Source organism: Clarias gariepinus, chromosome 9 (genome assembly GCF_024256425.1).
Source record: "Clarias gariepinus isolate MV-2021 ecotype Netherlands chromosome 9, CGAR_prim_01v2, whole genome shotgun sequence".
NCBI lineage: Eukaryota > Metazoa > Chordata > Actinopteri > Siluriformes > Clariidae > Clarias > Clarias gariepinus.
The window spans coordinates 5,667,770-5,811,948 of NC_071108.1; the positions used below are offsets into that span (position 1 = coordinate 5,667,770).

The window sequence follows — 144,179 nt, forward strand, 5'->3', positions numbered from 1 at the left end:
TTTTATCCACACGCAAACAAAGTTTTGGTCGTTGAAAACTGAGATTTTGGAAAACTCCGTCTAAAGTGAAGATTTTCCAAAACTCCATTTTGTGTTCACACGGGGAAGGTGTGACATCACCTTATGTGCCGATGACATCATTGTCTGCGTGCTAGTCTCCTTGATTTGATGTCAGCTTTGTTTATGAGGATATGCTGTGCAGTGGTGGACTTACGTACAGTAAACTAGTGATAGTATTAATGCTGCTTACTGGATTTTTTTATATGCATGTACATACACGCGCAGTTATTCACACGTTATGTTAACGAACAGAGGTGCCTGGATGTACTATGAAGCTCACTGCTGCTACATACTGTACAAAACTCTGAAGACACACAGACTGCGCAGACAGCGGCGGCGTTTGTTTGGACGAAAACCGTCGGACTTGTACATAGCAGAACTGGTAATGTTCTGTCTAGGTTTCTGGACATGACCTAAATGATTTCTCTTCACTGGGGATAAAGGGCCTGATTGACTGAAACACCTGTAGTCAATAATTAACAGGTTTGGCTGAATAGTAAAATTTAAGTACTTTGGTCCATATTAGTGTAGCAATACATTTTTTTGCATTTTCTTGTCTTTTCATATACAGAGTCAACCAAAAAAATGTATACACACTTTAAGAAAATAAGTATTAATATAGTATCGTCATGTACTAGATTAATGTAATATATTCTAATATATCATTTTATAGTAGTGATGTGGGCACTGGAGGCTCAGTGGTAGGTGTTTAGCTTGCCATGCGAAAGGCCCGGGTTCGATTCCCAAACCCCAGCCACTGAATGCAGTGCCGGGCCCAAGACCAGATAAAATGGAAAGAGTTGCGTCAGGAAGGGCATCCGGCGTAAAACCTGTCTCAAGCTTGTATGTAAGCAGCCGAAAGACCAACAACAACAATTGAACAGTATATTCTGTTAGTATAAATTAGATTAGATTCGATTTAACTTTATTGCCATTGTGCAGAGGCAATGAAATGCAGTTACTGTGGCAACTAACCAGAAGTGCATAAGTGGCTTATTTACAATAAATAAATACAATGTGTTATACAAACAGAAGATGCATTTCGTAATAAAGTTATTGTATATATACTGATATAATAATGTACAGTGCAGTAAATGTGCTATAGTTAACTATATTATAATATGTTATAATATAATATAGAAATAATAGTATTATATATATATATATATATATATATATATATATATATAGGCGGCACAGTGGCACAGTGGTGTAGTGGTTAGCACTGTTGCCTTGCACCTTCAGGGTCCAGGTTCGATTCCCGGCCAGGCTCGATTCCCGTCTCTGTGTGCATGGAGTTTGTATGTTCTCCCCGTGCTTGCTGGGTTTCCTCTGGGTACTCCGGTTTCCTCCCACAGTCCAAAGATATGCAGGTTAGGCTAATTGGCGTTCCCAAATTGCCCGTAGTGTGTGTATGTGTGTGTGTGTGTGTGTGTGTGTGTGCCCTGCGATAGATTGGCACCCTGTCCAGGGTGTACCCTGCCTCGTGCCCTAAGCCTCCTGGGATAAGCTCCAGGTCCCCATGACCCTGAATACAGGATAAAGTGGTATAGAAGATGAGTGAGTGAGTGTGTTATAATATAGAAATAATAGTATCATATATATGATAGGTGGCACAGTGGTGTAGTGGTTAGCACTGTCGCCTTGCACCTCCATGGTCCGGGTTCGATTCCCGTCTCTGTATACATGGAGTTTGCATGTTCTCCCTGTGTTGGGGGGAATTTCTTCCGGGTACTCCCGGTTCCCTCCCACAGTCGAAAGACATGCAGATTAGGCTAATTGTTGTTCCCAAAATTGCCCATAGTGTGTGAATGTGTACTCTAAGCCTCCTGGGATAGGCTCAAAGCCCCCCTTGACCCTGAATGCAGTATAGGCGATGAGTGATATATATAATATGATATACTAAATGTATTGATATATATTCTATTGATCAATTTAGTATTAAAATATGTATAGTAAAAGTTAATTTTCCTGGCTTCTTGTAGTAGGGACGTGTTTTTTTCCCAGGCCGCCAGGTGGCGGTAGTGCGCCATGAAGTCTTTCGTCTAAATATTAAACACCAACGAAGAAGAAGAAAGACACTAACGTAGACGTCGACGCTTTTCCCGGAAGCGTCAGAGTGTGTCTGCGTGTGTGTGTGCGCGCGCGTGCGCGTTACTCTTAGCTTGTGTGTATGTTTTTTTTTTTTTTTTTTAAGAAATGTCACCGAACATTTAGCAGTTGGTGAACTTTTCCACAGCTCGTGGCTGACGGTGTGAGACCGGAGAGAGCCACAGTCGGTTAGCCGTTAGCTCTGTCAGTCCGCGGATTTAGACGTCAGTGCCAACATGGCAGCAGGTAACCAGGGTCCAGCCTCTGCAGGTGAGGACAAGAGCTCTTCTCGCAGACAGACTGAAGGTAAAGACCTATCTCCTGCTCAGAAAAGAACACCAGACCTTTCATTACCAGCAGCCTAGTGTCTGTGTCTCTCACCCAGGCTTGTGTGACTTGGCTAGGGCTTGAGAAACGTCACCACAGCCTGAATTTTACATTTAACATTCAGACATCATTCATGTAATGTATTTTTATAGTTATTACCCATGTCTTGTTTTGATAGCAGAGCTGCACCTCTAGTTGTGTCCAAATTCTTGAAGTGTGTGTGTGTTTTACGTTTATAATTATGGGATGTGAAAAAACCACAAACACCCATTTAAATTATAATTATTTTTGGGGCATGCAATTAAAAGCAATTGGAATAAATCTTCATAGTAATATCATTTACAAATGATAAATTCTAAGGTTCTACTAATGGCGTCCAAGTCAAACTTTCGATTAGAGACAGATATAAGAGTCAAGGCTCCCATATATTTCCCTGGTACGCTAACGTTCCTGAACGTTTTCTTAGTATCCGAGCACCATGCTTGACTTCATGTCTGAAGACCTGGCCTACCAGGAACTCTTTTAATTTCTCAAACATAATAATTGAAATTACTTGCAGCGAGGTCAGGACCGTAGAGGGGGTCTGAGAGTAACTTCCTATAATGTACAAGGGGCGTTGGTGAATGATTGTGTTCAGTTTGTGTCAAATTCTTGAAACGTGTGTGTTTAAATTTTTTTGGCATGCACTAAAAATATGGAATCAATCTTCATAATAATCTATCCAGTAAATCTTTTACAAGTAGTAACTTCTAAAGTCCTTAAATGCGTGATAAGAAGCGTTCAAGTCAAACCGGGCCGTTTCACTAGTGCTTGGACACGGTAAAAGTAGGAAGTTCCCCAAAATCGGACATGATCGGACTGCCTGTCTGATTCATGCTGGCCTCCCAGGAACTCCTTTACTTTCTCAAACATGTCGAAATAACTTGGATCGTGGTCCGGGAGATGTGGCAGTAACTCCCACCTGAATTCTTAAATGTGTGTGTTTTAAGTGTTGTCTTTCTTTAAAAAAATATTAACTTCTAAGGTCCTTAGAAGGGGTTATGGATGGCGTTCAAGTCAAACCAAGACTTTTGATTAGAGTTAAAAACTCTCTTTATTTTTCTATATAATCTCCTGCTACACTTATACACTTGTCCAGTGTTTTTCTAGTGCTTGGATACCACCAAGGTAGAAGGTTTTCCCAGCCATGAACATGTCGAAATAACTGTGCACAGTCAGGACCGTACAGGGATGTGGCAATAAATTCCAGCCAAGTTCCTGTAACGTGTAAGTGGTGGTATTGAATGATGAGCCACCTCAGTCGAAATAGTCGTTCACAAATGTACAGCCTTCTATAAACCGTACTCACCGTTCAAGCTTTTTTCCTGCAGCTAAGATTCTCATCATTGTACTGTGCTCTATGTCCTGGTTTAAATTTGAACGCACAGGAATTTTCTGTTTGTTTGTTTTCTTCTCTTGAACGTGCCTGCAAGTTACGAGAGTTGTCAAAGAAGTTTGCAGTTTCAGCGAGAAAATAGTTTAGCACTTGTGGGACCTGCTGATCTAAAACCAAATTGCCAGTCTTATGACTATAACAAAAAAAAAATTGTCTATCGTACAGATTTCCAAACGGTGTAGCAAAGTGACCAAAAGAAAGTGCTTTTTTTTGTTGTTGTTTGTGACCGTGAAAGTTTGTTGATTAAAAGATATGATTAACTACAGGATTAACACTGGAAACATTCTCAAATTTCACCTGACGAAACGAATCCTCACTCAGCATTTCGTCTAGTTTTACCCTCACGTTATTTCTGCTTGTACAGAGGACCAACTGTAGTGATGCGTGTGTGTGTAATCTGTAACCTTCAATTCCAAATTCCTGGTACACGTTTGTGTCGTTCAAGTTCTGTGATCATTTTAGCTTCACCTTACATTAAGTCAGAAATGATTCAAATGTACAAGCATTTTGGACAAGTACAATGGAATGAGTTTTAAAGGTGTTCTGTTTTAAAGGTACATTAGACAGAATTTGTGGGGGTTGTGTGAGTTCAAGAGGGCGACTATTCAGTTTAGTATTTTTTTCCCCCGATCCGTTTTGCCGCCCCATAATGGTGTGTACACGGCCTAATGTACTGGATGAAGCACATGGTAGCACGTTTGTAGCTCTCGCTTCATTTTAAGTTGAATTTTTTTTGTACAAATCACCCTGAAGCACTTTTTTTCAATTTTATTTTTTTACATTTCTTTGAGTGAGATAACCGTTGTTTGACAGCTGCCCAAGTGTATTTGCTCAAACATAAAAAAAAGGAATTAAATCTGTCCTGGAGAACGATGCCATCCGCAAATGATTAACTAGAAGCGGACAGCCAATGCTACCGCGAGAGTGGTGTAGTGAGAGGCAGTAAATGCTGCGGATGCCAGCTGTTGTAATAAGAATAAGAACTAGTGTTTACTGCAGAGAAGGTTTACACAGTGAACAGGCTCTTCTTAAAAAGAAAAAAAAAACAGGTAGATACATTTATTATTATTAGTATTATTATTATATTTTTATTGATGATTGATTTTTGAACAACAACGAAGAAGATCCAGATCAATATACAATTTACATCCTCAGCAAACATTTAAACTTGTACATAAACAATATACAGTTAATATTGATGAGTGATCATAGAAAAGCCAAGGGCAAAACAGTCCAGTGAAAGAAAACATAAAGGAACAAAAGAAGAAGGAAAAAAAGTCAGGACTAGGGTCATGATTGTCATATCCCACAAAGGGCCCCGTATCCGCCAGAACAGTTCAGATTTGTTCTGGCACGGATCCGTGAAAGCCACTCAGCATTGATCAAAGACCAAAAGTCCTGCGGGTGTGTGTTGACAGAAATATCAAACTGTACAGTTAGATTTTTCTGATTTGTCAAGTAAAAGTTATCACTATTTTTAAAGCATCTAAACTTTACTTATATTACTATTCCATTACTATATATATATATATATATATATATATATATATATATATATATATATATATATATATATATATTACACACACACACACACACACACACACACACACACACACAGTGGAACCTTGGATTACGAGCCTGATTCGTTCCGGGAGCGGGCTCGTATTTCAAAACACTCGTAAACCAAATTTAATTTTCCCATAAGAAATAATAAAAACTCAAATTATTCATTCCACAGCTCAAAAAAGTAAATACATAAAAATAATTAACACAAAATATAAAGTAAAAATAAAACAAATTAACCTGCATTAACCTTTATTTTATAAAGTAAAAATAAATCCCGACAGATAAGTGCGCAGGCGCTGTTTATGTGCTTGGAATTAACCCTTCCTGTCTCCCCTTCTCATCTTACACAGTAAACTTTTTTCTCACACACGCACACACATTAACGGAAAGACTGTTTTGTCGGAAGAATTAGCAAGGAACATCGCTAATGACACTAGTGTGAGCGCATACTTAAGGAATCACTGCTGTAAAGTAAAACAAACAAACAAATAAACCGGCACTTTACCTTTGAAAAGAATCGGGACAGAGGAGTGTTTCTGTGTAGGGCAGAGAGACACACGCACTTAAGGGGAGAGAGTGTGTGTGTGTGAATCTGCACGGTGTCAAATTACGCACGCGCACACGCATAAGATCACACAGCCTGAAGCGGCTTGTCTTGGGGAACACTCGCAAACCGCTTTACTCGCAATCCGAGGTTTCACTGTATATATATTGCAGAAACAATACAACCATAAAAACAAAATAGAATTTTGTCTCAAAAAAATTTTTTTTTTAAATGGGAGATTCAATTTATAGGACATATCACCCAGGTCTAGATTTGTTGTTTGTCATAGATGGCTTTATTAATGCCGGCCACTTCCTCTGGCTATAACCGCAAGTATATATATATATATATATATATATATATATACACACACACATATAACACATATAACAACTGCTGGTAGAAAAACGCTTACAAGATGTTGGTTACCTTCTGAACCCCCCCCACAATACAAGAGTGGATGCATATAGTAAATTATATTTATTTTATGGAAAAGATTACTTTTTCTTTTCGTCTGGAAAAGAATGTGTTCAGAAAAATCTGGTCCAAGTGCTTTTCTGAATGGAAAATGGCATTGTAATTTTTATTGTAGCAAGCACTTATCATTATTTAGTACAGCGGATGATTATTAAGTTTATAATAGATATTTAAGAGATAAAGATTTATATAAAGATTTCAAACGCAAATTATAGAGCCGGGTTTTGCATGCCGTAGACTTCCTGTGGCTTTAAGGGTTGCAGGTCAGGGTGTCTCTAGTTGGCTCATTCGCTTTCCTTCACCGAGGTTAATGACTCAATGTTCTACAGACATCTTGATTCCTTGCATAAGAAAGTTGTATTGTTTATTTCAAGTCACCTGTATATGGAAAGGATAATTTACTCTTGTTATTAATTCTAAAACCTTGAAAAACAGGTTATAACTTAATGACCTGGTGTGCTGCTGGCTGATGTGGACAACAGTGTGTTTGTGGGTGTGTGAGGACAGTTGAGGACACCATGGCCAGGATTGTCTAGACTTGTCTTGGAGGCGTCTTGTAGACGTTTAAGTCTGTTGTGTTATTAGTTCCATGCTTGGTATCAGGGATGGGAATCACCAGACATCACCTGATACGATATTATCACGATACGATTCCTCTGTGCCGTTTCGATTAAAATTAAATTTCTATAAGTATCACAATTTTATAAATATATAACACCCCCCCCCTGAACTCATTACTATTTTAAAACCTTTAAAAACAAAAGTTTAATGATTAATAAAATGTAGCTCTTAAAGTATTAGTATCTGATTTGCAGTGAACTGATCAGTCGTTCGTTTCGTTATAAACTCTTTGGACTTTTCAGTAGATAAATGCAGGTCTCGTTAGTTACTCACTCACTTAACTTAGTTTTCTCTTTTTCATTTTGGTTTTTTTGTATATATAAACTGTTTTATAAAAGTGTAAGAGTGCCAAAATGCCTCAAGGCGAAATAGAGGCATATGGGATTACATTAACAATTTGATCTCAATGGAAAAAAATGTTTTTAGAGCATTTACAATGCTTGAAATTCTCGGCACTGCAATTTATTCTGGTTTTATATTTCCAATGAAAATTTAAATTGAGCAACATAAAAATGCAGTGCAAAAAATAATGACCATTAAATTGCTGATTGTTAAATATAGTCGATTGTTAAAAAATACCATCATTATTTTTTCCAACCAGAATACGGGGGAAAAAAAACAAACTCCTGTCTTCACGTCTGGGTAGACGTGGATACCCCGACAGGCTGCTCCCTGGGTAGTGTACTTACTTCTCAGAGAACTCCTTTCCGGTTGGAACGCAGTGCTTTGAACTAACTGGCTGAGATTATTGAAAAAGCGATTATTAATCGACTGTGGAACATGCATTTATTGAACATGAAATATAACAACTAAAAACCAGGAAAAAATAAATGTTAAACATTGTTGTGTAGAATCTTTGGTCGAACTAAACACATTAAAGAGACTTTGGGTTTTTCGTTGTAAAACAAATGGATGCACTGGATGTATAACAATGAAAAATTTTTACCATGGAAAGAAATGAGGCACAATAATCGTCTAATCTCAGTTATCTGGGTTTTTTTTTTTTCATTATTTTTATAATTGTTAGAAGCCAATAATCGAAATTTAAATCAAGTTGAGCAGCCCCATGTTGTTGTATTCATGACTGTTTTAATTCATTACTACAGTTAACCAAGCAGTAGGTTTTAGAGTAAATCTTTACATCTTGATCTGAAATCTATAAAATATCTTTTCTGTGTTTCTCCACCGTACAGTCGTTCTCACTGAGGACAGTGCGGGCTGTGTGTGTGTGAAGAGTCTGGGTTATGAATGCGCCGTGTGTCCAAATGCCTTGGACGGAGTGCCTGACTGCTCAGGGTGTTTATGCAGTAAAGGCGCCGATTGTCGGCAGTTGTGAGTTTGTGTTGCCAGGGTGGAGTGAGCAAACATCCTTGTTGAAGTGTTCTTGAACGAACACGCCGACACTTTGGTGATGTTAGTTTAACGGGTGAGGATTAAGACTTGCTTTTGAGATCATTGTTAGTTAATCTGTCTAATAAATGAAGTGAAGGATTAAAGACTTTGTACTCACTGTGAAACTGATGTTTGTATGTTGCTGAACTGTTTCCTTCTCAGATGTAATTGCTCGGAAGGTGTCGCGATACTCTATTCATGCGAATAAATTTATAAAAGTCAAAAATGCCGTATTTCAAAATGTTTTTTTTACAATCAATAAATAAAGAAATGTCCAGTTTCTGAAAATTCTGTTTGTTTATACATCATCAAGGCTTCTTTAGTATAAACTTTTGCATCGGAGTGGCGTTACACGGAGACGATTGGTGGCACTAAAGACCAGGTTGCTTTAATAGCAGCCTTCAGTTCGTCTCTAACATTAGGTCAAGTGTAACTCATCTTCCTTTTGACAAAAGCCCATACATTTTTTATGGGGTTCTGGTCAGACGAGTTGGCTGTCCAATCAAGTACAAGTACTACCATGGTTAGCAAACCATAGTAGTAGTTTTTACACTTTGGGGAGGTGCAAAGTCCAGCTGGGAAAAAATGTTGGATTTCCATATAACCAAACACACATAAAATAATCATTAACAAAAGATTAGGTTTAAAAAAAAAAGTTAATAAAAAATGTTTTAAAATTTAAAGTGCACACAACAAACAAACAATATTTGTATACCGTTCTGCTCAAGAAATTTTATTAAATGATTCCACACACTTTCAAACTCTGCTGCCTTTCCCCTAACTGTGTAAGTTAGATTTTCTAGTGTCATAAAAGTTGTCATCTTTATCCAAATATGTTTTTGAGGCATGCCCATTTTCTTTTCTAAGAAAGGACTATCATTCTTCTGGCCGATAGATGTCTAAAATCAATAGTGTCAAAATAAAGTCAAAATGGCTTTTTTGGATACCTTAACCATAAACTCATGTGGATACAGTGTGTATATACACTGTATGTATATACAATAGAGTACAGTTTTGCTTGGCAAGGCACCTTTACTCCAACAATTTCAGATTTTTACTTTATTACTGAACAGTCCCATATACAGTGAAGAAGAGTGCCTTTCTCCACTAAACATTTAACACAAGTATCTGGAATGTCAGGAGACCAATGAGTCAATCCAGCTGGGGTAATACAGAAGTTCTCCATGTAAATCTAATCTCCATGCCTCCAACCTATGAGTAGAAGATCTATAAATCTGTATAGAAAATAGAAATCTGGCCTTTCTTCTTAATATTTAGTAATGTAAGTTTTTTCAGATAAGATCCCAGTGGGCACAAACTCGTGGAAACCACGTAAAGAAGACGTGTTTTCACCACGTGGAAAAGACGGGTAATTTAGGCGTAAAAGGCAAGTCCAATTCCACGTGGATTTGACACATGGAATCCACGTGTTTTTTACCACTTGGAAAAGACATGGATATAAGCCCATGGAAAATACGTGTTGTGTTCAACGTAAATTCTGCAAAGTTTTAAATGTCTACAACATCAAGTGTAAAGCAGACACAAATTACATAAAAGTTGTAATAACCAATAATTTATTCATATTTCAAAACAAACAATACAAAATGCACATAAAAACTGGGTGTAGTGCATAATACTAAAATACCATAAAAATGTGAATACTAAAAGACTAATTAAACCAACAAAACATCTAAGAGAAGATAGAAAACTGTCTCAAACAGCAAAAGAAACAAAATTACAAAAACATTTACTTAACATTTAATAAATGACACTGCATCCAGCCTTTCTTTCCTCTTAGGTGCATTTCGTAACCGATTGGCAATGGAGCTGAGGGCAAAGGCTTCTGTAACATCATGCGCCTTTACTACACTGTCTGTCAAAGGACAAAAATGTTTAGTATAATTTAGATGCATGGACTGCAATTTATCAATACAATCATTGTTTTAATATAAAAAAAGACACGACCACAAGGCACTATTCAATTACTTACCAGTTATTAATTTGCACAGCGCTGTCAAATGATGTTTTATCCCCTCGTGATCCCTTCATGTTTAGTTGAAACATAAGTGAATTGGTAAGGAATCTAGAAGCAAACAAACTTATCTATTTATCTTCAAAGAAATAAATGGGTAGAGTAACCACATAAGTTACACTAAATAGTTCCTACTTCTATTCTTAGAAATTCAATGGAACATATTCTGCAAGTGAATGTTAGTGTTCACTGTCAGAACTCCTCATATAATATATTATACATGGTGATGGTGCTGCATTTATGACAAATTATACCTGTTCATCAAATACTAGCCTGTTTTTATGATTTTTGACAAATTAACGTTTGCAATTGCCTGTTATGCTTCGAATCCTACGTTAGCTACATACATAGATTCACAATCAAGCTAACCGCGTCGGTTAGAACCTACACTAACTGCCACAGAACATACTAGAATATTACTGCTTACCTCAGTGCTCACCCTAACATCACACACAAATCTTCTCTGTATGAAACACAATTGCCACGGGTACTTTGTAACTTCAGCAGACCACAAATTTAAACAAAATTCGAAGTTTCTAATTTCTTTTTATTAGCTATAAATGTTTCGCGCTTCCACTTAAAAAAACGGGATCCAGGAAAGGCTGATCACTGCGCATGCTCAGTACCACTCGCTAGACTGCAAAGTCACTCTGCGCAGCGACGCCTATGTGTCGCCTCTGATAGCACATCGGTGTTCTAAACTACTTTTTAGTTTGCAAATCCAGTGTACGTTGTAGTCAGATGTGGCATTTAGGCGATCAGTAATACATTTTGAAAATGCCATTTTAGAACACATTTTGGCTCATGTGTTCAACTTTAGAACACATTGGACGCGTCATATGCGTCATTTTATTTTAGAGTGTGTTTAATTTTAATTAATGATTGTCACATTTATGTAAAAACATACAAAATATGCATTCAAAATTAGATCAAGCAACCATCAATAGGTGGTACGAAATTATTTTCCACGTGATATCCACGTGGAAATGCACAAAGAATAATGTAGAACTAAAACTCCATGTGGATTCCACATTAATTTAGAACAGGTTTTCCACGTGCCTAAAACCACGTGGAATCAACGTGGATATCAGGTGAAAATTGGTGGATCCACCACTTCACCAAATATCCACCAGAAATCCACGTGGATTACATGTGTTGTGCCCGCTGGGATAATGGTGTTTTTTTTTTTTGTTTTTTTTTTGGTCTTTTAGCAGATTCTTATGTTTGGGTGTTGTGATATATGATGTGTATGTAAAGTTTTTTTGGAAATATCATATACCTGACAAAGCTGATGGAAGGGAAGAATGTTGCCGCTTGTAAAAAGATGGCTTGCAATACTTTGCTTTACGTGTAGTAAATGAAGTACAAGAGAGTTAACTTTTTAAAAAAGCTAAAAGTATTTCTGCCTGTTATAATATAATATTAGTGTAAAAGTTCCCATACAGTATGTTAGCATCTCCTATAGTAACTGCTTAGACAGTGATTTGTCCAGTGGTTAAACTTTTTTATTGCAAAAAAAAAAAAAACCCTGTATTGGTGGAAGACTTAATAATAGACAGGTTACAAAATGTGCTATTTAATAAAGAAAACCCTCCAGTGGCCAACATTAGTGTTGTGTGAAACTTTTCACAATGTGTTGCTATCAACTCAAAGGGTGGATCAAGTATCACTGCTTGGTTACATCACCCCATTCCAAAGCCATCGCACTTCATTGTGCTGTCTTTATTTGTGTTCTTTCTGTTTTTATAATATATGATTAAACGTATAATCTAGAAATATCGTTGCCAGGTGTTTGACGTTTTTCCCTTAACGTTTTATGTATAGTGTTTACATAAAAAGTGTTTACTCATTAACTTGACATAAGTATGAAATGTTCTTGTTAACGCAAAGCCCCTTAATTATATGACGTCTATCAGGGTGTGTGTGCATGTGTTGAGTTCTTTTGAAGTGGTGAAAGCCTGGAATTTTAAGAAGTTATCATTCGGTTATACTTATCTCTCTTACATTTTTTTTTCTTTTTTACCCTCTGCAGCTAACAGAAAGTTGAAGTACATCAGTTTGACCGTTTTGGTGATCCAGAATGCCTCGCTCATCCTCAGCATCCGTTACGTACGGACGTTGCCGGGAGACCGCTTCTTTACTACGTCCGCTGTGGTCATGGCCGAGGTTCTGAAGGTCTTCACCTGCCTCATCATCATCCTGGTCCAGAAAAGAGGTAGCTCCTTGATTAGCAAAATCTGGAAGAAAAAATTTCTTTGACCTGCTTGTGGGAGGAGCAGTATGGATAATTATTGGCATCCTGGTCTCAAGGGTTTAAAGCTGTTGTATTTCGGCATTCCAACCCGTGATCCTTCTAGATCAGTGTTTCTCAACCAAGGTCCTGCAGGACCAGGATAGAGAAGCTTATTTCAGCTTTTTCAGTCAAACCAGCTTGTTCCAGTTTTTAACATAAAATAACTGAATTAATGCTAGATATGCAGAGATATTGGAGAGTTTAATAATTACAGAAATCTTAATGTAAATAGAATTGTTTGCGTGTAGTTTGATTAAGCAACCATCTTAGTGTTTGACTTGAAATTGTTGTTGTCTTAGGCTTTTGTTCCACTAAATATGATCCTGAATTGTACATTTTGTCATTCCTTTCCAACAGCAAAAATGTTTGACCCTTCTTCTGGAAAAGACTGTCCAATCATTAGAGCATAGCATTGATTTAACAAAATATTTAGGCCCAGGTCTTATTATGACCAGTGGCAGTGTAAAGATCCTGCTTTTTTGTTTTGGAGTGTATTTATAAAAACAACGTCGCATAAAGTGACTGGGAGCAGCAACAGCTTAGCCGTGAAGCTAAACACTGTGCAGATTGCGCCTCTGGAAGCAGAAACGGCATGGAAAAACAAATTTAAAAAAATATGCATTAGGAACTTCTTGAATTCACTATTGGGAATACCAAGAATCAGCTGAAAAAGTGTTAAAAAACGAGGAAGGAAGGAGGAAGCCAGGAGAATGCCGCACAGTACCAGCAGTACAGTTTGGTCGGAAGAGATAAAAGTCTGGAGCTGAAGATAATCCTACAGAATTTAAAGACATTTTAGACTACTGTAGTCGTTTTGAGACATGAGATGCATCACATAGATCCGTTAAATCGCCGCTTTCTATTATTCAGACATGGGTCATTTGACGCTCCTTGCGGTTTATTCAGACGGAGAGATCCGCAGTGTGCACACCCGCAATAGTTGCCATAGTCGCGAAATTCTAAAGAGCGTGAAGTGGTGTATGACGTACTGTACGCGGCCCGACCAGTTTCAAGACATTTTCGTTTTGTTTTTCTTTTGCTCAAGAGTTCAACAAAACAATTCTTAATTACAGTCACACTGGCAGCTTCTATAATAATGTCTGAGATTAGCTGATCACACTGGCAAAGTCCTGTCTGGGCAGCGTTGAGAACCCGCCCATAAAAAGTGTTCACTTATTAACTATAAAAACAAAAATTATCCCAAATTTGTATTACTCGCCAAGACATGTTTTTTTTCCACGCCAAGGTGGTTAAAGAAATAGCCCACCTGGGTAGAAAATTGTCCAATCTACCAACACAAGTAAACTTTTAAAGTCTGACTACCTAGACCACAGATGTCAAATCCTCCCCAGAAATAGCTGTTGTGTGTGTGTGCGCGCACTAGTGTGTTGGTGTGTGCAGGTTTTTATCCCAGTCAGACAGAAGCCACACCTGATTCCTGATTCCTTGGCCACACCTGATTCCACCTTCTTTAATAAGTAGTTCTTGGCTTTCAGTAGACCATCAGGTCTGGCTTCTGCTACACACCAGCCCATTCTGGAGAAGATTTGACACCTCTGTCGTAATTGAGAGGCCCGCTAGACAGAACAGCGGCCTACGTGATCGCACGGTAATTTTGTGCGTTCTGCATTGCAAAAATTACTAGGTCTGATTGAATAAGGTTTCTACAGTAAATTTTATGGAAACCTAATCAGGCTGTGCATGTTGGTAAGGAGCATTTGTGACAATAGTTTAGGGAATTAAAAAAAATTAAATAAATAAATTTCAGAAAGTCTGTGCTCCTGTACACAAACCAGAGGAACGTTGTTTTGAGCCAGTCCTTCTTTTCCAACCTTATCTTACAAATACTGTTTTGATGGAATGGGCACAAATTTCCAGAAGTGGTAGAGGCTACATACTACTCCAGGAGGCTACATACTACAGGAGGCTACTATATATACACACATACACTATGCTGCCAATAGTATTCAGTTCGCCTGACTTCACATATACAATACGATGTAAGAGTCAAGGAAAAAAACTAAAATGTTAACACACTCCAGGAAAGTAAAAACTTGTATAAATATTTTAATACTAAATGTATTGCTAAACATTTTTATTTATATGATAATATTAGGATAATATATTAATATAATATAGATCATACAATTTTTTTTGTTCTTTTCCTGAATTCAACTTTATTTAACAACAAATTTAAATATATATATTACAAAAAGAGAAAGATCACAAATTGACAACTTTTGGTAAAGCAACATGTCAACTTAAAACATAGCAGCCTGTGCTTGGTGAGTAATTGGGAACAGCTTAGAGCTTGACGAATACCACTTTCCTGTGGATTATATAAAAATAAATAAAATAACAGACAGAATAAACAGAGTCAGACAGAGTCTTTTTATTTATCTAACTTTAGCTTTATACTAAAAACTGCAACAAAAAGGCCATAGTCAGAACTGTCAGTTTTTTAAGTCAGCCCTCATTTAAAAAAAAAATTATCTTAAGGACACAACAAAATGTACACAGCGAGGCTCAACATGGACCTGGGACGTACACTCGCACTCCAAGTGTCACTGGAGTCTATGAATTCCATTAATTTGTTTTAAATTTCATTGTTTCTTTCTGTCCTCGCAGTAGGGTTGCTTTCATTGAAGCGTCAACTGAGTGAGTGTTGCTTGAGCTGCTAAACTCTCCTGAATCACTAGTCAACTTTAAAAACTGCTCATATTCATTTACGTGATTAACCTGCAAATGTCTCATAAGGTTTGTGGTGTTGAAATGCTTTGGGTGCTTCCCACCTCATGGAATTTGCTTGTTACACAGGTTGCAGATTGCTAATGTATTGTCTTTTTCACACACCACAGCGCACCAAAAAAATTGTCTCGTGAGTTTTGTGTCATCTTATCGCCTTTTTTAGAACTTAAATTATAAAGTACTGAGTGCTAATCACATTTCTCAAAGCAATTATCGGCCGATAATGATTGTCGATCGTAATATATATATATTTTTTTACATTTTATGTGTCTAATTTGCTCCTACCACACAGGACGCTGTACTGCCTGCCAAACATGTCAAGAGTTTAGAGCGCACCATTTGTACGATCATAGAGGACTGGCAACATTTTACCACCTACATTGTAAACATGTACAAATACAAAACTTGTGGGTTCTGTGTTTGCGTGATTTTGTGCTCAGTGCCCCTTCTGTTTCTGTGCAGGAAGTATCAGGGATTTTGTGGCCTTGCTGTATGACTCTATAGTGGTGCAGTATTGGGACACGCTGAAGTTGGCGGTTCCATCGCTTATCTACACGCTGCAGAACAATCTGCAGTATGTGGCCATCTCGAATTTACCAGCCGCCACGTTTCAGGTGAGCAGCCGTCGCCGCCCTGCTTCATACTTTAAGACTCAAAGTGTATGTGTACGCACATGTATGTATATGATTATATAATGTACACACCCTGACAGAAATCTTGTCACCTATCCAAGTTGTATGAACAACTTGACTACTAGTTGATCATTTGGAATTAAAAGTGGCAAATATGAAAGCCTCCACATCAAAGTTTCTGAAAGCAATGAAGGTCAAGGTGCTCCAGGATTGGCCAGCTTAGTCACCAGACATAAACATGTCTGTGGTAAGATGAAGGAGGAGGCATTGAAGATGAAACCAGAGAATCTTGATGAACTCTGGGAGTCCTGCAAGAATGCTTTCTTTGCCATTTCAGATGACTTTATTAAGTTATTTGAGTCATTTGGCGATATGTATGTATTCAGTCCTCCAAGCTCATGGGAGTTGTACACAATATTAATTCTTTTTCCACAATCACTTTGTATACTATGTTCTGTACTGTACATTATTTCTGTTAAGTGACAAGCCTTTTGTCTAACCACAGTCTGACCTTTCTGTCCTAATTAAATAATTAAAAATTACGACATAATGAGATTTTATTTTGGTAAAATAAGCATAATCTAGAGGCCTTTGCCTTTCATATAAGCCACTTCTGATTCCAAATGATCAACTAGAAGTCAAGTTATTATTTGTTTATTCCTACAATTTAGATAAGACATTTGTCAGGGTGTGTATGTGTGTGTATGTATGTACAGTGGGGCAAAAAAAGTATTTAGTCAGCAAGTTCTCCCATGTAAAAAGATGAGAGAGGCCTGTAATTTTCATTATGGGTATACCTCAACTACGACTTTCAAACTTCCTCCAAAGATTTTCTATGGGATTGAGATCTGGAGGCTGGCTAGACCATTCCAGGACCTGAAAATGCTTCTTACGAAGCCACTCCTACGTTGCCCGGGCGGTGTGTTTGGAATCATTGTCATGTTGAAAGACCCAGCCACGTTTCATCTTCAATGCGCTTGCTGATTGAAGGAGGTTTTTACTTAAAATCTCACGATACATGGCCCCATTCATTCTTTTCATTCATTACAGGTCTACAATTTTTGTTTCTGGTGTCCTTTGACAGCTCGTTGGTCTTGGCCATAGTGGAGTTTGAAGTGTGACTGTTTGAGGTTGTGGACAGGTGTCTTTTATACTGATAAGTTCAAACAGATGCCATTAATACAGGTAACGAGTGAAGGACAGAGGAGCCTCTTAAAGAAGTTATAGGTCTGTAAGAAATCCTGCTTGTTTGTAGGTGACCAAATACTTTACTAATTTACTAATTCATTCATTAAAAATCCCACAATGTGATTTTCGTTTTTTTTTTTTCTTCTTATTTTGTCCCTCATATTTGAGGTATACCTATAATGAGAATCAAGGACTCTCTCGTCTTATTAAGTGGGAGAACTTGCACAATTGGTGTCTGACTAAATACTTTTTTGCCCCACTGTATATTTCTGTGTATATAAGTATATACACTATGTTTATTGTGTGTGGTGTAAATTGGCAAAAAAATTATGAAGTAGTCAAAAGGGGTAGGTCAAATAAGTTTTCTTTTCTTTCTACTCCTTTTCGAAACGTATTAGTTTTTTGCTTCTATATTATATTTCGTTCATTTTATTGTTTCATGTTTGAAATAAAGTGTTTAAAGTCAAAAGTCAAGTCAAAGCTTTGTTTCTTTAACTATTCAGGGCGTCACAAAAGTGTCCATACATATTTATTTTAATACAATTTTATTTTTTATTACATTTTATTTCTTTTTTTTTTTTTTAATGCTTGCTTCTTTTTTTAGACTCTGAGTCATTTCTCCCACTCGTGATGAACTTGTGTTAACGTGCAAAACGTTAGTGTTGCATTTTCTTTATGTGTGGTGACTTGGCACACCTTGTTGTTAGCAATTGATTATAGATAATTATAATAGTAATTATTGTTTATGCGTGTGATGCAAAGCTGAACATGTAATTTAAAAAAAAAAATGGCATGGCATGCTGGTAGATTAATCATGTGAATCACTCTTACTTAAACGCTTATATGAATCACTATGTTCAGCTTTGAATCACTCTTGAATCAACCTTTCTCCATTTGTTTTCTTTCCCTTTCTCCGTGTCTATAGGTAACATATCAGCTGAAGATTTTAACGACAGCGCTCTTCTCCGTGCTCATGCTGAGAAAAAGCCTGTCCCGCGTCCAGTGGATCTCTCTGCTCCTCTTGTTCGCCGGCGTGGCCATCGTCCAGGTGGAGCAGGACGGCAGCAAGAAGAAGGAGGCCATCGCATCGGCCACCTCCCAGAGCTACGTGAAGGGCCTGCTGGCCGTGGTGGTGTCGTGCCTGTCGTCGGGCTTCGCGGGCGTTTACTTCGAGAAGATCCTAAAAGGCAGCAGCGCCTCACTATGGCTCCGCAACGTGCAGCTGGGGCTCTTTGGGACGTTCATGGGCCTGATCGGGCTCTGGTGGAACGACGGCGCGCAAATCGCCGAGAAGGGCTTCCTTTTCGGCTACACGCCCATGGTGTGGGGCGTGATCTTCAACCAGGCGTTCGGCGGCCTCCTGGTGGCCGTCGTGGTCAAATACGCCGATAACATCCTCAAGGGCTTCGCCACATCCTTCTCCATTGTAGTGTCCACGGTCACGTCTGTCTACCTCTTCGGCTTCCACGTAGACATCCTGTTCACTCTCGGCGCCGGCCTCGTCATCGGCGCTGTCTACATGTACAGTCTACCCAAAGCCGCGGCTCCGCCCACCGGCGCCGGCTCCTTCCCTTCCAACTCCTCCTCCTCCTCCTCTTCTTCTTCCTCGCAGACGGACGGGTTCCTTCCAAAGTCAGTGCTGGTGAAATAAACCTTTACTGGCAACGTTTTCTCTCCCTCACCCTCCATGACTTTCCTTTCCAGTAATCCCTCTTTAACCTGGACTTGACTAATCCTCTTCTTTCTGCTGCTTTGGGGTTGATTTTCTTTTTTCCTTTTTTTTTTTTGTTATAATAGTAGTAGAAGTAGTAACATCTGCTCTCTCTTTCTCACGTGTTGCACTGGGCGTCTGTGTGTGCACAGTCATTCTGCGAGCGTTTTTATTACTAGCTGACTCATGCGCCGGGAAATCTAATCATGCACGCAGCAGGCTATCGTTTGCAAATCCTTACAAAAATCTCGAATAACAAGAACAGGTGTGTTTGCAGTGAACCACCGCAGCGACGACAGGAGCCAAAAAAAGGCTCAGCCACAATCGGGGGGCTGAGTCTCGACACACTTGGCTAAATATTTTATATATAAAGCTGTTCATACTGACAGTCAGGTTATTTATCCTTCTATATTTAAGCACAAAGCCTACACGCGGGCGTATTATCACTTACAAGGATCACCCTTTCCCCGGTATGCCTTAAACCGCCATTCTACACTTAACGTGTTTTTCCAGTTCTGAAAAAAAAAAAGCAAGAAAATCTATCTTAGTCTGGGGCCAGTTGTTGAAATTCATCACAAGTGAAAGATCCGGTATTGTAGAATTCCTGACTTGACAGTACCGTGACCCCAATAACAAATCACCTTTTAATTTATGCCTACGCATACATTTTGCTCACGCTTAAAAACGTACTTTAAACTTCTCCTTGACTTAGCTAACTCTTTGTAGCTGTGCAGTGATCTTCCTCCAGCGAAATAATTTTCGTACAGTCACCAAACTGCACATATTTAATTTATTTATTATTTTTAAAAATTTCCTCCATTCAATGTGTTGGTCGATTCATGTTTGAAAATGATTCCTCATACTCCCAGAACCGCTCTTTCACAACTGAGTCGTGGAATACGCCCGTGCCATCAGGGACGACCTTGAGCCATAGATGTAATAACCTGGTCAGTCATTCATTACATTCAGGTCATCAGCTGACTTCAGTTTATTGCCACGTAATGTTGCTGAGTCTAGACTTGAGCAACTGAAGCAACCCCAGGTCACAACACTGTCTCCGAAGGCTTTAACAGTGGCCGCTGTGCATGATGGTGCATCGCTTCCCTTTCTAACCCTGACACGCCCACTTCGACCCTTTTGAACCGGTGACCTTTTTGCTTTCGTTGTTGTTTCTTTTCAGATTTTTTTTGGTCCTCTTTTATCAAATGTTGCTTATGTTGTCTATTTTATTGGTAGATTTCATTAACTGCTGTCATAAGGGAGTCTTAGATGCAGCTTTTTTTTTTTACACTAATTGCTTACATCTCTACTTATTCTGGAAAGTCTCAAAACACAATTCTAATCCTAATAACGTCATTCTAATCATGTATGAGCATTAAAAAATATAGAGAAAGGTCTGGTCTTGGCCAGGCTTTGACTGTGAATGTGCACGTCCATTTTTGGGAAAATATAAAGCAGAGTTTGTGTTAAGGATTTTGTGCTCATAAACACGTTTATTCTGTACTCGCACTGCATAGAGTGGGAGTATTAATCATTTATTTATTGCATTTCATTCATTCGTTTTGTAAACTACCAAGAGAACAGAAGAACGGGAATAAGAAAATGGGGGGAAATTTTACATATTAATTAACCAGTAAACCATTAAATTTATACACAGTTACAACGTAATTAAGAAGAAGTGGTTACAGAAAGGGTATTATGGTTTAACGATTGAATTAAATTTGTACTATTATAGTTGTAATAACAAGTTAATTATGGTTTTTATTTCATATTCAATCCCAGAGCACTACACCACTGAAATACACTGTATGGCCAAAAGTTTGTGAACCCCCTGACTATCCCACCCCATTTCTCAGAATGTTGCACACAATTTACAGCGAATCTTACTGCATTTTCTATAGCATTAGAGTTAGGAACTAAGAGGCATAGTCTATACAGTCTAAATCTGAATTTTCATTTAAATTATAGTCAAATGCTCTCACATATTCGCTGGCTGTCATAGTAACGCGCACACACAGCACATCAAGCGCAGTTTGTTGTCCAGGTGAAACATTTGAATGTGGATTTGTCACCCTACATGAAAATGCAAATACATATACGCTTTTGCCCTTCACATTTCCCCCACCATCATAATATTCACGTATTGCTTTACAGTCGTTCCAGGTTTTCTTTGGTTTGTTTTTTTTAATTCAGTTGGATTTCAACATCCTACCTAAAGGCGCTCTCGTGACGTTCTCCTGATGACATCACAGCTCGTTGCGTGGCCTCAGGACGACCTTGAATGCTGGCTGGCTTTTAATAACGCTTAAAAGTCTGCACCGTTTTTAAACTCCTATCCAAAGCAGAAGTACAATTAAATCACCAAGAACTCATTATCAAATAACATTTAACCAAAAAAAATCGCCGTCACGCCACCTGGAAGAGCGTCCGCTTTTGTAACACACCTGATTCGGCTTATCAAGGGCTCGAGAAGCATTAATCTGTGAAACGCTCTCAGTAACCTGAACCGCTTACTGAAGGAATGTAATTACTGTAACACTGGAATCTGATCAAACTCGGACGGGGTTTAAAGTAGCGCGATGTTTCGGTGGAACCTCCGTACGCTCTCCCTGTGCACCTACAGTACGTTTTGTTATGTTATAATACTGCTCCCTAGTGGCAACCGTGCTGTTGCGCTACAACACGCTGGGAATCAGTTGGAATGTAGAATGCAAATAAGACTGCACAATCTACTGATGGAAATAACAGCAGCTGGAATTTAGTTTTTCTTTTCTTTTCCTTTTCTTCTTTTTTCTTTTAAATAATAATTTTGCTCAATTAAAACTGCAATCAGTGTCAGACCACTAAAGTTGACAGTCAAGAGTTTTTGAACTTATTTATTCATAATGGCATGCTTGCTTCATTTAGAAAAAAAAATTAGTTTGTCTGTATGAAAATCACCAGACCAGGAGTCTTTTCTCACAATTAGTACAAGTACTTTGAGTCTTTTAAAACTATAGTTGTCATAAGCGGTAGAGTAGATGACGCATAAGCAAAATGACCCAATTCAGAAAAATATGAAGTTAAATGCCTTCCAATAATGGCACACATATGAATTCATAAATCGCCGTTATTCATGATCATATTTATCGCTTATGTTGTAGCGGCTCTAAATATTCTGCATCGTCCCCTTTTTCCCCCCTCTTCTCATGAAGTCTTAATGAGTAAAAGCAGGTGAAGTTAAACCTATCAATCTATGAATCGATTAACAAACGAACAAACTTTTTACTTAAATGACTTAAAAAAAAAGACATCAAATAAACATTACGCTTTACTGAGTCTAGTAATACTTTTTACATTTTGTTAACTAACGATGGTTTGTTGGCGTGTGAAGGACACATCTGTCGTGAAGAATAGAAACAGTTGTGTGTGTGTGTATATATATATATATACAGATACATATATACATTTCTTTCCTTACCTCAATTCCCCTTAAAGCAAACTTTATCTCTTTGCTTTGGTGCATTCGACTTAGATCGGAAGTGGGATGTCGGGACTTGGAGTCTGTCTATCTGTCTGTCTACGCTCAGAGCGATGTACATTTAGCTCCACAAAATTTCATCAATTTGACCTAAAGCGAATATTAATATACAGAAACAGCCAAAAAAAAATTTTACTTTAGGGAAAGAAAGAGTTAATAAATACAGCAATAAATTTTGTATTCAAGTATGTTATATATTGATTTATAGGATAGTAATATGATATTATATTAATATAATATACATCATACTATTTTTCTTTTCCTGAAGTTTGTATAATTTTTTTTTTGGCTGACCGAAGCATGACCGGTCGTGTTCACGCTTGCTGAACTCGGGATTGAGGAGCGGTCACAAGGCTTGCGAGTGAGATTCCTGACTGGAAAGGCAGAGTTGTAAAAAACGATCAGAATGTCTCGAAAGCGTTCCAAAACTTTTGACTGTCAAAAATTTCTTTTATCGAACAATACAACTGATGATCTCAGTGGGTCCTATCTCAGAAAATCATAACCATCTTCTCTCTGCGTGTGTGTGTGTACCTGCGGGCTTATGAGTGCGTACACGCGTGTGTGTGTTCACATTTCCTTCACCAGTGCTAACAAGTGGCTGATGCTGTGCCTTCCTCGATGCACTTGTGACTGTACAGTAGCTACCAATGTCAAACTCTTGACAGGTGTAAATAATCTAAAGACTTTATTCTCCAGATTTTCTTTCTTTCTTCCTGATTAGAAAAGAGAGAATTCATGTTGCAGTGATGTAAAAAAACAAAAAAGGTTTTTATGTGCAAATTTGATACAAACATGCCAAAATCTGTTCTCACACACACTAGGTTATCTTTTCAACAAAACCTTTGAGCAAATCTAAGAGATGAATGTTGTTATTGTTATTTTTTTTTGAGCACATAAGCACATATTTAAGCGACGTAATGGTGAAGGGATGAGGTGTTGGACAAAAAAATGTGTGTGGTTTGGATTTATTACATTTTGGTTGGGGTTTAGAGTATAGTAATGATACTATATCTAGAAGTATAAGATTATATTATAGAGATTTATCTGGGACATGAAGCTGCTTTTATACATCTGAAGGTTTTTTTCCCATTGTAATTTAACAATGCACTTTTTTTGTTAGAAATGATTTTTCCTTCATTTTTCCTTTTTATTAGAGGTTTGTTACAGAAGTTTATTGATTGTTGAGGTAAATTCATTGGAAGTAAAATCATTATTATTATTATTATTATTATTTTTAAGTCAGCAACCCCAGGCAGCTAAAAGTGTATGTGAGTTTACTAAAGCCATACTCCGACTGTGAGGGTCAGCTTTACTGAGGCTGTTAGCCACTGTTAGCTGTCCGAAACGCCGAGTCCGACAACTCATTTATTTCATCAGTTAGGGAAAAACAAATCCACATTTCCGAAGCTTGTCTGCTATATAGTTGTCGATTGCTGTTGCAGGAAAATACCACGCTGTTTGGACGGGGTAGTGGGATATACTAAGGCAAAGCATCAACATTTAATGCTTAACTAACAAAAAAATAAAAATCACCAGCTACTGTTTGAGAAAACAAACAGAACCAAAAACAACTGACCAATTAGATTGGAGAATTCAATGGCACCGTTGAGTGCAAACGTTTGCGCATCCTTGAGCCAAAATTCATAGATTTCTTTTGTGTGTTTGGGTTTCACAGATGTTCTTTTGTATCAGTGGAAAATGTTTGTGACCCCCTTTTTGTATTTTTATTTTATTTTTCTATAATCTCATTGACAGCAATTATAACTACCTTTTATTTTTTTTATCATTTGGGAGGTTGAATTCTTTTATTTCTTTTTTTTCCCCATTTATATATTTTTTGTACCAGCTTTAGATCAGATCTGGGGATGAGAAGAGTTATGATACAGGGGAAATAAACACTTAGAACAGCTTCCTGATTCATTCATAAGAATACTTTAAATATGTTATTTGTAATGAAATAATATATATACCAAGTACAAAATAAATTTTCACGAAATAAATAAAATAATCAAAAATCGGTTTGTGAAGTACAGCCTTTTGAAAGTCATTGGGTGCACAAACATTTGCTCTCAGCCAGAGAAAGAATGGAAGAATAATAAAGCACGAGGTAAACAATGGATTAACACACATGCTATTGGAAAAAAAAAAAACAGTTTGTCTTAGAGTTTTGGGTAAATGAAATATCAAAGAACTTAAAGGTCTATTTATTCTATTTTTTTTTAACTAACTGATGGAATAAAGATAAAGTAAAGGACGCCAGCTTTTGGACCTCAATGTATATGAATCAAAGAGGAAACGGCGACAATAAAAATAAAATATCCTAAAAAAAAATAATAATAAATTTGAATTTAAACTTTCTTTCGTTTTATTTGTCTTAATATTAAAATTCTAATGTAACATACTTTTTACCTTCAATTTTTCTTCTTATATCCTTCTTATATTTTTAAACTGTGCTCTATGAATTGATGCACTACTAATTCTCTTCGATCCATATACAGGGTGATGTATTTCCTAAAAAAAATATAATAAAATAATAAATTACATTTTAAAAAGCTATGTGCCTTAGTGAATCTGGCCCTGTGCGCATGTCTTCGCTTCACGCCTTCATACAACCTTTTTGTTCATAACGGACAAAGATGGTAGTGAAGGTTTCAGAGGAACCTGAGCATGTGATCATGCTGTGTGACGAGAAAAAACACAATGCATGATCAGACGTGCTATGTTCTGAACACCGGAGATGTAAAAGCGAGACATTTCTACTTTCCTCTTAACGTAGAAAATAGGGCAAGGTGAAAAATGTCTCGCTGTCTGAACCCGGGGTTGTGTCCAAAGCTAACCGCATGTGAAAGTGCAGATTTCTTATTTCTGTTCAGTGAGGTTATGATTGTGGGGAAAACGATTCACATGTTCAATCATGTGTTTTTGTTTTGTTTTATTTTATTTTAATTCCTCCACCCTGTCTGGGATTTTGTAAATACTCTGTAAAGCTAAAGAGCCCTTTGTCGGCTTTAAATGGTTTTCATGGCCTCTTTCTCGAGGCTGAGAATAAACACAATAGTGATCATGTCCTGGTTTCTTATCTGAGCCTTATCTTAAACATGAAAATCTTCATGAAGATTGGATAATGAAATAAATTTTATATATATATATATATATATATATATATATATTACTCATCAGGACAATAAAGTGAAATGTGTATCACAGTATTGATTGGAGACTGGTTTGAGCGGTCTGATTACATCACATTTCAGCGTCAATGCCACACCTTTTACATGTGTAAGAAACGTTTAAGCCAGATTAGACTTTAATACCTCTAACTTTTTTGTAAAACTAAAGCGCACTTTTATTGCAACCTGGAAACAGAGCATAAATTACAACACCTCAGTGTTTTCCAAATCCCGGAGAGCTGAATAGCAAACGTTGCCGATTTCCTGTTGGGTTGCGAGTTGAAATCCCTGAAACTATATCCTCTGCGGTGGGTTTAGTCATCTGGGTGATGCCGGATCTCTGTAATAAAACTAAACGGTCAAGATTAACAAAGTCTGGTCAAACTCGTTATACATGCTGAAGTGGTCCAGATGAGGAGTTTCACACGAAGAAAATTGGATGCAGGTAAGTAAAGATGTTGAAATGGTTGGTTCGGCATTTTGGAGAGAGGCTAGGTTTTACAGAAGAGCGATGGAGCATTCTGGAAGCAGAGCCGACTTTCTCTCTCTGGATCCTGAGTATTGTTTATTGGTGTGATTTTATCTTTGTGTGTTTTTGACTCTAGGAGCCAGGAAAAGGAGAAAGGAAGCTGAAAGATGATGATTGGAGCAGGACCATAAGGGTGCATTTCTTAAACTTTTTACCGAACAGAGATTTCTTTCTGGAGCACTACAGATGATTGTTCTCCAACATTTACTCGATTTTTAACATTTTAAATTTACAACGTACTGTTAGTTTTTTATGTGATGTGACTTGTGTAAGTATCCGCCCCTTGAATTGTTCCATGTTTTTTTACAATTTGATTATTTATCACAATTTTATTATTATTATTATTATTATTATTATTATTATTATTATTTTTATCGTTGATCCGGTTTAGGTTAAAACACTAAAAGTGACTAATTGTGAACGTTTAAAAGAATGGGATGAATACTTTTTTCAAGTCATTGCACACTGTTCTTGGGGAGGAGAGAACAGTTTATTTTTAGATACTAGATTACCACCATGTATTTTAACATTATATTTTCCCTCATGCTTGTTTCTGCCTTTAGCAAGGATCTTTACCTCCAGTGGTGGAGAGCCAGCATCCAGCTCAGTTCAATTATTATTCCGCTCAAACAAAGCAGACACTAACTAAAACTAATTTGCTAGTTACTTACCAGTTGAATGTGTTGAGATGTAAGTGGATTACAAGCTTTGCTGGACTCTGGTGTGTGTGAAAATGTTTGTGTAATAGAAAATAATGTATTGTATCTTTTTTTAACGCAGTAATGATTTCTGTGTGAAAACCCGAGAATCAAAATATTCACCTACTAATTATGGGAGCATTATTATTTGCTCCTATTTTTTTTATATTAATGCTAATGACATAACACTGACAAAAGTGGAATTTAATACAGAGTGAGACAAAACTATTTTTAAAACTCTAATCTTTTTAAAAAAACCCATCTTTTATGATTGCATACATTATACATCAACTTGGACATATATTATTCTGTACTGTATATCTTTATACTATGTATATTTTTGTTTATGTCGTTTAAAGGTTTTTCCTGTTTTTTTTTTTTTTATAACACTAAGCTGCCTTACCTGACTAAATATGTGTAGTGGAAGTTAATATACATGACGAGGCATAAATGGTACAGTCAAATATTTATTATTATATATTTTTTAGTTTCCGTTACATTTCCGTGAGTAACCTGTAGATGGAGCCAAAAACTTGTTTGTAACTTGTTTTAACAACACAGGAATAAAAAGCTGTGAACGCTTGCTTCCTAACTTAATAAAGATTTTATAATGAGAAATTTACCTTGGCGTGTGTGTGTGTGTGTATAAACCTAATTTTGACATACGAGTGTGTGTGTGTGTGTGTGTGTTTATACGAAGATACAGAGAATGAGTTACGTTTAAAAAATTCATAAATTTAGCTCTTACGCTAATACATAGGCAAAATATTACAGTATATTATTTAACATGAGAAAGGAATAATTAGGGAAAAATCATTTAGTCGTAATTTTCACATTCAACAATTTTATTTATTGTCTACTTTGTTATATAAAGGTTTTATAATCTTTATATCGATTTTCCCCGTTTCCTTGTTACCGGAAGTTTATCATAATTAGGCTGCGCAACCCGGAACTAATTGTTACGTTTGTTTTTAGCGTTGCTGATTTTTCTCTTATTATTATTATTATTATTATTATTATATCACATTTAGAATTACTATACTTTTACATAAAAGGCAAACAGTACCTATTTAATTAATTAATGTATTTTAAATTGTTACCAAAAATGTAAATCAAAATAACAGTTTTTAAATCTATAAAATTTATCTATTGTATACGTTCTATTTATATTTTCTTGTGTCATGAATTCATTCCATATATTCCACATATATACTTTTTAAATAACATAATATTTAATACTGTAAATATTGGGTTTAGCGCTTCATATTGATCTCCCCCCCACAATTCCGTTTAAACCGGAAGTCGACGCTGATAAATTGACGTTAGCCACGCATACCGGAAGTGAGACGCAGAAACAGCAGAAGTTTTGGCTTTCGCGAGCGCCTTCTTTCTGTGCCTCCGTATTTCTTTTTTCTGCAGGAAATTAATTATACGTAAGTATTTATTTACGTTTTATTTATTTACTAATATTAGTGTTGAAATATGGTGCAAAAGTGGTTGTTTGTGTGAGAAAGTAGGCGTGGTGCTTAGACGTCAGACTAGCTAGTCGGCTAACAACTCAATAGTTCAGCCTTCCCGCGCGCCGTTAAGCCGTCTTGTTCAGTTTTGTGATGATTTGTTTTTGTGTGTTAACATATTGAACTCCTATTTTATCCAAGAAAACGAGCATAAACAGATTTATCTTAATAAGAGCTGTAAATTTAAACCTTAGCTAAGAAGCAAGCTTGGTCCATTCGGTCACTTGTGAGTACAGTAACTGGAACTTTCTAGAATGTTCTATACTTTCAGATAATCTGTATATTTTACTTCATGAGTCATGGCTCTGATAATGTGACGTGTATTTTAAGTATTGCATCTTAAGATACACGTCACTTTGTAATATATATCCATGATGAGGCAATCCTGTTTGAGACAGGAGGTGGCGTTGTTGCCTTTGCCTACATCAACAAGACATAAATTACTAATGTGACACGTTAATAAAAACCAAAACAAAAAAATAGGTGTCCTTGCAGGATTTATGGTGGCATATATTCTTATCTCTAATAAAGGCAGGAATCTCTCTGTGTGTCTGTCTGTTGTATTTTTATGTTGAGAACAGTTCATACAACTGCTGCGGATGCAAGGGAGTGCATTTATTTATTTTTTTCGCATTTTTGTGTAATATGGATACAGGCAAGTTGTCATGAACTTACCTGAGTAGACCTAAAGAAGTAGCTTTAGCGGTTAGCCCTTTGTAGCGTGGATGGTAAACCCAAACGCGAAGTAACATGAGTAGGCAAGATAACCACGCAATTGTTTTAAGGACTCTCTTGAATGGGGAGCAAGGGATAAACACAATTTAACCTGTGTCCTATTAACACACACTCGGCGAATGCGTCCGAAGCGACATGGGCAAGGGCTAGTCATTTAATTGCGAATGAGGGATCGATATCACGTGTTAAATTGTGGTTTTTTTTTCTTCCCTTTTTCCGAATATTCGAATCTCAAAATGAAAAATCGAATGCCATCCCTCCAAACGAATATTCGAATATTCTGGTCCAGCCCTACTTCTCTTACTGCTTAAAGAAAAGACCAACTAATTTTAATTGTAGTTTTTTTTTAGCACCTATGCCAAGGCAAAGCAGTTTCCCTTTAGGATTATGATGTTCTTTCAATCTTGGCTTTTGAATTAGGTGAAAAGGCATGGTGGTCAAGGTTTGCTGAGCATGTGGAATCTGTTTCAAATCTTTCCCCAAAGTGAAAAAGAAAACAACTGAGCTTCAATGGGTGTTTTCACACTACACTTGCTGGAACGATTGCTCCCCTGTTGGCATGCATTCGCATAATTTTTCTCCATACTCAGCAGGTGCTCTTAGGTATTTTCACCCTTTAATGCAGCAGATGGCAGTGTGCACCTACTTGGTTTATGAGCCACTATTAGATGCACATAGATGAGGAGGACGAGAAAGTCAGTCTTCGCACTGTGCCTTCTTGAGAAAAATGTCAAGAGCTATTCTCATTCGATTAGTGAGCACGCTCAATCTTTCTCAAGTCGACTCGGTCACTGTTGCAGCGCGTGGAACACTTGTGTTCTCACTGATCAAAATGAACCAGACTTTAAGGTGAAGTGTTTTCGAAAACGATCCCGCAGCTCTAATGTGAAAATGCTATAAGACACTTAAAGACGTACTTGACTGCTTTTTGTTTTTTGCGGCATCAGTCGTTCCATTTAATAGACATGTGGCCTCTAAGTTTATGCTGGACACTGTGGGTTTGTACCTGCTGCTGCATCCCAGGATTACATCATGAAAATCCTTTTCATAACACACTAAAGTGTTGACTTAATATTGCAGTTATTAAAAAAAGGGAGCAAAAGAGTATTACTGTACAACACACTATCCAGTGTTAATGGGTTTCTTCCTCGGGTTTTCACACAGAATTTTTTCTTTTAAGTGTCACTTCTGGCTTGATCCCAGTCTCCATCACCATGTCTGTGATCCGCCTTTGCGGCAATCCCTATTTGCTTATTTATCTTCATAACTAACATGCCATCTTTACCAGAGTTCAATGTTATATTTTTCCTCCTTCTGTTTATCATTATACTAATGATATGGTTTATACAATGCTGTTTGAGTGGTGAAGTGAGTATAAGCCCTTGTTTTGGTAGCTCTACCTAAAAAGGGTGTCTCTGTCTCTCTCTCTCTCTCTCTCTCTCTCTCTCTCTCTCTCTCTCTCTCTCTGACGTGTGTCTGCTCAAACTAATTAGCTTTAACTGTCATATGGGTACCGCCGACCAGACCTTAAGATCACTTTTTTCTGTAATGGTGGCACTGCTGCTTTGCAGTGGCTGTAAATTTGGAAAGTTTCTTCACTCTTTCAAAAGTATTTTATAAAATGGAGAAAGAGGACAAGGAGGAAAGTATTTAGTGAGTCACTTAAGAGCGATGGGACAAGAACGAGGAAGATGATGCCAGAAGGTGGCGGTAATGCAACATAGTGGATGGCAACCGCCAGTAAACACTAAGAAGACAAGATCATTTGTTTTACTGCTCTTGGAACTGATGTGTTAATCTTCATTCCAACTACGCTAATAAAAATAACATTCATTTGTAACATTGCTGTGAAAACCTTTCGCAGGTATAACCGCACTACAGCCAGCAGATGAGCATCAAATATTTTAATATATAAAATATATGAATTTTTTTTCTTGGGACTAAATCTGAATTTTATTTTATTTTGTTTATTTTTAATCTTAGGTCTGCAATATGAGTCTGCAGTGGACTGCTGTGGCGTCTTTCCTGTACGCCGAAGTGTTCTTCGTCCTGTTGCTCTGCGTACCCTTTATCTCCCCCAAAAGGTGAGCTCTAGCCTCATTTTTCAGAGTGTTTCACATAACATAGACACAGAGATGAGGAATCTACCTGATAAACATGCCACGGTTCACATGACATCATCGCATTGTCTAATACTCACTACTAATCCAGTATCCTCACTGTTGCCAAGGTTACACATTCACTGCAGAAGAGAGATCTGTGGATTAGATAAGATAACATGCTATTTAAATTCGGTGTGAGTCACTACTTCAAATCTAGGTGTTTAATCGGTATGAGATCGAGATTGCCCATTTCTTCTTTCTGTTGGACAGGATGGGCAGATCCGTTACGAAGCTCTTACTACAGTTTAGAAAAAACATAAATGTTCCCAGCATTTATTCCGTAGTTTATTTGGGGGAAAATCTTTTACAAAACCAGAAGATAAAGTTTTTAATCTAATGTAATGGTACACAAAAGTCACGGTGTGGTACATATCTCTGCGTCGAAGTTTAGTATGTTTGTGGTAAAGTAAAGATCTGTTTTTGTCCCTCCCCTCACTTATTATGAACACTGGCAAACTGGTCATTTGCTGTACGTTTAAGGAATGCACAAAAAAAGGAGCTTTTTTGTTCTATAGATGGCACATTTAACCAATTTTGCACAACTTGGTGAACGCTTGTTGTACAGCATGTATTCATGACATGAAATGCCACTACACAGAAAAGTCAGCTTGGTGTAATCTCCTCAAACCCAAAGTTCCTTCATTGGTAACATGGGGATGTCAAGTCAACATGGCTGCACACTGCATCGGGAATAAAAAAAAGAAAATGGAGGTTCTTATTGTTAAATGAATTTATTGAATAAACAAGCGTTAGGTTTAGATTAATCAACATGCAGAAATGTTTGTTTATACTATAATGTGTAAAAGAAAAAAATACATTACTCATTCGAGGTAATTAACTAGCTTGCTGCACACAAAATGTTTCACAGTTTCTCTTTAACTGTTGAATGCACTCAAGTTAGAAATGATTTAATTCTGATTGTCGAATTGACGACGATTAGGCTGTGGTTCCCCAGTTATTTTAGAAGCATAACTTTTTTTTTTAAATTCTGGATTCTGAAAGTTAAATTTGAAAACGTGATTTTGTACACACATACAGTACCGCTCAAAAGTTTTGAAAAAGAATTAGGAAATTGTGTAGTCGGTTGTTATTTTAAGATACGGGCGTCAGTCTTTCTGAAGTAGTTCTCAAGAACAGTATTGTCAAAGGCTTATGCAAAACCCATCAAGCACCATAATGAAACTGGCTCTCATGAAGACCTTCCCAGGAAAGGATTGCTGCAGAGAAGTTCATTCAGAGTAACAAGCCTCAGAAATCAATAATTAATAAAACAGCACTTCAGATTAGAGCTGTTATGAAGGCTTTACAGATCATGAGTAGCAGATGCATCTGTTCAAAGGAGATTATTGGAGATAATCCATCATCAGCATGAGTGTAAGTAGGTCAGTACAGTCCGCAGTACTGAGGGGAGAGCAGCTGCCTGTCAAACCCATATCCAAAACTAGTCACAGAAGCACTTTCAACAAGAAAATGCATTTGATAAAATAATAATTTTGAACAACACCTACCTTTACAGGTATAAAGCATCTAACATGAGGCTGAATACTTTCACCCCGTCAATTACACCACCTGCCAGTCAGAGTTAGATGGTGGACGATATACTGTATGTTGGTGGAGCAAAATAATTGGTTAAATAAACAAACCAATTGTAACCTGTTGATGATAAATGGTGTTTGTAGAACTGTTGTATAAAAGCAATATCACGCTGGACTACGTGCTGTACATTTAGGCATTTGGCAGACGATTCCAAGAATTGTGCTTGTCGGATACGTCTCGTATCCAACATTTTACTGCTGTAGTACTGAATATCAGCACGGCCGTGATATATTCAGTACTTCGGCCGCGCCTTTGTGCCTACTGATCTTCAGTAAAACAGCACGACCTCGAGTGCGATATTGCTTAATTAATTTTCTCTACAGAAATGACTTGTGTAAATGCTTCCCAGCAGCAGTGAGTGTGTGTTGAGGAATTTCTCTCGTCCTGCAAACTGCCCCTCTTGTCACTTGGATCATGTGTGCCCTTTTGAGTCATGAGGGGAAGTTATAAAGAGCTAGGAATAAAATGCATTCCAGCCTTGTGAAATCTCTCCCCCTTCACCCTGTTGTCAGGTCTGACATGCTTGAGTAACCAACCTATTTAGAATTTTCTAAAGATTGATTTTTGAGTATGTTGGATACAACACGTATCCGACAAGCACATTTCTTGTAATCGTTGAGACAATGACTCTTTGAAAATTTGATCTTGTAATGATCTTGTAGTGAACTTAATGTCTCAAACACCAAATAATAAAAAAAAAATCTTTAAAATTCCATCATTATAATACATGTCTAGTAAAACAAACCAGAATACTTAAGTGTTCTTGTCGATCACCTGTTCTGATTTATACTGGACAGTAATGTCACAAATATGGCTGGATTATTTGCTGTTGTTTGCTGTTTTTGTATTATATATTATATAAAAAGATATTTTAATGTTTAAGTTGTTGAGTTTTGTGGCTACATGACATCATCTTGTTTTTTCTAGATGGCACAAAATCTTCAAATCTCGCCTGATGCTTGCCATTACGACGTACGGGAACACTGCCTTCATTGTGATCATCTGCATCCTCGTCTTTCTTCTAGTTGGTGAGTGTGAGAGTTCATCACAGATTAATATAGATCAGCACTGTAGGCTGATCAATTTACACGGTCGTTACTTGTATTTATTTAACTCGAGTTAAGAGCAGGATTAGCACTTAATATTGTTTACAAACATGTGTCATATACCAGATTGGTATTATAACGGCAATCATATTAATATCGTTAAAACTTGCGTATTTGTGTTTTGTAAACAGTGTTCATGCACATGCATATTATGAGTGATTATTGTCCCCTAGTGCACTGCAGTGGGTTTTATAGTGTTACAAAATGCACATGCTGGTACAGACACACATGCACACAGACGAAACACGATATGGCAATAAACCCTAATACAAACAAACATGCAGATGTATATTTCTGGGTTTAATCATCCTCTAAAGACTGAGCAGTACATTGGCTCTGATTTAATTTTAGTTTCCACAGACTGGTTTAAAAGGCAGGATGTCTTTAATTAAAAGCTGGTAAACGTATACGCGTAATAGTGCGCCTAGCATATTAAAATGTCATTGTGTGTTTGTTTTCTCAGATGCATTCAGAGAAGTGCGGAAGTACAGTGTGACCGACACGGTGGATCTCTCGAACAACCCCGTGGCCATCGAGCACATCCACATGAAGCTGTTCAGAGCACAGAGGAATGAGTACATCGCCGGCTTCGCCCTGCTCCTCTGCTTGTAAGGCCCACTCTCTCTGGCTCTCAAGTTTCTGTTTGCTTTTGTGTCTTTGTCTTATTATTGTTCTCCTTGTGTTCTCCTATTTTTTTTTCCACTTCAGTTGTATTTGTGTGCATTTTTTCCTTCTTTCTTTTTCTGCCTGTTGGTCTCTTTTTGCTTTGTCTCTTACTTTCTATCCTTCCTCTCGCTCTGCTATAGTTCGAGATGAATAATATAATTACCAATATGTTGGCAATACAAGTTGTCAGACTTAACAAGCACCGCCCTGTGATAAACTGTCTTTAACAGGTGGCCTAACGGAAGTTTGGGAATCAGACCAAACACTCTAGTCGTTCCCAATTAGAAATATCACAGAAAATTTACTGCGTTTCTTTTATCGCCCATCTGCCTGCTGATGTATGTGTGCTGTGTGGGTTACACCTGCGTGGGTTTATGTAACAGGTCACCTGGTGTAAATAGTGTGTAGGCACTATATTAATCAGGAGCGGTGGAAAGAACGCCATAGTGAACAGGGGGATCCCGGATAGTTTCCGTTTACAAACCCGTCTAACCACCCACCCCCATTGTGCCAATCTGCATGCTTTCTCCTTAACAGTCACCAGCTTGTATAATCTCTGAATGACGTGATATTAATATCCGGCTACCGGAGATACAAGTGCTACTACTTTTCCCAGCTGCCAGATTTGGGAATATTTAGACGGAGCATGTGACTCAACAGCAGGTGATGAATATTATATTTAGCTGGTATATCTGGCACAAACGCGCTGACCTCTGTCTCCGTGCTCATGTTGCAAAAAGAAGTCTCGGCATATCAGAAACCAAACGCACAGCTGCTTTGTCATGTGAGAAGTGACTTTAAAGAGAGGAGAGAGCGTGTGCAGTTAGGGGAATGTGCTTCTGCAAGGGTTAATCAGTTTGTGCAAACTAAATGCGAAAGGGTTTCCTGGCTCGAGTTACTGTGTTCGAGTACAGCGTGCGCTTGCTCTGCACTCGGTGTAAACTGTTAATGCGATCTGTAGATCCGGAATGCTAAAGCAAACCTGGCCATTGGTGCGCTGGTTCAGGGCCAGCTGGAATCCAGACAATTGACATGGGGTCCCTTGTGTTTGAGGAAAGTACTCGCGATGCTCTAAGTGCATCCTGTGACTCTTCAGCCTGTCCTGTGCTGCTGATCGTCTCGCGTACAAGCTGTTCGTCACGTATGCTAGATCTGATTCATCAGGGCGTGTTGTGGTCAGTGTTGGCACATAGGCTAAATGTGGTTTCTCCCCAAGGCACATCCTTTTTCTTTTTTAAAGGTGTTTTTAAACCAAATTTAAAATGCACTTTGATCCTGTGAAGTGCATCATGCATGACTGAAGTGAACGTTTGACCTTTGAGCGGTGGACGTGGAAGAGTGTAATGACCCAAATTAGATCGGCCAAAGGTCATAGTAGTGCTAAATAAGCTGTAGCTAAGCACAAGTAATTCTATATGTATGTTCCACTGATGTTAAAGCAGCACACTAGGTGTTCTCTTCATGGGACGTCGGGTGTATTTTGAGTTTGCAGGTCCTCAAAGACATGCCCCAATCATGTTCCTATCTCACTTTTCATCTTTCGTAAACTACTTTTAAGTCTAATTTTAGGTGTGTCTACACCTCTTCTTTACTTTGTATGTAAATACACACCGACTTGGCCTGGTACAGGGCTTCGGTGGATGTGTTGTTCCACATTTAAGCACACGCACATCACAAACATTATTAAATCACAAAACGATTAAAAGAGAAAGTAGAATCCACTTGTCCTGAATTTAGACGTACAGCATTTGTTGGACGCTTGTTTCTTTTTCATTTCTCCTTTTAAATCTTTGCTTTTTTTTTGTCGGGTCATGAGAAGAAATCGTTTTAATAAATGCTTGTCCTTACATCTGAACAAAAAACGTGCTTTGTTCATGTGATTTATAGTTCTTGTATGTGGTTGAGGGAGTGCACCATGCATGGGATATTCATACGGGTCTTGTGTTGTAAGCGTTGAAGCTTGTAATACTGATTCTTTGTTGGTTGATTCAGTTAGCTGAATAGTTGGGTAAGGTGTTGTTGTTTTTTGTTTTTTTTGATTCGGTAGTGATTCGCATTTTTTATTAATTTATTACGTTAAAATTTATTTAACGTATAACTTAACCAATTATAGCTTGTATGCTTTTATAGCCAAGTATAGCTTTTCCGAACCTCATGCAGTAAATACAAGTCGCTTTCACCTTCAGCAAATACTCATGTTTTGCGAGAGCATTGGTGCTGCTTCTTCCTGGTGGGTGCAGTACTACCACCACCCAATGGACTGGAAATTAGCACACATGGCATTAAAATGCACAACAGCACGAGTGGTGCAGCATTTCAGGCATACATTACATACGTTGAGTAGTTTTAGTGCCTGTAAGAAATGTTGCTGCTTGAGATAAATCAGACAAACATTAATGCTAGTGAATAAAATAAAATCTGTGTCCAAAAGTCAAATAGAATTGACTGTCTGGCTAGTGTTCTAGTAAGCATCTCTCAATAAAATTATTAATTAATTAAAAAAAAAATTGTATCTCAGGTTGCTGCGACGTCTGGCCAGCCTTCTTTCCCAGCAGGCCACGCTCATGGCCTCCAATCAGGCTTTCCAGAAACAAGCAGAGGGTGCAAGCGATGCCGCTCGGAAGTACATGGAAGAGAATGAAAAGCTTCAGGAGGTAAGAATACACACACTGACCGCTGACACAACTTCTCCGCTAGTGAGCGACTAATTGAGTAATTATCACCTAAATTGCCGTTTAAACTTTGCAAATAAAAAAACAAATCATTATGCAAATTGATGGCATGAATGTAATTCCCATTACAGTGCAGTTGCATGGCTTAGAGGTCCCTAATAGGACTTAATGTTTATGAAAATGTATCTCTATGTACTACTCAGGTGGAATGATATTTTTGGGCATATTTTAAGTCCATGGCGGTGGATGATTAAACCTTTTATTAGTGTAATTCTTATTTTAATCCTGACTAAAAAAAAAAGTTATCACAAAGTAATTGACCGGAGGTTATCAATCTGACTCCGTAGCAGCACTCCTTGATCTACACCCATCCCTTTGTACCTTTGTTTGCATCTGGCTCTCAAAGTAACTTAAATTTCTGTTTACCACATCAATTTAGTCGAGACCTGTCGCCTCTCTCTCATACAGCATTCTTAGGTTGATGTGTGGAAGTTGTAAATGTGATCCTCGATGACGATCCTGTGATCTTGCACATAGTGACGCTTATCTTGGTTTGACTTGTACAGTATAATTTAGGATATTTAGTAATAGTAACCTATTTAGTACTTAGTTCGTAGTTGTTAGAGTAAACGATTTGGGCTTTCTAAGCAAAAAAAAGCATATTTGATACTTTTATATGATTCCCTTTTGTGGCTGAGCCAAACAAAATTTCTCCTACGTATTGAAGGATGCCTGAAAGGGGAACAATATTCCAGCGCTTCTGCCTATATCGCTAAACGTTTGCTACAAATAATCAGAGAATACAAGGCATACCGACAGCCTGAAGTATAAATTGATTCAGGGACTCTTAATGCATGCAGGTTAAGTAATATAGTGTGTGCATGTATACTGAATTAAAACCAAAGCTCAGGTACATAGGAAGTGTTGATTAAGAGTTACAGAGATTAGAGAGTGTGCTCCACTTTGTCTAAGAATATCAACTTGAGGACAAAATATTCTTCCCTACCTAAAAATGTTCAACCTCACCAACCAACCAACCAACCAACCCTCAGAGATACAGATGACAAACACCTGCCTGCACAGCATCAGACTGGGATTTCAAAGGATGGCATTTTCTTAATGGGACAGATATACATGCTTAATAGTCTTTCCAAGATAATAACAATCCTTTAAAACAACCGTTTTAAAATCATGGCTTGACGCGCTCTGAAGTCATAACATACGACATAGCCATAAAGGAATTACAGATGTAATGAGGATTTGGTACAGTAAGATCATGGATAATGGTGATTACTTACAAATACAATACTAGTATCTAAGAATCCAAATGGAGAGAAGTACTCCAACCAACTAAATGACTCAGGATTTGTGAATTCGAACATTCAAAGCTAAAATCACGAAAGTGGGAAGTTGGCCCTTAGTTGCTTCCACAATCTGGCTGTCCTACTTTTAAATGAAATAAATAAAACTTTTTGACCTTTTCAGATTTTTTTAACATAGGAAAACGCTGTAGACTTATTAGTTTGCGTTTAACATGGGTGTTAAATACAGGTAGTCCCTGACTTACGAACATTCGTTGATACAAATAAATCACAGAAGTGGCTCACATGTATTTGACAAATAATTAGACACTGCAGTGCACCGGATACCAATATTTACAATTATGTGCAATATTTTTAGTATTTAAGTGAATGTATAAAATGTCTGGTAAAAAAATTTAAAAGTCCAGGCAATGAGTCGGTTTTACCGGTTCCAATGAATTAGCCCGGGAGCACGATGATAAAAATGTCTGTCCTGTAAAGCTGTCTTAATGTTAAATAATCCTTATTTCTAAAAATTCGAGACAGAGTTCACGGTCCAACATGGTGGAAAACAGCTCTGAGACAAATTTTTTTTTGTCATGGAGTTCAGGATTCCCATCGCAATGTAAAGGCGCAGAGACCACACTGTTACAATTGACGTGCGATATTTATTTCCTTGTGCGCGGTAATGTTTTTTGGCCACATGATGGCAGTGTGGGGAATGGGGACTGATTTAGGCAAGAGGATTAGTATGCTTACCATTATATTTACATTTAGGCATTTGGCAGACGCTCTTATCCAGAGCGACTTACAAAAAGTGCTTTGATGTTTACAACATTGGATACATAATTCGACATATATTCATGTCAAAGGCGTTAAAGACTCACTTTGTCAGATTTAAGGTCAAATCGGACTAACAGTGAGCATCGGAGGTTAAATTTGTTCGTAAGTTGGGGACAAGCTGTGTTTTTTTTTCTTTTTTTTTTTTTTCTTTTTTTATAAGTAATGTTAATGTTTGAATATCCTTAAGGTCAAGGAGTTAAATCTCCCACTGCAATTGAATTAAACCCACTTTCCTAGTATTTGTGGTGGTGCAGCTGTTTGTATTTGAAAGAAATTTTTTTTTGACTAACAAAATCTGTATGGTTTATAATACCCTGGTATACAAAATTAACAAAGCCTAAATTTTAGGTGTGTAACTTTTGATCTTTTGTTGTATCTACAGTTCTAGTGGTAACATGTTGGCTCTCGGGGCTCAATCACCTCACGCAGCCTGATTCTCAAGTGGATCTGTTTGTTGTAGAAGCAGTAAGTCAGCAAAAAGGAGTATTGTAGGAGAAAAAAGGATCTATACCCAGATAGAGTAACAAGTGCTCCTTTGATCAAAATAGTTTGTGTCATTCAATTAGAAATTGTATTTATTTAAAATGTATATATATTTTTTAATTGATGAAATTAAAACCTGAAAATGCGAGGTTGAGGGTTAGAGGTGGTTGACGATCCTGGACATGATGCTGGTTTGTACCTTGCAGTGTCCATCTAAGTAACTCCCTTCTTCACACTTGGTGTTGCTCTCGTTTTCAGAATAGCATTGTCCCATCCCCGTAGAAAATAAATGTGAGGTATGCAAAACATTCGGCACCAATGTGATATTAACACACTGTTGCCTTTCTTTCTCATTGACCAGGACAATTATTGGTGCCTTTGAAGTCATGTATACCGAAGACGGCATTTAATGGTCATGTGTGGTGTTGAAGAAAAACTTTTAATGCAGTACAAGCTATAGGAAAAGTTTTATTTTTAGAAAATAATGTGGAGGAAATCTATCGCTCTGAAAATGCTGACATTTTTCCACTTGTGTGGTGTTTTATTTCCCCACTCTAGAGGGCGATATTGTACACTTGTATAATGTTGTGTTAAGGTTGTCAGGTAGACTGATCAACCTTAACATGACATTATAATTGCTTTTTTGACTTTTTTTATGTTCTGTTCTTAAATACTTGGATGGTTATGGTATTTTGTTAAATATATATATATATATGATTTTTTTGTCCTTTTTTTTTTTAAAGAAAGGAGCTTTTAATGTTACGAGAGAACAATCATAAACCAGATGCTTCAGTGAAGGTCTTTTGATAAGCAAAGAATAAGATAACTGCTTTTCCCCAATGAACTTTAGTGACCGTGCATTCTTGTGCAAGGTTTGTGCAATAAACCTCAATCGCTTCCTCACGGCAAAGTTATTTCTACTGAGAAATCTGAAAAGAGTTGCATATTTGGGCAGAAATGGATCGTTCCTGAGATGACTGTGGTGAGCTCGTCCTCCTTGTGCCATGCCCTCAGTGAACGCTGCTGAATCTCAATAATTCTTAGCATCGAATAATTCATGTCTCATCCCATGCTGTCAAAGTTCACCACGCTGGTGTTTGATTTCATGCCTGTCGTAAGGACCTGGAGCACCACAGTAAACCATAAATAAGATGTGGACGTGCTGTTTTGAGATTAGCGACTTGTTGTTCAGAAATTAAAACCTATAAATCTCTAACTGATAACGTGATCTTTTACACGCACACAAGCACATGACATGAGGTGCTGTTGTCAGGTGCTCCTGCTATAATTCGCCAACACTGTGTTGCTTTTTTTTTTTTGTTTGTTTTGTTTTTTCTCTCGGGTGATCAGAGGATAAGGCAATGGTCATAGTTTTCAGTCAATTAAAAATAGTTTATTGGATGTTAATTGTAGTCATGTGTGTGTATGTATGTATATTCGTTTTTAAATAAAATTTTATATATATAAAATTTTATATATATACAATTTTATTTACAAACAAATATAAATGTATAAAAAAAAAAATTTTTTTAATAGCGTTGACAATTCAAATGCCTTGATTTGGAAAACCTTTGGATCTTAAATACGGTTAAACCTTTGGATTTTGAGCATAATTTATTAAATGCGTGCATAGATGTTAACTATATGAGTGATGCGCGCGCACACACACTGAGACTGAGCATGGGAGATGATTACCCATAATCCCACAGCGCAAGAGAGAGAGAGAAGAACTAGGGTCAGTTTTGATCACGTGATGCTCTGCAGATAAAGCATATACATGCGACTCGTTTTTCAAGACCTCGCTCGTTTATCGAGTTAAGATGTATTTTTAAATAACTCCCAATCCAAGGTTCCACTGTAGCGTTTTTGAATCTAGGGTAAAATGATTTATACAATGCAGTCTCTAATGCCAAGTTTTTCTACCATTCTGTGCAAGCATCATTGAGGGAGGTAAAAGGAGAACGGACAAACTGGTTTGAGCTGACAGGAGCTGTGTAGGCTTCTGTAATTTGATAAAACACTGTACAACCGTGGTGAGCAGAAAAGCATCTTAGAAAGACATGGGCATCACAATCTCGAGCAGAAAAGCATTGCTTTCAGACAGGAACTGCAATCTGAGGCTACAGACAAGCCTTCACATTATATTTATGTACTATCCAGTACTCGTCTGTGTTTGCAGTCACCCCGAATTATTTTTTTCGGCTAATGGGACTGGAAATTTAATGTGGTTCTTGAACTTCTTTTGACAAAAATGATTATTAAGTTTTAATCGAAGTAACGGTTTATTTCGCAGGCATCGAACTATTGAGTATTTTTGCCTGCTTGTATCAGCGACTTGTTTCCAGGACTGTAAACAGTTATTCCTTTCCTACTTTTGAAGGCGTGGGTGATCAAGAAGCCCTTACTGGCTGTGACATTAAAGCATGCCATTTTCTGCTCCTTTTTTCTCTCTGTGGCCTGTTTTTATGGGCTTTTATCTTTTCAAAACATCAAAACTGACTTGATCCAACACCCCAGTCTTACCCTAAGTGTACGACACACCACAGCCTTGTTCTGTTCTGAAAGGATTTTAAACAATGCTCTGGTCTCCATAACAGGACGGTTTCAGTAAGGTATTTCAACCTACAGTGCCCTTTTACCAGCTATTTAAAAAAAAATCACTATGACACACTGATTTAATAAGGCAGAAGCTTTCATTTGGGAATTGCATTGATGAAGCTCACCCTACTGAGCTCTGTGTATTTATGTACAGAAATTGAGGGATGCAGGAGTGGAGATCCCGGAGGCGGGAGCCAAGGCTAAGGGCAGCGCAGAGGAGGAGAGCAAGACCCTGAAGGAGGAGGTCAGACGGCTAAAGGAAGAGCTCGAAGCCAACAAGAAAGGTACTAGTCTGCTTGCTGGGGAGCTTTTACTCCCGTGGCTGTGCGGAAAGAATGATGAAACGCACACAGAGTAATAAAAAGAGTTGTGATAGTGATGTACACTCAGCAAAGACAGGCATTGCCTGTTTAAATGTCAAAACTGCTAACATCCAACAAAACTACTCATTATATTTTCAGGTTTCCATGTGCAAAATTGTTGCTTAGAAATATATCTTATATATTTTATGCAAGGCTTAGTCATTTTCGATTGTTCTGATGATGTGTAATGAATAATACACATACTTGTTTCACAAATTTTTAGATTAAGCATTAATTTTGATTTCAAGATTTTGTTAATTCTAAACAAACTTGGCAAATAATTTGCTCCTACCACACATCATGATGTGCTGCTGCCAGTAAAAATTTGAATAGTTTAGAGGAACTGCATTTTGTAACCACTTCAATGTAAAAACATGTATATATAAAAAGTATTTAAAAACAATTGTCCTGCGAGTGAGGCAGTGCAGCGATGGAAAGTGATGCACGTATTAATGCACGAAAGAACTGATATGTAATAATTTCGCGAAAACCGGAAAACACCAAAAAACACGCTTGCATGAATTACAGTACATATAGAGGGGTTACAACTGTATTTTACATACTAGCACTGCGGAAGACAGCAGCAGGTTATGGGTTCATCTTGCATTTTTTATTTTGTTAAAGGCTAATGTATTAATTAAAATAATTTTAATTGTTTTTATTAGTTTTGTTACAAAGCCTGCATGAACATTACAGAATATCAAGTTATACAGTATATCATTACATACTGTAGTATATTCCCTGCCCATACATTTATCAAAAAGAAATTAGTGTTTGGACAATGCTAAATTTTAAAATAATATACACAAATACAGGAAATGAAATAGAAAAAAAATACATATATAATATACATACATACATACATACATAAAACATGAGAATTCAAATTACAGTCATTACGTACTATTCCACCTTATCTGTTTACATATTGCTTAAAAGGAAACCACCTTTTTAAAAATCCTTGCTTTACCTCTGTCAGACATTTCTTTAGTCCACTGTGAAAGAACAGGCCTTTGGGTGTTTTTCCGTACTAAAGCAATCATGCGTTTAGCTTGTATTAAACTAAAATCTATGAGCTTCTTTTTGCTTATATTTACTGACACATTTCCAGGATATACGTATATGCAATAAACATAGCTTTGGTTCCAAAGGAATATTTTCACCGGTCATTTTACAAACCACACCAAGAACCTCTTTCAAGAACATTTGCAGATCTTTACACTCCCACATACAATGAAACAATGTACCAACTTTATTTGGGGGCATTTTTAGGGGATTAAACTATTAACTACTATCTAATATAGGATAACTACTATTAACTACGAATATAGATTGTAATTATAATCTAAAATAATGCACCAAAATACTATGTTTGAACGTTTGCATCGGAGTTTCTAGTTTAGTGAGAGAAAAAATGAAAGGCGTGCACTGTGGGAGGGTGGCACAGTGGCGTAGTGGTTAGCAATGTGGCCTCGCACCTCCAGGGTCGAGGGTACCCAGCCTTGTGCCCAAAGGCTTCTGGGACAGGCTCCAGTGACACTGTACACAGGATAGGTGGTACAAAAGGTGCATGAGTGGGAGTAGTTTGAATTTAACATTTTGTCAGGGTTTTTAATAATAATAACGCTTTGTGCTGTGCTTTGTATGCAGGCTGTTTTTATCATGGGTGAACATAATCTTGCTCTTGTCCTTGATGTGTTCGAATTTAACTGCATTGTTCATGGTGCTGATGTTTCACTTCCGTTAACACAAACATTCAGCCCATTTGTAGAGAATTAATAACGCCCCATTTGCAGCGTCTATTCAGATTCCTTTCAAACGATGTGAATAGCTTATGGACGTTCAGTTTTCACAATTTTTCAGGACCGCCTATTCAACCAAACACCACTATGACTGTCAGGATGTTGCTCCTGCTTGTAATTATTTTACCAGCCCTGTTAGGAGTTTGGAGGAAACCTAAGAGAACCTATTAAGTGACTCTTTTAGGCCAGGTCAGTGTGACCCTGTTGAGATGAGCAAACACGGCAAATAACATTTAGCATACAGACAAACAGCAGTGTGTATTTAAAGTTAGTGTTAATTTCATCTCCCCCACACACAAGCATTTAACCTCTCACTGCCACTGACTGATGCCTTGTTCTTCACTGCCATGTTTTTCTACAAAATTTGCCCCCACCCTTGGGTGTCCTTCCAGTTCCTAATTTCCTCATTAGGTTTGTTAACAGGGACTGAAACACCAATTCTAGTAGATTCTGAAATCCCTTCTCATGTTTGTGGTCTAGAAACTGTGTGTGAGGACTTCATGTTACGTAGACTCTCCGTCTCACTCTGTGTGTAGGTGGTTGAGTGTTAATTAGATAAAAATACACAGTTCTTTTTTTTGACTTGTTTGTTTTTCTGTGTTTGTTCCCGTGCAGCTCTTCAGAAGTCAGACGGTGATGTGAAGGCGATGAAAAAGCAGGCAGAGAATCTGACAGTCGAGTATGATCGCCTGCTGGAGGAGCACGCCAAATTACAGGTACACACCTGCACACAACAACACAAACAAACTGTTTGTTTAATTTCAGTAAGCTTTCCTGGAATGACGTTATTCGGTTACAGTAATGCCAAGCAACAAAGAGAAGCACTGTTAGGAACAGAACATGTTTATGGGGGAATATAGAGTTTTGAACAGTTAACTTCAGGACGGTGTCCAGTTTTTGACACGTTGCATAGAAAAAAGAAAAAAAAACATAAATCTATTCACGGCTTAGTACAGTGATGCAGCGCACTACGTTTGAGCTCAACTGGACTCAGAAAACCAGCTATTGGAGCGGACTCCACCAACGCTCAAGGGCTACCCGCCAGACTTTTCAGACGTCCCAGTGTTTCCCACAAGTCTGAAATATACTTGCGGTGGTAGCCAGCAAGAACGGCCTGGCACTACCAGCCAGCACAAACAAAAAAATACATGTGACACTTAAGACAATACTTTGACTAATTTAATATTTATATTAATTTTACATTTCAGTGATTCAACATACTAATCCTCCCCTCCATCTATTCATATCTAAAGAGTACGACATAGGAGTAAATAAAATAAGAACTAAATACTTTTTAGTGTACAAAGATGGCACTGTTTGTCAGAGCAGGTAAAAACAAACAAAAAAAACAGCATTTTGGCATTTTTGGGGGGATTACCATGTTTTAATGAATATAAGTAGGGATTATGCAATCTTGTTGTTTTATTTAGCGCAACCTAGGTGATATAATGAACTGAATTTTATTTTAACCAACCATACAAACTTGACAATTCAAAAAAATGGTTACATAGATAAAAAATTTGCACAGATTCACAAAATCATGTTTTTGTAGTTGTATTTGTTGGTTTCTGTGACAAACAATAAGTTAAGTTAAGCTGTTAAGTTAATAAGGAGCATTTTGTGAGTTCTACATTTTTGCGACATCATTCCCATATTCCAGAACATTTACATGTTTTTAACCTTATTTACAAGTAATAACAACTTGATTCTACATGACATCAGGAAACCAAAGTGCACAGTTTGATGCCTGAAGTCTCCCACACTGGCATAACTCCTGTTTAAGCATTAAAAAAAAAAAATTCTTTGACCAATGCTTTGCTGCAGCATGAATCTGAGCCACTTGAGTTTTAAAAGTTTTTAATCTTCCTGGGAAGCGTGTGACTCGGCCCTATGCATTATCTTGATTGCTCTCTACATTGATAAGCAAAATACAAATGAAACCCTGTGTTCTTGCCTGCTTGCTTTTATTGATTTAGTTTATTTCTCCACTATCATCCACAGCTGTTCAAAGGACAGCCATGTAGTCGATGATTTAAGATAAGAAAATATGGTCTCGCTCGCTGATAAGTCTTGCTCTGTATAAATTCCTAGCAGCATTAAAAAAAAAAAAAAAAAACCTGTTTACAATTTTTGCTCTTCCTGCTAGTCAAGCCTCATGGGTTAAGCAAGTCTGTTCCAGACTGGAGGTTGAGCTAATTTCAGGGCCAGAAAAATGTAAAAGTAAATGTAAAGAAGAAAGTAGAAACTGGAAAGAATTGGCGAGAGAATCAGGAAGCTGCACTGATGGTATAAATTCCAATTAAATTATTTTGTATGTTAGAAAACTTCTTTATATGGTGTCAAAGACTGTCCGTAGTCTTAAAGGTAATCAAATCTATCTCCGGACTCAAACTCCTTCTGTTTTACCTAAACAACCTCCTGTAATTCCTGTGCATTCATCTCAGATAGCAGAGAGTCTGCTCTTAGTATAAAGCCTTAACCCTGGTGAAGGAGGTGGCATGAAGGCTAGTACTAAAAAAGAAAGCATTAGGAGTTTGAATACCACTGAGTCACTTAAGTGCTTACAGGAAATCATCGCCCTGAAACATCACTCAGCATATTCTTGCAGACATAGAATTAGTGGAGATGTCGATGCCAATGCCAGACTCTGGAATCCAGAGCAAAGTGCACGGAGTAACGGCAGAGGAAGAGAAACTGCTTGAGATGTGAGATGACCGGTGAGATGTTTGCCGTCGTATCAGCATGAAAGCTTTTGAAAACCGATCTGTTTGAGCTTGATATACGCGACAAGAAAGTGAGAGAGTCAGATGGATTAAATGACTCGATCTCCGATTTCTTAAAGCAGAAATAAAGCAAGGGTTAAATCCCACATTGCTATCAAGCAGCTAGTCGAGTAGCGTTCTGGGTAACGCGGGTAACCACCATGCAAAGGGTGAAAAAATATTAGCACCACCTCAGAATTTATTAAGTTTAGAATAAATATTGGGAACCTCTTAGTTGCTTGCATAATTTATGAATGTTCATAGGCAGGCCATTTAGGTCAGCGATTCATCACATTCTATCACATGAGTGCCAGAACCAAGAAGAGTCTTAATGCATGTCTTTAATGAAATAGAGCTAAGGGAATGCAGCATAGAGCAGAGGTTCATAAGTGTCATCCGGGTGTTGCATATTTTTGGCCATGCACTCAGGTATCAGTGTTTAGATACATATACTGGTCTTTCTAGTGTTTTATGTGTAACTCTGGCAAAATGCCATCTTGGTAATCAGCTTGTGGAATATTGTGGAAGTGAAAATAAAAGCTAGCCCGAGGCCGCCTCAAACTAGACATGTATAACATAATATGCAAGTAATTGTGCCTGTAAATGCATACCTGTATTTCTTGAAGGTTAAACCCACACGGCAATTACTGTTCATGCACTGGTTCACTCGGCCCTCCAGATACGACTTGGACTCGTCTAAAGCACAGTGCGGCGAGCGCCGAATATAAAAAAAAAACAGAGCCGCTGCAAGTGTTTCAGACTTGAGTAATCGTGACCCCGGCCGTGCCTGGACGAGACAGGATTGTTTGAAATTACATGGGGAGTTGGAGCACAAGCATCGTACAGACTGTGCAGTGCTTTGTGCTTCAAGCAGTTGGGCTTGTTTTTATTATTATTTTTATTTTTTAACTGCATGAGGTGACCAAAATTATGTGAACATGTGGGTTTTTATTGAGAGGGAAATTGCACAATTTTTTCCACTGAAATAAAGTCAAATCCGGCAAGACCCGTTTTACAAGGTTTCGAAATTTAATTTTTACAAACAGTTTAGCAAAATGACAGGAGTTTGTAGAAATATAATTATATATTATGCAAAATCTATTATCTCTACAGTTCCACCTTGTAACTTGAACCAGCTTGCACTAGTTTAATTTAAAAACTTTACCTTGTTGGTTTTGAATGATCATATGATTTCAGATTTATTACTTTTTTTGGTCGCATGCAGTTACATGTTTATAAATTGTATTAAAGGTTCCATGTTTTACTGTTTGTTTAACAAGTTAACACAGGTCTCATGGCTTTCCCAAGGTGTATGTGTTGATGCTTTAGCTACTGTAAAATTATCTGGTTTTATATGTCGTCACCAAGCCAAGAAAAAAATTGTGTAGACCCATCGGTCTGTCTAAAAATCACCAAGTGACTTGTGCATTATAGGTCCCCTTTAAGTCGCACTGTGTCCTAAACCACATCAGCAACTCTGTATGACATCAGTAAAGAACTGGATGTTTTTTTAAAGAACAGATTTTGTTACATTAGTGCTAAAACTATAGAATAAAACTACAAACAACAAATACAAACACAATTGTTGATGTTTGCAGTAAACATAATGTCTAAATTAGGCTTTTTCTTTTCATCATTTATTTAAACGCACGAACAGAAAAGTAAATATTTTGCACGGAACATATACATGTTGGTTTACCGCCGTTAGTCAGCGCCGCTGTTTTGGAGCCGTCTCATGAAGGCCGTCATTGTTGCATAAACTGGCCTTGATCCCTGACGGGAGCTGTATCCGGTAATGACTAGCGCTCCATATATCAAACACATGGTGGATGAGAGCTTGCCTTCTAAAACCTTGTATTTATTACTAGGCTTTTCCTTGAGCTCTGCAACACCTACTAATGACTGACTTTACGGTACATGTTGCTTTTCTGTTTTCTCTAAAGAATGTGTGTAAATAGTTACCCCCCCATCTTCCCCCCCAATCTTCCCCATCTGCTATACTGTGGCGTTATAAAATCTTAAATACTGACCCATAATTGTGAATTATAATGGCTAGGTCTCTGGAGAAATAACAAACGTGGGATTTAAGGGAGAGAAACTTCTTGTGGAAGTTTTATTTTGCACACCACAAACCTTGCCCATAACCTGTCACACATCTTGATAAATTCCTGCTTTTTTAAACATGATTTAAATTTTCTGTATGCTGCACATAAGTGGTTTTGCATCTTGTCAGAAGAAAATCTTGTGGAAGCCAAAGCTTTTTCGATAAAAAAGAAAAAAAATGTTGTTCCATCTAAGCTCCAGACCTTCGTTCTGGTGAAGATTTTACCAGCATCTATTTTCCCGTCAGTTTTCGTAACTCTCTGCGCACTGACTTGGTCCTGATTCAGCTAGAGTTCACGGGGTTTGTTTCAGTGTTTCACCTGCCCTTCCAGAATTTTCTATGGAATTGTGATGTGCTGAGTTTTAGGCCAAGAAACTGTCGGTGTTCATGCTACTTAAAGAAGGCGCACGCGGAATTGGCTCTACATTTGCTATCCTGGAGCATAGGAGTGTCAGTTTTGTAGTTCTGCTTAGACCTGCACGAAAAACAGACCTCAGAGTCTGACCAACAATCTGACCAGAGGCTTTTGTGCTCCGTTTCTTAGAGGTGTTTTAAAAGGAGCAGTGCCTGAATGTCTGCCTTAGGTTTCAATTTTCAGTCAGTAATTTAAACTTTAAATAATGAGGGTGTTACTCTTACAGCTTCTAATTAAGATTTTACAATCTCCTACTAGAAACCAAACACAGAAAACTTGGAATTTCTTCCTGAAAACCCTGAAAGAAAGTAGCTGTATATACAGTGAGGCAAAAAAGGATTTAGTCAGCCACCTATTGTGCAAGTTCTCCCACTTAATAAAATGAGAGAGGTCTCTAATTATCATCATAGGTATACCACAACTGTGAGAGACAAAATAAAATCCAGAAAATCACATTTGTAGGATTAAAAAAATATATATATTTTTTTTATACAAATTATGGTGGAAAATAAGTATTTTGTCACCTACAAACAAGCAAGATTTCTTGTCTAACAGACCTGTAACTTTCTTAAGAGGCTCCTCTGTCCTTCATTCGTTACCTGTATTAATGGCATCTGTTATCAGTATAAAAGACACAAACTGTCCACAACCTCAGTCACATTCCAAACTCCACTATGGCCAAGACCTAAGAACTGTCAGGACACCAGGAACAAATTTGTAGACCTTCACCAGGCTTGGAATATCTGCCAATAAATCTGCAATAGGTAAACAGCTTGGTGTGAAGAAATCAACTGTGGGAGCAATCATTAGAAAATGGAACACCTACAAGACCATTGATCTCCTTCGATCTGGCGCTCTCGCGAGATTTCACCATGTGGTGTCAATCCTGCAGTGCCAGACGTGTCCCCCTACTTAAGCCAGTACAAGTCCAGGCCCGTCTGAAGTTTGCTAGAAATCATTTGAATCATCCAGTAGAGGATTGGGAGAATGTCATATGAAACCAAAATAGGACTTTTTACCAAAAGAGTTAACTTGCCAAAAAGGCAAAAGAATGCTAAGTTGCATCCAAAGAACACCATACCTACTGTGAAGCATGGGGATGGAAACATCATGCTTTGGTGCTGTTTTTCTGCAAAGGGACCAGAACGCCTTATCTGTGTAAAGAAAAGAATAAATCGGGCCATGTATCTTGAAATTTTAAGTAAAAACCTCCTTCCATCAGCAAGCGCATTGAAGATGAAACGTGGCTGGGTCTTTCAGCATCACAGTTATCCCAAACACACCGCCCGGGCAACAAGGAGTGGCTTGATAAGAAGTATTTCAGGGTCCTGGAGTGGCTGAGTCAGTCTCCAGATCTCAACCCCATAGAAAATCTTTGGAGGGAGTTGAAAGTCTGTGTTGCCTAGCGACAGCTCCAAAAACATGAATGGGCCAAAATACCAGCAACAGTGTGTGAAAACCTTGTGAAGACTTGCAAAAAACGTTTGACCTTTGTTATTGCCAACAAAGGGTATATAACAAAGTATTAAGATGAAATTTTGTTATTGACCAAATACTATTTATTTTCCACCATAATTTGCAAATAAATTCTTTAAAAATCCTATAATTTTTCTGGATTTTTCTTATTTTGTCTCTCATAGTTGAGATATACCCATTTATGAAAATTACAGACCTCTCTCGTCTTTTTAAATGAGAGAACTTGCACAATCGGTGGTTGACTTAATACTTTTTTGCCCCACTGTAATTGTATTTGTTGCTTAATACCTCTTACAGGAAAATTTGTTTGACACTGTCTACAGTTTGCTGTTATGGTGGAGATAAATATTAATATATTCCCCCCACTATGCAGCTTGACTGACATCAAGCTGTGCAATTCCAAGTTCCAACTTCCTTTTAATTCTATTGCAACATTAACAGCGAATTATGAAAGAAGGCTCTCATCTGCAATGGTAGGCTTCTCATCTGCAGTCTGGAAGACATAAAATTTCTAGCCACTGGCTACAGCTGGAAGCTTGAACAAAAAATGGGAGGGATGTGTCAGAGCTTTGGCCTTACTGGTTTGCCAGGGCTTTCCCCAAATATTGATTTGGTGAGGAATTATAAGCTGTTAAATTATTCTAAGGTGTGATGTATTGCTTCTGTACATTTCACAGTGCTCCTTGACCATGGGGCGTAGCGTAATTTACTCACACACCTCAGACACAATGTCAGTAAAGTCTTCAATGTCAGCAGGAATACACCAATCACTCCTATTTAAGTTCATTTTGTGTTTGTTCTGTATAAGTATTGAGTATTGTTTTTCCATATTTTTAAAACCCAACCGCCATCATAAGCCTCCTATAATAAAACCTAGACTTCTCCATATTAACTTAAACACCTCTCCGGTTATATTAAACTTCCAGACACCTAACACACAGTATGAGCGCGAATCAATCCCTGCTGTCTGATATCAATCACTCAATGAGGATGGTTCATCTCAAGGTTTCTTCCTATTGCCATTTCAGGGAGTTTACCCTTGGTGTCATCTCGGCTTGCTCATCAGGAACAGGATCATTTTGATTTGTGCATATTTTCTCACATACTTCATTCTCATTTTCATAATTTTCTTTTGATTCTGTAAAGCTGCTTTTCAACACTGACCATTCATTAAAAAGCACTGTATAAATAAAATTGAATCTTTCACTCTCCGAAGTTACCGAAGATGAGTTTATCTCAGACTCTTCTCACCCTTTTTTTTTTTTTTTTTTTGTGATTTATTTTTTCCAGGCATCGTTTGACGCTCAGCACGACAAGAAGTCCGACTGATGGAACTGACGCCACGCACCTGTCTGCCTCACCTCTTTCTCCCTGAAGCCAAGTCCACGCATCACTTCCTGTTGCTGGATTGTACTGTACAGGATTTAGGAGCGATCTCAGCCTGTATGCTTTGCGTCTAATTACGCTTCATCGTGTGTCCTGTTGTCTTTTTCTTTTTTTTTTTTTTTGGTTCTCCCCAAGTTTTTTTTTATTTTATTATTATTATATAAAACAGTTACAGATGTCTTTCTTCAGAATGTAACCTTTTTTTTTCCCCTTTTGTTCTTGTTAAATTTTTAGATTTTTGTGAGTGTGTGGTTAAATGGGAAACAGGGAGGCGGAGGGGGTTAGAACTGTTTCTCATAATGTTTAATATTTTACTAGGACTAAATATTTGTGGATTATGATGGGGATGATCAAGTTCAGATGGTAAAATGGTATAATTATATAACTGTTTGGCGAGAAATCTTTTCCAGTTACGTGAAATTGTTTTAAGGTTTTCTCTTGTAGATATTTTTGCCTTAAAAGGAGATAGTTCGGTGAGTGCTTGTGTTGTAACTAAACCCCGGTGCCTATGTGGCTTTTTGGTGTTTGGTTTAGGCGTCGCTACACTATACACTTTCACTAAGCACTAAAGACTTTTAGTTTACTTTCGCATATTGCACCACTGTATGTTCCTCTCTCTCTTTCTGCCCCCCCCCCCCCCTTCTTTTGTTTCTCTTTTGCTTATTTTCAAGTTTTCATTGTAGGAAAATAATCACCTCTGCTGTAGTTCACTGAAGTTGCAATTCCCTCACAGAAACACACTGTGGACTAGTTTGTTCCGGTCCATACTGGTTTAGATTGTTGTCTGTGAAGCAGGCAGGGTTGCAATCACAGTGACACAGGCAGCTCAGGTGGCATTTCCAAACATCACCACATGGTCTATCAGAGTTTTCCCCCAACATTATTAAACCGCTATAGGTTTGTGATATACTGGAGGCAGCATGTTTACAGTCGTCCCTATATTGTCTCTCCATATTGTCTCTCACGCTTACCGACTTGTCACAAACCAATAGCTGTTGTTTGGTTGGTTGACTCTAATTGATGTCAAAGGCAATGCTATAAAAAAACAAAAAAAACATTATAGCAGGGTGTTCGCTCAGCTTGTGTGTGGACGAGAGATTGTGCAAAGCGTTCAAGGGCTTAACGAAAGTCTTTCCCATCTAAACTGGTTAGAAACACCTTCTTCGCATTAACTCCATTAGTCTCCTAGCAAATCACGATGCCACTCTCGAAGTTGAGCCGGGGGGAATCATAAAGGATTATGGGATCTAAAGGTAAATAGTTCATAGCTCTGTCCTCATGGACTGTTTAACTCCATGAAGGATAACGAGAAATTTAATCTCCACCATGGCCACCAGATCACAGTTCAGTTTCTTCTAAGAATGGCAGTGGGTGAAACATTAACCTCACTGTACCAGGCACTTAACGTCTCTGTATGTTTAAAGAGGCTATATTTGATGCTGGTTGTCGTCACTCTTGCGGTAGTAGGTTTCTATGGTGACATTTTTGGATTTTAATTTTGTTCGGTTATTTGATGAAATGAATCGTCATTGATGTCTGTAAATAAGTCAATGAATAAATGGATATACAACTCAAACCAGTTTTAATTCCAGTCCTTTTGTTTTTCTGCTTTTATTTTGAAGTTTGCAAAATGTAGCAGTAGTATGTTAACCATGCTCTGGCTTATTTAGTAGCATATGGTTAGATTGTGGTGTACTGATTTCCCAGCATGCCTCACTTTCATCTGTATGACCAGTTCATGTGTTTGGGACTGTGCTTCCACCAAAGTTGATAAAGTGCATCTATTAAAGACATCATTAAGAATAATTGTTCTTTTTGTCTTCGTTTTTTCTTAATATTGTGCAAATGTGAGCCCTGATTGCGTCGAATCTACACAAATGGCAGTGCAGCAGTGCCTTTCTTTTGAAATTCATCATGTATCGAGCGAGGAATGGGCAGTGCGTGCGTGTATGTGTGTACTTCTGGCCAACTTGACCGACTCTGCAAATTATCAGGCTCCTAATGTGAATCAGAGGATTGAGTTCAAATCATGCAGAATGAACTGGAACTGCCTGTCTGTTATAGATTTTCTCCAAAAATTGTTTTTTAACTTGATTGTTTTGGCTGAAAATAAAACGTGCATGGTTTATCTCGTACCCCAAAATGGTTTGTAGTTGCAGAGTCTGAAATGTTATTCTTTGGATTTGTACACATGCTTTGTGTTTTGTTGGATTGGTACACGTGCCTCTAAACAAACAGCATGTCAATCAATCTGTCTTTGACTCCTCATAGCGTCTGCACCACTTGGGAATCCGGGAAGGTATGATTCTTCTCTGTGGAATGAGCCTCCAGTTTTATAACAGTATATAATGCACACAGTATATATTATTTTTATATGTATACTTAATCTTTTATAACCGTCAAAGGTAATATCTTTAACAGACGCTGAAGAGTCAGTTTGATGGTCTGAAGTATTTTGAGAACCCGTTCCTCCAGGTCTAGTCATATTGACTTGCCTGGAGCTTATGAAGGCTTGAAATGGCTCTTAACATCGTATCTGGGCTTCCTCTATGGCGAGATTGTTCCTGGATCGAGTTGAACTTTTCACAAAATCTGATTCTACAATTGATCGTTCTGCTCTTAAGCTCAGGGCTTCATTAGTTAAAATGACATCACTGTGTATGCCTGTTCGCTCACAGGCGCTCAGCTGCCAACTCAGGAAAAACCAAAAGCACTGACGTAGGACTCGAGTGAAAAAGCCCTTTATACAAACAGTGCTTATGTGAGAAAGGAAGTTGTAACGGTGACAGTGCTGCTAGTGTTGCCCCAAGTGTAATAGACCATCGAGTGAAGCCAAGAAACAATCTGCTCGATCCAACGAGCCAAACTCGCTACACTCGGCACTGAAAACAAGGCACTCCTTACTGCTTTAAATTAGAAGTTTGTTCTGTGGACATTAACGAAGAATGAGTATTTTGCTACTCGCAGGGCTTGAGAGAGTGCAACAACTCTAATGTACGGTCTGATAATGACCGTGTTTGGGACGATAAATTATCCTGTGATGTTAATGCTACCATCTATCTTTCGACTACTGTGGAAAAGTTGTTTGATTATTGCTGGTTATTTAATGGAGTTTTGCACTTTCTGGGTCTGCTTAAATTTCACACTGTGGGGTTTTAAACGAGTAATGTTTTTACTTCGAACATTACACTTGGGTTCTCAGTATTGTTCTCAAATCTTTTATTTTTTTTTCTCCCCTATTTTGCACTTCTTTCACTAGGTCTTTGTTTATCATACTTACTGAAGTGTGAAGGTCTTTTTAAGACATCATGCTCGTGCAACATCTCGTTATATCTGAGCAGATTTTAGCAGAGAACATTTACGTGAGGTAGTGTATGCTAGTAATTGCCAGTGGTGTAAATTTTTATTAATTTATTTTTATACTGTATAATGGTTGAGATCATCAAACAAATGTTAATATTACACAAAGATAACCAGAAAATTAAATGCAATAATTTCATTTATCACAGGAACGCTATCCAAACCTGCCTGGCCCTGTGTGAAAAAAGCAATTAAAATCATGAATGAACTGTGATTAACTATAATTTTTGGAAAGCTGAGTTGAATTTCACTTGCCACACCCAGACCTGATTACTACCAGACATGTTGAATCTGGATACCACTTAAACAGAACTGTCTGACAAAGTGAATCACGCTACAAATGAGATGAGTAATTCACATGTATCAGTCTGGGAAGGATTACAAAACCATTACTAAGGTGTTAGGACTCCAGCGAACCACAGTGAGAGCCGTTATTCACAAAGAGAAACACTTAAAACAGTGGTGAACCTTCTCAGGAGAGACCAGCCTACCAAAATTACTCCCAAGAACCCAGAATAACATCTAAAGAACTGCAGACCTTACTCGCCTCAGTGTTCGTGATAAGAAAGAGACTGGGGGCAAAAATTGCATCCATGGGTTCTAAGGCAAAAACGCAAAGGTTTGTCCTGCCAAAACAATCTTGATTATCCCAAGACTTCTGGGCAAATGTTTTGTGCACTGATGAGACAAAAGTTCTATATCTGGCATGCTCGCAGCATTTCATAAAAAGAACATCATACCAACAGTCAAGCATGGTGGTGGTCGTGTGATGGTCAGGGGCCGCTTTGTAAATTCAGGACCTGGACGACTTGCCATAATTAATGGAACCATGAATTCTGCGCTCTACCGGAAAATCCTGAAGGAGAATATCCATCCAGCTATCAGTTTTAACCTCAAGCTCACTTGGGTTATGTAGAAGGACGATGATCCGAAACACACCAGCAGGTCCACCTCTGAATGGCTCTAAAAAATAAAAAGTAAGGTTTTGGAGTGGACTGGTCAAAGTCGGGACTTAAGTGAGATCCAACAGGTCGTTCATGCTTGAAAACCCTTCGGTGTGTGTAAATTAAAGGAATTCTGCGTAGAAGAGTGGGCCAAAATTCCTCCACAGCAGCTCATTGTTTAAGACTCCTTGTCTGTGATTGAGGATGCGTGATTGCAGTTGTTGCCACAACCAGTTATTAGGTTTAGGGGGTAATTACTTTTTCACACAGGGCAGGTTTGGGTGGCTTTTTGCCTTTAATAAATTAAATGCTTACTTCGGTTATCTTTGGGTAATATTACAATTTGTTTAATAATTAACAAAAATCAACAAATCTTAATAAATATGAAAAAAAAAATCATTCCAGAAGGGAGCAAATACTTTTTCACAGCACTGTAGCAATTTGCGGAAGAAATGCCATTTTCTCCACCAGAGTGCCGGGTCAATTGAATTATCACTGGATATCACAGTTATAATGCACAACATTAGACAGATGTTCCTCTCAGAAGCCTTGAAACCTGATCCCTGCCAAGCTGCCACTGTTGGCTCCTTCAGCAACATGTCCTGACCCTCCTGTCACTCTGTCGCTTCATATAAAACCGTCAGCCAGTTCAAGAGAATAAATTTCGTTGACTGATTTTATTCCACTAGAGGAAAATCAGGGTCCAACCCAAACTCCACGTCGTTCCTCGGCCAACATCTCTATCTTCATCCTGTATAAGCGGAAAATGAATGTTACCCTACGGAATGATAAACTGTCCAAGCATGACTCACAATAACACCACACCATAGTTTTTTTTTTTTTTGGTTTTTCGACGTATTGGACACCAAAACACATTCTGTTTTGTCCACTGAGCATAACACTTTTTAGCTTTTTTTTTTTCCACAGCAAAGTGACTGAATCTCTCGTGAGTTGAGTCAGAGACGGTACGGCCTGGAGACGAGCCTCTGCATGCAATATGAAAGGAGCAGTGTGTAGAGCACCGCATGGCAACTGGATTATAAAAATAGCAGTGGTGAAAAGGTGGATGAAGAACAAAATATGACCAAGTTGATGCAGAAGAGATTCGGTTTACTGTGGATTAGATTTATCTCTGATAACGGAGGCTAAATCTGAGCACCTGGTAACTCTGTTTAAAGGCAGTGCTCTGGCTAATACTTTACAAATACATGTTTTACTTGAGCATAGACCTAACCCTAACCCCCTATATGGGATAAAGCTGTGGGACGCTGTGTCCCTATGTGCATCAGCGAGCCTTGGCCACCCATGACCCTGTCGCCAGTTCACCGGGTTTCCTTCCTTGGATCACTTGACCACTGCAGCCTGGGAACTTCCCACAAGCGCTGCAGTTTTGGACTCATCCAGTGGTCTAACCATCATGCGTGCCATTACATTCGATGAGGAACGATTGTGCTGGAGAAACAGCGGCGTCCCTCATTGTGTAACAGTAGACGTATGACGGTACAACGTAACAGATGACGGTACACTCCATTTGCGTGTAACAGTAGCATGCGAGCTGCCACGGCTAACATTAAGCAGAAATCTCTAGTAAAACCTAGACATTTTACAGTCACTATGTTATTGAGGAAATATTGGAAGTAGACTTGAGAAATTGGTCATTGTTCTTGCTACTAGTCCAGTTTGTGATGGTTTCTGTTAAAAGATTTAAATGATTCTTCAGATCATTAGCACTCTTTCTTCATATTGGTATGTTGATGATGTTGGTCTTTCGGACAAGGGGTACCGGACAAGGGGTTGCCACACAGTTTGAACATGCAAGCTTGGCACAGGTGGCACCTGCAACATCCAGTGGCTGGGGTTTGGGCACTGGCTACCACCAAACCTACCACCGAGCCACCAGTTCCCTTCTGCCTTCATATTAGTATAACAATATTATTAATCTGTGAAAAAAAAAGAAAGAGGAAATGTGACTTTCCCTAATCCTCTAGATGTAAACCAAACGACTCCACGTCCAGTTGAGAGCTCTAGTTTGCGAATCCCTTCCCTAGGGGTAAGATCTGTTTATGACCTTGTTTCACTGAGAAATCCAGAAGCCAAAAACATGTAACTGTCTATAGAATCTTTTTTTTTTCCTTTACAAGTCTTTTACTCTAATGCGAGTTTCCAACGCCTCCTAACCCTGTGTCCAGCTGCCTCGTTGGTGATGAAACCAAAAGCTTACACATAATTTGGCACAATCGCATCACAAACGTCTGGCCTTCTCTCTTTCAGCTTTCGTTCCTTTCCGTGATTGATTTCACAGCTTGTCTCCGATAGGGAATAAGTAAGGGCCCATACCTAACCGCTATATCTGACTTACACATCGCTGTGGAATGCTGGAGAGGAACCCGAGCCAAATCCGTGTGCCAGAAAGCAGCCAAAACTCAACCTGGATGGGATTCAGCGTTTTGAAATGAAAATACTGTATATGTTGTTCGCCCAGATTCTATTTATTTATTTATTTATTTATTTTCCAACAAATTCGGCATTCAGCTCAGGGTGTAAGCCGTTTGTCCGGAGATCCGCCGTGGTCCATAAATAGAGCAGAGTTAGAAAGCTAAACATAGCCTCTCCAGACTGTGTGACAGTGGGTCAGTGCCTGAGCTCAATATGGCAGCTGTCTTCCTCATGAAAACCAGTTTAAACCGCTCCAGACTGAGTACTGTACTGTCTAATGCACAACCAGCATGCACATCTGTGAGGCGAAGGAAATTTATCCTGTGTGTGTGTGTGTGTGTGGGATGCATTCGTCATGGCTGCTTATACTAGAGTTCTTTTCGGTTTTCCAGTTAATACCTCATCAATCTATTAACTATACTGAGAAACACAGGAACAAGAATCTGGCTTTTCCAAAAGGTATAAAAAAAATAAAAAAAAAGTTTACACACCCCTGTTAAAATCAGAAATGCAACCCAGATAAACCATGTCGGATATTTTATCTAATATAGCAAGCAATAAAACTGAAGCAGGGACGTTTAATAGGATTTAGATCAGGGCTCTGACTCAGACATACCAAAACCTTGATCATTTAATTTCGCGTTAGTTTCTAGCTTGACTTGGATTTGTGCTTTCAGCTCTCTAACGGGGGCCTGCACGGTTCTTTACTCCTACAGACCATGATTTGGCGCTATCCATGATGCCCTGTATAGTGACTAGAGGCTATGAGTCTATGTTTTATTTCATACTTCAGTTAGGTCACTGTCCCAATACTTATGGAACTGACCGGGATTCGATTATGCTTATGAAATCAACTGGTTTTGTTGAATATTATCGAACGTCAGGGCTCAGTACTCTCTACGATGTTCACCAACACAGCCGGACGAGCCGGGAGGAAAAGACGACAGGACGCCGAGTGTGTTGCCATGGAGTTAGTTTGTTTATTGCCGGTTGTTGCTTTGATATGGGTGAGTGGATCTTCAGCACACAGTCACAGTGGTATAAAGCATGAAGCCCTTCATACATCATCAACATCAATGATCAGTGATCGGCTCTTGCACGAGCGATGACTTTTTACAGCAACGAGTCGTTATGTTCTTACTACGTCAGCTTACGAATGGAAGACCGTGGTTTACAGCTCACAGCATGTCACGAAGCACAACGATGAAAGAGTTAATCACGAAAAATGTGTTAATAACAGAGAACCTTTCGAGACAGTAACCTGACCCAAAGCTTTAGCAATTCTGAACAGAATACTAGCAGAACTTGTGCTCGAAGATGTTCTAGAAATTAAGCTTTCGGTAACCATACATGTTTCAGATTCGGTTTAAAAGATTTTAAGGTCATTGTACAAAATTAAGAGTTCACGGTTTAAAAAAAAACAAAAAAAGTTACTGCTGGTTAATTAAACACGAGCATACTGTATGTTTGGTTAGTAGATTTTCATTGTAGAATCGCATTTAACAGCTTTCAATTCATCAAAGAGTAAAAGTTAGTTATTTAAGTTTATTTAGAAATATAGATCAATTCATTGATACATTTCTTTTAAATTAATTAATCAATTAATTCAGTAATGTAAAAATTTAAGCTGATTTCAACAAAACATCTGTTTATTTTGTTTATTAACATTACAACATTAACTAGAACAAACTACAGTTCATTTGCAGTGAGCTAGTCTTTGGAACAAAGCAACTGTCAAGAACAATTTTCATTATTATTATTATTATTATAATTTTTTTGTTAATGTTCATGTTTTTTTTTCCTCTACTTTACTACATACAATGACTAAGCAACATTTGATCAGCTGACCATCCCAGGATCGAGAGGAATCTATGAAGCGCCCATAAAGTGCCCGTTTAGTGTATGTATATTTAATAAAAAAGCAGCAGGGGGGTTGGGGGGAAGGGGCGTGTTAAAAGAAACTTTTCAACCTTAAGCAAGTGACCCAGAACACTCTGGAGCCGTGATTGTTACAGGCAGTTTCACTGGTTTTGGTCTCACGGAGTTGAAACATGTTTGGGAAAATCCTGCCTTGAAGGTACTTTCTAATGATGTCTGATCCAAGCGATTTATCAGATTACTTTGATTAATTCGAGGTCGGTGATGTCGTATATGTTACAATACGTTATTTTGACGTTTCCTGACTTAAAAGTGAATAAGCTCTCAGCTCTGAGTGTCATAACGAGCTGGACTTGTGATCTGTGATTAACTTGGCTGGTTTCAGTTTGATTAAAAGGTCTTGAGAAAAGAGCACAAAGGCCACAGAAGTCTGGGACACTCTGAGAGACTCTTAGATCTGAGTTATTGGAGTGCAAGCAATGATCAAGGGAGTGCGGTTAAGCGCAAAAGTTTGCATCCCCTGTGATTCGGAAAATGGAAGAAATGGGGGAAAGGAGGTTTGAGCCACTGGGGAATATGACTCCCAAACTTTAGACTGGATTGTTTAGAGTATTTTTGATACTTTTTTTTTATTTCCATAAAGGAACACCTATGAAATAACACATAAAAAACATCTTTTGTTTTTGTTCTAATGGTGTGCAGACTTTTGCACCTTGCACGTATCCCCGGACTTGAGGCATTTTCGTTTTTATTAATAGGTAGAGCACACGATCATGTAATGAATTAAAACTGTGACGTCAGTGTTAGACTATTATCTGTTGTGTTTGGTCTCTGGGTGGTCAGCTGAAAATACTGAAATCTAACACGCACACGAGCTTGATACTTATAACATACAATGTAATGTGCTGTCTTAATGATTCTCTCGGTAACGCCACTGAATCGTATCGATAATAACTCCCTTTCCACAGTCATATCTTTATCAAAAAATTCATCCTGCAGCAAACTTTTAAAATATACCTCACAGATATGCAATATGTATATTCATACTTCTATATATAATTATATAGACGTATACACGGATATCAACAAAATAAAAGCCTTCACAAAATAAACCTCTGATTTCTTTCACATTCTGTAAAACAAACAAACGAAAAAAAGTTAAGATAAAAATTTCTACTACTACTACTACTACATTCGAATGGTTTTCTAGATTGCGATCATGTTAGAAATGATTAGTGTAAGGTACACTAGTGTAAGGAAAGGAGGGCAGAATTCCCACAGTGCAGTTCGACCCAACAGATATGCACTTAGATATTTACGGGCTTTTACAATAAAACAAACAATAAAAAAAAGTTTGGCAACCGTCACCCATCAACACCACTTCTGTACAGGCCTAACAATCTGCTATAACACTCCTATTATGTAATATTAGTGAATATCACCTCATTAGTTAACACATACACCCAATGTTGGAAAACAAAGAAACAATAAAAAAAAAAAAATTAAAAAAACCTGGCCGTGATTTTCCGCTCGCATTCAAACCTAAAACAATTAATAAAGATCTTAAAATATCATTAAATCATTAATGCTACACTACATAAAGCTTTATTTTATTCGTTGTATTTGATATTTAAGGACTACGCTGATATTTTTCAACATAATCCCAACGCCTGTGTTGTGTCAGTACTATAAATACGATTATTAACATTTACTTAATACTTTTGACAGACACACAGGCTATAAAATCATAGTCCAAGGGCAGACGTCCAAAGTGGGTCAATAAACATTTACATAAAACATTTTTGGTAGTGTTTGAGTAGAGCGCATGTATGAACATTTAGTCGAATGCACGGGTCAGCCATAACTTTAAAAACATTAACATTAAAACCACCTAGGTTTTGGGTTCCCCCGTGCCACCTGGGTGGCTCTGGTCTCTGTGGGCGTGGCTCCACAAGACCTTTTTGGGGTGTGCTGTGGGGTCTGGCGCCTGGGCATTGGCAGCGGATCCTTGGTAGATCAGACATGTTTATCCCACGGGTGCTCGGTCAGATCGGGGTCTGGGGGAGTTTGGGACCGGACAGGTTGGTCTTTGGTCCCCATGAGGATGGGTGAGCCTGGGGTGCCCATGATCCTGTCGCCAGTGTGCTGGTGTATAACTGGTGATCAATGTTATTCAGTTCACCTGGCAGTGGTGTTAATGTTATGGCTGATCGGTGTATAGTGAAATTCGTTTCCTTGGTAACCGCATGCACTACAGACATTAAAGAAACCCTAGGTGCAAGTCCACGTCCTCACTGTTATCACTTTTTCTTTAAGTGCAATATAACGTACATTCAGCATTACATCGTCACTTTGTTAGCCTCTTACTTTGAAATGGAGCCATTTCTGAATTTAGTATGGAAAAAAACTATTTACAAAATTCTGCTATAAAAAAAGCAACGAAAAAAAAACTAGTCAAGTGAGAGCTGGATATTTTATGGCAATGAGTCCTTTCTGTCTGAGAGAGAGACAAAGGAAGCGGACTGCTTGGCACACAAAGTGAGTTGTGTTTAAAAAAAAAAAAAAAAAAAAAAAAAAAAGCTGACATGTTTCACACATCAATAAACAATAACTAACTCTGTACAGACTGTGCAATAAAAGGAATCGTTCCAACTACGAGCTGGTTACTTCGTATCTCAGTGGTTAGTCAATAATATTTGTAATGTTTAACCTAACACTTTTTATTACTGTATGCTATTAGTCTAAATATACACACGCACACATTGTATTAAAAGTAATACTATATAATAACAGACAGAAGGGAGAATGTAGTCAAAGATCATCTACTTTGGCCCTTTTTAAATACAGTGGACCCAATTGCCATATTTGAAACACACACAGAACTTTTATCTGTGCCAAACTGAATGTTGAGGATTGTGGGAATTCTGCCCTGAGGAGGTGATGGTATGAAAGAGCTACACCAAGCTAGATTCCCTCTCACGTTTCGCATCTCTCTCTCTCTCTGAGCCAAGGACAAGCTCATATTGTGCTGCTAATATGTACAGAACAGCATGAGTGAAATAGAATCAGCAGCGATTTCAACCCCAGTAGTTCTGTCCCGATGAAATGAACAAATCATCGACTTTTTGTAAACTCGTTTCTCGGAGATATGTGTTATAAAAGTAGGGCTTTTTTTATCAGGCGAGTGTAAAACTGATCTGGAATACAAGCAGCATCATTATCAGCTTGTCTTTGGCTCCGGCGTCTTCGGGGTCCTCCGACTTCACGCCTACATGCCGCTCTCGAAGATGATGACCTTGTTGTCTTCGGTCCCCGGGGACAACGATGACAGGCTTCTGATATCAGTGTCAGGAGCCATGTATTCCAGATGATGCGCCGCCCATACTGGTTTGGTCAGACTCTCCCAGCGCTACAGATCAAGAAGAAGAAGAAAAAAAGAACACACAACTCAGCAGCTTGAAATTGACGAGGTCTTAAAAAAAGTAGAAATGGCAGCACTATCACGATAGTTTGTGAAACCTCCTCAACATCAGCTTCATACTAGTACAAACTAGTAGCCTAATTAAACCATCACAACCCTGATCAGGCAGTTACTAAGGATGCTGTAAATGCGTTATGTTATGCCACATGTTCATATGTTGGTTATAAGAGCGCCATCTTGATTTGACTGACCTCTATCTCTTTAGAAATGAACTTTTCAGAGCTGACAAGGGGAAATTAGTTACTCTGAAAACTGTTCCATGAACTATTACCATCCTAACAAAACTCCCTGCTGCACATTTTTTCCATTATAAGCTGTTATTCTACTCTATCTCCAGGCAATGCTGAATAAATAAACCAGGAATGAAGTGAGAACCAGCAGGAGCTCACGGTGTTCAACCATCATTTTTTTTGTTGTTGTCCTAATCTGGATAGCTAATGAATCAGCCCTCCCTCACCCGTCTTTTTCATCTGCTGCTCGTGTAACGTCTGACTTGTTATACCCGAGGTGAGCTAACAGTGTTAACCGTTCTGAAAGTAAAAGGAGACTGCTGCACCGCTCGGAAGTCGGTTTTCAGCAGGAGTATTTACCCAACATGCCTGCCTGTGCCTCAGTCTGTGTGCATGGCCTGGAAAATCATTCTGTTCTATTTCCAGTGCAAATCGATGGAAAGCCATTAGCCCACTTATCAGAATTAAACAGGCTGCTTTCCTTCTTATGGCACGGAGTCAGTAGGAAACTGATGACCCAAATGCAAAACTCATCCAAATGGCTCGGGTACAGTGGTGGGTCTGTGTCACTTCGGGTACATTAGGATTAACTGGTTTTAGACTTTGACTGAAGATATCCTACTTGTGATAAAGTCGATACATTCTCTTTTAGGTTTCGAAAAACCAATGCTGTTCTGTCCAAGGAATGTCTTACATTCTGTCTGTTATGTTGCTTAGCAACCAAAACTGACTGTTAACTGACTAATAGCTAATTTATTAAATTAATACTGGATGTGATCATAGTCATAGCTTCACGCTGTGTCTAAAAACACCCATACTCATCATTAAATGTCCGTATGCCTTTGGACAGATGGAGGAAACCAACCAAGCATCAGAACACGCAACCTCTGAACCTCAAATCCTGAAACTGCGAGACGTCTTTGCTAACCACTAAGCCACTAAAAGGCCTACAGTGAATTGTTTTATTATTTTAAGCATCTAACGAGCTGTTTCATTAACAGTAACATTAGAACCATACAAGAGCTAAGAAAAGAGTGTGGTAATGTGACTTGGGTGTCACTTGTAACCTGAACTACAGCTCCGAAAGCATTCTGCATACTGCTAAGGAATAGTCCAGGCTGGCCAAAGTACTGTAAATGTAAAATTACCATGAACAAAGCGCACACAAAACCTGTTCAGTATGACACTGTGAATACGTTTAAAGTAAACAGAAGACCTGTTGCCTCTAAACAGACTTACACTATGATACAAGTCTAAGCGCAACGGTTGGGGTGTTTACACAAAATATATATATAATTTTTTTTTTTGCGTCCTTATTCTGTTTAAGTGATGCATAAAGACCTCTCAGAGTGGTGGTTTTGGATTTAACTTGCACAGTCGCTTCTTCTGAACATTCAAATTCGGTTTGGATTTTTCTGTATTGAGTTTAAAGTTTTTACAAAACAAGGAAATGTGCGAAAAATTCTCGCCTATGATAATCACAGCTACAGAATAAATGCAACACAATAATGATTAGTCTGCTTAAGACCTCTTTTAATAACTTCCGAATCTGAAAGTGTTCACTTGAGTCTAGTGTACTCTGCGACTGTGTATTAAGCCCTAATCAAAAAGACAACGCTATCTATGCAAAAATCAGGACTCTTGCGTGGGCCGGACCTGTCGGAAGGATCCTTTGGCCATGATGAGCTTGTAGGCGACGCTAACGGGGATGCAGAGCATAGAGGAGAGAGCCAGCAACCATCCGATCATCTCTCCCCACCAAGGGTACACATACACATTGTTGTAGGTAAGAGGCTTGTAGTTCACCAGGTGGAACACGAATATTCCCTGAGATGTGTAAAGAGAGAGAGAGAGAGAGAGAGAGAGAGAGAATATAAACTTCAGTTAGTTTCATCGCATGGTGTGTGTGCGCGTGTGTGTGTGTGTGTGTGGCCTATTAATGATTGAGGGATGTGATCTCTTAACACTCTGGACATGAGCATGCTTTAATAACTTTAGAGGAGCAGGTTCTGGTGTTGTTGAAGCAGTGCGCTAACATGCCAAAAGTTTTGGCCCTCAGGGGACTGGCTTAAAGTTTAAAGGGTTTAAATTCAGTACAGTTAGAGTCATTATTATAGTTCCAGTCTTGAACTAACTCCTGTAAAGCTGAATAAATGTTACAGCCTATAAAATACACTAGACAATGAAAGGTTTAGGCATCCATGACAAAAAAACTAAACCACTATGGAAAATTTCCATAATTGTATTTCTTACATGTTGCTGTAAGCAAAGAAGGAAAAACAACAACAACAACAACAACAACAACAACAAAAAATCTCTCACCATGCAAACACATGGAGTAAGAAATGACCAGCACCACTTCATCCAAGGGAAAGGCCGGTAACCGATCATGCGGGCAATGTCATCCATAAACTTATCAGCACCTGAACACACGGTTTACACACTTTAATACACAGTTAATAAACAGTTCCAGGATCATCAGCAGTTTCCTTAGTTGTTCTTTTTGTTTTTCTAATAAACTCTAAAGTGCAAAGATCTTTCCAAAAACATGTTTAAATATACAGTAGTGTCTGCCATACAATCAACAGGGATATTCCTATAGAAACTATAACAGATACGAGTGCTTTGCAGTCAGAGCTACTGTTACAGGAAATGCTTGAGTGAAAAGAATCACAATTGTACAGTGCCGCTGTTATAGTTTATGAGGTGTTAGTGAGGCTTACCATAAACCCAGGCGACAACCACGCATTCCCAGAATGCCTGCCACAACAGGGTCATTCCACTGGCTGAATAATAGTCAAAAAGCTGGAAGACATACATCCCTCCCTACACACACACACACACACACACACACACATAGTCAGGTCTACAGCATGCATATTTAAAACGTCCATCAATTATTGTAATAATCTGTGCTAAGATCATCTACAGTGTTCCTAACTCATTAACAGTGTTCAGTGAATCCTGGTTAAAATATGTGCATTAGTTCACACACTCACCTGTGTAACCATGGAGAGATCTATAACAAAGCTCACTGAGCAGCAGATCGCCACAGCGATTTCTCGCTTGTTAAACTTTGAAGGGAGCAGATCCAGGATGCCAGTTACAAAGCCTTCCACTCCGACAAACTGCACCGGGAGGAACAACACATCGAATTACACACCGTTCAGACTGACTGCCGGTGCTGGATCATTGAGCAAAGCACTGGATGCATCATTGGGTTTATAATTGAAGCAAATCAAACACTTAAAGCCACAGATTCCAAACAAAACGCACCTGAAATATTTCAGTGCTGTGAATTTGAGGAACGCATTTTGTTAACACATAATGTTCTGTAACTGTTTTTTTTATTTAAGAGTAACTATCATCATGGAAGTGATTTATTTCTCTAATAGACAAATGCTATTAAAAAATGTAAAGGCATTTTTTAATGAGTCTGATGTAATCGTTGAGTGTTGTAGGCCATCCGCCTGAAAGGTTTTGAGATGCCTATCTGCTCATCATTGTAGTACAGAGTGGTTATTAGAGTAACCAAAGCCTTTTTGTCGGCTTAAGCCGATCTCTTGTCCCCCTCTTCTGACGTCTTTAACTGAGTCACACGCAAAACTGTTTCTTTTTTTTACTGGAACTCTTACTGGATGTTTTTTTAACGTTCTTATGTTTGATTGTAAAGGGTAAATAAACACTGTATGATGCCATTTGATCGACTAATTCAATGATTAAGCAAATGCACATACAGACTAAAATGAATAGTGAGCTTTTGTTTATCATATGAACACTGAATATTGTGAAATATATGGTATATGTGAACCTGTGCGTTAAAATATGCAGCATAGGTGGTTCTTGGACCCGAATTGGAAATCAGTGCCCTAAAGTGAGCAAGATAGGGGGGTAATGAAGCACCAGTTTCATATCAAATCCCACCATATCAACATAGTGGCACCATATGACTCACCTGACTATCCAGCCCCAGCATCAGCAGCATTAAAAAGAAGAGTGTGGCCCAGACTGGTGCCACAGGCATCATCGAGACGGCTTTGGGGTACGCGATGAACGCCAGCCCCGGCCCTGCAATCAGGAGAGCAGCACAAGACACGTTCGTCAAAACGGGCCCGAGGTAGGTGGCGATTACACACCAGCACACTTACACACAACACCAACTTCACAGAGACAGAGAGAGTAAGAAGGAGAGAGACTGAGAGATAAAGAGGATGAAAGTGTGAGTATGTGAAAGAATTCTTCTTGTGTAATTTCCTGAGTTGAGTTGGTTTTCTCTAGCAACAGCAGTGTTCATATTCACATTCATAGTGAGTAGTCATAACACGAATTTACTATAGGTTTGGATTTTGGCAAAAGGACATGCGTTTGAGTTAGCACATGGGTTATAAACAGTGTTTAATTTAATATGTAAAAAATAAATAAATAAATGAACAAATGAATAAAGCAGCATGTCCCAAAGTGATTTATTCCTCTTGTACCGCAACAGTTTGCTAACAATTCAATTATTTTACTAGTTAACAACACAATGTCATACTTCTTCTACTTTCTGTTCTAGCTCCTTTAATTATGGTGGATTTAAGTTTTGCAGTTCGCTGATACTATAGCAGTTCTAAACATAAGCAGCTATTTTTTTTTTCCATGTGCTTGAAGTTAATACGACTTCATGTTAAAGTTAATAATAACATGTTGTAGAAAAGCAAAAATCACAAGTAATCTATCCTGAAGACCTTAGTGACTGTTACGAAGCACTGAAACTGGAGACTCCTTCCATAAATTTTGAACTAATGTCTCCTGGCAGAAAAGTTCATCTTATCTTAGTTAATTAACCATCATTTAATCTGCTTTTATCAATTTGTTTCATGCCCACTATACAAACCCCACTGTACTAGCTTTCGATCAACACCTGACCAAAATGGTGCTGTGATAGAAGAGCTTCTTTTGGTTTAACATCAGCAAATTTCAAAAACTTGTTTTTATTTGTAGAACAAAAATGGGTGTTTGACGCTTGTTCACCAATTTCATGGCATTCGGTCGCTTTCAGTGGTTATTAGGTCTACAGAAATGTTTTTTTTTTTCTTTTGGTTTCTGAGGTTTTTTAACCTAATCTCTATTTTGAACATCTGTAGTGAAAATGTGAAGAACACGAACAATAGTTTGGGCAAATTTTCTGCACTAGGTCCAGGTCCAGTGACAGTTGTTAAGGTAGTCCATGAATGTTTGCACAAAAAGCTTTCAAGACTTTTTTAGTTAATTTACTTCATATAGCCAAAAGTATATGGACACTCGTCTATCACACCGATATGTGTTTCTTTCCCAAACTGCAACAGAGTTCAAAAGACACAATTGCTTGTAAAATCTTCAATATAGTATATGCTGGGGTTTCCCCCACTGGAACTAAGAACATGCTGCATGAAGACAAGGTGTGTTAAGACCTTCTCAACCTACTCCAGGCCGTGATCTCACTAGAGTGTGAAGTGGTGAGTGGAGCATATAGTAATAGCAAAAAAGACAGAGTAAATCCGAAATAAAATTTTCAACAAGGTCATATTTTGGTCAGGTGTCCACATACTTCTGGCCATATAGTGTATTAACCAAGGGTCCAATTCTGTGTAATTTCTCCTGGTTAAAACAAATGAAGTGACTGGAATGCCCTTTTTGTACTGTTCTAGTCTTTTACAGTTGGATAAGATAAGAATGGCTTTGGTAAACTTTTTTTTTTTTTTTTACATTTGTCTCATTTAGTCCTTCATTAGACGCTCTTATCCAGAGTAAATTACAAAAACATGCACACATGTTGATGGTGCAGTGCAGCTGAAGAAACAAATCTGTAAACACCGCACAAGTACAAAAGAAAAACCCAGCAGGCTGAAAGAAAAAATAATTTTACTATAAAACCTCCAGTTCATGTTGGGGCACATTATAGGTCTGTGTTAACTGTGCAAGTTATAAATGACTCATTTCTATCTTGCGCTTTTACCACAAAGCCTCTTCTCCTCTTCCTATTGGTTCTAAAAAATGGAAACTTTGAGAGCAAATTCATTTCACTAGTTCGCTTAAAGTAACAACAGTGTTTTTTACTTGTCATTTTCACTTCCAGTGAATTTGCATTTCCAACTGCCAAATTTTGGTGTGACTGCTGCTGAAAAGTGTACTCTTCTCTCGTCTCCTGTTCAGCTGTCAGAATCATGTGTAGACTGTTTTGTTAAATTTGCTATTTTTGATTCTAGTCAATTTGATATCACTAATGTGTTGTCGCAAGACGCTATTTTTCCTACAGGTTCTGAATTACAACAGTCTACTAATAGTGTCTAACAAGCTTTGACTGTATGTTGTGTATCATTGTTGTTGTTTAAATGTCACATCTAATACAATGTGATCATTTCCCCCGCTGCCAATCGTCTGCTCCGCACTCGCAGTATTGCAACAACCGTTTACAAACTCAAAAAATGGAGAAGCAATACTCTCGCAAAACACGAGTATCTGCAGAAGGTGCAAGCGGTTTCTATTTAAAGCGGTGGTATATTTTTAAGGAATTTATTTGATGTTAGGAAGTTTACCTCATAATAATAAACAAAAAATACTTTGAATTGAAAACTGACCCATCGATTCAGTTAACTGACTTACCCTCCCCCCCCAAAAAAAGTCTTCTGTATTCTTATAAATAAATACTACATGTTGTGGCTAAATGAAGACATCTGTATGTCCATGGTAATCACACATGTCAATCTACAGATGCATAAAATAGAGATTACATTAAAAAAAAAAACCTCGGAAACATTTTGTTTAGATACGCATTGGGTCACTTTTTGACAAATTATAATGGCAAATATCCTTTAATTACAAAAGAATTACTAAAAATTAGCCTAAATGCTATTTTTGGTATGTTTTTTGCTTAGACATTATTAAAGTGTAGTTATTTAAATGGTGTTTGGGTTCGGAGCAGTTAGTGCAGCTTGCCAGTAGACAGGAGTTAGCATTGGGAAATTAGGAATCTTATCTGCTTGTGTTTTTGTTTGGATTTTTTCACGACCTACATCAGAGGACAGCTCTACTGCTGGCATTTAGCTAGGCTAGGCTAAGCTAGTCTAATGCTAAAGCTAATGCCAATGCTGTGGCTGGCTGTGCTAGGCCAATGTGTACCCCACAGCAGTAGCTAGGCATTAAGAGGTGTAAATGCTGACATTAGATATCATAGGTTTACCTGCATCAGCAGTCAGCTCCAGGACCCCTCTTGAAATCGAGATGTGCACATCTCAAGAGGCAAAGCTCCTGGTTAAATAATCCTTAAATTAATACTTAAACCCAAAATATAGATAATATCAAATGAATAGATATGAATAACAGGAAAGAGAACGGGCCTGAAGACAATCAAGGATAACTGGTTAAAGAATCAAAGGTATATATGGAAAGATCTGGAAGTAGTCTGTCTCAAAAAACACAAAACAACAACAACAACAACAACAAAAAAAAAGCTTCTGTCGTATAGGTAAGATGTGTTTAGATCTACACAATTAAATTTTTTTCCTCCCTCGAGCACATTCACACAGCACAGCTCCACAGGATGTTAATGCGATAGGTCTTGCACTCACACTCAGGTTAGTCAGCACAAGGACAGACAAGGTCTTACACACGCACCCAGAAGCACTACAAACTCACCGCATGTTCTCTGTCTCACTCTCATACACACACACAAACATATACACTCACAACCAAGAAATAAATCGTAATGAACTAAACTCAATCTGGTTCTAACAACAGCACGCACGGCTTTCCACAGGGTGTCCTTGAGACTTACATTAGAATGGAGGTGACATCAAATGATAACGTCCCTAAAACCCCTCGTTACTGTTGTGGAGATCTCCCTCAAAAATTGCATCATGATTAACCTCATAAATGGCCCTCGACTCTGGAGCATGGTAGGAACACTACAACTACTACATATTTTTTTAAACTATAAGAAAAGTCACCTCCATCTTATTTTCAAATCTGTGATCCTACTGTAGCATGCAGTCAGGGTCCATAGATTTTGTCTGTTCAAGTGATTTCTATTCTTTGTTTACTCTCTGATTTATTTCTCATAGCGTTTTAATTGATGAACAGCACTCTGTTGGTGTTATACTGTAACCTGAGACTTTGCTACCCTATGAGCTATTTATGCCAAAGCTACATTTTGGAAGATTTGCAGTGTTGCAGTTATCCAATCAGACAGCAGCTTTGTGAAATCCTGATCATCGTCATAGAAATACCTAAAGAATTAAGCAGACAGACAACTCGGTGGCATGAATGTGCAAGCGTATATGTATATTAAAACGACCTTCTCTATCTTTCTGTCTCTCTGCATTGAACATAGAACAGATTGACATTTCTTTAGACACAACAAATTGACAAGAACTGTGCGACGTGAACCTCGATCTGGAACACTCAGTGCTCGGTGATGGACTGAAAGTGTCGAAACACACTAAAGAGCTCTAGCTCGCTCAAGACCTAACAGGGATATACAGGATTTACATTTCAATCTTCCTCCAAACACTTTTATGTAAAGCCAATCAGGGAGAGTGGAATCTAATATCAAAGGGATGTTACAGTACCTGAGTGATTTTCTGTTAAATACATATCTTTAATATTTTTCAAAATGCAAAATTTGCATGTAAAAATTCTATCTTAATTGTGACTTAAAATAGAATGAATTTACTGTATATTTTACCATCATTACTGTTCGCCATTTAATGATACCAAAAGAGTGCTTCCTGACTTTGCATATATTAAACATTCTCTATTTTTGCCCCCAGAATGTGTATAACTACATCTAGATGAACTGCAAAATATTGTCAATTTTTAATAATCTTTTCTAACGTCTTTGGTTTAAGTAAATCTGATTAAAAAATGTCTCTTCAACCAAAGCTTCTTATCCACCTCAGGGCTAAAAGGTTACCACGTGTGCCATCCCATGCCAGTGAGAACTACTGTATGTGTGGTATCACTTTTCCCACGTTATACTGCTATTCTCTTATAAAAGAGGATTTGGAACTGCAAGAGACGCTTTTTTTGACGCTCAAATTTTTTCAGGCACTGAAACAGCAAAGCCGAAGAATCACGAGGTGTGAATTGCTGTCATTTAAAATGTCCATCATATGATGGGCATTCAAGTAAAACCAGGACTTTTGATTGTGCAGGATAACAGGGTACAGTTGAGAGAGTAAAAACTTCCCTTTATTTCTCTATATCATTCTCTGCTGCACTAATGCACTTATCCCAGCGTTTCACTAGTGCTTGAATACAATTAAGGTAGAACGTTTTCTCAGTACGCCTGCCATGATCTGACCTTCTGCTTCACATTTAAAATTCTTTCCTTTAATGGCCTAAACATGTGGAAATGGCTTGGAACGAGGGCAGGACTTCACGGCGGATGTGACAGTAACTTATAAACGAGTTCCTGTAATGTGCAAGTGGTGCTGGTGAATGATTGTGTGTACAGTTCTCACTGTAGATGTGTCTCTTCGGCAAGTTGGTGATTTTCAAGGATCAGGCATCCCACTCGCCGAATGTTCACAGGAACTACTGCAGTCACTGTGACCGGGGTCATCATTTAGATTTGTGGCCTTCTTTAAAATGATTGCACTGTGCTAATGTTTTACTGCGGCTAAGAGTCTCATCGCCGTTCTGTTAATGAAGTCTTCTGTAAATGTCAATCGGTTTTACGTCTTCGTTCATGGTAAATGTCAATCACAAGTCCCGGTTTTAGTTGAGTGCCCCTCGTATGTTGTTATTATTACGAGTGAAGAAGACGCAAAACCACTTTAATACAAACTATGCAAGACAATTGCAATGCTTGTTGTGATACTGTAAGCTAGACAGTCTTCTCATGAATGGAAGTTCATACGTGTCACCGTATTTTTTTTGTTGTTGTTGTTTTTCATTTAAAAGGTCAATATGCATAAGCATGCACACAGCTTGTTTACGATCGCTTTCATATGTTCAAAGCCTAAATGTTGCCACTGTTCTTCCTAGCTGAAGTAGGTAACGAGACACTATGGAGTGAGCTGTTAAAGGACAATAACACCAGTGACATGGTGGTGTGATTCACTGCCACATTATACCTGATTATTATAAAAACTGCACTAAAGTGTTTTGCTCTGCTGATATACTGCTAAGTAAAAAGAATCATGCTTTTTCTTTTCATCAGTTTACAGTTGTGGAACATCTGCGAAAATTAATTCCTGTTATCACTTAGCCTATAGCACCTATACATTTGCTTATGATAATTAGCTAATAATAAGGTTGGGTTGATCTGCACACCTGAGATGTCCATCTATTTTCATATACATTTGTACAGGATGTTATTTCCCTTTTGTACCACGAGTGTTCGACCTGATTGTTCTCTCCGACCCATAAGATTTTTTTTTTTAATACTCCAGATGCACACTCTATGCATCAAAAACATTTTGACCTATAATTTTTGTACTTTATATGAATGAAGGGCATGCATATGAGTATCTGAATCCTGTCACCTATAATCCTAAAATGGCCGACTAATACACACTCCTGGATATAATCAGGATATAGCAGGGGATGGGTGCAAAGTGCAGGACTTCCTAAATACGTTGAGCGGACTGCATTAAGACAAACACAAAGATCCACTTATGCTTATGAGACCACACACACACATACACACACACACACACTCACACAATTCTATATTCACCTTACACATTTCGTTTTTCTCAAATATTTACTTTCAAACACAAAAACAAACAATACATTTAGAAACAAAATGACAAAATTGCACATCATGCACCATCAACATTAAAAACGGAAATCTTCCCCAAAAATGGTTAATTACAGTATGCGGCAAAATATACAGTACTGAAACTCGTGCTTCTCCAATGTGCATGTGCGTTTGTCGATGATGATGAATAATTTCAGCCGCACGTATTCCAAGTAGTGAAAAGGAAGTTGTGTTGTGCAGCTGTTTTTGGGAATGAGTCTCTAGACGGAGGAAAAAGTATTGATAGTTGAGTACTTTTTCTGTTTATACGGAAGCGGTCGTGAACGGGAACCAAGTTTGAAAAAAGGTGGCTGGACAATTCCTTCCTATACCTGTCCCCTTCCCCCGATCTTACACCACCTGTGAGGAATATTAAAGGAGATTGTGTTCGACTGTGAAGACTAGCCAAGAACTGTTCCTGCATCACGTGAGCAAATCGTCTCCTTCTGCAGTGACCTTTGATATGTTTGAGATTTTACGCCAATGACATGAACACACACATTTCGAACACTTACATTATGCATACCCTGGTGAATCAACATGCTAATAGTGTGTGTGTTAGTTTCTTTCGGGAGAAATAAACTTACAGATGACAAGATAATATTGTTCGTCTTTTCACTTCAGTACTGTATATTTTGGCGCATACTGTATTTAACTTATACTTTGAATTAGCAAATATGTTTTATTTTCAAGTAGGATAAAACTATGATTCAGTCAGATTCATCTTCATTTAGTTTTAAAGACTCAGACACACACATACAGATTTCTGTGTAAAAAATTCATACATTTCATACAATTACAATAAACTTTAAAGTATAATGAGAGAATAACTACATAATTAACTGTAAATGTGTCACGAAAAATAACAGCATCATCCTAGGGACTTACAAATCATTTCTCAAATGTTTCAACGTCCAATCGTAAAGCGTCATTTTAACCTTCTTCAGTGTGAAATGATCTTTTATAGGTAACACAGTGCAAACAGTCACAGCCTTAAATCTTCCTTGGCTGAATCAGATGGCAATTTTACACCTGTGTTTCACAGGTGATCAATAAACAAAGATTTCTTAATTACAGTAAATTATTAAAAAGAATTTTGCTTAGGATTTAACTCTACAGTGCAGTTGGAACCTCCAGAATAAAACCTATACACACTTAAGAAGCATGCATTAAAAACACTAAGACTTGCTGTAGTCTTACCTGACTCTGCCACTTTTGAGATGTCCACACCCTGCTCAGCAGCCATGAAGCCCAGAATGGAGAAAACCACAAAGCCGGCAAAGAAACTGGTGCTGCTGTTTATCAGGGCCAATACAAACGTATCCCTGAGGATTGTGGAACAAGCCAAACTCAGTCAGTGTCTGGGACGAACAGCAGATTAAAATTCTTCTGAACTTAAAAAACATTTTATGACCCCAGAGTGACATTGTGTCTGAAACCCTAGCCATGTCAGACGTGCACGTGAGACTGGCGAGCTGACTTAATAAATACTGAGCAAACTAAATACTCAACAAAAGGTTTTCTTAGTTATTATATGCATTTCTTTTGGCTACTTTTGAATTAATCACTGAGAATATCAAACAATAAAAACAGACATAGTTACTGTATATACCTGGGATAAATATGAGCAAGCAAGGGGTCAATGCAATGTTCCCCAGTATATCGCACATAATGGGAGCATGAAAAAGGGTCCTATGTTTCCATATATTCTGTATGTTTTAGGGTCCTTTAACATAATAGGAATCTAAAGAAATATTATCCCCAATATTATATAATATATTATAAAAATATTATCCCCAGCTCTGTTTGATGACCTTTGACCTGTTTAGACCTCCAAAACCACAAAAAATGAAAACCATTAGTTTTGTTGCTTTTAAGTTTTGAAGCACTGTTCCAATAAAATAAGAAATATTTTATCTTGAAATGGGTTACATTTGTCTCGATCAGAGTAAGAGGTGTGTGTTAACAGAAAAATGAACTACTGAACATGGGACCCTGGAAACGTAGGTACTTTCCTGCCAGCAGTTAACATGTGTTAGATAAGTTCGGTAATTCTAATCATTAAAAACTGGATGCAATGGCTTGGATAAATGGTTGGGAATATATCAAATAACAATGATATTTAATACCCGATACTGAAATCCTATCTGTGGCTAATGTGAGATTAACTAGCCGTTAACTTGGCATCTGACTAAGTTCAGTAATATTATGATATTAGCCTATGGCATGGTAAGAAGCCAAGGTGATGTTTCCAGTTTTACTTAATTTTATCTTGGCAGATTTATTCAAATGGACCAAGCTGAGCCATAGTCAGTATTTTTTAGATTAATGACTATAAGAAAATATTACACACTTAGTTCATCCACATTACTTATTTTAAAGGTCTAAAATGGTGACATTAAGCATGATTTTACAAAGCAGTTAAATCTGGAGTAAGTGATCAAGTTATTACCATCAAGCTTCTCTGAAATCATATCATTTTCAACCTTCATGATCATGTGGCAGAGCTTCAAGGTCCATAAAGCTCGTAACCCAAATTTTGATAATGGAAATCATAACTAGGCAACAAAGACACAGCAAAAATAAAAAAGAGGGAAGAGGAAAATGCAGTGTGCTAATAAAAGAGGGAATTTACCTGTAGCAGTTATTGTTGAATCGGTTATAACTGCCAAGAGCAGTCAGGGCTCCGAGTCCGATGGCATAAGAAAAAAACACTTGAGTGCCGGCATCAATCCAGACCTGGAGGAGAGAGAAGGAGAAGGAGCGAGAAGAAATAATGGGATTAAACGGCAGCAACGCTAAATATCCCACCAGACTTCAGTTTACTGAAACTAATCTGATTATAACTTTCCCATCAGACCTGAAAGCTACATGTGGTGCAGTTTAGAATGTCTTGGAACGGCCCCTGCTTTACAAATAATACATTCATTATACTGTATGGAAGCAGTGATCACTTTAAGGAGTATTATTTGATTATTTCAATTTGTTTTAATTCAATTTTATATCCATAGCGTGTTTAATTCTACGTAATCAAAAAGTCATGAAAATAAGTTTGAAAAATGTGAGTAAATTTATATGACATAATTATCAGGCATTGGCATCAGTTTGTCCCTGATGAGCAAGGGCAAAGGTGACAAGGAAAAACTCTCTGAAATGATGACAATAGGAAGAAACCTTGAAAGGAACCAGACTCAACAGGAAACCCATCCTCATTTGGGTGATATCAGATGGATTGATATGCTGTCATCATTTTATGGAAATCAGAGTAGTGATTGATTTAAAGGAATGCTTAAAAAATGATTAACACTTTATTTATTATTAACAAAAAAATGAACACTTTTCCCCTCAAATGTTTCTATTTAAGTCGACTTATACGCCTCACTGTTTTCCCAAGTACGAGGGCTGTACCTAGAGTAATGCCGTTATCGTCAAAAACTTTTATTAACTGACATACATAAGTTGTTCATACTGCACATGTTGCTTGAGTAACTCTTCCTCTCTACTAAGGTACTGCTCAGCATAGTCTCAGGAACCTTAATGTCGGTGAATTGGGAACATCTACAGTATGGGAGGCCCATGTCCAAGAGGCCTTCCACTCCCAGCCCCGGTCAGAGCTTTTCTGGCATCCTTGTGAAGACTAGGCGCATTGAATCAGAGTGGTCAATGTTTACCGAGGGGGACCAGACTGTGTGTGCAAACTACAAGGACTTCATACCTTCCTGGGAAAGTGTATTCTAAGGCGTTTGAAAGAAGGGCTCGGCTGGTTGTCAAACCTCAGATTGAAGAGCAAAAATGTGGAATCCTTCCTGGTTGTGAAAAGATGGACCAGCTTTTTACCCTTCCAGGAATCCGTAAGTGGTATTACAGCTTTACTGTATCGTTTTGACGAAAGGAGAGGTAAGCCTAAAGGTAAAGCTCTCGATCTACTGGTCGCTGCCTTGCCCTTAAAGATTCAAAATAAAATTTAAGCTCAGTCATCCGTGAGAAACTCGGAGTAGAAGACTTGGAGTAAACTTTGTGTGGAAAGGAGTCAGTTGAGGTGCCTCGAGCATCTGATAAGGATGCCTCCAGGACGCCTCCCTGGGGAGGTGTTTTTGGCATGTCCAGCTGGGAGGAGACTACAGGGGGAGACCGAGGACCGGGTGCAGAGATTATATTTCCCCACTGGCCTGGGAATGCCTTGGGGTAACTCAGTCAGAGTTAGTTGAGGCAGCCGGGGAAAGAGAAGTTTGGGGTTCCCTGCTGGAACTGCTACCCGACTTCGGTTAGAGATTAGATACTGTAAATGAATGACTTTTAGATTTTTACAGATCCATTTCTTTAGTGCTTACCTGTGCTTCTTGAATCTTTGACCAGTCAGGCTTGAGATAGTACATGATACCGTCGTAGGCCCCAGGAAGGGTCACACCTCTCACCAGAAGAATGACCAGGACAACGTAGGGGAACATGGCAGTAAAATACACAATCTGCAACACACATAAGTGACAGTCATTAATATTATAAACAGGAGATCTGCAGACTTTTAGTCTACACTTATTAATTTAGATATATAGAGCATAAATGTGTAGATAAAAATATGCTAGTAATGTGTTTAATACGCAATGTTTTCAACTTAGTGACTTTGAATCTAGATGTAGACCGTTTAACCACTTTATCATTTAAAAAGTGTCAAATCTACAGGCAGACCTCAGCAACTGCCAGGCAAAATGCACAGAATGATGACATCAGATGACTTCTATTTCAGGTGGTTTCTACACATTTACGCTTAAAAGACTAGGGAACACTCTTGATACGATATAATTCGCTGTGAAACATCCATGATCATTTTACTTTTTCTGCAGTGACATAGCAATGACATGACATATTTCAAGAGAAAGGAGGACCCTGCATTCCATTAATGCAATGCCCCAGACAAAAATCTGAATGATCCCCCCTCCCTGCATTTTCTCTAATACGTTCTGCTGTGGCAGCTCTGTTTATGAGCTCACCAGGCAACGGCCCCTTACAGACTCTTGCTCTCGCTCCAAATACACAATGTGGTATGCAGCGTCACATGGCCACAGTAAAATGATTCACACACCACATGTCTGTCCTTGGATATGGAAAGCTCGGGCCGGGTTGTTCTCAGTTCTCTGTGACCCTCGGGGATGATGAACTCAACTATAATGGCACAATGTAGCCTGGACACAGGGACGTTATTCAAGAGAGACACTTCACACACTGAACCCACCAGGTCCCCTCTCACCTTCTGTGAATAAGTCCCTGTGTAATATCGGCCCTGTGTTCTCGCTTTTTCATGTGATCATAGTACACAGACAGGCTTTGAGATGTTTTGCCTTCTAATGGATTCTGACACTTGGGGTAGAGGTGCAACAATGAATCAACAAAGATGTGATTATGTGTCTCTTCCATCAGTCGGTGAACTTCAATATGTTTCTCAGTAGCAAAAGAAAAAGAATCAAATAAAGACTAAACAGAAATAAAACAGCATTTGTAGCAGAAGGTGAAAATGATGTCTTTCATAAGCAAGCGCAAGAAGGCTCTACTATTTCAGATTTATTTCCAGTTGTTCACCCACAGCTGCCACTGATATGGCTAATACAGCTTGATTTTTAGTTTTTTCTTTTATTTTATTAGAGATCCACATAAAAATCCACCATTCGTTATAACAGTAGCTGCAATGCAGAGTTATAAAAAAAGTCATTCTTAGGCATTCACAGTTTGTGTGCGTACAAATAAAAAATGTAAAAATTAATTAATTTCTTGCTTGTTTTTTTCTTTTTTTTGTTGCATTTTTTGTTTCCTCCCCAAAGTGACATCACACGAAGGTCACTCTGTGGTTTAGTAGTAGCTCATTTGCATAGACACTGAAACAGCACGTTCAGTAAATGTAATATAAAATGCATTATTTGAGAGGTTTTACAGCTGTGGCCTTGACACCTGCACCTTGGGGGAGCTCTGAGACTGTGTAAAAGGAATAGTAAAATATGGGACCTGAAATAAATCGTATGAAACAGACTAAGAGAGTTCGTACATGATATACTGTAGGAGCGACAACTGAGGTTTTAAGGGCTCTATGTTATTAATTCTATGGATTTTTTAATGCATTTTAACATCACCGGACATTCATTTTCTTCTCATCTTTTTTATTTTGACTAAGAATAAAATATTGGCACCCTTGGTTTAATTTACGTTGCTCTATATCTGACCCCTGAGCTGCAGCTGAACAGGACAGGACATGAAGTTTGTTCATTCCATTTGTGTTAAAGGATTCCTAGGGATCTTAAATGCATTATAAATCTTTTTCAATGTCATGCCATAGAGCACAACACAGTTGACTTAACAAAAACAACCACAAAAGAGACAAAAGTTAAATAATGCCTTTTAGATTTATTTCTAAAAGCTTGTGGACAGCCGGCGATCACACCCATTCCCATTCCAGATTTGTTTCTCCCTTGCTAGTATAATACCCTTCACTTTTCTGCGAAGGCTTGTCACTATTATTTTTTTTCTTTAAGGATGACTGTGGGGATTTCAGATCATTCAGCAACAAGAGCACTGACTGTCGAGCAGTGGCTGTTTATTCCAGTTCATTCCAAAGGTGTTCAGTGGTGTTAAGGTCACGGCTCTGTGCAGGACACTCGAGTTCTTCCACTCCAAACTTAGCAACCCATATCTTCATGAAGCTTTTTTTTTTTTTGTGCATTGAAAGGAAACTGAACTTCTTCAGCATACAAAGATGTTATACAGAGTTGTGTCACTTTTGTAGCAGGAGGGAACAAGTGAAAGTCCACACACTTTTGGTCATATATTATAATTTGAAAATGTCAGGAAACAGAAATACTCTTCAGCACTTCGGTAAACAGTAACTAGACCTTACTTTTAATCCCACCTGATCTGAGAGATGTAGGCTAATCTAGTGCTTTGTCTCAACCCCCTGCATTACTGAAAAAGCCAATTAGCTCACTGGGATACTAGATCATTTCATGCTCGGACTACTTTTTAAAAAAGACAAATAGGAGGGGAAAAAAGGAGGTTTGCACCTATTTGACAAAGGTTTTGAATGACAACTTCCATTCCTTAACTGGAAATTTTTAACGGTCTCTTTTCTTTGTCGAGGTTGGGTTTAAGCCGGCGGTATGTGAAACATAAGCAAGCGGTTGTAAAATGTGTGGGGGAGGGAGCACGGCTGCATGAGAGACCAGAAATAAACTCCAGTCATTTTAATGGTGAGGATTCATGTGATCTCACTCCCCCCCTCACACACACACACACACACACACACTCAGAGATGCTGGCTCTTGGCCATGCGCACGAGAGCTTGGTCACGTCCCACTGCAGAAAAGCTTCCCCTCTCTGACCAATCACGCTGCAGGTTCCTGACAGGATGCCTTGATATGAGCAAAACCACTCCCCCTTTGGCATATGACGTTGCCATAACGATCTCTCTGCCTGACGCTTCTATAGTAGTTCAAGTGCGCTGATGTGGAGAACCAGGAGTGGGAGGGGCTATGCAAATCAAGGCTAGAGGAAAAAAAGTCTAACTGAGCTCTGGTGTGGTGATGCAACCAGGATGTGTGTGAAAGGGTAAACAAGTTACTAATACGTTTATTCTGTGTTTATTGAATGTTATGCCGTGAAACACTTTCAGTGAGACTATTATTCTGCATTTCTGTTAATATGCATTCAGAACTGAGTCTGGGATGCAGATCTGTGCTTTTAGCACAATGCGAAAAGAAAGTGAGAGAGAGTGAGAGAGAGAGAGAGAAAGAGGAAGCAGGACGTAGTAAACGTTGCTCTTAATCAGCTTGTTACTATCTCCACGTGACTGCTTGGCTTTTACCTGAAATCATAACTCCAGCAGGGAGCCGCTGCCTCGCTAAGCTGTGTGTATGTGTGCGCATGTGTGAAACAGATGTTATAGAGGTCCGTACCTTTCCTGTTGACTTTACTCCCTTCCATACGCAGAAGTAAACCATCACCCAGACTGCCATCAGACACAAAGTCATCTCCCAGTTGATCTGTCCTGGACTGTCCAGGCCATCGGAGATCTGTAACACCTTATTCCTGCAAAACGAGGAAAAGATAACACTGCCTGAAACTATACTCTCTCACACATCTTAACTAAAAAATTAAGGCATGCCCAATCCTGTCTTTGCTATAAATCGTCTCCATTACGCTAATTTTAAACGCACGTGTTCAGGCTCTCCCTTGTGACTTAACAATGCACCTTTACTATCTTTAATATGTACAGTACTTTATCTTTCCTTTGGATATCAAAGGGCAAAGGTACATACAGTAAGTACTTTACGACCGAGCAGTTTAAAGGTACTGTACACCTTTCCATATAAAAAAATAAATATAAATTGAAGATTAGAAACTGTCTTTTCTGCTCACCTCGAGATAAAGAACGCAAAAAAAAAAAACGCGATGTCGTTATGATTCATTCGATTTTATATAATTTGGATGTGGAATTTCAACTTTTCATCCCGGCGTAAACAAACGAGGACAGACGTTTTCTTTAAACCAGCTCGCTGGATGGCAAAGACACAGATGTACTCGCTCTCGCTATTTGCTTATGCTGTTTGAGGAACTTTTTCACACATTTGCCAGGAATCTTGAGCGATTTTGGAAACTCGTCTTCGGTTCAATGACTCGTCTTTTGCTATTTAAAGAAGGCAAACACTTGCACCTTTAAAAAGAAGCGCTGCTTTGTGCTAACGCGTACAGAGGCCGACTCCGTGTCTTCAATACGCTGATTCCCATTAACATCACAAAACCTGATTCTTGCTCTCTGTAGAGGTTTTACGTGGCAACTTTTTCTTTTTTTTTGAAAGAGAGTCTGCTGTAGGGGTCTATATAGGAAGTTTAGTGTTCTAGACTTAACCCTAAAGCAAAGGTTTTTGAAGGGGAATCTGAGTAGATAGAGTAACTTTACTGAAAACTCAGTAAAGTTTGAAGGCTAAAACTCTTGATTTAACCTCTTCTGGAAGAAAAGGTTGCTAAACAGGAACTACTTGGAGCTCTCAGGCAAGAAAAATCTTGTTGTAGAGTTCTACAGACTACCTTTACTGAGAGAACTTTTCTTTTTTGTAAAGCTTAGCTTTTTTGAAGCTTCCTGATAGTTCCCTCTGTTCTATATAGATGCTTTGAAGGTTTCTTCTGAAGGGGATAAACCCAGGAATGTTTGTTTTAAAACTGGCTTTATACAGTAACCTTTAAGGAGAAGCTTCCTAAAGGGGATCTACAGTATGTACAGTATGTTATATGTACAGTATTTTAAACCCTGTCTTTTGGGAAAACTTTATTTTCTAGAGTTTTACATTTATGGATTTTCTCAGAAGGACCTACCAAGCAACAAAAAGTGTTTTATCTACCTAGAACTTTGCATGATAAGAAAAAACAGTTTCCACATAAAAAGACAAGAGGGAGGCAAAGCAAAAAAAAATCAGTATTCTTAAGTATTCTTTGATGTGTATATTACTTTTCAGTTATTTCACTAGAACTCAGTCGTTTTCCTGTGAAACTGTGAAGACCCAAGGCCATGAAGACCCAAGGCCATGATCCAGTGTGCAATAAGACTCACAGTACATTTAAATAAATAATAAATCTCCTCGGGTCTATTAAGACCAAACCCTGATATAAAATACAACCTGGTAGGAATAAACTTACTCCCAGAACTCAATGATAGGAGATGTGGTGTTCTCTAACTCCTCGCAGGTCTTGTTCATGAAGGTGTAGTTGGTGCTGAGGGTGCTGTTCTTGCAGGCGTCATGGCGGAAGGTCTCGATGCAGTTCTCTGTGTTCCAGTAGTTTGTGCAGGTGGACCAGGGCAGTGTGGCGGTGAAGGATTTGATGAGGTAATAGAAACCCCAAGCCAGGACCATGATGTAGTATGTGTTGCAGAAGAACACTATAACTGTGGACGCATAGCCGAGTCCTGAGACACACAGTAACAGGAAGAGGTTTCATTAACAGGTACTGACAGGCCGTGTATCTCGGTATTTACGATATGCCCGCATTGAGTGAAAAGCTGAACTGACACTCATTTCCCTATTTGATGAAGTTATCAGTATAACCGGATGATACAGCAAATAAAATATGGCATGGCCTTTGTCTATGTTTTAATAAAGGAGGTATGCAGGAGATGTTGACTGTTTAAGACTGTTTAGGAGAGAGCCTTGGTCTGTGTTTAAGGAGGTGTGTCTTACACTTTAAAAAAATCTAAAAGCATGTCATTACTGTGAGCCAGCATAACAATCAAGCAAGAAGTGACACAGTGTTATAAAAAAATAATAAAAAAATGAAGTAAATTCTGATAGGACAAACTGAGCCCTGATCTTGGGGTGACATTAAATGTAAATTTTAAATATTAAATTCCATTTATAACTCCAAACATCTTTAAATCATGTTGCTTTTAATCACTGGCCACTTTAACCACTCAATCGCAAGTTTATTATTCATTTACTCAGTTAGTTTATTATTCATTAACTCCTATGAATTATTCAATGAGTAAAGTGAAACTAACCGGAAATGCGTATACTTTAAGGAAGTGTACCCATTCATACATACTGTATATACACGTACACATATAAGGAGGTTTCTGAGCTCATACCTTGAAAGAGTGGAGCGATGTTCCACACAGCGATGCTTCCAGCCTTCATAAACTGACCCAGAGCAATTTCCAGGAAGAAGATAGGAATTCCACCGAAGAATATAAACAACATGTAGGGAATGAGAAAGACTCCTGTGCGGGAGAGAGAAACAGAAAGATTGGAACACGTTCACTTGATAAACTCTTTTCAAACACATTATGCTTGTGCATGACTGAATGCTGAATTCTCACTGGTCACAAGGTGTTGTGGATTCATTTGCTAGAGCAGCAGCTCAGGTTTCTATTAATGCAGTATATTAAAATATACATTATATGCATTTCTATAGTAGTTCAAGGTTTCTATTAATGGAAGATTTTTTAAATATACATTTCTATAGTAACAAAATACACAGGTACTTGTAAGGTAGTTGTGGGGATGCTTTTTGTAAGAAAAACACTATAATTTAAAAGATTTATTGTTGGACTTAAACACTGTAGGAGACGCTGTTATTGGAACATAATCAACTTCAGAATGGTAGCAGTGTCAGGCCACATCATACCCTCCAGGATAACTCTTTATCATCCTGCAACACCATGTACCCAAATGATCTAATCCTTAAAGGTCCCATATTTTGCTATTTCTTTAGCAGGTCTCCGAGCTCCCCCAGTGCCTGTCTGTTCACGCTCCAGCAATACATATAATTATGGTTTAGATGCATGGTTTGAGATTGTCATTCACAAAACATAAGCCTGCATGCTTTTCTTTTCCTTTTCAAAACACCATTCTCAAGGACATGGATCCCTTTAAGCACTGTGCGTTTTCAGGTCAGACCGGTGACGCATCGCAACCAGGAGACGAGGCAGCAGCGAAAACCTCCTTCGCCGGAGAGACCTGAGAGTGACAGCGACAGCTGAAGCTGAGCCTGTTTATTTATTTATTTAAATATTTATTTATTTATTCCAGAGGCAGAGAAGAAAGACAAGAAGGGATGGGCTTCGGTCATGGACCAATCAGATGGAGCGACAGAAGCCCTAATTCATCCTGACACACAAATGATGAGCTGCACTGAATGAAGGTCCTGTTGAGCGATAAAGAGAGAGAGAGACAAGTGGAGAGCAGAAAATAAGAGTGAGAAAGGCCGCGCGCTAGAGAGAGAGAGAGAAAGAGAGAGAGAGAGAGAGACGACTGCGCCAAGCAGCGTCATTGTGTAACATAGTCAGACTCTGCTTGCTCATGGGAACTGCAAATTGCTCCCTGTCGCATGAAGACATTCATTTCTTTTTCAAAATGGCTGGTGCCGTGATTAGAGCCCTACATTGAGGAAAGGTTGTGAATGAGTGAGCAGCTTTTCCTTTTCAGAGAAGCGCTGTAGTGTTGATCGAAGAAGAAGCGAGGGCTATTGTTTGGGACAGAACCCTTTTGACAAGCAGCGGCTGAGAGCAGTGAATGTGTTGCGCAGTCATAATAACGACAGGGTGTGACACCAGGAACCCCCGTGTGTGACGTTAGGCCGAGAAAAGACAGTCGGGAGAAATATGCAGCTGTGGGCTCAGAGTGCATGAGAGCGAGAGAGCGAGAGAGAGAAAGAGAGGCAGAGAGAGACAGAGAGACAGAGAGAGAGAAAGAATGAAGGCTGATTTGCAAACAAAGAGCGTGTTAATGAAGTGACTGCCGGTGGATGATGTATGAGAACGTGAGTAGCCAACCTCTGCTGACGCATGCATACGACACACACAAGCACACACGCACACCAAGTCTCTCTCTCTCTCTTTCTCTCTCTCCGCCTCTCACACACTCACTCTCTTTCACTTCCACGTCTGCACACTGCGGAGGCTGTGTCGTGACTGCTTTGGAAAATGACAGGACTCCAAAATGAAGAGAAAAAATTATCCAACAATTCTGTAGAAGCTCAAGAGTTCCATTTTTTTTTACAGACCTAAGTTTCATAATTGCATCAAATAATTCCTAATTAAAAAAGTACAGTATATTTGGTTAAAATAATAATAAATCCACATTAAATCAAATCTAATCAAATTATTTAACATGGGTGGACACGTTTAATACTGTAGTTATGAGATAATAATGATTGAATGGCAGGAGCACGTCTGCAAAAAACATAATGGAGGCCTAAGATATTAAAAACTCAGGCACATCCAGCTGCATAAAGAATTAGAAAAGATCACAGCATCAGGAATCAAAATGAAATCGAATCACATGGTCTCTAGAGATCCTCAGGCCTCAATTCTAAATTGAGCACAAAACCGTGTGTGCTGTTCTCTCTCTCACCAAGGTGACCATCTGGCTGCTAATGGCGTCTTCTGTCGCAGTCATTTTCCTGAACGCATTAAATCTAAGCGTTTATGCTTTTACAACACACTAGGAGAAGGGATGAACTTGCACAGGGAAAACCATCTGTAAATAATATTCACATGGTTGAGGAATTAGCTAATAGCTATTTGTGACATACAATTTATCCAGGAGACATGATGGTGTCCTCAGTGAGAGGGCCTCACTAAGCGAGACAAGCAGTCCATGAATATTACATGATGTCACCTGTGTCGTCCGAGTGACCTTTCCCATCGATCCTTTGTGTGTCATTAAGCTTAGGCTGTAATTAACATTTTATAACTCACTATTAGTTATAATGCACGACACAAACAGCAACAATACACAATTAAAATTACCTCCCTCTTAACATGCTTAGCCTGGCTGTTTGATTATGATGTAAGATCTTGCTACAGATCCAGATCAACCATCCCCTGTCCGGTAATAATGACGACTGAGGACAAGCCGCGAAACAGGTGCGAAAAACGCGGCCTGACTCCAATCTCAGCAGGCGCTGCGGTGACGAAAGAAGGCTATAAATACCCACTGTGGCTCCGTCCCCAGTCTTATAGTGCATGCATATTGGCAGTCAATCAATATGTTCAGCACAAGGAGTCCTATGGGATTTGAAATTACTCGTCCCTTGGACAAAAAAAAGGAATTCTTCTGGCTCGGTTACATGCTGCAGTTTGCAACAGCTGGTCCTCTTTGGACGGTCTGGAGGCCAACGAACAAGTAGGGGAAAAAAAACTTTCAAGAGGATTATTCAAAGAGAGTTTAGCAGGAAATGCTTTTGCTTAATTGTAATAAATTCCAGCACAGTTCCAATAGCACACTATAAGCCAAACAGTGCTAACATTATTGCAGTCTGATTTCACCCATGTAACTCTTCATTCTACTGATAATATGATGTAAAAGTTGAAAGACAAACAAAAACGTGATCCCGAATTTAACATAATTAAATGTCCATCCACAAGCGGTCAGCTTCAGATCAGCGTCTTTGCTTTTCATATAGAGATGCGTCAACATTGTGCTGACACAAGATCCTGTGAGTCATGTGGTTTAGTAGGCGGTTCTCCCCAGGCACCTGGAAGGTGTGCCAACTGAAAGAAACGTGTGGTCCTGCACGTATCACTTACACATATGACAACGGAATTCAGGGCAAAGATCACTGGAAAAGTGCATGCCAGAGAAAGGTGTGTCCTGATCCTAAACCAAAGCAGGAGCAAAAGGTCATCATAATAAATTGTGTTAAATCATTGTGAAGAAAGAATATACTTTCAGCAATTGAAATTGAAAGCAATCTAAGGCTACTGTGAGTTATCTAGCAATTAAAAAAAAAAAGTTTACAACAGATGCTTTATTGCTTCATAGCACGAAAAACTGTTGTGTATACAGTGTATACAAAGACAGTATTATGGAACCAATTATATAAGAAAGCAGCATATTGCATGAAAGACCACTTTGCAGACAAAACAAAAACGAAAACAAAGCGTCTGGATTTTGCATAAATGAAAAAAGAAGCAGGTGTGACAAATTCCTCAGAAGGACTGTGGCTGGTTCTGCAGGATGCTCATCAAAACTAAGCAGCTAATTTACATTTTGCTGATAGAAAATGTGTATTATGTAAGCTTTTGAATAGCATCCGGCTTGTTGTATTAGAGATCGCCTTTAATCTGTGAAAACAAAGTGACCTACTGTACAAACAGGGCTGGTACGGACTACAACACCAGTCTCTCTCACACTCATGCTCACCTGATTACTGATCTCACAGACCTGAATGATGGGTGACGTGTAATGTAGTACGAATTAAATGCTCATTGTTATAATAACTGTTGTTGCCAGGCCTTTGTTTATTGCCATAGTCGCTCTGGTTTTTGATCTCTAGTGTGATTTTCTGGTTTTCCTGCCCTGCCTTAGGCCTCGTTTGATGATCACCTGACTGTGACCTGTTTCCCCGTTAACGACTTACATGATTTACGTATTAGATCCACCTACAAGCTTAATATCAGAGCTCCATGAAACCTGCACGTAGCCATATCCCCATACGTGACATTATTCAGTAACGGTTATGAATTATTCACTAACTACAGTGACATTAATAAAACATGGATTTCTCTTCTGGACACAAAGAAGGCTGCGAGTTTTTTTTTTTTTTTTTGAGTATACTGACGACATGTGCTATACTTTTTGATTTGAGAGTGTATCACAGTGAATACAGATAAATGGTTCCTCAATTTGACCTAACGTTCAGGTTTCCTCTTCCTGATCCCTAAATCATCCTGAGTCGAGCTCTATTAAGTAAAGGGATTTAAAGATTAACTGATGCTATTCTAATTGAAGGCATTTGGGGCAAAGCGCCAGAGTTAGCCTCACTGTGGCTAGGTTATAGAACAGGATGGAGCAACGCTTTCTCTAACTACTGTACTTTATATTTAAATGCATCAGGGTTATGCTTTCTTTTTGCTTTTGTTTATGCTTGATGTAGTGTTGAAAACAAGTTCGACAAGTTAATGTTTATTTAGGTATTCAGTACATAAAAAGTGTTTACAGTATTTGCCAGATGCCCTTACTTCCAAAATGACATACTGTATATTATACAACTGAGCAGCTGAGGCTCACGGGCCCCAGAGTGGCAGATTAGTGGCGCTTGGATTTGAAGTCCGCCATCATAACCACTGAGCTGCCACAACACCTCACCGGGCTTTAATGATAATCAGACATTTAAAATGGATAAATCTGAATTATTACTCAGTATTTAATATGTCTGAAATGATCATTTTAATTTGCCACAAAGAAAGCAAGTAAAGGCGAGGCGATGTCCCTTTTATCCTAGGGGTTGCCACACGTTTTATGCCGTTCCTGTCGCAACCCTCGAATGTTTCTAACAAAGCTTGGAAGTGGCATTGAATGCACTGGCTGTTTTATGGGGTATAGGGTTAAGAGTCTTGCCTAAGGACCCAAAAGTGGCGACCAACCCACTGCTTAAGCCACTACTGCCCTTTAAGACAGAATTTAAATATATTATTTCCCATTTCTAGTCTACTTCTGTAAACTATGTATTTAATAACACACTTTTAACCATGTTAATAGGTGATTTAAACCGTGTTTAAAATTTCTAAACTTGACATGATTATACTTTTCTCTTACTTTATAGTTTACTGCTGATGATATATATTGTTTTTATTTGTATCTAAAAGGAATTAGTAGTGTTTCCTTTTTTTTTGTTCTCCAATAACAAAGCATGCTGAAGTGTCCCTAGTGATTTAATGCCCATTACTAATAATTACAGCTAAACTGTCACACAGGATGATGTTGGCCATTACATAAATAAGAAATAAAACAGTGTTAAAATACTTTTTGTTATTACTTCAATTACAGCAGTTATAAAACCTCATTTGTTCTTCCCTCAATTAATGAGAAATCTACAAATGCAGAGGGTTATCAAAACTATATAATTACGTATTCTTGAATATGCAGTAATAACTTCATAAACAAGACTGGAGCTGCCTGGCTGTAAAAATGCATCTAATCTAGGGGCAGTGCAGACACTGTAAATTTACTGATGCGCAGGATGAAGGGCGAACAGTCTTCCTCAGGGCTAATGACTAGAGAGGCTGTGACTGCATTTCACATGTGACCTTGCAGCTCGATGAAACCTTCAAGAGCGGCTCTGTGAGATTTACGGGTCTGTTACATAAGCGCAGAACAGCAGTGGGTTGATGTGTGATGAAACTTATGACTGAAGCATACCAGATATACAGTCTGGTTTTCCAATGTAATACTAAGGATGTTGGCTGGACAAGGCACTTTAATGTCTTTGCGGTGAAAAAGGCAGCATTTACACACCCTTCTTATGACCCTAATGCACTTTTTATTAATCGGACGCAAATATTAGGTTTCAGATTATACGTAAGACTTAACATCGCCTACAGTAGTATGTGGCCTGACATGCACCCAGGCCTGCATGATCTCATACGAAGGCTTGGAAATTGTGTCTATCAGGGTACAGACACATCAGCTATATAATATAACGATATAAGATAACGGTCAGGTGATGTCATTGATTTTACAGAGAGCTTATCAATCTAGTGTCCTTGTTAGGATACTAAGCCACACCCACATGGATCTCAGGTGGGTTTTAGATTGTTTCTATATATAATTCCATACATTTTATGGAAGGGAAATCATCTTTTGCAGGGCTCTAGATTGCGGCTTTGAGGGTTCTAGTGGAAAGACTTTGCTCTAAAGGTGCCAAGAGTTGCCATTTTATTTACATACAATAAACTTGTGTTGGGAGTTGAGCATTAGATAGTTACATCATTTTTTAAAGACTGGCCAACTAAAGTGTCCTGCTTGGTATCTTTGTGATAGACAAACTAGGACAGACTTTGGTTTAAAGACAGAACTAAACTCAAACAACAAACCCAAAATCTGGATCTATATAGGGAGACCTACTTAGAAACATTTCTATTTTATTTTAGTATTTAGGAAACTTTAAGAAGGGCACATGAAAACAAAATCTATTAGAGTCCCAAACACCTTTTGGCTGTGGCTTCCTAAACTATTCAATATAAGGATAAGGAAACACTCTGGGGTTCTACATTTTTTTCTGAGGGATAACTAAATGTATTAGACTTTAACCCACTTTGAGAGTGTACTTTACCCAAATCGATGCTAAGTGAATTAACAACATCAAAAACATTTTAAGATGATGATGATAATATGGAAACAGATTTCAGACATCTGTTGAACATTAGCATAGCATATTTCATGCATGCATATGTGTTAATTTGATCTGCAGTCTAGGACAGGACAGGGAGAGGCATTCTTTAAACATGCAGAGGGATTTATTTGCAAATCAACTCTACCAACAGACCACAGCCAAAAGAGCTACACACGAACACAGAGTCTGACACAGAACAATAAAAAAAGCCCATGGAAAAACACGGGGCGGTCAAATCGGGCTTTTATATCCCACAGGTATACACTACAATGTATCCAATAAACCCTCATTATTAAACCCCCTTATTATGATTCCCAGAACCAGTCTATCATAATTCGAGTCCTGGAATATGGCCGTGCCATCAGAGAGGAAAAATCCCATAAGTATGATAACCTGGTCGTTCAGTACATTCAGGTCGTCAGCTGACTTCATTTTATTGCCACATAATGTTGCTGAGCCTAGACCTGACCGAGTGAAGCCACCAAAGATCTTAACACTGTTACACAGAAGATTGTATAGATGCCATTGGCATCGCTTCATGCTCTTAAGCAGTGCATACTAAGAAAGGTCAGTTCTGTGCCTTGCATTAAACCTTAAATCTCACAAAATGCTTAGTTTGTCCTTCCTTGGTTCAAATAATCTGTTAACACACCACCTACTATTTCTGGTGAGCGTTACTACTGTAGATACAAATATGTGATTAATTTGAAAAAAAAAAAAAGAAAAAAGAGTAAAACATGTAATACGAGGGTAAGCTTTCATTCCACCTTAAAGCACCAGAAAAACTCCTTTTTAACTCCTTTTCTAAAAATGCTAAAAAGGTTTAGGAATCAGGGAGCCGGGCACCATAAAATCAGCATGCGGGGGTGGAATTAAATCCACGGTATTAATTACTTGTATCAAATATCAGCTATAATTTGGGCCAACAAACCATTTAAACCTGTTTTGTTAGAATTGGTGATAGGTGTATGGAAAAACAAATCAAACAGTTGGCCTTAAAAGACCTGATCTTATAAAACAGATATTATCTAATGGCAAACATGGTGCACTCATATCAAACTGGACAAGTTTCTTCACGCCAAATGCAAGGAGTGTGTGAAAGCTGTCTTATTTAAACAGAGAGGCTACCTGGGAGACTGCATTTGGGATGGCAGGACATTTTCAAAAGACCCAAAATTATGGGTCCTGAAAAACAGTTACACCAAATTTGGCGAACTGACTAAGGAAGAACACACGGCGGTAACCTTAGCACTCGTTGTTGGGGGTAAAGCAAGTATTTGTGGAGACACATTTCAGTTCTCAGTACAATTCTCAGTACACGGTATCAAGCATCTTTCTTTTCTCTATCTGGCAGGTCCCTGTTGAATCGCTTATTGTTTTGGGAGAATTGATGCTCTCCATGCTATTTTCCCACCAGCTTGCTCTCTGTGCCCTTTGTGCCCACTGTAGGGGGGCAAACCAAGCCAGATCGCTTCCCATCTATCTAAAGAGCCAGAAGGCAATGAAAGCATATCATACCATTCCATGCTAAAAGAAACAGAAACCTGAGTACTAGGACAACATTTGGCGCCTTTGACCTTTCAGTTGCTGCAGGATAGCGCCAAGAGCATGTGCTGAGGTCTAATATGTAGGCCTGCATAGGATCCTGTGACATTTGGTATAAAAATGTCCATGGGGCCAAGATCTCATTTTACGAAAGGTTGTCTATATAAAGATCTATAATCAAATTTCAGAGCAAAACTACGAGCAGTTAGAATAAATGTTACAAATTCAATACAGGAAAATGATCATTTGACTCTCAGAAATAATTTCACAGGTGCTAAGTTTTTAAAAAATGAACACTGAACCGCGTTCACCCAGACTGAATTTGGTAGTAAAAAGACAAAACTCATGTGAGTAGGAAAATCATATCCCAGGCTAATAATGTGGTGTAGGAAAATCAGCACAGTGACCGCATGGCTTTAGTCTGGCAGGCCATCATCGACTTCTAGTTAAGGTTTGCATCCTATTCCTAATCCTGCTCATCTGTAGTGCAGATTAAATTTTTTTCCTTTGATTAAGTGGCTGATTTGGTTAAACAAGCTAATTAACAAGCATTCCCTGAAGTTATAATGTGTGTTAGAGCAGAGAAAGTAAATAAGCAGGATAAGAAATAATTTACTTAAACCCTTTTTATCGATCAACTAGAACTTCTGACACTCAAGCCATGGCACACATTACAGTGACATTTATTTATGGTATACAGTAATACAGCTTTGTTACTTTTAAAAAGGTGAAGCTGAAGTGACAGAGACCCGGTGTGTTTCTTTTTTTCTGATGCACTAAATCTCCTACTCTAACACAACAAGCTAGATAATTAATAAAGTCAAATGAAACTATTTAATTTCGTAACGTTATGACCCTCCAGGTCTGTCGTATAATCTACTTTCATGGCGAGGGGGATTAAGCAAAAAGCTAATTGCTTAATAGGTAGCAAAAGAAAACATGTCCGTTTTTTGTTTAAGTTAAAAACACATTGCCTAGGGTAGAATCTTTTCTGAAAGTGTTGGAACAAACATTTAGGTTCAGGCTAAAAGATTAACATGATATGTAAATGCATCACAAATGGAAAAAAAGAAAACCAGCCTGCATTAAGGTGCTGGATTTATGAAAGAAAGTAGGTTGATACAGTATGGAACCAAAGTGCTAAAGTGCTTTTGTGTCTTCGTACAGTAATTCTGATCATCAAAAAAGTGTAGTTCTAAGATGTTTAACACATCTGTCTCACATTTATATTTTTATCTCAAAGTGTATTCCTAACCAAAAAAGAAAAAAAGTTGATTTAATAATTTATCTTTTTTTGCATCTGAGCAGTTGAGGGTTAGGGGCCATGCTCAGGGCCCCAACAGTGGTTGCTTGGTGGGACTGGGGTGTTTCTGTGTTTTTATTCAAATAAACAAAATGTAAAAAACAAAAATGGCCCGGCACACACTAATACAGAGAGTGATTTAGCAATGGCATTTTATCTTCCTCAGGATCTTTCCTAAAAATATAATTGCCTGTTTTTTGCGTTTGGATAAAAGTAGACTTGGTGCTTTTAAGCTGCTGCCAATTTCTACATTTTATGTTTTCGAATAAGCAGCACATGCAAAATAAAAGTTGATGTTAGTCCAAAAATTACTGTAAAATGAAAAATTACACTGTTTTATAGAAAATGATAAGTTAGATACTAAAGAGATTATGAATGGAAGTCACAAGTAATAGCCAGTGGGAAATTGTTCCGGATTGCATGTGTTATAGTTATGCAATACCGATGTATATAATGTAGCTATACAGTATAAAAGCAGCCATATAGAAAATGATAAAAAAATTTTGAAACATTTTTTTGCATTACCTTTTGCAATGTAAAAAAACCCCAGAAAGTATGCAACCCTACATGTTGTTCCTGTACTTTCAGAAGGGTCTATATACCAGATACTAGTTAAAAAAAAAAGGTTTTGTGAATGCATCTTATATCAAATAATTATCACTAAAGACCATTTTCATAGTTTTTCACTGAAAAAAAAAAACCCTTTTACTTTGTCATTTTAGGACAAACTAATTCACATTAGCAGTCCACTATGCACCTCATATAAACATATAAATGGAAATCCTTTCTGCCAGGTGATAAATCTTATAGTGGATGCACTGGTTTATATAACTTTGGTGTCATTCTGTGCAACTAAGGAAAACAAGTTATTCGTTTCTGTTGTGGTGTATGATTATAATGTTTGACTAAGAGCTTTTATTCAGGCTTTTTCCCATGATGATGATTCATAGACAAGGATTTTGGTCACATTGGTAATGAGTCACTGAGATGTGGCAGTACAAATCTATAGGCTCGGATAACATGTTACATGGTATCCTATATGGTATCAGAATAAATACTGTATATGAAAAGACTTATCATGAAAGAGGCTGTGTAGTATAAAATGTATTAAAATAAGAGCTTCTAAGATCAATGTACAGTACAATCTATGAATTAGAACTGTAAGGAGTAAAACAGTAAAACATGACAGGACATGCTGTCATGGGAAATGTATCCATGACAAGTGTGTGCGGCCCCATGCAATGCGGAATTAATCTTACCAAACTTGAAGTTAACTATTTTCCTATAACGGCATGTCTTGACATGATTTATTTGTTAAGCGAATAACGTTAATAAGTGACATCTTTTTTTTTCTTATAGTTACAGTTGCTGTAAACATTCACTAGATTTTTTTTTATTTATAAGACAAAACCTAAAACACAGCATGTCAGGCTATCTAGAAACTGCAATACCAGAACTCCCCCATCCTGTAGTTTATTCTGTAGCAGAAAGTTACAGAATGCTTCACTGTTGTTCTATAATTTTTCTATCCTGTCAGAATTGACAAAATTATCAGACTATAACTACTGACCTGTAGCAAAAGATTATAGCTACAATTTCTATCGGTCTGTGCTACTATATCTATTTCCTATGTACATTTATTATATGTACACACACCAGGAGAACTTTGTGACAATATTTAACATATTCAGAATATATTCCATATAGTTTTAACCCTAAAAGCACTTTTTGACTTTGTTTTAATGTAGAATATAATCACTTTAGTTTAACACTGGTAGCACTACCTGACACATTGTTTAACATTGTTTAACATTATATTTATTTTTTAGCACTTTTTGACACGTTGTTTTACAATATCAGAATATTATACCTATAGTTTTAACACTTGTAGCACTTACTGACACATTGTTTTAACATTTTCAGAATATAATCGTTTTAAAAAAAGGTTTTTAGACACATTGTTATAATGTTATTAGAATTTAATCCTCAAGTTTTAACGTTGGCAACATTTCCTTAAATGTTGTTTAAACATTTTTCAAAATATAATCCCTATGGTTTTAACAATGGTTGTTGTACCGTTATCTGAATATAGTCCACATAGTTGTAACACTGGTAGCACTTTCTGACAAGTTGTTTTAAAGTTATCTGTTAATTCACAAATCAACTGTTAAATTTCCCACGCAAATTAAAAAGAAGCGTACATAACCAAACAAAAATACTAAATATTAAAATACAAAAATATTTAAATACTAACCATCAACCCACAAGTTGATGCTAAACAACAAACTATAACATGTTTTTGGTATGGCCATGTAAGCTTAAGTAGGACAGGTTGATAGGTTAGACGGATTCATACAGTAGAACGCTGTATTAATAAAGATATATTGTAATTCCTTAACTAACTATTTTTTTTATAATTTTATCAACCATAGGTTATGTTAAGCATCTGCTACAAGTTACTGTAAATGAGTTACTAATATATTAAAAGGAGCAAATTAACATAAACCTATCATTAAAAAAATAATAATTAAATGAAAGAATTTTACACAATTGTTACATAAACTCTTGTATGTAAACATGACTTCAGTGATTAAGTACTGTACCAATAACTTCAGTGGTTAAGTACCAATAAAACAGTAAGGAGTAAAACATGACAGGACATGCTGTCAAGGGAAATGTATCCATGACAGAATTACTCTTACCAACCTTGAAGTTAACTATTTTCCTATAACAGCATGTCCATTTTTATTAATAGAGACATATCAATAACATTTCCGATTTTAGTAAAAAAAAATATTACGGTATATTAAGTATATGTTTTACTCAGGATCAAGGTTTATAGCTCTGTCTATTAGAAACAGCAACTCATCTTTTGTTATACGTTTAGAAACTGTGCTTCATGTTAAAAACCCTTTGGCTTCTATAATGTCCTTTATTGCCCCCTAACAGGCTGATGTTTATATACCTTATCTAACTATGAACTAACACACTTGTATGATTAACAGGATTAGCTCCGTTGATACCCAACACACTACGAGCAAATATGGCTTTTTGTAACATTTCATTCATATGTGAATGTGTAGCCTTGATTAGTCATTACCTCCTTAAACACATCAGCAGTCATTAATACTTTAAACTCATCAACTGGCCTTGCCTCACACTCCTCACGCAACATTTCTAAGATAATGTTGCACTTTTCAAAGCATTTTTTGTTTGTTTTTAGATTTAGACCTAAAACAGACCTGGGATGATTGTTAACTCTTAAGGATTGAAAGAACTCTGAAATCTTTAAAAGTTCTATTATACGCAAATTCTTAACATTGAGTTTCCTTATTAAGTTTCCTTATACAAGTACAACAAATTAAGAATCAGAGATACCTGTACCTTGCACTATTATGGATGTCACAACAGTAACAATGAATCTTGCATTTTTAGGTATTAGTACCTTTTTTGAGGAAGTCTAAAGAAGTTTAGAAGTCTCTACCTAGGTCTAATTCAACTAATTAGCTGATAAACATACTTTTCTGATCTGATAAGATTTAACATAAAACAGTATTAATTTCCCCAGACATATACACAGAAGGTGCATTACCTAGAACATGTGAACCTAAAGAACCTGGAGTGTATCAACTGACATAATAAACGAATAAACAAATACTTGCACTAGTAACACCCGCATCTTAATATTAGACATGTGTGTTTTCTGCATAGCTGTACACCTGCTTACAGCAAATTAAGTGACAGCTGACAGTTGTTGGAATGGTAGTAAAAGGAACAGCTGGATACAGATATGCCCTGCTCTAGAAGAAGAAGAAGAAGAAGAATGGCACATATGCAGTGCGTTCAGTGAAATTTGTTTCTTTGCATATCACAGCTTGTTAGGAGCACGGGGGCCAACTATTATAATAATAATAATAATAATAATAATAATGTATATATGTATATAATATGTATGTATAATAAAAGCGCCCCTTTTTTTGAAGCAGAGAATGTTAAGCGCCATGGAGTTGCAGCTTAAAGCTGATCCTGAGCTTCTGATCAGTCAGTAACCTAGATCCTTAACCACTGAGCCTTAAAAGGAAGCACTGGGATCTCCGAAAAGACTGCAACCTACAGTACAGTAAATGCAATGCCGGACCACAACAGTACAGTACCCCAGGAGAATGGCAAAAAACCTGACTCATGTCTTCAGCTATATGAAAATGCCCAGAAGGACATGAGAACAGAAAGAGCATGATGAGGAGACACTGAATGAACCTCATGTAAGAGGATTCCCCTAACAGGATGTGACGTAGGCTGGGATCGCGTTATTACAATGTAGCCTATACACACACACAGCGCACACACACACACACATACAGTATATATGCACAATATAGGTATGTATGTAATATACATATTTTTGTTTTACATTTTGAGCTCACCTCCACCATTTTTGTAGCAAAGGTAAGGGAACCGCCAGACGTTCCCCAGACCGACGGCAAAGCCCACGCAGGACATGATGAAGTCCATCTGCCGGGTCCATGTCTCTCTCTCCGGCGGCGGCGCGCGTTTTTTCTCTCCGTTTGCACCGATCAGAGCGCCGTTGGCGGCCTGGTGGTTCCCGTTGGGAATGAGGTGGCCTTTCTTCTCCTCCGCCAGAGCCACCATGCAGCAGTCCGTGCCTATGTCCCCGACACAGCAGTCCGCACTGAGGACGCTCTTCTCGCTCTTCTCCATCCTAAACACACACTCTCTCTCTTACACACACACACTCACTCACACCACACAGTCCTAACCAGACAAGGACAAAAAAAATCCGGAAAAAAAAAATCTGTCAATGGCTCAGGGATTGGAAATAATCCCAAATCTCTTTGTTCCTTTTTTTTTTTTTTTGTCTGGCTCGAGTCAGTTTTCTTTATTATTATCACCAAAAAAATGTCCTTGTGTTCTTCTCCTCGGCTGAAGCCTGTTCAAGGGTTAACAGGAGCTGGTCCTCGTGCCTTTCCTTATTATAAAGGCTTTATTAAATCAATGATGTCAATTTAAAATATAACCGCTTTACCGTTTTTAACGGTTTTTTTACGGCTTCTTAGGGAAGGAGGTGCGTTTGTCCAAAAGAAAAAAAAAATCCGCAGAAATAAGATGTGCAAGAAGAGGCTCGCGCGGGAAACGAAACGGAAAAAATATATATAAATATATATATATAAATATATCACCGAATTAAAAGGGCACCTTCAAAAACAATCCACGAAACACTTGAAGGTGAGTCTGAAGAATCGCATCGGTACGTATCTCTCGAAGAGGAGGCGGCTGTCGGGACGGAAAAAAACCGGGTGACGGTCGCTCGCGCGGTCACCAACCGGTCACTGTGAAGGAATTACATTCACCGATTCACGCGGAAGGAAAAAAAATAAACCGCCTTAGCTACATCATCGTCGCTCGTGCGGTCATGCTCAGGATGAAGAAAATAACAGGTGTAACGGCGGTGGACGCGCGTGTATGGGCGGTGCTGGTGCTGCTCCTCGCTCTGGCGCTCGCTCGCTCTAGTCCGAGTCCGCAGGCGCTCGAGGCTTTAAGTGGGTTTGATGTCGTAGCGCGCGTCACTCTGAGCTCACCCCCCCCTTCCCTTTCATCAAACTAGCGCGAGGACGCGATCATGGCTATGGAAGGCCAAACGGGACAGAAACACGACGAATCTGTGTGTGTGTGGGAGTGACACCGTTTCAGAACACGCGGGAAACATTGAGCGTGCTGGAATTTTAAAATTAAGTCGTAATGTTAAATGTCGGCATCTTGTGCTTGGGTATTGCGCTCCTAACGATATCTTAAAATAAATTTTTTTTTCTTTAAAATAACAAGATATTAAATGATGTGCACGAGAAAATAAGTGGTGTTAAAAAAGTAATTTGTCTACATAAGATTTGTATATACAAGATTGTATATGGTGTATACAAGATAGTAATACAAGTATACAAGATAGTAATGCGTATGCACAAGGTAATTTAGTGGTGTAAAATGAGATAGTAAGGGGTGTGTATAAGATAGAAAGGGGTGTGTCTAAGAAAATAAGTGGTGTGCATGAGATTGTATGTGGAATGTTCGCAAGACAATTAGTGGTGCGGGCGAGATAGGAAGGGTGCCCTGTGCACAATGAAAATTAGTGGTGCACAGGAAATAGTAGAGGTGCTCATGAGAAAAAAAAGTGGTGTGCACAGGATTGTATGTGGTAGTATGGGAAAGTAAGGGGTGTGCATGAGATAGTAAAGAGGGTGCATGACATCAGAGAAAGGGGTGCGCACAAGAAAATCAGTGGTGAGATTGTATGTGTTGTGCATGAGATAGTAAGGGGTTTTTGCAAGATAAATAGTGTTGTAAATGGGACAGAAAGGGGGAGGAGTATTTGTAATAAAAATGTGTGGTGCACATGAAATAGTAAGGGGTGTGTGCAAGAAAAATTAGTGTTGTACATATAGAAAAGGGGTGTGCACAGGATAGACAGGGGTGTGCAGAAGAAAATAAGTGGGGTGCACAAGATTGTGAAGTGCAGATGAGATACTTGGGGTGTGCATGAGATAAAAAGGGGTGTGCATAAAATTGTATGTGTGCAAGAAATAGTAAGTAGTGTGCACAGGACAGTTATTTGTTTACATAAGATAGACATAATAATGTGTGCACAGGAAAATCATTTGTCTAGATGAGATAATAAGGTATGTGCACATGAAAGTAGAAAGTAAGTAGAATCCATGTGTGTGAATGTGGTGTGCAGGAGATGGTAATTAAGTAAAAACTTTGCACAAGTTCCTTTTCTTTACAGAAAAAAACCCAGAAAATTATGATGTGTGCATGTTGTGTCTGTTTGACAAGAAATAATAGTATATATATTTTATTTGCATTTTTTATGTTTGTTTGTTTGTCAAAAGGATCTCGTCACGCATTATGCATTTGAGTGTATATATTAAGTATCATCAGCTTGTGTCTTCTAAAGTGGTAGAACTTGAACCACTGGTAATTTTGTTTTGATTTGGTGTTTTGGAAAAAACAAACATACTGTATATTCTCCTTATGTTTCCGATATGTTAAGAGAACCCACATGTGCTGCACCAGGTGACTTCAACATTTCACGACTGTACATTCAAGCAAAAAATGTAACACTATGTTTAACTATGCATCACACAGTATTTTTATAAATCCTCTGATTCTCTCAGCTATACATGTATATCAAAGTGTATATAGGCCTATATATCTTTTGTATGCGGATCAGATGGTTCGCTATGGCGACCCCATGACGGGAGCGGACTAACTGACTAAAGCAGACAGACTGAATCTAAGGCCACAAGGCCTGGTATATCCTTAATAAGATGCAAACATCATGGCAGCACATAAGACAGACACAATCATGCAGTACAGGCAATTTAAAAAACCTACACTGATTTTAGACCTTGATAGGAAACCAGAATTCCATGGAGGAAACCTACAAAGCATGGTGAGGACCTGCAAACTATGATTACAGGCAAGAATACAAGATTTGTATCTCTAATCCTGGGGAAGCAAGACAACAGGGCTAACAGCTGATCCACCATGCTGCCCCTCATTTATAGAAAAGCATAAAATATATATATATAAAATATGATTTCTGCCAGATATGAACTAAAAACTCACCTCTTTAAAGTTTTTTTTAGCTGTCGTAGCTGCAGTTGCAGTTAAAGGAATCCTGAAAAATTGCCACCCCCACCTTCTGCCTCCTTGAACACAGCCTGTCATGATGGGTGTTACCATTTTATGATCCTTCTGTTATTGTTGGGGCTGATTGAATCAGTATTAACAAGATAATCACTGCATCATTAAGCTAAGTAAGATAATATCATAGTGCCCTTGAATTCTCAATTCTAAAGGGTCAGAAGGTGTTGATTAATTTTCCTTAACAGAAGCTCTGACATTTCTCCTGTAATTTAAATCAAAGGTTTATACATTAATGCACTTCTTTGTTTCTATAGCAACAGCCCATTCACAGGGAACTGTATACCAGATGAGCTGCAAAATCACAGGCTAACAAAATCACAGGCTAACTGTGTATATACACAACTTTTTTTTATAGCTGCTATAACATAAGGATGCATAATGCTGCTAACTTATCTTACAGATGCTTTAAACTAAATGTTACTAATAATGGACAAAAAGAAAAGTATAACATTGCTCAATGCAAATGTTTTAGTCCTTAAAGAGGTAATCATATGGCGAGCTAATTACATGGTTTTCAACTAGTGTCTAACACACATACCAATATAATTAGGTAATATATATTACCTATTATCTAGGTAATTCTTTTATTCAAATCTGCAGTATGTAAACTGTGACATTAAAAGATTATGCATTTTGCCCATTAAATCCCTGACCAATGCTGTAGATTTTCAAAACGCCCCATAAACTGCAAATTATTTGCCTTTATGTATACCCCTGACACAGCATCATCTGGTCAGTTAATCATAAGCTAATGCACTGCTTTTTCCAATACACAATGCTCTATGAACACCACGAGGAAGGTCCTTGTGGAAAACTACAAGTACAATCATTTGAGTACTAGACATGGTTGTCTGTCTCTATGGCAAGCATACAAAAACAACAACAACAACGACAACAACATACAATTATTGTATTAAAAAAAATTATATATATATAGTCCCCTCCAAAAGTATTGGAAAAGAAGAGCCAAGTCTTTTCAGGTTTGGGATAAAAAATGAATATGAAATGAAAGCTTTCATTGCTTTATATATACATCTAGATGTGTTAAACAACTTGCCACCTTTTGTTTAAACCCTTGTATTTGTCACCTGATAAAAATACTGGAACATGTTACTGTCAGATGTTAATTATTGCCCAGGTGTGCCTTGGCAGATTGATTCTACCCTAACCCTAGGGTAGATTTAATCTGAATTTTAAAAAAATAATGACACATGTTGTGTTGACCAGGTTTATTCAGATTTGTACTCCTGATCAGATCTGTTGCATTGCATTTAGATCTGATCAGGAGTAAAACATTAAGGTGTCTTTCTTCACTATTTCTCTCTCTCTCTCTCTCTCTCTCTCTCTCTCTCACACAGACAAGGAAGGACAAGAGGAGAGTACAGTATGTAGCAAGAAATTACCAAGAAATTTAAGTCAGAGTGACAAACATATTGCTCATCATACGCATGAATATTAGTAAAGTGGGACGATTAACAATGATCATGCGTATCTTCAATTGTATATTAATCAGAATTCTTTTGCATTTAAACATTGGAAAGGAGGTTGGGAAGTGACAGAAAAACTATATGACATCATCAGCTTTACCAATGTTCACCCTATGCACACATACAGGACTAAACATGTTAGGCTTGCAAATGAAATTATCTAAATATGTGTTTTTGTTCATTTTGCCGTATTATTTGCATATAATCTATATACAGTAGTTTGTAAAAAGAAAGTAATGTTTTGATTTTCTTTGAGGAGCACCAATCATCAGAGTGGTGGGAATAAATGAAAAATGCAGGTCCGTGCTGTTACATAATCAATGCTGTTGCTGTTAAAATATTCTATGATGAGGTGAAGCCATGAAGGTGATATCACCTCCAAGTTAATTACATTTAAATCAGCATATTTTAAAAATGTTTTTTCTCCTATATCACAGAAATGTGACTGTTATCCGTTCTGTTAATTATATATATATATATATATATAAAAAAAGAAACAACTCCATATTAAAGGAACTATGTGTTCTTATGTATCCAGCATGTACTATGCTACATTTCATACATGCTATCCATCAAAAGTTGGAAAACTCAAGAAACAACTTTAGGGCAGATTTATTGCAATATTAGAATTTCCGGCTCACCCACACCCCTCCCCAGATATATAGTTCAGAATTAGTGCATCGTATTAAAAACATTCATTTACATTTACATGGAACTTTTTTTTTTGCTTTCTAATTAAGCAGGCGGACTAGCCTTTAGCTTGTCTTTAGAGGGTCTTTAAAACCCACTCCTATAGAGGTCTTTTGGTCGACTTCAAGGCAACTTTAGTGTGACACAGAACTTTGGCACACATTTTTTATTTATTTATTTATTTTTTACATCGGATTCCCTTCTTCAGCAACCATTCTATTTTTTTGGGGCGTGGGACCGGCACTGCATCCAGTGGCTGGAATTTAGACTGTGGGTGAGAATCAAACCTGAAGAAACCTACCACTCAGCCACTTTGCCCAAATTTCAATACCTGTTATAACATTATTCTAATAAATAGAGAAACGGTGGCACAGTGGTGTAATGGTTAGCACTGTCGCCTTGCACCTCCTGGGTCTGGGTTTGATTCCCAGCCAGTTTGCATGATCTCCCTGTGCTTGGTGAGTTTCCTCCCACAGTCCAGAGACACACAGATTAGGCTAATTGGCGTTTCTAACTTGCCTGTAATGTTTGTGTGTGCCCGGCGATAGATTGGCACCCTGTCTAATAAACCAAATTTTATTCACACCTATTGACACAATGTATATACTACTGAATCGAGATGAGATGACTTTACCTCTTTCTTTCTTTCTTACTTTTTTTGACACTGAAACTTTGAGAATAAGCCAATATCAATATCTTTTCTTAAAAAAAAATAATTCCATGGAAGCATTTACAAAAAAAACTTGTCAAGCTTGAAAACCAGAATTTGCTGAAATTTCTCTTGAAGGAAGGGTTTGATATTAAAATGTTCAAGACTTCAAACACAGTACAGTCATTAGACTCTTAGCCTCAGTAAAACATTTGAGTGATGCAAATTTTTTAAAGATGGCCATATGTCAGTGAATGACATTTGAAGAGAACTCTTGTTTAAAACAACAATAATAAGAATAAAAAAAAAATAAAATAAAAAAAATTAAGTCAAATCTTTGTAAAACATGCAAAAAAATAAAATAAAAATAAAAATTCAAACCCAGTTCCAAACTTCTCAACTTGTTCCTGGAAATGCATAATTAAATTAGATCATTTTAGTATATTTTTTCCCCCGATATCTGTTTAACCACCCAGCGACCCTGAATACAGGATAAAGCGGTATAGAAGGTGAGTGAGAGTGAGTTTTTAACCAGTCATTTATTTATTATATATTTTTGCTGGTATTGGCACAATAGGGTACCATATCTAATAAATAGTCTTAACAATAAATAAATGCTTAGAATCCTGTGGCTGTGTTACAAGATCTGTGGAACACTCTGAACCACAGTCAGCCATAAATATTAGTTTAGTGTGCATCTGACTCACAGGTCATGTGCGACACATTCACAGAGAGCATGTTCGACTTGGCTCGTATCACCGACTCCAGCGCTGTGCATCACTGTAGTCTATAAATAGACCTTCTTTCTGGCAACTTTTGCAACTGTATTCTATTTATTTAAATATTTTACCACCCTAGATATTTTTAAAGATTTCAAAGACTTAAATTTGATTGAGACAATAATAATAATAATAATAATAATAATAATAATAATAATAAATGTATATATTATAAATGCTGGAATAACTTTACCTAACCTAATACAGGCCTGTTTTTTTCTTTACTGACTTTAATTTATAGAACAAGGAAATGAATCCCAGTCCAGTTTAGATTACTTTCATAGGATTGGCTGTTTATCTAGAATTGAATTTGAAAAGAAAAGGCACACATTCTCAGAAGTTGGATGCCGTTAAACGTGAATGAGTGGATGAAGCAATCACACAAAGAACATCATGCAACCATGCCAGTGATTTATAAAATCTGTAATGGTGAGAACCACAACAGATGGTCAGTGAGTTGAAATGAAAATGTGTACTGAAAGCGATACTCAATTAAACACTCCCTTGATTTGAAAGTTTGGCCATACTGTACTTCAGATGTACCCATACTTTAAGTACTCACAGTGTACGAGCCAAGAAAAACTGCAGAAATGATCCAATTCGAGCAGAGACACAATCCAAACGTGCAGATATTCTGTGATGAAGACCAAGCCTATGAGTGGGTCAAGAAGTCTAGGGCATGACTCTGAATTTGTTAGCAGGAGACTGAAATCTTACCTCTGTGTGCAAGGCTTTCACACACACACGCAAGCTGTCAATCACAACAAAGGTCTTCCCGTTTCTTGATCTCCTTCAATCCCTGCATGTCGCTAACACAAGAAAATTAACATGAGTAGATTCTATATACAGGACAAATACAGAAAAACCCAGGTTTAAACATATGCTAACTTTAACATAATATCAGTTGAGTATAAAAAGCGTTATTTAAGTAATCTAATTTTTGATTTTCCATCCGTTTCACCCAGATGAGGATGGGTTCCCTGTTGAGTCTGGTTTCTCTCAAGGTTTCTTTCTATTACCATCTCAGGGAGTTTTTCCTTGACACTGTCGCCGTCGTCCGCGGCTTGCTAATCAGGGACAGCCATATCATTTTGATTTGATTAATAATCAACAAATTTTGATTCGATAGCTGTTAGCGACCGGGTGTTCAAAACTCTTATTACTGTACCTATTACAACTATGTTGTCAAAAGGTGAGAAGAATAAACCATGGAGGTGGTGGACAATCCGGAAAAACCTATAAAAACTTTATATTTCCATTTATTCTACTTTAGAATAAATCCCAGCCTTCCAGACTAGCCTAAAATAAAAAATAAAAATAGTGTTCTAGAGAGTACAATTACTTGTTTCACACACACAAAGTAGTGCCCTAGATTAGAGATTAGTGAAGGATTTGGTAATCAGCCTTGTGTTAGACACTAGTTGTCTTCGTGGTTTGAGTGTTAGCCATGAACAGAACAACACAGAAGTCATTCAGATTGAGTTCCACGCAATTACTGAGCAGTGTGGGTTAAGATGACTTAATCAAATAAGTGCTCTTGATAAAAGTGATTCTGTGACTGGTTTAACCATACACTTACATTATGGCATTTGGAATTCTCCAGGGATTTGAACCTGGGACCTACCAATCAGTAGGCCAACGCCTTTACCAATGAACTACCCTTGTACTGATTTGAAGATGTGTTTTGTCAGGTAGCTGCTATTCCCTCTGCCCTCTGTGGACCATGCAGATCTACTTTTACGAGTTCTTGAGAAACTCCACCTACAGTTCTTCATTGTAAACACTATTTACCACTAATGATTAACATTCTCGTCTTATAACACAGCACTGGGTCACGGCTGCATTTCAATGATAATGAAACAATGCATTATAGTTAAATAAAATATTATCAATTGTGCATAAAACAGTGGAGCATATGTTAATAAGTAATGCATAAGTGAGACAGAATATATTTTAAAAGGGCAACTTCCTTTCGTGAAACATTTATGACTTTAGGTTTTACTCTCTTAAATAAGGGGTAAATCAACCGTAAGTAACCAAAAAACGGTCATTTGGTAAACTCACAGAGACGGCCATCTCCTTCTACATCAACAAAACACAGATCATGCTTGATAGATGACTCCATTGAGTCCACTTGCCACGTAGAAGGCCATGTGCTACACTGCTATATGACTGAAATTCTAGCAACTGATGTAATCTGCCACTCACACCAGAGGAGAGTCTGCTATGCTTGTGCTTTCACGTTTCAGGCTCCAAGTTTAGGCTGGAGTAGTCCTCGTGACTTTGCAGCTGCCTTTTTTTTTAGCGCTTCTGAAATAGATAGTCTTGTCCTTGAAAAGTTGACATTGATGAAATTACAAAGGAGCTCCTAAGTTATCAGAAGATACAGTGAGATTTCATGGGCGCATTATTTAGTGCTGTGCTTAAAACCAGAAAACAATTGGCTTCAAGTCACATGACATTGTGTTGTCCTGCCCAGTGACCTGCCAGGCAAGGTCGAAGAATTCAGGATGATTTTATTGGTGAGCAAAGGTAACTTTATATCTCTGCTAGGTAAACAATACCATTGTTCTGCAGCTCAGGTGCAAATTATGACATCACCTATTCATCACATTGAATTATCCAGGCGGGTTTGACAGACATAATGTCTGCATGATGTGGATATGATCATAAATAATGGGAACAACTTTCTATTTCTGCAGCAGAGAGTTAGCAGGTGTCCAGGCCTGCCTGCATTTGGCAGTAGCCTGGTCAAAGGTCAAACGGGTTTGTGATTACATTATTGGTTTCACTGTAAATGTAAAATGAATTCCGCAGAACAGATTTATGAACATTATGCAACTACAATGACATCAACTTTATTAGTAAATGCATGTACACCTCAACATTCATGCAAGTTATCTAATCAATCACGTGGCAGAACTGCAAGCATAAAATTATGCAGATACAATTCAACATTCAATTATGCGAATGGGGACTAGTATGAGTGTTTCAGAAACTGCTTAACTTCTACGAGTTTCATCCACAGCAATCTGTAGCGCTTATACTAAATGGTGTAAAAAACAAACGTCATCTAGTGCTGGTGAAAATGCATTGTTAATTAGAGAGATCAGAGGAGAATAAACCGAGCTTTTTTTCTTCTTTTTTTTACAACCATGGTAACCAGAATAGCATTTCAGAACACACACCATGTCAAATCTTGAGGTGGGAGATCTTGCAAGAGCAAAACACCACCTCAGTTGCCACTTTTTTCAGCTGCGAACAAGAATCTGAGAATACAGTGGGTTCATCGGGGTCACTTGGCAGCTGAAGATTGGTGTGACGGTAGGCCTACAGCCAACACTTCTTACCATCTGCTAGTTTCTCATTGTCCCAAAGGAAGAAAATGACAGCGTGCCTTTCAGCACCATGGCCAGTTGTGTCATGCAAACAGGATGGGCGGGGTCCCCTATTTCAATCTGGCTGGCAGCGGATTATCATCCTCCATGCTGTTGTTCCAGGCGCTCTATAAAAGGTCCACTAGACATCAGTCTGGTGAGTAGTAAGCCCTGGGTGCATGACTCACAGTTCTCTCTTTGTTTATCTGCTCCTACAGACTTAGAGTGTCCTGGAGATTCCCCAACATGGGGCCAACCGCAGAGAAGGGGCCTCACCAAGGCTCGACCACCTCCTTGGCTGCCTTGCCTTTAGCCTTAGCCGGCTTGACACAGCAATTTATTTCCTTATTTCTCCGTCCAGATGTCTGTGTTCTGGTCTGCTCTGCTAACAACTTTTCACTGGTGCTGAATGTGTGCAAGTGACTCAGACTTGGAGGCTAAGTGGAGCCGTTCCTCAGCTATCTCCTGGGAATAAGCATTTAGCACATGCTACTTCAACAGTTGATCTAGGGGCTGCTGACTACAAGAGCTAAGCTCATCCCGCTTCAACAGTGTGGAGATGTTCCCCTACCCAACCTCTGCAGGGAGGCGCAGGGTCTTCTGAGTAAACTCATGCCCGCATGATAACCTAAAATCTTTCCTACATACATTCAAAAGGATGGCAGATGGGGTGATTCAAGAGGGCGGGCACAGTAAGCTTATTTTGCCTTTACAAGTGAGAAAGCATAAGATACAAACAATTAAAAGGTGAAATCCTGGCTCATTGAGGCCTATTCAGGTTTCGATAGCTACTATATTGACTACCACCGCAGGACCTACGACCCACAGGTTCTACCACGGCCTCAACTTCAGGCTTCAGCCTGAGCTTCTTACAGCCCATGAAATCACTAAAAGGGTCATCATCAATTGGTTTTTGGGCTCCTTTTCGAAAAAAGAAAAGCAGGCTGCTAGCATGTGAGCTCCCGTGTCCCCGCGGGACAGGGCAGAAGCTCTAAGATGTGCTCTCTATTTCAATTGGCAGGAAAATAAAAACCTCGTAAGAAAAGTAACCTGTGCTACATACCACCTTTGAGGAGAGAAATCATACAGCAAACCACTAAGTGAAATCCCTACATGATGAGCTCATGCCCACCGAATCTGAGCCAGCCAAGTCTGCGTCAGTCCAAGGGCTCTGGTTTAGCAGCTCAGAGCATTTAAGCATCCACTGGTGGTGCCCCAAGGGAAAGTCAATGCCCATCATCAGCGTCCCATTTGAGCGCACTGAAATGGATCTGGTCTGCCCACTCTCAAAGAAAGTGAGAGGCCATGTGTACATCTTGGTTGGTCTAGACTATTCCACCTGCTACCCTGAATCCGTCCTCTTTGGGAGGTAGCTGGTGCTACTCTTCAGCTGCGTGGGCTACTGATGGAGCTCATGGACCAAGGTACTCCTTTCATGTCGAAAGTAAGCTGTTGCAGGTTATACAAGATCTGCACCTCTGTTTACCATCCATTCATGCCTGATATAGGTTTCCAGCTGCTGAAGAGTTCGGGGCCTCTTTGACATATTTTTGTTTAATGATGCGCCAAATGTTCTCTATAGGTGAAAAATCTTCACTGCAGGATCCTGAAGCACCTGAAGCCATGCTGTTGTAACAGCTGCAGTATGTAGTTTGACATCGTCCTACTGAAATACACAAGGCCTTTCCTTAAAAAAGACGTTGTATGCACGACAGTATGCACCCCCATACCATCAGAGATGTTGGTTTTTAAACTGAACGCTGATAATACGCCGAAAGGTCTCTCTCCTCTTCGGCCTGGAGGACACGGCATCCATGATTTCCAACAAGAATGTCAAATTTGTACTTGTCTGATCATAAAACACTTTTTCACTTTGAAACAGTCCATTTTAAATGAGCCTTGCCCCACAATGTCGTTTCTGGACCATGCTTACATTGGTCACATGGTTTCCTTTTTGCATGATAGATCCTAAGTTGGCATCTGCAGATGGTACGGCGGATAGTGTTTACCAACAGAGGTTTCTGGAGGTATTCCTGGGCTCATTTAGTAATTTCAATGACACAATCATGCTGATAAGTAATGCAGTGTCGTCTGAGGGCCCAAAGACCATTGGCATCCAACAAAGGTCTTCGGCCTTGTCCCTTACACACAGAGATTTCTCCAGTTTCTCTGACTCTTTTGATGTGCATGATGAAATTTGCAAAGCCTTTGCAATTTGACATAGAGGAACCTTGTTTTTAAAGTATTACACAACCTTTTTATGCACTCTTTCACAGATTGGAGAGCCTTTGCCCGTCTTCACTTCTGAGAAAGTCTGCCTCTCTAAGACATCCCTTTTATAGCTAATCATGTTACAGACCTGATGCTACATGTTCTCCCAGTTGAATCTTTTCAAAATTTCTTGCTTTTTTAGCCCTTTGTTGCCCCAACCAAACTTTTTTGAGATCTGTAACAGGCATCAAATTTAAAATGAGCTGATTTAGTAGATAAAACTGTAAAATTTCTGTTATGTTCTCTATGTAACATTATGAATAAAATATCGGCTCATGCGATTTGAAAGTCTTTTAGTTTTATTCAAGTTTTAACATTTTTCGGAATTCGTGTTGTAACACTAAAGCACAAGGTAATTATTTTTTAAAAACTGTATGCCTTAAAGTGAGATTTATGCAAAAGATTGCCTTATAAGTGTAGCACATATTAAATACATGAACACTTTAAACTATTCACATCTCATAATAATGTCATAATTATGAGATTATTTGTTTCTTTTTTAGTTTTTTTGAGCTTTTAATAAAAACATTTAAAGAATAATAAACAACAGTTTATTGGAAACGTATTTCCATCTTACGCAGTACAAGTGAACTGTCAAGTGAGTACAGACCCACTAAAAGTAGATTTAACAAGAGAATAATTTTCCCCCCCATAAAATCACATCCCACGCTGGATATAAATCATAAACCACAAATTTAAGAAGCACAAATTTACCCAACAGTGCTTACCTTTATTTTAGGACATCAATTCTCCCACACATCTCTCATTCTTAAATAAAACCTAAAGTGCCCAGCCTTCAGCTTAATATAGTGTGTGTGAGAAAGAGAGAGAGAGAGGAGAGAGAGAGAGAGAGAGAGAGAGACTGACTCATCAACATAATGTTTAGTAATCAGGACAATAAGTAACTAAGAGGTTCTCAAACTAGGGGTTGTGGGTTACCCTAATTTGCAAAATGGGGTTAGAGAGAAACTCACACTCCTCTCTTTCATTAAACAAGCCAATTAGCGAGGCAGTTCAGCACATAACTTTGGGCTCTCGTGAGGATTTTGGGGCTTGTATGTGCATTACTTTTGTTTCGGTGTCTTCCGCATACCCTGCCTATACACAGTACACTACCGCGTCGAGTGCCATGTTTAGCCACACCCACCTTGAGGTGAAAAAGTGCTAAATTAGTAAAAAATCTACATGCTGTGACATAAATTCACATAACCTCACTTCTCACCTTTTGATTTCAATTATGGCACAGGTTTAACTTCAGGCAAATACCCAAGTAATGGGAAAGTTTTATTAAATTCTGTCAGACGGACAGACAGACAGACAGACATGAATTTTTCTGAGACCCGAAAAAAAAAGTTTCGGGTCCTCCAATGTATGAAACATAAAGGTATCATTGAAAGAGTGAGTTCTGCCCGATGTACAGACAAAACGTTTCTTTTATTTATATAGATACAGAACCCCTGAAGTGACCTTTCTAAATGTGGAGTGCGGGCAAGAACCCTTTCTCTAATCTAGAGCTGTATCATATGCCCCTGCAGGCCTGATTGCTTGCTGTCATGCTCTCCGTGCTAAAGGTCAGGGACACTTGACAGCAGGGGCAACTATAAGACAGTAAACGCTCTGAGCACATGACAATGGTTTAAAGACAGAGATCACATGCAATTTAAGGCATAGTTTTGGACATTTGTTTTAAGATTCAGGTTGTAATTAGAGATTTTTAGCCCCCCCGGAGACCCTTTATTTACCTGCTCTCAAAAGATTGACATTGAGCCTTAGTGCCATCTGGTGGCAAAATTTGTGTACTGCATCATAACAAGGATTAACAGTGACTGACAAAAAAAATATTTTTTTTGTTGGATTAAAAAGCTAAAATTGATCCTTTTTTTTTTGTTGAGAATTTATGGGTTTTATATTGTGTACTAATGGAATTCTCTGACTGCAAAATGTATAGAAATGTACAAATGCCATGCCTTTTCTACCCCAGTTAATATTCCACAAATCCCAAACTTTTCTGAGTGTCAATTAAATTAACTTACAAATGTAGTTTACCTCAGAATTACATTACTTCAGACAACTTTATTTAGTTTGTCAGTTATTTTATAATTACTGTTATCTAAAATACAAATTGTTGGTGGTTAAACCCAAATAATGATGCAAATGATGCAATTAAGATGCTGGAGAAATCAGAACTTGTGTTTAAATATCTTATTATGAAAGGTTTGAATGTATTTGAATGAAGAACATTTTTACAAAGTTTTTTCCTCTTTTCACATTTAGTCACATTTAACTAATTCAAAGATTACCAATGTCAAGTCATGGAGACCCATACAATAATAATAATAATAATAATAATAATAATAATAATAATAAATATTAGTTAATTATTATTATTACACATTAATAAGCTGCAACTTCTGTTCTCCAGCCTGACAGAGAAATTTAAAGTCACTAGAGCCAGAAAGATGAACTGAAACCAGAGTCTCCTCTGCAGCCCACACAATTAGAACTGGCTTGTGGGCAGAGATCAGGCAGAAGTGAAGCTGAGACACAACATCCTGGTAGCACCTGCGGTAACCAGACAAGCTGGGCTTTGCAGCTACACCAAACCTCACTAAGAAAAAGTAAGGAGAAGAAAGAGACATCAGCTGATTCAGGAGGAGATCCATGCAGAGGTAGAAAAGGAAAGGATAGTAGTTGCACGACAGTGAACTTGCACATATTGGGACGATATAACTATCCAGAACATCACCTGAACAGAGCTTTGGAGCGCAAAACCAGGCAGACTCAAGTTTCTGATCCAGTCAGTGTATGATTTCCTAAGCCAACCCCCCCGGCTGGGGTGCTCGTCTCAGCTCATGAGTGGCAGCTGAAGGTTGACCTGCAGAAGCAGGTGACCTTTCTGGAACACATGCCAGATTTGGTCATAACATCTGACTGGTCTAAGCAAGTGGTTATGATGGCATGTGCTGTTCTCTGGGGTAATGCAGACCCATAATTGTATGTTGGCCAAATATCTTTTACTGGTAGAGGAATAAAGAAGGTGTTGGTCAGACGTCCCACTGTGAGCCAGTTGAGTCGGGTTGCAGAGATTTGGTGCATGATGGTTTCAGGAAGGAAAAGCAAAATAACATCATCACTGCTGCAGAAAAAGTGTCAAGGTGGCTGTGGATCAAAAGGGCTTAGCCCAGGGCCTATCTGGCGCATTACTAAGGTGGGTTCATCATTGATAATGCAGTCCAGATGCGCCACCTGGTGTTTCAAGAAAGTTAAATCAGAATCAGAGTTTTTATTTTTAGTTTTAGTGTGATTTTTTTTCTATAATTAAATAACATAAACACAGGACTATACATTAATTTTTTTACTCTTTAACAATTGTTGAAAAACGTTCAAGATTTGACTACCCAAAAAATAATGCAATTAAGATGTTGGAGAAATTACAACTTAAGTGTTTAAATAGCTTTTTATGAAATGTTTGAATGTATTGATAGATAAAGAATTTTTTTTGTCTTTTCACATTTTGAGGATACTCTAAACAATATTTAACTGATGTCCAAAGATTACCACTGTTAAGTCATATAGACGACAAAAAATTATATATATATGCTATCAAAGCCTTTTTATAATGTTGTTGCATATGCCATGCTTAGACATAACATTTATTTATTGATTTGCTTAAGTGAACTGGAGAGTAGAATGGATGTTAAACACTCTAGTGCTCCTCTAGTAGTCACATCGATGTATTGCATGTTTCCTTATTAATAATAAAATAAAATGGCCTAGTATTTCAAACATCTACACAGTTTTATTATGATCATGCTAGAAATATTTGATATAAATTTTTTTTATAAAAGAATACAACCTTCCCCCTGATAATTCTATTACATTTTATAGCACTTTAAACAAAAGGACATTATCGCAATGCTGTTTATCATGCATATTAGAATGTTCAGTACTGGAAAGAGTACAGAGAACTAAAATTAAGTAAAAGTAATGGTACAGTGTCAACACTGTGACACCAACACTCTGTTTTTCTGTGCTTCAGAAGAAAAGAATCTTTCTTACTCTTACTCTCGTGGACACACGTCTTTCTTTCTTTTTAAGTCTTTATTACAGTTATACAGTTTCTTTCTTTTTTGATCCGTTTGTATAATTGCTTTTTAAAAATCTTTTAAAAAATCCTTTCTAAGAATCTTTCTTCTTCCTTTCTTATTGTTTGAAGTTATATACACTGTGGCTCTAACTTTACACCAGGTTTCCCTTTTCTTTTTTTGTATTCTTTCTATCTTTCCCATACTTTTCTGACACATTTCTTCCATTTTCTCTTTATTTCAGTTATATTTTGTTTATTAGTTTTTGTTACTTTTTCATGTTGATCTTTATTTTTTAAACTCTCATTTCTTCCTTTTCTTCTTTCATTCTTTTTATTTGTTGGTTCTCTTTTTTTCTCTTGTGCCTGTTTCTGTTACTTTTGTTGTTATGGATTTATAGTCTTTTTTATTTATTTATTATTTTTTCATTCTTCCATATGAAACACAGAATTCACACCCAACAAAATCTTTCTCCCTTTTTCTTATATGTAAATCACTCTTGTTCTCACTCCCCTTTTCTTAACCATCTAAGTGGCCCTGGTCATACTGTATGTGTGAAGAGAGACATTCGAAACTTTTAGCTTCACAGTTACTGAGCGTTGCACATCAGCAGTTCAGTAAAAGCCATCAGCGGGTAATTTAAATCTCTTTTCTTTTTTTTTCTAACTGTTATTGGAATGTATTCTTGAGTTTCATAGACCAATCAGTGAACTTTGTATCTGCTTATGTAAATAATTGCATTCAATTTCAGTCACTGCAGGGTAAATTAATGTTCTTAATATTAAACATCAGTAACTGTGTTAATTGTAAGAAGTTGCCAGTACATACTGTAATTATCACCTCTCCTACTAACGTATGCCAAACAATAACAAATTAGACACACGGTGGGGATAGAAAAGTATCACACTCCCCCCCCCCTTAAAAGGACCACATTATATTGCTTTGTAACCTGAAATGAAGACAGACACAGTTGTTGTTTTATTAAGCTGTATTTACTAAGTGCAACTTTTAACATCAAAGTGAAACATATAACACCAACTTGTCAGAAAAACAAACAAACAAATAAGGAAAGAGGGAAAGCTAATACTTGGTGTATGTTGTCTTAATATTTCTGGCCAACTCTGTATCCTTCTCTCATGTATGTGTGTGTGAGTGAGTGAGTGAGAGAGCTTGTATGATCCCTGCTTATACCAAAATGACACAGTATTGAATATAAACTTGGCTAAATCTGTCATTTTCTGTTCCTAAACAGATTGCACATTCACCTTAAGGTGAGGATATTCAAGGCTGAACTTTTAAAATATCCGGGACTAAATCTCCTGAGTAATCGGACCTGATGACGCCAGTGTCCCTCACATTCAACAATCTGAAACTGAACTTTTTTCAATTTTATTTTTTATTATTATTTTTAACCTAACCTGGGATATTCATCCCTGGTTATTGAATATCTGCATGAACAACACATGTAATGTAAAATGCAAAAAATAAGACAAATTGTGTCGCTGAAAAATATTTTGTAACATAAGAAAGAGAGACAACTCTTAGTGCAACCCTAGCACAGGTTCATCATATTAACAATATACAATTAGCATAGCACACTGAAGTTGCATGCAGTCCACCATCACGCTGAAGCAATTTCTCCTTTAGGTGTGTTCTGTTTTCTAGCTAGATGTCATTTGATGACAGTATCGAAGATATTCACTTTCCTGGGTCACATGGACATTTGAATATCAATATTAAAAACAAGACTTTGACATTTCACAGCTTGAAATAGACTGCCGAGAATATCATGTGAAATTTAGTGCACATTAATTCATATATATTCCTGTTCAGCGAATAAATTTTAAAATGTGTTTTTCAAAGGCTAATATAATTCAAGTTACCATAATGCTAATTTGCTTTCATTTAAGTCTTCTTTTTTTTTGTGATTTTTTCCCGGTTTTCTCCCTAATTTAGTTGCGGCCAATTCCTCCCCATCACTAGGGGGCTCCCTCATTAAGGCTACTACTACCATTCAGCCGGGTGGGCCGAAAACTATCAAGTGTTTCCTCCGAACCGCGTGACGCCAGCCAACCGCATTTTTTCGAACTGCTTGCTCAAGCACCGTTAGGGGCGGAGTAACACACTTGGAGGAAAGCGCTAGCTGCTGCTTCCGCGTGCGCGAGCTCACAGACACCCCTGCTTGGCTGTAGAGCCGTGATTAATGTGCTCGGCCAATCAGTCCTCTCTAGACCTCCGGCTGTGATCTCGAACCAGCGATCTCTGGATAATAGGACTGAGAGCACTTTACCACTGCGCCACTCAGAGGCCCCAAGTCTTCTTAAGTCTTAAGCAGTTATCGATTAAGATTTCTTAAGAATCACAAAGAATTATGAAGATGTTTAAAGACTTCTTGTTTGAAGACAAAGACTTCAGAATGCCTACGACCCCTTGTCGGGAGCAGCCGAAAGACCAACAACATTTCTATAGTTACAACTAGTACTGTATAGTAAAATGTGTGTAGTGGATATGTCACAATCTAATAAAATCAAAATAATAATTAATGGTTAACCATGGATACAAAAGTGTGCGTTAATTCAAGCAAATATTTTAGCCAGTAGTCACTCTTGTATTTAGCTAGAAATTAAGCTAATCTTAGCACAGATTATTACAATTATTGATGGAAGTTGTGACGGCCCTATAATCAAGGTGTTACTATATTAAATCAAAGTTATGGGCACATATAGTCTTTGGTTGCATACACTACATTTTATTTTTACAGTTCACCTATTTTAAATGGACGCGTTTTAGATGCCATTCTGTCTTATGTTGATTGGTTTTAAATACATTTTTTCCATGTGTCCTGGTGAGTCTCCTCCTGGCCAGAAGATGGTGAACCTGTTGAGAAGGCTTCTATGGACAAGCAGCAATTGTTCCAGTAATGAAAATATTACAATGCAGCTAAGAACATATTATAATAAACAGAATAAGTAGCTCACCTCTCATATCTTCTAGTCTGAGTCGTTCGTTCTTATGAATCTATGGCACTGCATAGCGTCTATGGGAGTCACGTGACAAAAGAACGAATGACTCGGGACTTGAAAACTCGTTGAGAACCGTTTAATTCTGTTTCCTATGTACTCCAATGTTGTTCAAAAAGGATGAATCGTTCATGAACGACCGTGTAGGTGAGATATGGGTATACAGTAAGTTGTTAATAAGTTAATCTTCCTTGCTTTTTGTCTATTATTCAGCCAGTGGAACGGCCCTGTTGTTGCAGGCATTCAGAGAAAACGTGGTTGTGTCCAGGCTTTATGGTAAGCCTCACTAACGCCACATAAACTATAACAGCAGCACTGCACAACACGTGATTCTTTCCACTTAAGCATGTTCTAGAACACTAGCTCTGTCTGCAAAGATGTGTCAGAGGTGGTACATTAAAATACTGAAGTGTACAATTGTTATGGGGCAGACAGTTTAACTAGGGTTTCATTTGATGCAAGTTTTTTTCAAAAGTGTTTGTATGTAACTAAGTGGATAAAAAGCCCAACCAATCATTTATTCATTAATAAAAAATTCCAATCATAAGTCAGCTTATGTAGCAAAAAAACAATAACAAAAAAAAGGTTTTTCTTGGTTTCATAGTAGATCATCATATCACACACTGTTTGTCCACTAAAGAAAAGGCTATATATGTTCATCTGAAGCTTGTGTATTAAAGTGTGTACACTCTGTATGCAGGTGCTGATAAGTTTATGGATGACAATGCCTGTATGATAAGTTACCATCCTTTCCCTTGGTGGTGCTGGTCATTTCTTACTCCATGTGTTTGCATGGTGAGAGATCCCCCCCCCGGACAGGATAAAAGACAGACATAGAATGATAAAGGTGTAGGTTATAGTTTTAATTTACAGTGAAATTAACATGTACAAATCAGAAACACCAAAACCAAGACACAAGGAAAACTAACTAGTCTCACGTAGGAAAGAGAACACGGACGGTGCCAAAGAAAAATCAACTAAACTACACTTTATTCCAAGTAGAACCTTACTGCCAATCAAACAAAAACTATCTAACTACACTACGCTAAGTTACCCAGAAATACAGGGGGTGGCACTCGCCCTCTAACCTAGTGTGTTTAGACAAGTCAGAAAAAACTGTGATGGAATGTAGATGCACGCACAATCTTCCCTGTCCTCAAACCAAGGGAGCTACGTAGTACATGGAAGGAAAGGCGGCACCAAACATCATACAAACATGGAAGTTTTATATGCAAAAAGTAAGTTAACAAACACGTGGGCACATACAACAGTAGGCTAACAATCAAACAAGTACAGTAGCCATATAAAAGCAAACAAAAGGAAGAAACAAAATGCCTCTAGAGGGCTTCCACTTTCAGATATGGTTCCCTTGTCCTTGATGGATAACTCATACACTATTTTGTGGTGACGTTTGAGGTGGTTCTGTTACGATGCCCAAGTACTGCTTAAAGATTATTTTACCTTGTGCACTGTCTTCAGATCTTAACCTGAAAAAATGCCAAACAGTAGGATGTCATGTGAAGGGAATGTCAGTTAAGGAAACTTCCCTCTGCAAAATTCCACCATTCAAAACACTCTGCACTGTAGTGCGTTACATCTTGGTAACACAAACACCTCGGATACCTGTTGGTACCACAGTCAAAATTTCACACTACAGAAAATTAAATATTGAATATTTATTAAAACAAAAACTGACTATATCACTATAAAACATATATACTATTGAAATGTGCATAACTCATTAAATAAATTACTTGATTAATTTACAAGAAGTATTATTATTATTTTTACAGATTACTAGCATGTGAATACCCATTGTTTACTTGTTCCATACATTGTTCGCAGTTCCCTTTGAACTAAGCAGTTCCTTTCCCAGTGGTTTGTAATCACAAGTAACATGGCTGCATAGCTTGTACAGTGTTCTTTGCAGGGTACTTCAGGCCTATTGGAACACACCCACTCCTCCTCCTCTTGTTCTCCTTTACCACCACCCTGAATGAATGAATAAATGAATGAATAAATATACAAACTTCAACTTCAGTCGTCAATCCCAGGTCTCTCGGTTGGAATTTTTTTTTTTTTTGCTGCCTCATCACCTTGTTGTGATGCGTCTCTGCTATGACCCGAAACGCACAGCGCTGAAAGGAAAACCAGAGAGTTCTTGAGAATCGTGTTTTGAAAAGGAAAAAAGCTGGCATGGCTATGTTTTGTCATTTATAATCACACACCATTCATACACACTGAATCATAATTATACGCATGGTATATTTTAGCTGGAATGATATCAGACACTCTGGGGAAGCTTTGAGACCTGTGTTAACTCATTAAAGAAACAGTAAAATATGGGACCTTTAAGTTTCTTATTAAACTATGTGAACGGTTTCACAGGAATATAATCAGCACCCGGGAGGAACTGTATGATGTACCATGACACTGCTACTATACCACTCTAAAGTGATTATTTTCGCAATAACAGCACCTAATAAAATGTATAGTTCCTTTAAAACTTTAAAGAGTTTATTTCCTGAATAATCCTTTTTTACCATTTATGCATGAATGCATTTATATAAACCTTGCAGCTGGAACTATTGTCTGCTATAAAAAATTAGACCAGTGAGAATTCAGCGTGCAGTCGCGCAGGGGCATAACATGTTTTATTAAGAGTCTAATAAGTTCAAGTGAACTTATTTAATCTTTCTTTTTCTCTTTCCTGCACAGGAGCTGCTCTCATTCCTGACATTGTTTTTAGATTCCTTTGTGGATTCCGGGAAATTGCTTTGGGTCAGTTTATAAGGGCTAGAAGCATCACTGCGTGGAACATCGCTCCACTCTTTCAAGGTATAAAATCAGGGCTAGGGTTCATCTCCTAATTCAAAATCTAAACAGTACAAGACATAAAAATATTGAATAGAGATGATCTAAAATGCTTAGAATTTAGTAATTAACTACATCATTCAAAGATGTTTAGAGTTATACATTATATTTAATATTTCACATTCATGGTTTACATCACTCAGATCAGGGCTTAAGTTTTTCCTTGATAGTTTTAGATTTTTAAATCAGTTTTTAAAAGGTGCCATTTTGTAAATGCTGGGACACACGCTGTCCATCAGTACCCTGTGAATGAAACCTATAATATAGTAATATAGATACATTTCTATACTGTATGTCTTAGGAACTCAGCTATGCTTTCATGGTCATGGTGTTCTTTTTCAACACATACTACATCATGGTCCTGACATGGGATTTTTATTATCTCATTAACTCTTTCACAGCCACACTGCCCTGGTCCACCTGCACGAACTACTGGAACACAGATGGCAGTCTGGGTGTTGGTTTACTTCTGCGTGTGAATGTCAACAAGATGGACCCCGATAACATCTGTTTCTCTGACACACACAGCTTGGCAAGAGACTGTGACAAGTTGAAACCACAACCCTTTTTTGAATTACAGAAGAATAAACTCTTATACTGACCCCTACAACAGACTGTATTTTTAAAATAAATAAATAAATAACCTAGTAAAACCTCTATAAAAAGCAAGAACCAGGTATTGTGAATATGTTAATGAGAAATTAACATATTAATAGCAAAGAAAGAGTGACCCAACTAAACACGTGTATGAAATGTAAGCAGTTATACAAATTCGAATAAATTGAGTTGACTGCTTTTTTTTTCCCCAGCAAAATGTATTTAGATTAATTAGACACAAATAATAAACATATGCCAAACATAAATAACAATAATAAAGCTATGCCATACACACAGGTTCTAAGGAACTGGATGTAGAAACACTGATTTTTATGTTTGTTAAACATAAGAGACTCAAAATCGCAGGTACTCGATTCATCTAACCTGCGAGATTCATCGGCTCCATTGGACTTATAGCACATAGTAAAACAGCCGAACCTTAGGGCCTTACTGAGTCCAAGGATTCTAGGGGTTCGTCAAGTGCCCTCTAGTGGAAAGACTATGGCAAAAGCAGGCAGAATCCATATAACGACACAAACCAAACCACAGCTGTTTTACTTTTCAAAAATGGTGTGATTGAACATAGCGCTCTGTAATCGGCTTTTATTAACACAACACCACCGATACTTGTTACTGTACATGTTTGACTGCTATGTTGTAAATACCATTAATGCCATAATGTAAATAGCATTAGTTAATGTTTTCCGCTGGTAAAACATACTGGCGAGAGGATGTGTATTATGATAAACTGTGATAAAATACGGCCCAAGCATACGTTTCCAACCCTACGAAAATGGTGCCAACATTATCTTTAAATGAATGGGACATTGTGAGGGAGACATATGTGTGTCATGTATAGTATCATTGTTGTAGTAACTACTTCTAAAGGAATATGCTATTAGTGTCCTTTAGAGTTAGATTAGAATAATGAAAATACAGTTTAACACAATTAAATTTTATTCCCCCACAGAGTTGTGTCAGGTTCAATAGTCATTCTTATGGCACAGGGGCTCCAAGGGCAGTTTTAGGGCAGTGGAGAAAATGAGAGTTCTTGCAGAGGCAACGCTTTTAAATTCTTGTTTTAAAAAGCATGCATTTGTCAATGCAAAAGATGCTATTGCAAGACTGGTGAGTGCAGCCACACGGGCAGTCTTTCCAGAGGATAGAGGGCAGAGCACAGAAGAGGAGGAAGCAGCTGCTCCAAGTGAGGCATTGTCTCAAGTGTGTCCAGATTTTGAAGAGAGAGCCATGGGTTTAAGAACAGGGATCCCAAATCCCATCACTGAGGCTATGCTGGTTATGCATAAAAAATTTGTTTTTTAGCTGAACAGCTGATCCCTTACACTGCTTACTGGAATGGTGGAGATCTGAAGCCATTGTGTGCAAAAAATTAGACACCATTATGAAAACTTGATTGTACATTGTGGCCAAATCTGTGCCATAGGAAAGTATAATTTTCAAAGCAGGTCAGATTGTTGCTGAAAGAAAAAGCAGGCTCAGCCTTGTACTGCTAGAGTGCAGACGCTAATCTTTCTGAATGCAAACCTGTGACTGACACACTGAATGAAGCACACAGGGCTTGTGTGCAAGTCTCTACAGTATATAGTTAATTAGTACTTTTTCATATTTTATATTTGTACGTCTGCTGTTACAGTTTTTGCACATTTGTATTTTTTGTTAATAGCTCTGATACCAAATGTTTATCATTATTTTATTATTTTTGTCATTTGTTTAAAAAAGAACACTGATGTTTTTAATTTTCATATTTAACATATACCTGAGGGATTTGTAGTTTTTACAATTTTTGTTATGTTGTTCTCTAAACCTATTTGTGTGTGTATCTGTCATTAAAATAAACATTTAGTATTGGTAATTCTTGATTCTCATTTATTTATATTTTTATGGTCAGAAACAAAAGAAACAAAAAAATTCTATACACATAAGAGAAAAAGATTTAATGAGTGCCCTCTAGTGGAATATCATGGTAAAAGCAGTCAGAATTCCTACCGACTCGCGAGATTTGGATCCGTTCAATAAGTAATTAAGCCAGAAACATGCACAAACCACCTGATTTTCTCCAGTATCCATGAGCCATTCAGCCAACAACTTTAAGGTCCTGATTAAGGACTTTAAGGAGAAAAAAATTATGTGTGTGTGATATATATATATATATATATATATATATATATATATATATATATACACACATACACACACGCATACGAATGGAGTAAGTGTGTCTTAAATGTTTTTAGTTCGGGCAAGCGCATCCTACATTTTTAGTTGCGGCCCAGAATTTTCATTTCAATGCATCGCTAAATATTAAGCTGACTTGGGTGTATTTAGTAAAGGCCTTGTGTTTTACTATTACTTTAACAAGTCTTAGATAAAAAAACAAAACAAAAAAAAAACAACAGGTCTCAGAGTTTCCCGAAGGTGTATTTAAGACTCGTCAAAATGCATTTTTCATATTACTGTTTGGGGGGAAAAATATTTAGAAATTTAGCTGAGGCATTGTGATAAAAAAATACAGGGCCCTCCTGTGTATTTTGTCTTGATGAATGTTATGGATTTGCAGATCGCCTAATTATAATATTTGTTACTTATGAGTGTTGCAGATTGTGCATTTCACTGCCACATTCCCCTAGATCACTCAGATTATTTCTTGGTGAGGGGTGTGACTGTTCCTGGGGCCTATATTGGAAGTTATGGGTCTGTAAAAGCTGCTTTAAAAGTCAGTAAATTTATCTGATCTCATTTCTGCAGTTGGTTATCATAGATAACTTAAAAAAAAAAAAAAAAAGAAACTTAAAGGGACTACATGTTTATGCTCACAAAAAAAGCGATCCAGTTAGAACCCATTAAAAAATTACTAACAGGTTCTTTATGAGATCATAATTGATTATAAACTTTACCACTCTTGCTAGGACTGCTGAAAGGATGTTCATAACCCCTTACTGATAATTACTCCATAGGAGCTCCTCGCACAGTTATACTTGGCCAGCACTGAATCTTCAATAACTGTCGGGTTTGGCTCAGCTTTAGAATCAGAAGACTACAAAGGACAGTTCAGACAGCTGAAAGGATTATAGGTGCTCCCCTGCCAAAATCACTTTGGACTTCTCACATCCAAGCCAGCCATCTTCTCCTTGAACGTTTACCTACTGGTTGGCACAGAACACCAAGGCACAAATAATATATTTATAATATATAATAAATATATATACAATATTAATATGTGCAATATCACTGAAATTTCTTTTATAATACCCCATATATCTTATTACTATTCTTGTTAATGGTATTTCTGTGTTGTGTGTCGTTTCTGTAATCTTCCTTCACCAAAACAATGAAACTTAGTCTGTGCGTAATGCCAAAATATGCAATAGCGAGAGTAACTGAGGAGACTATCAGGGTAAGAAATTAGAGTTGTGTTGTGTGTTAGCAGTTAAAATTACAGATACTTAAAACATATTTCACAGTCCTGATGTCAAAATCAAAAAGAAATTTATTGCCAAGTATGTTTGCATCACAGTCTGTTCAGTTATTCACCATTACATATTTTGCCATTACGCACAGACTCAGTTTCACGGTCCCTTTCATGCTGTTCCATGCACAAGTATTGTCATTATTTGCACTGTTGTCGTCAACTTTGAAACACATGGAACTGCTCATCAAGGTTGCACTACAATTATTAGCACCCTCCTGGTCAGTTCTCACATTACCCTGTGTCTACTGACTAAAAGAAAAATATACAGAGTGCAATCACATCACCCTGTTTTTGTGCTACTGTCTCTATTGCTGCTACTGGATATCTGGACCCACCCACCTACAGTATCTATCTAATTCTAGCCAGATAACACGAGCTAACCTGACAGGGTTACTAAGATGATTTTACTTTAAACATTCTTAGAAAGAAATCTCTGCCAATGCTAGCAAGATAGTAGTGTACATACGGGCTGTACCGAAGGTAATGCAAAAGTAATAATTAACAGGTGTTTTACTTACCTTTACCCTGGTAAATTCAACCAGCTCTCCAATTTACCCACAGCTAGTATGCGCTGTTCATAAAACCTCAATTAAAAAAAACTAGTAACTGAAACATTTAATCAAAAATATTAATTGAATGCTGCACTAAAGATACAGGACGTCTCTGGAAAATACACACAAAAATATACTTCACCGTGTCTTTGACTTTAAGCATGGTTAAAGATGAACAAGGGTCGAGCTTTAACACTCACAGCGATGTCAGTGTCAGGCTCTGGATTCTCTTAGAGAGAAGGACAAATAATAATAATAACAATAATAACCACAAAAACAAAATCCAAAAACGGAGATGTTTTTACGACACGTCTGCAGTCCTCCCGAACTCGCTTTACGGCTTTCTAGACGTTTCACCCGGGAAGTCCAAAAAATTTGGCGGGAACTGAAGTGTTGCATCTGTTTAATTATTATTTTTTTTTAACTCTCGATGCTAGGCTAATAAGAAAACAGAAAATCTATGATTTACCTGGCTTTAAATATCCGACAGACAAATCCACTGCTCTCTCTCCACCAAACTAAACTGCAAAACTTGTAACGCCTTTCAGTTTATTTCGGTTTCCGTATCACGCGCTCTTCGCTCACATCTCCCCTTTCTCGGTCCGTTACGTTCCACTGAGCCAAATCAACTCGTGCTCAATCCCCATTGGTCAGGGGCATAACGCGATGTCCACCTTGCACAGGGTTGGTGAAAAACTCGAGATTTCATGCAATTGCATTAGTTAACATGGACAGCACAGGACAGGTACTCAGCAATTAAATGTAGTTTTGCAAATATTGGCATTGTGCATACACAGTAAATATTTGGCCAAACCTGCTAATTATTAAATACCTTAATAAAGTCCCTTATTCCCAGTTTAGGGCAATCTTAACGCTTCAACATATTAGGACTCACTAATCATTTTAGTCTGGATGTGCACCTGCTCAATCATTGAATTAGCCAATCATATGGCAGCATATTTTTCTTATTTAAACATAACAGGTTAGCCAAATTCACAGTACTGAAATATTTTAGGTGTGTTTTGTTTTAAATCTGTGCCTTTGTTTTGCATCAATTATAAACCCAGTGATGCATCCAGTGCTTTCATTTGCTCAATGATCCAGAGCTAACACCAGCAGTCAGTCTGAACGATGTGTAAGTCAATGTGTTGCTTCTCCTTGTGCAGTATATTATGTTGAAGAGAAAGCCTTCATAAATCCTGGATCTGCTCCCTCCAAACTTTACAAGCGAGAAATTGCTGTGGCGATCTGCTGCACAGTGAGCTTTGTTATAGATCTCTTCATGGTTACACAGGTAAATGTGTGAATTAGAGCAAATATTTTAGTCAGTATTCATTTGAGCTAGAAACACTGAAGATCATCCTAGTACAGACTGTTACAATGTTACAGTTATTTAACATGCATGCTGTAGACCTGACTCTCTGTGTGTGTGTGGGGAGGGATGTACTGTATGTCTTCCAGCTTTTTGAATGTTATTAAGCCAGTGAAATGACCCTGTTGTTGCAGGCATTCTAAAAAGGCAAATTGAATTAAAAATAAAAATTTTATTTGTCACATACAGTCATACACAGTACGGTATGCAGTAAATTGCTTACACGACCACCCGTGACCTAAAAAAAAAAGTAAAACAAGAAATAATAACGAGAAATATAAAAATAGAAAAAAAGCAATAAATAAATAAGTATCTTAACTATAAGAAAATTGAACAAAATATACAAGTTTTCAAGATATAAGAAATATAAACCTATCTGTAAAGACGAAACAGGAATTTAAATGCAAATAATATGTGGAATAAATGAAGTGTGCAAATGTCCATTGTGTGTGCAAATGTGCTATGTCCATGATTGTCCGGATTGTCCTGTCCGGGGTGTGTGCACAGATAAATAATGTCCATGAGTGTCCATTTCTGTGCAGTGTTGCAAAAATGCGGAGATGATTAGTATTGTGTGTTAATCTGGTTTAGAGACCGTATCGCCTGTGGGAATAAGCTCCTCCTCAGTCTCTCTGTGTTGGCCTTTAGGGAGCGGAAGCGCTTTTCTGACCGCAACAGAAAGAACAGTCCATTGTTGGGATGGCTGAGGTCCTTCACGATTTTCCTGGCCTTGGTCCAGCACCGCTTGCTGTAGATCGAGTGCAGATCAGGGAGCTCGGTGCGGATGGTGCGCTCAGCTGAATGCAAGTTGTCCACTCTCTCTCTACTAGGCTTCTGTTGATGAAGTCCTCTCTTCTGCTTTGTGCTAAAGTCCACTATCAACTCTTTTGTCTTGCCGACGTTCAGGAAGAGATTGTTCCTCTGGCACCAGTTCTCCAGATTTCCACCAGGAGGCTGTCTCGTCGTTGTCAGAGATCAGGCTCACCACGACAGTGTTGTCAGCAAACTTAATGATGGTGGTGGAGTTTGTAGTGGCTATGCAGTCATAGGTGTACAATGAGTACAGCAGGGGGCTCAGAACACAACCCTGGGGGGCTCCAGTTCTGAGAGTGAGTGGGGCTGAGACATGTCCGCCCATCCTTACTACCTGTGGTCTGCCAGTTAAGAAGTTGGAGATCCACTGACACAGTGATGAGCTGAGTCCCAGGTGCTCCAGCTTGGTGATGAGTGTGGAGGAAATTATGGTATTAAGTGCAGAGCTGTAGTCGATAAAGAGCATTTTAACATAATTCCCTTTCCGAGTGTCCAGGGGCCTCATGTATCAACGCTGTGTATGCACAAAAACTTTGCTTACGCCAGTTTTCACGCTCACGGTCAGATTTACTAACAGTGAAATTAACGTGAGAATGTGCGTCCTTCCACGCCGACTTCATGTCTGGCGTACTGTACGTGTATTTCCTGTGTTTGTTTGTTTTATTTCCGTTGGCGACTCCTAGAGGCAATTATGTTAAATTGCACACTATAGTCTATGGCAATGGCAGTGTTGGCCTTATTAGAGGACATCGTCAATGGCCGAATCCGAAGGTAACGCGTTTTTAGGGATCACAGTGATTTTCTGGCCCACGATGATGACTGGCTTATTAGCGTTTCAGATTTCCAAGAGCTATCCTCTTGGAGCTCTGTGCTAAGATGGGTCCAAATTTGAAAAGAGAGACAGAAAGGAACCACGCATTACCTGTTCACTTACAGGTGCTGACAACGCTTGATTTCCTGGCAACTGGTTCTTTCCAAAGGGAACTGGCAGACCGCTCGGGGTTAAGCCAGTCGTCTTTGAGCCGTGCAATGACAGCTGTATGGGACGGGATCATCCGCATGTCTAGCAGGTATATAAGGTTTTCATACCATGCAGTTGACCAGCCAAACATTAAAGTGCAATTTGTAGCGAACGCCGGTTTTCCTAATGTAATCGGAGCAATCGACTGCCTGCACAATGCTATAAAGGCGCCATCCGAAAACGAATTTGTATACCTGTATCGGAAACATTTTCAATTAATAAAAGTGCAAATAATATGTGATGCTAAAATGCGCCTAACAAATATTGTGGCAAGGTGGCCTGGGACAACCCATGATTCATTCATCCTCACAAACAGCATGGTTGGGATGAGGCTCCAAGGTGGTAGGGTGCGCGATGGGTGGCTTCTTGGTGAGTGATGTATTTAAAGATATTATTCCAGCTAAGTTTTTATTTTATTTTGTTATTAATTCCGGAGGACAAACTTGCAAATAACTTGTTTATACTTGTTTATATCCGGTCTACCTCCGATAGGAGCACCTCCAATTCACATTCTGTAAAGTTTCTCTTCTTGCTTGCTTTTGCCATTGCTTTTTCGTTTGGTTTTGCCAAAGTGGAGTCATTTACATATTTATACGGGGGAGGAGGCAGGGAGGTGTTTTGCGCTCGTGCACGTGCGCTAAATTTCACGTTAATTCGGATGTACAGAGAATATGCTTGGGATTCCGCAGTGTTTCATACATCAGATTTTTTTACTGCGTAAAATTGTTTACTACGCACATTTACAGCTTTGTCCGTATGCAATGTTTTAGTATGAATTCAACGCAAGTCTTTGTACATGAGGCCCCAGGTGAGTGAGTGATGTGTGGAGGAGATGGGAGATTGCATCGTCTGTGCATTTTAGAAAGAAAAGTCTTTGCGCTTTAGAGTTTCTTGGTAACTTGATAAGCTGTGTTTTTCTTCTTAAAAAACAAATGTCTGTCTAAATTATAATAAGCAAATACTTAAGAGCCTTTGACTGAATGATTAGTGCAGTGATTAATATGATTCAGCTGGCAACAATTCTTTTAACCATATTGATGCAGTTAGAAGCTTCCTTTCTCTTCTCTGTCCCATTTTTGTAGAAAAGATGTTACTAGATGTTGTTTGTTTATTTATTGTGAAAGTACTGGTAGACTAGCAGAAGGACCAAATTACGGCATCAGGCAAAAAAAAAAAAAAAAAAAACTAAGGAGACCACACCTCCTTACAGATAACACTGGAATTGTTAAAAATTGTCCAACACATGACTAAAACCTGTAAGTATAGTACTGAAATGTTAACTGTGGAAATGTGGTCATAAAATGATCATGAATAAATGTAATTGGAAATGACTTAAACACTTAGTAAAGTTGCATCATAAAAATCAACAGCTATGTTTAATAGTGAAACTAAAACCATTTCCACACACACAATGTGGTTGAAACTAAACAGCTACATGTAAGGTCATGACACTATGCACTGATTGGGACAATTTGTTTACTAAAGGAATGTCTATATTCATCTGAAGCCTGTGTAATAAATTGTGCACCTTCTGTGTTTGCAGGTGCTAATAAGTTTATGGATGACATTGCCTGTATGATCATTTATCCCGGACTTCAAGTTTTATTCCACTCTATGATTGATTTCACAGTCTTTAATTACAAATACGTTAAGGCCCATACTGTACCTAACCACTTCATCTGACTTACTCATTGCTGTGGAATGCTGGAAAGGAACCTGGCCCAGATCAGTGTGCGGGAACATAGCCAATAGCTATGGATAGGATTGGCCTGGATGGGATTTTGTGTTTTAATATAAAAATGCTTTTCAGTATATATTAGCCCAGATTCTGATATTTTTGTTCCAGTTAATACCTCCTTAATCTATTTATCATACTGAGAAACATAGGAACAAGAATGGAAGGACAAAAAAGTTTACATACCCCTTTTAAAATCAGAAATGCAACCATATAAACCATGTCGGATCTTTAATCAAATATACCAGCAGAAACATGTCATAGAAGTTACATCTGGTCTCCGACTCAGACTACCAAAACCTTCATTTCTTTTCATTTTTTAATTTTTTTTTATTTGTTCCTATGTTGATTTGGATTTGTGCTTTCTCTGCTTGAAAGTGATATTTTGTTAATCTGTATCCCTCTTCTTTATTCTTACAGACTGGGATTTGATGCCCTTTATATTAACTACATGCCCAGCCCGAGCTGAAGAAAAGGAGCCCCATAGTATTACCTTCGAGTCTGTAAAAAAAGAAAAAAGGAACTCATTATTTAAACCCCACTGAATGAAAGCTTTAAGTCTACACTTTTAGACTTTAGTTGTGTCACTGTCCCAATACTTATGGAACTGACTGTGACTCGATTATTCTCATAAAATCAACTATTTTCTATTTTCTTCACTAACACACCCATCGAGCCAGAAGGAAAAGAAGACTGAGTGGAGCTGAGTGTGTTACCATGGAGTTAGTTTGTTGTTACAGCGCACAGTCAAAAAGCACAATGATGAAAGAGCTATTCATTAAAAATCAACTATGGTAAAAACAGTGAACCTTGTGACACAGTAACCTGACCAAAAACTTTAGCAATTCTGAACATAATTCTAACTTTCCCTAACAAGCATGTTTTTGGCTTTGGCGTATCCATTTCATTCTCCGACTTTTACAGGGCGGTGTCATTGACGTTGTCCATGCTGTCTGAGGTGTCTGAGGACTGTGGTGATGGGTTTCTGATGTTAGTGTTGGGTGCCATGCACTCCAAATGATGCCGCGCCCATATAGATTTGGTCAGATTTTCCCAGCGCTACAGATCAAGACAAAAACAAACAAAACACACACACAACTTAGAGGCCTGATTTATATATAGATTCTATTTCTAAATATTTATTTCTCCAGATATTTGTCACTGTAATCTGATTTAATCTAGAAAAAGGGCATGATTTAGTGAAGTATAAATGGCAGCACTATCATCGTGTGAAATCTGACCCTGACATTTTCTCAACTATGTTATTCCAGGTTCTGTTTCCCAAAACAGAAACAACCTAGTAGCCTAATTAACCATCAGAACCCTGTTCAGGCAGTTTCTAAGGATGCTGTCATGTTGTACCACATGTTCATGTATTCACTTTAAAGAGTGGCATCTTATTTTCTCTGACCTCTCTGAGCGAACAGTGGTAAAATTGTTAAAATAAAAGGAGACTGCTGCGTCACTTGGAAGTTTGTTTTGAGCAGGTACAGTATTTACCCAACATGCTTGCCAGTGCATCAGTCTGTGTGCCTGGCCTGGAAAATCATTCTGTTCTACCAGTGCAAACTGGTGTCAGCCCACTTTTCAGAAATAAAGATGCTGCTTTTGTGGTACGGTGTCAATAAAATACTGATAACCCAAATACCATAGATAGTCGGTGGTTCTGTGACACTCTGTGTATCATAAAATGTCCATTGTCCATGGCATTTATCTATCCACTCATTAATAATTTATACCGCCTATCCCAAGTAGGGTTGTGGCGGCCTGGAGTTTGTTTCAGAGAACTTAAGGCACAAGGCAAGGGACTCATGCAAAAGGTGCCAATGCTTCAGAGGATACAAGAAAATTTAGAATTTATGGAGGGAGCTGAAACTTGGAGTTGCCAAGCGACAGGCAAGAAATCCACACGAAACTTTTACCTCTGTGCTTGCCAACAAGGGTTTCTCCACCAAGTAAAGACATGTTTTGCTTGGCGATTAAATACTTATATTCTTAGAACATTTACAAAATACGGAAATGTGCTAAAATTCCTGCCTATGATAATCACAATTACAGTATAAATGCAACACATTAGGATGAGTCTGCTTAAGACTAAAACACTCCCTTAATTCCTTAATGAAATCTAAAAGTGTTCACTTGAATCTAGCATACTATGGGACTGTATATTAAGATGTAGACAGCAGGAGGATTTTTGCCTGGGCCATACCTCTTTGAAGGATCCTTTGGCCATGATGAGCTTGTAGATGACACTAATGGGGATGCAGAGCATAGAGGAGAGAGCCAGCAACCATCCGATCATCTCTCCCCACCAAGGGTACACATACACATTTTTGTAGGAAAGAGGCTTATAGTTCACCAGGTGGAACACGAATATTCCCTGAGATGTGTAAAGAGAGAGAGAGAATACAAACTTCAGTTAGTTTCATCACATGCATCTGTACTCTGTGTGTATGTGTGTGTGGGCTACAGTAGTAATAAATGAGAGATGTGACACTCTGGACACGAGCATGCTTTAATAATTGAACAAGATTGCATGATGGTGTTCTCTGTCCTTTACACACTTGATTAAACTCCTAAGCTAATCATCAAACTTGAGAGGAGCAGGTTCAGGTGTTGTTAAAGCAGTGTACTAACATGCTAAATGTTTTGGCTTTTGGTAACTGGATATGCCTGTGACTGGCCTAAACATATAGACTGTTCTCGGTTCAAATTCCAGCCTTGAATGAACTGCTGTGGAGCTCAATGAATGTTACAGTGTATAAAATGCACAAGATTATTGGAGAATTAGGGATAGGGGAAGAAAAACTACATCATTGGACTTTCTAGCTGTTATTGCTGTAGGTGAAGAAGCAGAAACAAAATCTCTCACCATGCAAACACATGGAGTAAGAAATGACAAGCACCACTTCATCCAAGGGAAAGGCCGATACCCGATCATGCGGGCAATGTCATCCATAAACTTATCAGCACCTGAACACACGGTTTACACACTTTAATACACAGGCTTCAGTTCTTAAAACAGTTCCAGGATCATTAGCAATCTCCATCAGCATTCCTCAAAAAGTGCAAAAACTTTTTCCAAAACTTTTTGTCCACAAATTTGAGGATTTTTGAACATGTTTAAATGGAATGTCTGCCATACAGTATAAGCCCCTAAAGCTGTACCTATAGAAATAACAACATATTTGATTTGAATGCTTTTTAGCCAGAGCTGCTGTCAGAGCTAATATTATAGAAAATGGTTAAGTAAAAAGAATCAATTAAGTGTCATACAGTGTAGCTGTTATAGTTTATGAGGTGTTAGTGAGGCTTACCATAAACCCAGGCGACAACCACACATTCCCAGAAAGCCTGCCACAACAGGGTCACTCCACTGGCTGAATAATAGTCAAAAAGCTGGAAGACGTACATCCCTCCCTACACACACACACACACACACACACACACACACACACACACACACAGAGGTTTACAGAATGCATATTAAAATCCTCCATCAATAATGTAGAAGATGTTCTACAGTGTTCAATACTAAAATATTTGCTTTAATTCACACACTCACCTGTGTAACCATGGAGAGTCCTATTAGAAAATTTACTGTGCAGCAGATCGCCACAGCGATTTCTCGCTTGTTAAACTTTGAAGGGAGCAGATCCAGCATGCCAGTTACAAAGCCTTCCACTCCGACAAACTGCACGAGGAGAAGCAACACATCAAATTACACACCGTTCAGACTGACTGCTGGTGCTAACCCTGGATCACCAAATCAAAACTTAATGCCACAAATACAAAACACAAAACAAAAGCATGTTTTTTCTGAACTGTCAGGTTAGACTGATCTTCACTCATTCTCTTTTGAGTGATTCAACACGCTTCCATATGATTGACCTACTTAATGATTAAGAAGGTATGGAAGAAGACTAAAATGAAGAGTGAACTTTTGTATCCTATAAAGACTGTATATGGTGAAATATGTGATATATGTGAAGCTGTACATTGAAATATTGAGGTGGTTCTTTATGATCAGAATTGGGACCCTTTACCCAGAATTGGGTCCTTTGAGCAGGATATGTGTAACGAAACACCATTTTCTTGTTAAATCCTCCCAATTTGACCTTGAACGACTCACCTGACTGTCTAGCCCCAGCATCAGCAGCATTAAGAAGAAGAGTGTGGCCCAGAGTGGTGACACAGGCATCATCGACACGGCTTTGGGGTACGCGATGAACGCCAGGCCCGGCCCTGCAATCAGGAAAACAGCATAAGACATGTTCGTCACAACAGGCCAGAGGTAGATGGCGACACACACCAGCACACTTACACAACACCAACTTCAAAAACAGAGAGCAGAATGGAGAGGGACTGAAAAGAAAATAGAGATGGATGTGCATCTTGATGAAAGTCTGGGTATGTAAAAGGATACTTCTTGTGTAATTGTCTAAGCAGTGTTCATATTAACATTTAGAGTGACTCATGACAGCAATTTACTATAGGTTTGTTTGGATTCAGTCAAAAGGACATCCATTCGAGTTAGCACCTGGGATATAAACAGTGATATTAACAGTGTTCTCTCGCTCGCTCTCTCTCTCTCTCTCTCTCTATACAAAAGTGTTGGACAGTGAAACTGAAACTGAGATAAAAGAGTGTCGAACAAGCATTAAAATGTTTAAAATTGTTCAAATGTCACATCTAATATAATATGATTTATTTTTTTTTGTCAATTGTTTGCTCCACACTCCAGGCCAGCAGGTCGCAGTTTTGCACCAGCCATTTACAAAATCAAAACACATTATGCGAGCAAACAGTTTCTATTAAAAGCTGCGGTATATTTTTTATGGTATTCTGAATTGACAACTGACACATCTATTCAGTTAATTGAATTAGTATTGCACAGCTCTAGTATCCTGTAGTCTTATAAATAAAATGCTGCAGCTAATACTTGTCCATGTTAATCACACATATTCTACAGATGAATCATTTACTGTAAGTGTGACAACAACAACAAAAATAGGAAGGAGCAAATACCTTTTTTACAGCACTGTATGTTTCACAGGGACGCTGCTGTAAACCTTTCCCTGAATTTCTTCATTAATTCAGCTTAATAAGCATGTGTTACAAATTACTAACACTTGCTGTAGTCCTACCTGACTCTGCCACTTTTGAGATGTCCACACCCTGCTCAGCAGCCATGAAGCCCAGAGTGGAGAAAACCACAAAGCCGGCGATGAAACTGGTGCCGCTGTTTATTAGGGCCAATACAAATGAATCCCTAAAAGTTACGGGAAAAGCAAAAGTCAGTCAGTGTCTGGGACAGACACCGGAGTCAAATCCTCTGAACTCAAAAACATTATTTTTGAAAATGGTTTACTAGTATTTTGTACCATTGTTTATGTTTCTGCTAGTAATTAGCGTGTGTTATCCAAGTTAATACTAGTCATTAAAAGTTGTCTGGAATGCCTTGTTGATGATATATCAAATATCAATGATATTTGTGACCCAGATACTGAAGTCCTATCTACTGTATGGCAAAAGTGAGATTAACTAGCAGTAAACTATCCAGCTGGCTAAGTTAGCTAATATTATAATATTAACCCATGGGTAAGCTGGTTTCCAGTCTTACCTGGTTCAATCTTGGCACATTTATGACGAAAGCAAATGGCTCGAGCTGTATTTAGAATTTTTTATCTTAACAATTATAGAAAAAAAAATTACAAAATATTGCTTTATCTATGCTAGTTATTTTTAAGGTTTAAAATGGTGGCAGGAATTGAAACAACAGTTCAATCTGCAGTAAGTAATCAAGTTATCAAGCTTTGCTAAAATCATATCTTTTTTTTTTAACCTTTATAATCTTTATGTGACAGTCCTTCAAGGTCGATAAAGCTTGTAACCCAAATTTTAATAATGGAAATCATAACTAGGCAACAAATAAGAAGAGATTGGGCGGCCACAGACACAACAAAATAGAAAGAGGGAAGAAAAAAAATGTAGTGTGCTAATAAAAGAGGAAATTTACCTGTAGCAGTTGCTGTTAAATTGGTTATAACTGCCAAGAGCAGTCAGGGCTCCAAGTCCGATGGCATAAGAAAAGAACACTTGAGTGCCGGCATCAATCCAGACCTGAAGGGGAGAGAAAAAGAGAGGGAGTGAGAATAAATAATGAAAATAAATGACAGAAATGGTAAATATCCCTCTAGACTTCTATCAGACCTGAAAGCTACAGTAAATGTGGTACAAATAATATACTTCATACTATATCATACTGTATGGAAGCAGTTTTAATTTTTAAGGGTATTTTCCTTTCAAGGCAATCAAATGCTTGACTAAAAGAGATAGTTTAAAGAAAAAAATTTCACACTTTCCCCCTCAAACTTTGTAAGTGAACCTGAATATTGCATTGCTTCCTAAAGTACGAGGTGAGTCGTGAGTATCAGTAACTGCGACAAAGGGGGTTTTCAAACACGATCTGAGAGTTTGGTTCAACGATTGCGCAAATGAATCACTTGTGATAAAGACTATGTTTGAGTAGTACCTTTGTATAATGGAAGAGGTACTTTATCAAAAAGTAGAGTAATTGATCCAACAATGTGCATTTTGAATGACCTATGTCAGTTAATAAAAAAGTTATGTGAACTTTTGCATTACTTTCGGTACAGCCCCCCTATGTCCACCATTATCTAGCTAGCATTAGCATCGTTTTATAAATCCATCTAAAGATCCTCTTATTAATCCTGTCAGGTTAGCTTATGTTATGTAGATCCTTAACTTATGTACAGTAATGATTATGAATATTTAGAAACCTTTAAAAATTCTCTTAGTAGAATCAAACATGGTATCTAGTTGGTCAGCATTAAAAGTCAAGACAATTAATATTAATAAAGATCCTCATTAAGTGTGTGATCCTGTCATGTTAGCTTGTTTTATCTGACTAGAATTATTAAAGAAGATTACGGATACCTAGAAACACCTAAAGATCCTTTTACCAGTCCTGTCAGGTTAGTACTGTTGTCTTTGTGGTTATAATTAGCAATGAGAGTTATTAGCATCTAACATTCCTTTTAGCAGGCCTGCCAGGCTAGCTCATGCTATCCAGCTGGCCAAGTTGAGCTGTGAATAATACGAACATTTATGAACTATTAAATAAATTGTCAGGGTTTCTAAGTGGATAGCTTTTTCAGTGAAGGTGTCATACACACTCGCTCCACGACCGGCATTAGGACCCGGAAGTAGTACGGTCGCAACACAGGAAGCATAAAAGGAGGCAAGATATCGCATCACATCGCTCAGTCATTGAGTTTTGCCCATGTTGGTCCAGATTTTCCGTCTGCCAAATCGTGAGTACTCATTTTCTTGGGTCTGTTTTCTGATTCGAGTGTGTGTTTATAGGACGCGGGGTTAAATTTGTGTTTTTCCCTTGCTCACCTTGTGTGAGAGTCCTTAGACAAAATCGTGTGGTTATCCACAGATTCAACTCCATCTCACCACCATCTCATCGCCACCCATCATCCTCGGACATCCCTGGTTGCTGCAGCACGACCCCCTCATATCCCGGACCCAGAATCAAATTCTCCAATGGGGGCGACCTGCTCCGAACTCTGCTTACCAGCCCCCGACACCAACGCTATTCTCCCCCCCCCCGCCTACCGGGACCTGGCTGAAGTGTTTTGCAAAAGACACGCCACCCACCTTCCGCCTCATCGCCCTTACGACCTGGTGATTGACCTTCAGCCAGGCTCTGTACCTCCCCGCAGCCATCTCTATTCTCTCTCCGCCACCGAGACGCAGGCGATAGAGGAGTACGTGTTGAACACCCTCCGCCAAGGTAGCATCAGGCCCTCCTCCTCGTTCTTTTTTGTGAAAAAGAAAGAGGGTGAAAATTCGCCCATGTGTCGACTATCGGGGGCTGAATAACATCACCATTAAGAATCGACATCCGCTGCCTCTTACCAACTCTGCCCTGGACGCCCTTTCAGGTGCCACCATTTTCACAAAGTTGGACCTTCGGAGCGCCTACAACTTGGTGCGCATCAGAGAGGGCGATGAGTGGAAGACGGCATTCATCACCCCCACTGGACACTACAAAGTCTGGTTATCCCCTTCGGCCTCTGCAATGCCCCCACCGCCTTTCAACATTTTATCAACGACATTCTCAGGGACATGCTAGGGTGGTGGGCAATTTGCATACCTTGACGACATCCTCATATACTCACGCACAGTGGAAGAACATATCCAGCACGTCAGAGCGGTATTAAAGAGATTGCGTGCCCATCAACTGTACTGTAAGTTGGAGAAGTGCGCTTTTCAGGTTCAGAAACTACATTCCAGTAGTTTCTTCTTCAGAAAATTTGACCCCACTCAGCAGCGATACGGAGTAGGGGACCGCGAACTGCTGGCCATAAAGTGGGCTTTGGAGGAATGGCGTCACTGGCTCCAGGGCGCCAGGGAGCCGTTCATAATCTGGACAGATCACCAGAACCTTATCTCCATACGCAATCTAAAACAACTTAACCCGAGGCAGGTGCGGTGGGCGTTATTCTTTGAACATTATAATTTTCATCTGTCATACCGCCCGGGGTCTAAAAACACCAAGGCCGACGCCCTCTCCCGGCAGCATGAGGAAGACATCACCTGGGCGGAATCCGCGCCTGTCCTCCCTCCATCAAGAATCATTGCACCTCTCCATTGGGACTTGAAAACAAGGGTCCGCCAGGTGCAGGCTACAGAAAACGAACCGGCAGGCGTGCCGCCTGGACGTCTCTACGTGAGGAGCGAAGTCATGCAGTGGGGCCACACCTCACCCCTCGCCGGCCATCCAGGCAGTCGACGCTCACTTCAATTTATCCAGCGCGCTTTCTGGTGGCCCTCCATGACCCGGGACGTCAAGGAGTTTATCCAGGCATGCCCATTGTGCGCCAGGGCAAAGGATACCAACCAGCCGACTCCGGGGGAACTCCAACCTCTTTCCGTCCCTTGTCGGCCCTAGTCGCACATTGCTGTCGATTTCATCACGGGCCTGCCGGACTCAGAAGGGAAAAACACCATCATGACCATCATTGACCGTTTCCCCAAAGCCATGCACCTGGTGGCCCTCACCGGTCTTCCATCAGCCAAAAACACTGCGGAGCTGATATTAGAGCACGTAGTCCGTCTGCATGGGTTCTCCAAAGACATCGTCTCGGACAGAGGGCCCCAATTCACTGCCCGATTCTGAAGGGCCTTCTGCCGTCTGATCCAGGCCACCTGTAGTTTATCTTCTAGGTCCCATCCCCAGACCAATGGTCAGACGGAGTGGGCCAACCAACAACTAGAGCGCTATCTGAGATGCTTCGTCGCTGATCGCCAGCGCTCCTGGGCTCGCTACCTCTTATGGGCTGAGTTATCACACAACCTTTATATCAACTCCGCCACCAATCTCAGTCCGTTCGAGGTATGCCACAGTTTCCAGCCTCTGATGTTCGAACACCAAGAACCGGAGGTTGACATATGGCCCAACAGTTGGTCCGCAGGTGTCGGCAGCTCTGGGGCCAATCCAATCAGGTTATACGTCAAGCTAACATCCGGTTGTACAATACATCCAATACTTAGTCATGGGAAAGTTACGGCCCCGAGAACTGATCTTGGATTCCGGCCCGGTTTATTCTCGACCCCGAGCTCATCAGGGACTACCGTCGTCGGGTATTCTTCACCCCAGGGCCGTCAGGAGCCGGCCCTGGACAGGGGGGTACTGTCATACACACTCGCTCCGCGCCCGGCATTAGGACCCGGAAGTAGGACGGTCGCGACACAGGAAGCATAAAAAGAGGCAAGATATCGCATCACATCGCTCAGTCATTGAGTTTCGCCCATCTTGGTCTAGATTGTCCGTCTGCCAAATCGTGAGTACATATTTTCTTGGGTCTGTTTTCTGATTCGAGTGTGTGTTTATAGGACGCGGGTTAAATTTGTGTTTTTCCCTTGCTCACCTTGTGTGAGAGTCCTTAGACAAAATCGCGTGGTTATCCTGCCTACTCGCTTACTTCTGCGTTTGGATTTACCATCCACGCTACAAAGGGCTAACTGCTAAGTGCTAAGTCTTCCGATCATCCCAGTTAGTTTGTGACAGAAGGTGAACATATAAAACTTTTTTGTCAGGTTACCAGTAACTACATTTGGGCTAACTAAACAACTGTATGAGATTAGATGAATTAGTAACATTTTAGACCACTTTTTTATAGACCCATCCCTTCAGTGCTTACCTGTGCATCTTGAATCTTTGACCATTCAGGCTTGAGATAGTATATGATACCATCATAAGCCCCAGGAAGGGTCACACCTCTCACCATGAGAATGAACAGGATAATGTAGGGGAATATGGCAGTGACATACACAATCTGCAGCAGACATAAGTGATAATCATGAATATTATAAACAGGGCATCAGCTAAATAATTATTACCTTTTTATTCAACTACATGAAACACTTTTGAGAATGTTTTTGAAAGTTTCTAATCTTTAATTTTTTCTTCCTGCGAAAGCCAAAATGAATATTTGGCATTCCTTTATACATAGTAATTCAGATATCTGATATTGAGAAAAGTTTTGCTAGCAATGTATTCAATAAGTAATGTTTCCAACTTAGCGATGTTGAAGCTAGATATAGACTCCTTTAATGACTTGATTATTTAAAAGTTTTAAATCTATCCAGACAGTTAATAAACCACAGTGCAAAATGATGACATCTTCAGGTGACTTTTAGTGACTTTCTGACCATGCAAGACCTGGGAGCTGCTTTTAATTAGCTTGCCACAGTTTCCACGTGATGGCTCAGCCTTTACCTGGAATCATACGATAGCTGGGATCAGCTGCTTTGCTAAGCCTCTAACAATGTGGGTTTCGCAAGGGGCAGAACTGTGCAAAAATACTCATCACTGTTCAGAACTGGCAGATCTGCAGATTGCTACCCATGGACTTCTGAACAGGCAAAAGCACGGTCACCCAGATGCATGCAGCATGTCTATTTAAGGGCCCTGATACCTGCGTACTTCATGCAA

At 38.4% G+C, this 144,179-nt stretch overlaps 4 protein-coding genes and 1 long non-coding RNA gene across 7 annotated transcripts in view; 2 read left to right on the forward strand and 3 right to left on the reverse strand.

Moving 5' to 3' along the window:
- The first annotated feature begins 2,219 nt into the window (after nucleotides 1-2,219).
- On the forward strand, nucleotides 2,220-27,642 carry slc35a2 (solute carrier family 35 member 2). The gene is made up of 5 exons (XM_053503893.1): nucleotides 2,220-2,457; nucleotides 12,581-12,763; nucleotides 16,052-16,203; nucleotides 18,335-19,041; nucleotides 26,419-27,642. Exons 1-5 carry the CDS (start codon nucleotides 2,388-2,390, stop codon nucleotides 26,444-26,446), a joined length of 1,140 nt encoding a protein of 379 aa, XP_053359868.1. The 5' UTR covers nucleotides 2,220-2,387; the 3' UTR covers nucleotides 26,447-27,642.
- Nucleotides 10,084-11,446, reverse strand: LOC128530151 (uncharacterized). The gene is made up of 3 exons (XR_008361116.1): nucleotides 10,976-11,446; nucleotides 10,507-10,599; nucleotides 10,084-10,389 (listed from the first exon to the last, which is right to left on the reverse strand). It is a non-coding gene; the product is annotated as an uncharacterized LOC128530151 (long non-coding RNA).
- A 711-nt stretch (nucleotides 27,643-28,353) lies between the features above and the next one.
- bcap31 (B cell receptor associated protein 31) lies at nucleotides 28,354-54,832 on the forward strand. Its single transcript, XM_053504439.1, has 8 exons — nucleotides 28,354-28,473; nucleotides 31,276-31,376; nucleotides 33,978-34,078; nucleotides 34,620-34,764; nucleotides 37,341-37,476; nucleotides 42,874-43,003; nucleotides 45,499-45,599; nucleotides 52,931-54,832. Exons 2-8 carry the CDS (start codon nucleotides 31,285-31,287, stop codon nucleotides 52,967-52,969), a joined length of 744 nt encoding a protein of 247 aa, XP_053360414.1. The 5' UTR covers nucleotides 28,354-28,473; nucleotides 31,276-31,284; the 3' UTR covers nucleotides 52,970-54,832.
- A 5,892-nt stretch (nucleotides 54,833-60,724) lies between these two features.
- Nucleotides 60,725-102,123, reverse strand: LOC128530819 (sodium- and chloride-dependent creatine transporter 1-like). Its single transcript, XM_053504958.1, has 14 exons — nucleotides 101,525-102,123; nucleotides 101,039-101,387; nucleotides 86,736-86,867; nucleotides 85,793-86,060; nucleotides 84,055-84,187; nucleotides 80,452-80,586; nucleotides 78,756-78,859; nucleotides 77,321-77,445; nucleotides 69,311-69,423; nucleotides 68,355-68,483; nucleotides 68,079-68,181; nucleotides 67,678-67,778; nucleotides 67,012-67,182; nucleotides 60,725-65,053 (listed from the first exon to the last, which is right to left on the reverse strand). Exons 2-14 carry the CDS (start codon nucleotides 101,331-101,333, stop codon nucleotides 64,913-64,915), a joined length of 1,950 nt encoding a protein of 649 aa, XP_053360933.1. The 5' UTR covers nucleotides 101,334-101,387; nucleotides 101,525-102,123; the 3' UTR covers nucleotides 60,725-64,912.
- A 30,742-nt stretch (nucleotides 102,124-132,865) lies between these two features.
- The window catches only part of LOC128530125 (sodium- and chloride-dependent creatine transporter 1-like), a 17,005-nt gene continuing 5,691 nt past the window's right edge, over nucleotides 132,866-144,179 (reverse strand). For 2 of the 3 annotated variants that reach the window (XM_053503857.1, XM_053503856.1), the window contains exons 6-14: nucleotides 143,386-143,520; nucleotides 139,167-139,270; nucleotides 138,295-138,419; nucleotides 137,280-137,392; nucleotides 136,713-136,841; nucleotides 136,465-136,567; nucleotides 136,020-136,120; nucleotides 135,357-135,527; nucleotides 132,866-134,206 (exon numbers count right to left, since the gene is read on the reverse strand). In XM_053503857.1, coding sequence (XP_053359832.1) covers nucleotides 134,066-134,206; nucleotides 135,357-135,527; nucleotides 136,020-136,120; nucleotides 136,465-136,567; nucleotides 136,713-136,841; nucleotides 137,280-137,392; nucleotides 138,295-138,419; nucleotides 139,167-139,270; nucleotides 143,386-143,520 — 1,122 coding nt within the window. In that variant the 3' untranslated portion in view covers nucleotides 132,866-134,065. Of the gene's footprint in view, nucleotides 134,207-135,356; nucleotides 135,528-136,019; nucleotides 136,121-136,464; nucleotides 136,568-136,712; nucleotides 136,842-137,279; nucleotides 137,393-138,294; nucleotides 138,420-139,166; nucleotides 139,271-143,385; nucleotides 143,521-144,179 lie in introns of those variants that run through there. The other variant, XM_053503858.1, reaches the window with a different exon arrangement.

Coding starts and splice junctions, on each gene's coding strand:
- slc35a2 (XM_053503893.1), top strand. CDS start 2,388: ATGGCAGCAGGTAACCAGGGTCCAGCCTCTGCAGGTGAGGACAAGAGC. Junction 2,458..12,580: donor TTCTCGCAGACAGACTGAAG/GTAAAGACCTAT, acceptor TACCCTCTGCAG/CTAACAGAAAGTTGAAGTAC. Junction 19,042..26,418: donor ACGGACGGGTTCCTTCCAAA/GTCAGTGCTGGT, acceptor TTTTGACTCTAG/GAGCCAGGAAAAGGAGAAAG.
- LOC128530819 (XM_053504958.1), bottom strand. CDS start 101,333: ATGGAGAAGAGCGAGAAGAGCGTCCTCAGTGCGGACTGCTGTGTCGGG. Junction 77,446..78,755: donor TTCAACAATAACTGCTACAG/GTAAATTCCCTC, acceptor CACAATCCTCAG/GGATACGTTTGTATTGGCCC. Junction 67,779..68,078: donor GGTTGTCGCCTGGGTTTATG/GTAAGCCTCACT, acceptor CCGTGTGTTCAG/GTGCTGATAAGTTTATGGAT.
- bcap31 (XM_053504439.1), top strand. CDS start 31,285: ATGAGTCTGCAGTGGACTGCTGTGGCGTCTTTCCTGTACGCCGAAGTG. Junction 34,079..34,619: donor CCTCGTCTTTCTTCTAGTTG/GTGAGTGTGAGA, acceptor TTGTTTTCTCAG/ATGCATTCAGAGAAGTGCGG. Junction 34,765..37,340: donor TTCGCCCTGCTCCTCTGCTT/GTAAGGCCCACT, acceptor ATTGTATCTCAG/GTTGCTGCGACGTCTGGCCA.